Here is a 141,282-nt window from a genome sequence, read left to right on the forward strand (position 1 = left end):
TTTTATGATTTGTTTATGAACAGGGCTGGAGGTGACCTCCGGACTCAGGGAGCCACAATAATCACACAGACCTTTGGATACTGATCTCCTGGAGAAAAGGGAATGTGTGGAGTGAACAAAGGATGGATTGATGTCCTTTTTTTTTTTTTTTTTGGAGGCACAGGGAAGAAGGGCAGGGATCTTGCATCATGATAGTGGTGGGGAAAGGATTTGTGGGGAGGCACCTGAGAAACGGGACTGGGAAGGTGGTCGGGGATCTCTGGGGTTTAAAGGTCAAAGAATGGAATGGAAAAAGAAACATGTAAGGAATAAATGCCTGCAGGCAATGCAATAAAGGCTAGAAAAATTCAGCCAAGTGGTGCCCAAGGGCTGATAACATGGAATCACAAATTGTTTGGGTTGGGAGGGACCTTAAAGATCATCTTGTTCCACTCCCTGCCATGGGCAGGGACACCTTCCACCTGCCCAGGTTGCTCCAAGCCCCATCCAACCTGGCCTTGGACACTTCCAGGGATCCAGGGGCAGCCACAGCTTCTCTGCTCAACCTGGGCCAGGGCCTCACCACCCTCACAGATAGGAATTCCTTCCCAATATCCCATCTATCCCTGCCCTCTGGCACTGGGAAGCCATTCCCTGTGTCCTGTCCCTCCATCCCTTGTCCCCAGTCCCTCTCCAGCTCTCCTGGAGCCCCTTTAGGCCCTGCCAGGGGCTCTCAGCTCTCCCTGGAGCCTTCTCTTCTCCAGGGGAACCCCCCCAGCTCTCCCAGCCTCTACAGGAGCTGCAGCAGAGACATTTGTGCACTTTCTGCTTCCCACCTTGGAGCCCCTTGGAGGTCCCAGGGAAGGGCTCTCCAGGACACTCTGCTGGGACCAGCCCAACCTCCCCTGTCCTGCAGCACCCCCGGGGAAGCAGAAGGTAAATGTGTAACAATCCACCAAAAAATGGTTTAGAGACCCAACCAAAACTAAGGGATTTCCATTAAAACCCATCCCAATAACTGAACGTCCCAGACATCGACTTGGAATTCCACAGACTCCTCCTCTGTTCTGTTTTTCCCATCGTTCCCATCGATGTGGTTGGAAGTGACACTGCACTGGGGAGTTGTTTTCCACAAGAGCCACCAGACTGTCCTCAAGGGACACTCCCAGGATTTCCCAGGAGGGGGAATAGGAGCTGTGGGGGCTGCAGGCCTCAGCCCTGTACCCCCAAATCCACCTGGTACCCACATCTGCCTGGGACGATGCCCAAGGTTGGCACCTGCTGGACCACAAGCCACTGTCTCCACCAGCCAGAACCTGTTTCCCTGGAAGTTTGGTTTGATTGATGCTTCCAGGGCTGATCTCCTGCACCTCCCATGGAGGGGAGGGAAGCCAGGCTTCCTGTGGATTATTTATAGGGCACAGCATTATTTATGTTCCCTTTATCCTGCTGCTGTCACCCTCTGACCTGCATTTCAACATCACCATTTGGTGACAGCAGCTCTGTGATGGATCTTCTTAACCAGACATGAATTTAGTTTTGGCCTCTGCAAATATAAATAAAAATGAAAAAAAAAAAAAACAAACCAGATAACAAACCCCAGATTGATTTTAATTTCACAGTTTCTTCACTGATTCCTTGTATTTTTTAATTTATTTTTTGTTATGATTGCGACCAGTGTTTATTCTGTGAAATTTGGAATTATTCTTCCTGTTGTGGGGAGAAAAAACAGGTGGGGTGTGCTCAGGTGATGTGAAAACCCCTCTTTTGCCCAAAGCTGGTGGGACAACCCCAGGAATATCCGAGCCCTTGGCTCCCGTGTGTATGAGATTATGGGGAATGTGACATCTCCAGCTCTCTCTGCTTTCAGTGAATTATCACCAAGCCAATTAATCTGTCACTTGAAAATCTCAGTACATGTAAATCGACCCAGATTCCACCCTGGCATCGGTCCCTCCGTACCCAGCTGGTACTGGAATGATTTTCCCCTTTGTGTTTTATGCTCTGTTATTAATGGGAGAATACAAAAAAAAAAAAATAAATTGCACTTTTGCTTTTGCAGATGCCACCTAGTGAGGAGACAGAGAAAAAAAAACAGAACTCAAAACTGTCCAATTAACCCTAAACATCACAGAAAAAAAAAATAACCAAAACTCTCTCTCTACACTGATTCATAAATAATAACCAATACCCTATAAAAATAACTAAACCAATTAAAAAAATTAAAAACATTTAAAAAAATCTAAACTTGTAATTTGTAACAAAACATCACTAGCAAAATAAAAAAATTAAATATAAAAGTCCACCATATAAATACCCATATACCCAAAAGTCAAACTAATAAAAAACATACTGATAACAAACAAACACACCAAACTACACAGATCAAGATATCACAAATAAACCTAAACTAACAACAAAAAAAAGTTATTCTTGACTCGATAAACCCATAACACTTCAAATCATCAAAACCAAAATGCCACATACAAATAAACACGAAATCGAAAAATAAATTTAACCATAAATACTATTTCTCAAATTATCCATAACTATAAAAAAAGATTAAATACCTTTATTTGTGTCACATTATTTTGTCTCTGTGGGTTATTTACCGAGGCAGTAACTCTCTAAACCCATCCCCCTAAAAGATGCACGGCGTTTTTTTTAATCGCTGACTTCGACTTCCAGATGTTTTGCTGCTGTGTGTTCAAAAGAGCGAGGAGCAAACCCTGTGTTGCTGCTGTTTGAATGACAAACGGCAGGATTTCCAGTCATTAGGGCTGTCATTTAGGGCAATTCGTTATCTGATGCTTCCTCAAGATTGTTCTTGTTCCCGCAAAAATACAGGGAATGACACCTCCCAAAATGCAACAAAATACAGGGGATGGCACCGTCCCAAAACAGAACGTAAAAGGCCAGGAATAAACCTGACTGGAGGGTGGATTTGTCCATGTTCCCTGAGGGCCAGGACACTGAGGAATAGCTGCTCCTCTGCTCCTCACTAAACCTGCCCAGCACTTCCCTCTCACTCAAACCTCCTTGGCCATGGTGCTGCAAATCCAGCTCTGGGTGCCTGGAAAAGCCAATTTTCCTTCTCCTTTCCCTCTCTCGTCCCCCGTCAGGACTGTTTGAGGTTAGTTTCCCCTCAGAAGCACAGGCTGCTCGGCCTCTGTCCCACTTTGCCAGTGCTTTCATCCCCACGGGAACAACCTGTCTCCGGAGTCACCGGAGCGTCTCACGCAGCCGGAGGCGCTGGAGGTGGGAGAGGGGTGGTGGAGCAGGTCCCAGATGGTCCTGGAGGGACTCAAACCGGACAATCCGTGGTTTTCCCCTCCCCAAACAACGAGTTTTCAAAAATCACCAGCCTTGGAATGGGAGATTTGACGCATTTTGTGTCTCCCGTGGTGCTTTTGGTGTTCGGAAGGAATTCTTCCCAGAAAAGGTGACTGGATATTGGAATGGGGCTGCCCAGGGAAGTGGTGGAGTCCCCATCCCTGGAGGTGTCCAAGGAGTGACAGGACGTGGCACTCAGTGCTCTGGGCTGGGGGACAGGGTGGGATCAGGCACAGCTTGGACTGGATGGTCTTGGAGGGCTTTTCCAACCTCAGTGATTCCATGATTCTGTGGCAAAAGACACAGTTGCTCCAAAAATCTCTCTCTCCTCTGTTCTTCTCCTCCATCCCCTCTCAGACTGGATCCAACAACTGATCCCACAGGCAGTGCAGCCCAGTAGAGGCTTTTTTCTGCCTAAAGAAGCAAGGAGCTGTGGAATGCCAGAGTCTGGGCTGTGAGGAATATCAGCGGGATCTGAAGGGATCCCATCACCTGAAACCTTGGGGACTAGTGATGTTTTTAATAGAATTATAGATCCATGGAATGGTTTGGGTTGGAAGGGACTTTAAAGATCTTCCACCCCTCTGCCATGGGCAGGGACACCTTCCACTAGCCCAGGTTGCTCCAACCTGGCCTTGGACACTTCCAGGGATCCAGGGGCAGCCACAGCTTCTCTGGGCAACCTGTGCCAGGGCCTCCCCATCCTCACAGACAACAATTCCTTCCCAATATCCCATCTCTCCCTGCCCTCTGGCAGTGGGAAGCCATTCCCTGTGTCCTGTCCCTCCATCCCTTGTCCCAAGTCCCTCTCCATGTTTCTTGTCTCCTGCCTTCAGGTCACAATGAGGTCACCCCAGAACCTTCTCTTTCTCCTTAAAAATGGCTGATTTAGGCTGGTTTTTTTCCTGTTGTGCAGTTCTACCAACATTTATGATGGCATTTGCAAGGAGTGATGCATCATCCCCTCAGGAAGCAGCCTGTGGACCCCCCTCCTCCTCCTCCTCTCACCCCCTGCACCCCAGCCCTCATCATCAGCCCTGTCCACCTTGGGATAACCTGAGTCTGGCTGAGGTTGGGGACAAATCTCAGCTCTCAGCCTGGAAAACCACAGGGCCTCCTATTTGTTGGTTTAAGATGTTAAATTTAGACTTTGAATCCCAAAAACCTTTGATATAAATCACATTTTTTGCTTCATCTGGACCCAGTCCTCTTCACTGTGACCACGAATGACTGTGTAACACTTCTGTTGTCTCTGTGCAACCAGTGCTTTTCTCATTTTCTCACCAGTGAGCTCTGAAGTGGCAAAATGGAGCTGCCAGGGCCTCATCCCCCTCACAGGGAAGAATTGCTTCCTCATATCCCACCTAAATCTCCCCTCTTTCAGTTTAAAACCATTCCCCCCATCCTATCATTATCCTCCCTCACAAAAACTCACCCTCCAACCACGAGTCCATTTTTCCGATGCTTAACTTTACTTAGAAAATAAATCTATATTTTTCCATGGAAAGAGATCGGGAATTTCTGCTTGTTCTCCAGGACCCTGATTACATTTGCAGGGTTCAGTGGCCTCCCACAAGCATCAGACCCACGAGCTGTTCATCCCACCCTCTGTGGGAGCGGGACCTGGGGTGGGATTCCATTCCCAGAGTGGCTGTGGGATGGACCCAAGAAGCTGTAGGGGATTTTGACTTTCATTTTTAGGGGATTTTGACTTTCATTTTTGGGGGATTTTGACTTTCATTTTAGGGTTGGACTGTGAGTAAATTGTCTTGTGTGTCAATCTGAAAGCTGGTGAGGAGCTGTTGGAGGGGGATGGGGCAGAGCTGCCTCCACCAGCTCCCAGCTGACGCTGGTGCCAGGTGGGAATGGCCGGGGGGCACTGGGAATGCTGGGAGGGGACAGATGGCACAATGGGACCAGGTGACAGCTCAGATGTGCAGGGATACAGCTCCGTCTCGGGAGGCTGCAGATCCTGAAGTACAACCAGAGGAAATGAAATCCCAGGGAGGGAGGGAGGCATGAAAGCAAGGAATCCTGATGCTCTGGATGAGGTTCCTGCTGCTCTCAGCTCTCTGCAAAGCTCTGGTTTGGTCTCACGTGCTCAGTGAAGACCAGAGCACCAGTCAGGGCTCCTGGAAGGCACTGGAAGGGGTTAAACCCCACCTGGGGGCCCTTTCTTCCTCCTAAATTATTAGTCCCCCACAGGGCATAACTGTAGGATACCACATGTTTTCCACTGGTGGCCCTGGGCAGAGCTTCCCAAAGAAAAACTGTGTATATATTAGGAAGGAGTTCTTCCCTGTGAGCGTGGTGAGGCCCTGGCACAGGTTGCCCAGAGAAGCTGTGGCTGCCCCTGGATCCCTGGAAGTGTCCAAGGCCAGGCTGGAGCAACCTGGGCTAGTGGAAGGTGTCCCTGCCCATGGCAGGAGGTTGGAACTGGATGAGCTTTAAAATCCTTCCAACCCAAACCATTCTGGAATTCTGTGCTATATCTGTGTGTGTGTACATGTTCATGCTTCCATGCCCAAGTAATTTCATTATCCCTGTAGCTAATTAAGAGGCTGTTTGTGTTCAGCCACAGTGAATTCACCTTTCTGGATCGATTTTTCCCTCCTTGTTTTCGTGCTTGGCTGACACAGAGCAGCTCTGAACCCATCAACTTCATGCTCCACGTACCTGGAGAAGCTAATGGAATTACACCACGGGATGTTACCTGCCCAGCATTAAATGCTGGGAATTCCAGCTCTCCCTGGGAGAGGAACAAGAAAATAAACAAGAAAACAAACAGGAAAATAAAGATATTAAGCAGGCAGCACATTTCTGGTTCCCACGTTTGGCCTGGCTCGAGGATGATAACCCTGCGGATGAATACAACCAGAATGTATAACCTGGGCCAGATCAAATAAACCACATGTTCCCTTTCCCACTGGAATATCAGCATCCCTGGGTGTCTGTGTCCCCCTGCCTTCTGCTGGGGGATGGATGTGTTTGGTGCCTTATGGAGAAACAGTGATGTGGAAACAAAGCCACGTTGGTTTTTGATGAGCAGGTGACTGAAGTTGGCTTAATCCTGTGCTATTCCCGTTTCCTTGGCTTCAAACAAACCGAGGGATTTTTGCCTGACAGACCGAGGGGACACGTGTGGGTGACTTGCTGAGAGTGACCCTGGCGTGGAAGCCGTCCTGGTTTATGGCCCTGGGTGTCCACTGGGCCTCAGAAATTGGATAAACTGCTTCTCTGTTCCATGGCTGACCCCCCTCCACTTGCACTCCGCCTGCTAATCCCTCTCCAGCGGCGTTCCTTGTTCCGCTGCAAAGCCCTGAGCGGCTTCCAAGTGGAGGCTTTACAAGATATTAACTCTGGCAGCCACAACTGCTTTGCTCCCTCCCCCAGAGACAGACACCCAGGTGAGAGCAGAATCCCTAAAAGACCAGGATTTATCTCGTTCAGTGCCGGGCTCCTCGGAGACGAGGACTTTGCACACTCCAGTAATTTGCAATTTGCCGTGGAGAGAAACTCTGGCTTCGCTCCCGCGGGAGCCTGGTGATCCCAGAGCGCTGGGCAGGGCTTTGTGCAGCACGTGCAGCCTCTGACCCCCACTGGGGTCGTGATTTATGGGACCAGGCAAGGCCCTGATTTACAGAGCAGCCGCCTGGGAGCTCCTCACAGCCCCTGCAGTTCAGGGCTGGCTTAACTCCCACTGCCTTTACACAGGATTTACTAGGCTGGGCTGGGCTGGGGCTAATAACGAGACAGAGGGTCTTGGAATCACATTCAAACCTAATTCATGGATGGATGGATGGGTGGATTCACTCACTGCCTCCCCTGGCTTTTGTGGTTATCCCACACTCATGCCTTTGAGAGCAACGCTATAAAATGTCAGATGGTGTCTGCCTGTGGATATAATTAAAATCCAAGCACGAACACACAATTACTTGAAACTTGTTTCCTCCGGCTCCCAAGCCCTACAAGGCCAGGCTGTAGGTCTGGGTTTAAATGCTGATTCACTGTATTTAAATGCTGCATTCGCTGAGTTCCTGGCACTAAAATTGTTAATTTTAATGACTTTTGTTTTCCTAGAGTTGGTTTTGGCAGTTGTGGTCCCTGCCTGCAGCAGCCTGGGTGTAACTGGTGTGCAGGGCCTGGCAGCAGAGGAGAAGGGAAATGCATGGACAGGTGACAAAAACCAAGCAGAAAAACTGTCTGAGCCTGCAGGAGGAAGCTGTTCCATGAATCCCTTCCCTGTGGGTCCAGCAGAGACCAAACCTTCCCTCAGAATCCAGGAGTCACCAGCAGAAGCTGAAGATTTTGGCACGAGCCAAACACGAACTTTTAGAGAGCTCATGAGGAATTGCCGAGCTCCCAGGGGGTGAGATAGGGATCAGAGGTGCCTGAGGAGGAGGCAAGAGGCAACAGAGGAGGATGGTCATGCTCAATAACCACCCTGAGGAGCCTAAATCAGACTCACAGGCTGGGACATGGACCCAGCTCACGGCAGAGCAAGGTGGGATCAGTGGATATTGTGTTGCACTGAGGGGGTTTGGGGTTTCTACCTGCAGGTACCCAAAATCAGGCTGAAGATCCCAGTTTTGGCCATGCAGTGGTGGATTGTTTGCTGCTCAGGTGTTTGTGCTTCCCTAAACTCCCTGACAGGAGGAGGGAGCCAGGATGGGTCAGGCTCTGCTGCCAGGGAACAAGGGACAGGAGGAGAGGGAACAGTCTCCAGCTGTGCCAGGGGAGGCTCAGGTTGGACATCAGGAGGAATTTCTCCATGGAAAGGGTGGTCAGGGCTTGGAAGGGGCTGCCCAGGGAGGTTTGGAGTCCCCACCCCTGGAGGTGTCCCAGGAAGGATGGGACATGGCAGTCAGTGCTCTGGGCTGGGGGACAAGGTGGGATCGGGCACAGGGGGGACTGGATGGTCCTGGAGGTCTTTTCCAGCCTTAGTGATCCTGTGACACTGGGGTTCTGTGATTCCTCTCCCTTGGAAAACCAGCAGCCCTGTGCCCTGTCAGACACACACCCGACTGCTCTCCCCTGCTGGATTTCTTTATCCCACCACACCAGTGGAGAAGCTGCCACCGTGTTGTCCTTGTTTCCTTTTCTTTCTTTCTTCGCTTTTTTTTTCCCTCTTAACCTTGGATTTTGCAAGCATTAGAGGCTTCACACTGCTTGAATGACTCGAAATTGGATTTTCAATCCCTGCAAAGCTCCTGCAGAGGTATGACCCCAGCACTGATGATTTTAGCCTCCAACTACTCCAGCAAAGAGAGCTCGGTGCCCCCCCAGCTGCAGCAGCTCTCACTCAGCACTAATCCTTTAAAGCATTTGGGTACGTTTCTAAGGGTACATTTCCTTCATTTCTAAGTGAATCCAGGAGAAACTGAAGCTTAAATAAACACGGTGTTTGTTTGGAACACCTTCAGGTCAGCTCTGTAAGGTGGGGTGTGAGAATCTGTACCACGCCTGTGTTGGGAAGATAAATCCACTGCACTGCCAGGACCTCAGCAATACCAGAAAGAGTCATAAATACTCATTGCTTTTCACTGCACCTTTAGTGTTCAGTTCCTCCCCCTGTACTGCTTCATTCCAGCACGGTTGTGCTTTGGAAATAAGGCTGAAATAATAAAAAAAATAAAAAAGTAATGTGCTTAGAAGCTTAGGGGAACATTGACTGCATCCCACAGCGTGGGCAACAAGAGAGGGGGGGATTCTGCCCCTGTCTCAGGTGAGACCCCCCTGCAGAGCTGCCTCCAGCCCTGGGAACAACAGCACAAGGACGTGGAGCTGCTGGAGAAAGTCCAGGGGAGGCCCCAGAGACGCTGCCAGGGCTGGAGCCCCTCTGCTCTGGAGCCAGGCTGGGAGAGCTGGGGGGGTTCCCCTGGAGAAGAGAAGGCTCCAGGGAGAGCTGAGAGCCCCTTGCAGGGCCTGAAGGGGTTCCAGGAGAGCTGGAGAGGGACTGAGGACAAGGGATGGAGGGACAGGACACAGGGAATGGCTTCCCAGTGCCAGAGGGCAGGGATAGATGGGATATCGGGAAGAATTCTTCCCTGTGAGGGTGGTGAGGCCCTGTCCCAGGTTGGGCAGAGAAGCTGTGGCTGCCCCTGGATCCCTGGAAGTGTCCAAGGCCAGGTTGGAGCAACCTGGGCTAGTGGAAGGTGTCCCTGCCCACGGCAGGAGGTGGAACAAAAAGGTCTTTAAGGTCCTTTCCCACCCAAACCATTCCATGATTCTATTATTATAACTGGTTTTTCCCTGCACTATCCAGCACCAATATCAGTCCATTCTTCTCCAAACAGCTCTTCCATTGACTCTCCACTTCCCTCCTCCCTGGCTGCTCTGAGGATGTCACTCAGCACTCAGAAATGCATAAGCTGCAGGTGTATTTATTCAGCACAGCATCTGTTTAGGCTGCAGATGATCTGAGACATTCATCAAGTTAGTGGAGCTCGTTTTATCCTGTGCTGACAGCCTGAATTACATGGCAGGAGAATTTGGGCAGAATCCTAAAAAGTTCCTGCATTTCCATCCCACTTAACTCAGGCCACGGGCTCAGCCATCCTGATGGGAGCCCTAGAGCTGAGCTGGAGGATAATAATCTTCATGGGGAGGAGAGAAAATAAGTTTTTCCTAATATAAATTAGGATAAAAACAGGATTGGCTCCTCAGGGAGCTGCAGGAGCTCTGGGAGCGAGCACATGTTGTTCCAATCCTCTGTTTGCAGTTGGAATCGCTCAAGGTCCCCTGTGAGACCAAACCTAAATAGAGGAAGAAGCTTCTTTATGCCACAGCACTGCTGGAGAGTTCATTTTGTGCTTTGCTGAGCTGATAGTTTTTAAGGTACCTCCTGAGAGAGGCAGGTTGAGAAAGAGCTCAGAGCAAACCTCTGCAAACACCCAGAGAGCTCAGGTGAGTGTTTCCATAGAACCCCAGAATGGTTTGGGTTGGAAGGGACCCTAAAGATCACCTTGTTCCACCCCCTGCCATGGGCAGGGACACCTTCCACCAGCCCAGGTTGCTCCAACCTGGCCTTGGACACTTCCAGGGATCCAGGGGCAGCCCTGTAATTTTCAAAAGGGACCTGAGCAAGGGCCTCCTGGAGGCAAAATAAACCACTGATGTTTTAACCCTTCCTGTTGGTGCTGAGAGCTGGGGGAAGGAGCAATCCCATGGGCCAGGATGGAGCAGTGGTCCCTTCTCACCAGACACTGCACTTAAAGCTTCTCCTCCAGGTTTGTGACTCTGCATTTTTGGTCAGAAATGCCATTTCTCCTGCGCTTTTCCTGCAGCTGGAGAGTCCTGTCCCAAATGTTGTGCTCCCAGAGATCCTGGCACCATCCCTGGAGTGTGGGAATTCCTGTTGCAGGGCTGAGGCATCACTGTATGGCCCTTCCATAAGGAAAGAATCCTTTGCTCTGGTCAGACCCCCCTTGTAAAGCTGCTTCCACCTCTGGAATCCCCCACATCAGAAGGACATGGAGCAGCTGGAGCTGATCCAGAGGAGGCCACAGAGGTGTCTGTCCTTCCAGTGCAGCTGTTCTTGCATTCCTAGGAGTCAATCACACACCAAATTCCCAAATTCCCAAAATTTAAGGCACCGAGCGACACCAACAGCCACTGCACCTCCCTCCTCCAGTAGGAAGCTCCATGTCCACGGAATTTCCAGGAGGGACATCCCATTCCTGCAGAGCTTCCAGCCCCCCAACACCAGGACACAGGGCTCCTTTCTGCATCTCCTGCTGCGGGTGACAGCAAATTCCAGGTTTTGCCAGGAGGCAAAGGAGAGGGACCGCGGGAGCCGGCAAAGCCTCGCAGACCCAGAGGAAGAATCTGCTGCAATTAAAACCGGGAACATGACGGCAATATTTGCTACTTCCCCCCGCCCAGCGACAGCCACAGGAGGCAAAGCAACAGCCAGGATGTGTTTCCATCCCTGGCTTTGCACCTTTGTTGTGGATTTGCTGCCTCCTGGTGCCGGCGGACCAGGAGGTGGAGAGCGCAGCTCCTTGCAGGAGCAAAGGATCGAGGGTGGAAAAATCAGCTCACGACCCAAAACACACCCAGCTTTAAATGGTTTGTTGCTCGACAACAAATTTGGGACATCCGTTGTCGATGCCCTTGTAAAGCACATCCGGGTGCATCTGTAGAGGAAGGATTTTTTAATAAATTCAGACGGTGGGAGGTAAAAACTTTCCCGAGGTGGAGAGTTTCCAGGGGTGTAAATATTCCTGAGTGTTATTTAAGCTAATAACAACGTGATATATTTAATCAGGGAATACCCTGAGTTGGGAGGGACCCACCAGGATCATCCAGTCCAACCCCTGGCCCTGCACAGACACCCCAACAATCCCACCCTGTCCCTCAGAGCGTTGTCCAAACCCTCCTGGAGCTCTGGCAGCCTTGGGGCTGTGCCCACTGCCCTGGGGAGCCTGGGCAGTGCCCAACCACCCTCTGGGGGAAGAACCTTTCCCTGAGATCCAACCTGACCCTGCCCTGGCACAGCTCCAGCCATTTCCTCAAGGATGTTAATTCCAGAAGCCTTTTGTAGACCATCTAGGGAGAAAATAGACCCACCTCAAGCGAAGGTTTTGCTGAAGTCTCACTCTGCTGACTCTCATCTGCCCTTTCCTGTGCTTTGGCTGCATCTTCTTTGGACCATAAACCTGGTCAAGAACTGACCAGCCACCAGCTCTAAAACTCCTGATATTTGAAAGGTGCATCCCCCAGCAGGGTGGAGTTTGCGCTTGACATTTGTGTCCATTCTTGGACATAATTTTTCCTTCCTTTTTTTTTTTCTTAATTAAATTTTTTTTTAAATCCCATGAGAGTTTTCAAGCTGCTTTTGAATACCTGGAGGAACTGGGTGATGCTCCTTGTGGCTGTTTGATTGCAGGAAGGTTTAACACTGCAATTGCAACACAATCAACGTGCCCTTGAAGAGTTTCAACCCACCTGCATCGAGATCTTAAAAAAAAGGCTGATGTGTCTCCTTTGAATTTTATGCTGGGATAAGCCAGGTGTGGTGATGTCATTGCTTCTTCCCTAAAATGAGATGTCGGGACTGAAATCCCATCCCTTCCACCCCACTCCTCTGCCTCAGCTCTTGAGCAGCGAAATCTTCCAACATGAAACTAGAAACACGTGTAAGGAAAAATATTTTGTATTATGAGAGTGGTGAGGCCCTGGCACGGGTTGGGCAGAGAAGCTGTGGCTGCCCCTGGATCCCTGGAAGTGTCCAAGGCCAGGTTGGAGCAACCTGGGCTGGTGGAAGGTGTCCCTGCCCATGGCAGGGGGTGGAACTGGATGGGCTTTAATGTCCCTTCCAACCCAAACCATTCTCTGTTTGCTGAGGCAAATCAAAGAGTTGACCCTCCCTGAGACTGAAGATTTAATTAAAACACAGCTTGAAAAAGAACCTAAAGGGCTCACAACTGTTTTAAAGGTGTCAAACCAAAGTATTTTAACATTCGGGAGCGAAGCCTTTTCATTTCTCATTTCAGAAGGGCATTTTTATTTCGGTAAGGAATAAATAAATACACGCAGACAACGCAATAAAGGCTGGGACTGGATGCTCTTTAATGTCCCTTCCGACACAAACCATTCTGTGATTCGCTGAACCCTGTGGTCTGATTATAAAAACACAACTTTTCATAAACATAAATAAATAAATAAATGGGATATTTCCTGTATTTCCTTCCCGAGGTTCCCCATCGTTCGAGAGCGGCGGAACGCCGGGAGCCGCCGGGCCCTTCGCTAATGAGCTCAGCGCTTCGTTTTCATTTAATGGGCTGCCCGAGGCCTCGGTGTAAAACCCCAACTCCTTTGTTTCGGCTCTAAATTGCCGTTTAACTCGACAGCTCCGCTCCCATTGTTCCCCGTTTAGGGATCGCGCAAGGTGAAGCGCGGGATGAAAAGCTGGGGATGACACGAGGGAGGAGGCGGACAAGGTCAAAGCCAAGGTCGGAGACGGGAGATTCCCCACGCCCTTCTCTTGACAATAGGGCGATTTATTTCTGTTCTCTCGGTGGAGGACACTTTTATATCCTAACTTTAGCTTCCCTTTAGCTTGTAAACAGGGAATATCGCGCTGGCTAAGCAGGAATTACACTCACACAAACCCCACTGGAGATACTTTCAATCTGATGTACGACCCTTCTTCCTCCCGTTGTTATTTTACAGGTAGGAAAACCAGCATCAATAAAGTGACATTTTTTTAGCCCAGACCTCAGACTCTCCCTTGTTTTATTACGTTGCCAGCGCAGCGCGGGGGAGCAGAAAAAAAACCCCACAGAGCATCCACACGAGGGGCTTTGTGGCCGCTCCTGCAGATGCCATCGCAGCGATTCCCCCGGGCAGCCTCACCCCCTCCTCCTTTTCAGCTCTTGTCCCGCTTTTGTTCGACGCCCTCCTCCGCAGAAAGCCATTCCTCGGCTCCAAACCTCTCCCAGCTGCTCTGGGGACAGTTTGTGGGCATTGTCCCCAGCTCTGTCACGCGGAGGCAGCGTCGCTGCCGTGCCAGGCGAGCATCTCCCTCCTCCTCCTCCTCTTCCCCCCTCACCCAGCGCTCTCCAAACAACACAGAATATTTCAGAGGTATTTTGCAGGCGGCAATTTGGCCCTTTTTTCTGACTCTGGGATCCTTTTTAATTATCTGTGATTGCAGCTTAAGTGTCCATTTTTTGCGCAGGGAGACATCAGATTTCCCTATTTTTTTTTTTTTTTAATATAGGAAAAAAAATCTTCTCCTTTGTCTCCCGTAGAACAAAGAAAGGCGAACGCACTATTTAAACAGCGAGGGCCGAGCCCACCCCCAGGGGAGAGGCGCTGCCTTAATGGGGTTACACGCAGCAGAAATTTGGCCGGGAGTGTGTAATCACTGCCTGAATTAATGGGAAAAGGGGATCTTTGGAGCCGGCTGAATAGCCCAGCTGCAGCGATTATCTCGTCACTCATCGGAATGACGACGGAATTAGTTCCAGAGATAAACCCGGACGGCGGAGGCGAGACACCCACCGGGGATTTATTTCCCACTTAACGACACTGGGGAGGTGCCTTTCGGTCCCCAGATGGGTCGGGCAGCCTGTGCTGCTCGCGGGGGAGGGTCACGGGAGGTGAGAGGGGGACCTGGGCATCGGTTTGTGCAAATTCATTCCTTTTTCGGGGATCTGCCACTGCTCTGTCCCAAACCACCTCCCTGTTCCCCGGATCCTGCCTTCAAAAGGGCAGCCCCAGCCGGGCTGAGCCCCATCACTGCTGGGGATGTGGGAGCAGTGTCCTCACACCTGCTGAGAGCTGCACGGGTATTTACCCATCCATCCGGGACCCACAGCTCTCCTGGGACTTGTGGGTGCCACCATGGGGCTGGGAAAAGTCAAGATGGACAATTGGTTCCTCGGGAAAGCCAAACACGAGACCTTTTGGTTGGACATGCCCCGACCATATGTGCTGGCATCGGAACCCCCCCGTGCCCCGGGCTGATCCCACAGTGAGGGGAGGGGGGGATTCTGCCCCTCTGCCCCTGTCTCAGCTGAGACCCCCCTGCAGAGCTGCCTCCAGCCCTGGGAACAACAGCACAAGGATGTGGAGCTGCTGGAGAGAGTCCAGGGGAGGCCCCAGAGATGCTGCCAGGGCTGGAGCCCCTCTGCTCTGGAGCCAGGCTGGGAGAGCTGGGGGGGTTCCCCTGGAGAAGAGAAGGCTCCAGGGAGAGCTGAGAGCCCCTGGCAGGGCCTGAAGGGGCTCCAGGAGAGCTGGAGAGGGACTGGGGACAAGGCATGGAGGGACAGGACAAGGAGGAATGGCTTCCCAGTGCCAGAGGGCAGGGATAGATGGGGTATTGGGAAGGGTGAGGGTGGTGAGGCCCTGGCACACTGGACCACCTATTCCACCCCCTTGCCATGGGCAGGGACAACTTCCACTATCCCAAATTGCTCCAAGCCCTGTCCAACCTGGCCTTGGACACTCCCAAGGATGGGGCAGCCACAGCCTCTCTGATGCTTTGACACCACAGATCTCCCTGACATGTTCAGTACATGGACAGGCAGCTCCCATCCTAAAACAACTAATAAATGCTGCATTCCCTGTTTTAGGATGACTTTAGGAGGTGGACACACAGTGGCCAGTTGCACATCAGACACAGCTGCGCTGGATGATGGGAAAGAAAAGACTGGTGCATTAACTTTGTGTTTTCATTTTAAACATCTGCAGGAACGAGTGTTTTTATGTGAGGAAAGATTCCAACAGCCTCAGCTGACTCCACTGCACTCTCCCATTCAAGGAGGTTCGTAAGAAGCCGGGAAGAAAAGCGTGTAATTTATTTAAAGAGGGGTTTGTTTGGTTTCTTTTTTTTTTTCTCTCTCTCTCTCCTCCTGGTACTCGGAGACACTCAGAGAGCCCTTTGCTTCCATGCGATCGCTCGAGTGCTCCGGAGCCCACTTTGTGCATTGTTGTTCGCACGAACGGCCCAGCTGCCGCCGCCGGGTGTCACACGCGACTCCCGGCAAAGGGCTCACAATGCCCCTTTTCCCAAGGAAAGCCGGCAGGGCTTGGGAAAACCCTTGGGGAAGGGGCTGCCCAGCTGGCTCGGGGGGGGGGGGGGGGGGGAACCAGCCGGCCGCACATTCCATTCCCGTCACACTGAGTGACCTCGGGTGACAGCGACAATCCCTGGGACCGATCCTGTCTTTGGGCTGAAACACAAAAAAAGGCATTGCCCTGGCACCGATTCCCAGCAATTCCCACCAATTCCCCGCTCCCCTCCGCCTTTTCCCAGCTGGCCCAGAGCTCTGGGAATCTCCCTGTGCCCGCGCGCCGAGCATTTTAATCTCTGCCGCCGTATTAGTATCATTGCTGCTAATGGTAATCAATAAATTAAGGGCTGTGGGATTCCCCGCTGAGACATCGCCCCGTTGCGACAAGCACTTTACACCCTCCCCCCGCTGGGAAAGCCATTCCCGCTGGAATTGCTGCCGTGCCGGCTGGGACAGCCCCCGGGGGAGACGGAGAGTTGTAAATCACGGTCTTGTAGAGGCTGGTGCTGGTTTAGTGCAAGGGATAAAGAGCCCACGAAGGCTTTTGTGCTGCGGGTTGGAGTGACACAATCCCAGGGATGAGAAATCAGGGATGCTCGTCCTTATGGAATCAGGATTATTTTTTTTTTTTTCTGGTGGAAGACACGGGTTGGAGCTTTGAACTCGGCCCGTGGTGTGTGTGACAACACCGTGAGGTTGGTGAAGTAATCTGAAATCTTCCAGGTAATAAGAGACAGGACAAGAGGAAACGGCCTCGAGTTGTGCCAGGGGAGGTTTAGGTTGGATATTGGGAAAATCTCCTCATGGAAAGGGTTTTCTAGCCCTGGCACAGCTGCCCAGGGCAGTGGTGGAGTTCTCACCCCTGAAGGGATTTAAAATCCCTGTGGATGAGACACCTGGGGACATGGGTTAGTGGTGTTGGAATGGAATTCCCATGGAGCCTCCCTGCCAGCTCTCCTTTCCACTGGCAATTTCCCTGGCATGTTAAGAAAGTCTGGAGTATTTCCCTTTCCAGCTGTCCTGGACTGGGAGGGAAGAGTTTATTAGCAACCCAAGATTTACAGCCTTGTGCTTTCCCAAGCTGCCTATTTCCCAAGAATAAATGGGAAGGGGGGAAGCTCTGCACAGCTTTCCTTCCCAAGGCTGGGTTTTGGGCTCTGGTTATTGTTTCATTAAATGACTGGTGCTGTTTTTTTTTTCTTGCAGCTGCAAAAAAGCCCTGGGCCCAAAGGTGGCAAATTGACCAAAAGCCACAATTAAACCAATTTTCCCTTCCAAATCTCCATATTCATGTGTTTGATTTGCAAAGGATCTTTTTGCAGCGGCCTCAAAGTTTGACCTGCTTGGAGCAAGTCATAAAATGAGCCGTGTTCCTCTAATTTGCCCTGGTTTTGGAGGGATGTGGCGGCTCCAGAGCCTGGAATGCTGCCACGCTGAGGTGCTTGAGGAGCACATCCCAGTCTGCCTCCAGCAGAGCTCCAGGATCCATCAAATCCATGATTAAATGGCTCAGGGACACAAAATGTGTTTGTCCCCATCCATCACTGAACAAAACCCGGGAGTTGAGCCTGGCGTGGTGCTCCAGCTCCTGGCTTTGTCCCAGCTCTGCTCCTGCTGGTTCCCACAGCCCCTCCACCAGGCTGTGAGCTCAGCCTTCCTCCCTCTGGAAAAGGATGGAGTGCTGCTGGTCGGAATTTATCATCACCTTGTTTTCACGGATGAGTGAAAACGAGTTTAATTTCCATTTCCACAGAGGGTGAAGGTGCTCAGTGTTTGCCAGGCTCTCGGATTTCCTCTGGGCAAGACGAATCTGGAAGAAAAAAAAAATCCCAGCTTTCCAAGTGATCTCATTGTTGTTTCCTTCCCCCTGGAGCCAACAAACAGAGTGCTCAGTGAAGTGGCCAGCGAGGCACCGCTCCATCGGATATCCGGGAAACGCCGCAGGGAACCTGCCCAGGGGCTGCTTTTTGCCATGGAAGAGGCTCCAAAGGAGACTGAAAGGCAGCGGTGACTCTGCAGGATGGGAATTAGGGATGGAATCCAAGGGTATAAATGCCCTTTGGAGAAAATGAAGAGAAAGGGGTCCAGAGGAGTTGAATTCCCACTGCACGGCTGGTGGTTCCCTCCTCCTGCAAAGCACAGGGACAGGACATGGACTGAGGATGTTAAAGATGCATCAGCAGCATGAAAATCTTATTTAAATGAAACTTTGGCAAAAGGAGATGAAAAGCTTGGGTGGGTTTCCCCTCCCTGACGTCCCTGGCCTTCGCAGCTCACAACATTTCTGAGCCAGAAACCATCGCAAGCTGGAGACAGGGAGAGCAGGAGTGGGAAACTCCTGGCAAGGAGGAATTCTGGATGTTTCCTGGGAAAAGTGATGGGTGAAAGATGGAGGGAAATGGTCTCAGAGAGGGAGAGAAAGAGCTTCTGGGGATGTGTTTGGGAGAGGAAAACCAAGAGGAAAGGTGCCCCAGCACAGCACGGATCACTCGTGGCTCATTATTACAAGGGATGGAGTGACAGGACAAGAGGGAATTGCTTCCCACTGCCAGAGGGCAGGGTTGGATGGGATATTGGGAAGGAATTCCTGGCTGTGAGGGTGGGGAGGCCCTGGCACAGGTTGCCCAGAGGAACTGTGGCTGCCCCTGGATCCCTGGAAGTGTCCAAGGCCAGGTTGGAACAACCTGGGCTTGGAGCAACCTGGGCTAGTGGAAGGTGTCCCTGCCCATGGCAGGGGATGGAACTGGGTGATCTTTAAGATCCCTTCCAACCCAAACCATCCCACTATTCTATCATCCATATCTTCCTACATCCCCTAACAGTTTTCCAGTGTCATGCCATGGAGTTACATGAATTAATTTTGTTAATCACCTTCAGTGGGCCCCTTAGGAGGAGCCCAGAGCTCTCCAGGACCACCAGCTGAGACGCTCTGCCCGACATGGAGATGCTCTTCCCTCACACATCCAGCCTTTGAAGAAGCTGCTGTGCCTGAAGTCGCAGCCTCTCCCAACCCAAGGCCAACAGGCAGAGACTTGAGAGCTGTAAAATCAGATGCTCTGGGTTTAAATCAGGTTTTAAGCAGCGATTATCCCCAGGCAGCATCGAGAGGAGGATCCTGGAAGGGCGAAGCGCGAGGAGGGGAAGGATTTGAGCCCCGGAGGAAGTGGGATGGGAGAGGTGGGAAGCTGTTCCTGCAGATAATGAGGTGCAGGGGAGACCTCACAGCAGCTGCTGTGGGTCCTGCCTTCCTCCCTTCAGCTGAGGCTCAAGAAAAGGGGAGCAAAAGGATGAGTGTAGGGCTGGTTGGATCCAAGAGCTGGTGGCCACACACCTCGAGCACAGCTGAGGTGAGGTAGGTGGTGGCTGTGGAAAAGCAGTGGAAGAGGGGCAGGTCCCAGGGAAATCTTTAAAGTTTGGGGTACCAGGGAGGAACCCAGGGAGGCACAGGATGCCAGGGAGGCTGCACTGTCTCCATCCTGGGGGATTTCCAGGAGCAAACTCAACACAGCCCGGTCTGACCTCATGGGTGACCCTGCTTTGAGCAGCAGGTCAGACTAGAGACATCCTGAGGTCCCTTCCAACCCGAATTTCCCCACGATCCTAAGACATATCCAGACTGTTCCTCCTTTGCAGAGCCTTTCCAGAGTATCCAGGGTGTAAGGGAAGAGAAGTCAGAACACCACTGCAGACAGGAATCTCCTGACAAGTCCCACACTGGTAAATCTGACACGGCCAAACAGCTTTGGAAAATGCTGCCTTGAACCTCCAGAGACACACGGGGGGTGGGCAGAGGAGATCTGAGCTTGACCCCACAGAGCCAGGCAGAACAACTCTGTGGAAATGATGGTTGGCAGAGATTTGGAAAACAATAATACTTCTTTTTTTGGCCTCTCTGCCCTGCTCAGGTGAGACCCCCTCTGCAGTTCTGCCTCCAGCTCTGGGGTCCCAGCACAGAAAGGACGTGGAGCCGTTGGAGCGAGACCAGAGGAGGCACCAAGATGATCAGAGGGATGGAGCAGCTCTGCTGGGAGGAAAGGCTGGGAGAGTTGGGATTGTTCAGCCTGGAGAAGGGAAGGCTCTGGGGTGACCTGATTGTGGCCTTCTAGGACCTGAAGGAGCCAAAAAGAAAGATGGAGAGAGATTATTGACAAGGGCCTGGTGGGACAGGACAAGGAGGAATGGCTTCCCATTGACAGGGAGCAGGGTTAGATGGGATATTGGGAAGAAATTCTTCCCTGTGAGGGTGGGGAGGCCCTGTCCCAGGTTGGGCAGAGAAGCTGTGGCTGCCCCTGGATCCCTGAAAGTGTCCAAGGCCAGGTTGGAACAACCTGGGCTAGTGGAAGGTGTCCCTGTCCATGGCAGGGGTTAGAACTGCATGCTCTTTAAGGTCCCTTCCAACCCAAACCATTTTTTGGCTCTGTGATCCTGTAGCACCTGGAACTGTCCAAGACCACATTGGGCTGAAGAAGCCACGACACTGAATTAAACACCTCTCTGCTCCAACCGCCGTTGGAAAAGCCAAAAGGCAACTTCAGCAACTTCCAACAACAGCACCAAATTCCCTCCTTTCATGGAATCAGCTTTGCAAACACAGACACAACATCTCACAACCCCGCTCCTGGCTCTTGGTCACCCTCAGCCCTGGGTCTCCTTCAGCCAAACCCTCCATTTCCAAGGAGCTGTGGCTGCAACAAAACAGCTCGGGGTGACTCGGGGTCAGCACCGCTGGCTTTGTGACAGGTTTCCTGTGCCTGCAGGATCCTGGTGTGTTGTGTCTCCCTCGATTCCTGCACCTCCACCCTGTGTTTGATGGGCACGTGGGGCCAGATCCACGGTGCTATAAACGTGCAGATCTCAGCTTGTTGTTGGAGAACTAACTCACCTTTTTCATTTCCTTTGACCCGGGGGGCTGCTTTTTGCAGTGAAAACGAAACAACAATTTAACGGCAGAGGAAATTTTAATATCCCTCCTCCCAAAATAGCACTTGAGAAGAGTTAAGATCTTTTAGCCTGAAGGACTTGGATAAATGGAGTAGGAGGTTTTTTTATCACCATCATAACTTATTATTTAATTTTCCCTCCTCAGGTAAAAGTGGGAGACTTTTCTTGCAGCCTGGTTTTATCCCTTTCTGGTGCCATTCATAAATATTTCATTAAGAGCTCCGTGGGCAGTAAGTTTATTCTTGGCATGAACATCCACTGCCTGGAGGGTGGACTCCTCTGAAACATTTATGAGATCCCACAAATGCAACAGGATCCCATAAATCTGAACAAAAAGGAGGAAAAACAATTCTTAAGAAGCACAGCAGGGGATCACCTTGTTTGTTTACCCCACAAGTGCAGCGTGCTTTGTGTTTGCTCTCCAAGAAATCTGAATTATTCCCTCAAAAGAGCTGTTAGGGTGGGAAAACAGCTTTGTAGGGATAAGAAAAAAAGAACTGGAAGCCCCAAAGGATGGATGGATCTTAGGAGTCTGACAGTGGGATTTGTGTGAGCCATGACGCTTCTGTGTTGGGTTTTACTGGGAGCCCTTGTGCTGCCACTGGTACCAGCTACCAGCTGCATCACGGCCCAGTTGAACACCAGGGACGGAGACAGGTCTTCCAGGAGTCCCAGCATCCTGGGAAGTCCTGTAGGATGGCTCATGGGTGGCACCAGGACCTGAAAGCCTTCCCACAGACGACAAGCCCAGCAGCCAATGTTTTCCATGGGGAAAGGCTGGGCACGTGCCAGTGGCATGGGATGTATCCACTGATTTTTCTTTTTTAAATAAAATTCATTGAATTTTTAATAAAATTCAGCCTCTCTGAGCAGCCATCAGCCCAGGGTGAGAAGTTTAGGAGTTCCTCGTGGGTGGGGGAATGAGGGACCTCTCCAGGTGCACATCTCAGGGTGAACCACAGCTATTTTTGGCCCCTGTGTATCCACATTGTTTTCTCCATGGATGCAGCGGGGATTTACTAAAAATAAACAGGTATCCAGGGAAGAGGGTGTGAAGGCAGCTGCTCCCATGGGCAGGTGCCAATGTTGAGGTGCCCAAGCCGAAAACACAGCAAGAAACAGCCCCACCAGGTCACGGGAGCAGAGATTTAACCCAGATTTGGTGGTTAACATTGGACAAGGTCTAGGTCAGGAGGACCCACCAAGGAACACACCATCCCTGGCTTTCCCCCTTTTCCAAATCACTCTGCTTCCCTCTTCTTTTCTTTGGGAATTGTTGTGGATTTCATTCAGCTTTTGCAGCCCTGAAAACACGGAACAATAGTGGGACGGGGAAGCTCAGGAAGCTGGGGAGCAGGAACAATGGTTGGTGTTGTGTCCTTTCCCCTTCCACATCCCTCCTTCTCCAGGAAGCCTGACCTCTCTGTTGGGTGTTTTCCAGGCTGTTGATCCGCTTTTGCATCCCAAGGGAAACCCAAGGCTGCAGGTCACAGCCCGGTGAGATGCACCAGTGGTGTGAAATGTCTTCCCTTGTTGGCTGAAAGAGCCTTGGAGGTAAAAAATGGCACTAAATCCTGTCCTGGAGAGATCCCCTTTCCCTCTCTGATCCCACCATAGCCCTGCTGGGGCTTTGGAGCTCTGCACACCCCTGGGCAGGCACATGGATGCCCCTGTGATGGATCCATGGCCAGCAGGGATTTGGATGCAGGTCAAGGAGGGGATGGAAGGAGCCAACACAGCACCCAAATGTCAAGGATGGGGCTGTTACAGGGAAAGGAGGCGTTGTCAGGACATGTATCCTTCCTTCCATGAGTGTTGGATGTGGAGGGAGCACGGGAAAGCCTTTTGGAGGCTGGTGGTCCATGGACTGGGATGGGGACAACCAGCAGGAGACTGTCCCACTCAGCACACAACAAGAGAGGCAGGAGGGATGTGTTTTAGGAGCCTTCTGGAGGGAAGCCAAGGGTTTTTAGGGATGTGTTTTAGGAGCCTTCTGGAGGGAAGCCAAGGGTTTTTAGCAGTGCTGAATCCCAAAGGTGTCCTCTTTTCCCCTCAGAGCTTCAGCTCTCACTGCTGATGTTGCCTTAGCAACCTCAAAGTGTGTCCAGGGGCTCCAAAAACAGGGAAAGGCTGGGATTGAGATGGTGCCAACTCCCTGCCAGCTCAGGGATGGGGCCGGATGGTGTGACCAGTGCCATGGGGATGTCTGTACGTGGATCCCATCCAAGCTTTATCCAACTAAAACACTTCCCAGTGGCCACAGGGCAGCTGGGGCATGGCCCAGCGTATTTATCTTGTCTTTGCTTTGTGAGCAAAGACCAGTTTGGGTTTTTTGGGGGACAAAAAGGAAGAGCACTTTGGAATGTGTTCCCACCCGGTTCAAGGCGAGGTGGGTGTGAGAGCCCTCGAGCCCTCCTCGTGTGCTCCCCTTTCCTTTGGGAAGGAAAAAGGAGTTTGCTCTGAGCAGCCCCTGCCCCAGGGCTGCAGATTCGGGGCTTTATGCTGCTCTTGGTGTAATTAAAACAAGATGCAGACAAGGGGTCTTATCCTGCTCTCTTCCAGGGATGAGGAGGCGGGGTGATTAACAGGGATGGGCATGAGGGAGGGAGCTCCTCACAGATTAACACTGGGGGAGGGGGATTAACTTTCTGGGGGGGAAAGGACCACATGGGGGATGAGAGTCTCCACAGCAAATTTGGTTTTCCTCAGTGCTCACACAACTCCTTCATTCCATGGGGCAGCTTTCCCTTCCCCTGGGGCTTGAAGATGAGGTTGCAGGAGGAGCAGGATGTGTTCCCTGTCACTGGGGGTTGTGTGATTAAAGGGTTCCAAGCCATGTGTCCCTCACAGTTGGTTAAATCCTGGCTCCAGATCCTTCCTTGCGTGGTATAGATCTCAGTCATTTAATTATAGATCCTTGGAGGTTTTGTGTGTGGGACCAAAAATCCCATTCCCTGGAAGCTGGGGGTGCTGGCTCAGTTTTTTTGGCAATGGTGCAACACACAGGCACAGAGGGGATGGTGGAAAAATGCAATAACAGTAAAATGGGAAAGACTGGGAAGACTGGGAATGGGGTGTCAAAGCTCAGAGCTTGTGGCAAGGCTGGAATCTCTGAGATGGGCAGGACAGGGCAGGACAGAGGAGGCAAAACACCCCAAATTTGTGGTGTAAAATGAATAATCCATGTGATGGTGGTGCTGGTACCAGGACGTGGCCAGCACAGATGGGGGCTGGATGGAAAGGGAGGTTGGTTTTGGGGGGGTAACAAGAGAGAGACCAGTGGGGAGACAAGAGGGGTGCTGGGGAGGGAGACAGTGGGGTGCTGGGGCTCACCCCATCCCTGGAAGTGTCCAAGGCCAGGTTGGACAGGGCTTGGAGCAACCTGGGCTAGTGGAAGTTGTCCCTGCCCATGGCAGGAGGGTGGAACAACATGATTTTTAAGGTCCCTTCCAGCCCAAACCATTCTGGGATTCTCTGGTGAAAGAGGTGCCCAGATGGGGCTGTGGCAATTTTGGGGCAAGTGGGGTGGAAAAGGGTAAATGGGGAGGGGTGACAGGGGGGTGCAATGCTGGGGGGACACGGGGGGCTGGGGTATGTTCATGTGCTGCAGGGTTTTTTGGGGGGCAATGTTTCATGGAGGTCAGGGCACATCACCCTGGGGAGCTCCAGGTGGGTCTGTGGGGGTGTGTGACACGCTGCTCCAGGGGCTTTGGGATGCTCCAGGAGCTTTGGGGTGCTCCAGGGGCTTTGGGGTTCTCCAGGGGGAGATGTCCGTGTCACCTGGCCTTGTGAGGCTCTGGGAGATTCAGGACACACTATCCCTCGGGGTTCCAGACCGGGATCCAGGACACCCCATCCCTGGGGCTCCGTGGGGTTTCCTCCGTGGGACCTCGAGGGGTCCGTGTCACCACCCCACCCCAGGGGCAAGTGGGGAGCTCCGGAAGGGTCCGTGTCCCGCTGGTCTTTGGGGCTCCGGGGGGATTCGAGGGGCTCCGTGCCCACTCGCTCCTGGGGGCTCGGGGGGGGGGTCTCTGTATCTCCCCATTCCGGGAGGTTCCAGGGAGTTCCAGGGGGGCCGTGTCATCCCTCCCCGGGGGTCTCCTTGTTCCCCCTTCCCGGTGGCTCCGGGGGTCTCCCTGCCAACCCTTCCCTGGGGTTTCCAGGGGGTCCCGAGGGTCTCCTTGTCCCCCCTTCCCGGAGCGCTCTGGGGGCCTCCGTGTCACCCCGCTCCTCAGGGCTCTGTGTCACCCCTTCCCCGGGGCTTCCAGGGGCTCCGGGATCCTCCCTGTCCCCTTTCCCGGGGTTTTTTGGGGTCTCCTTATCCCCATTCCCGGTGGGCTCCGGGGGCTCGGACGAGCCCACGCCCCATCGCGGGGGGGGGGAACGACAGCGGTGGGAGCTGGACGCGCCCATGAACGGGCGGGGGGGGGGGTGTGGGTGGGCGTGTGTGATGGCACCGGGGGTGTGCGCGCCGGGGGCTGGAGTTGGGCGAGCCCATTCTCGCCGGAGGGGTGGCCCCCCGCATCCCGTCGCTGGGTTCGCTCCCAGAACCCGTGGCTTGCCCACGAATTCCCGACGCCACTCGCTGCGAGACGAGTAAAAGAATTCGAAGATGGACGCTGCGCGGGCAGAAAGGCGCGGAGCAAGGAAAGCAGCGCGGGTGTCGCTCGTCTCCGTCCGTTCTCCCCCCCCGCCCCCCGGCGCGGAGTGGTGCGCGCGGCGCGGGGCGGGGCGCGGCGCGGCCGCGGCGGGGCCGCCCCGTCCCTGAGGCGCATCGCGGTCGCCATGGCGCTGTGCGGCCGCTCCGCGCTCCTCCCGCCGCCCCCGCGCCACCGCGCCCGGCCCCGCAACCCCGCCGCCTCCGTCAGGTACCGCCGGGCACACCGGGGAGGGAGGGGAGAGCGGGTGACAGCCGGCGGGAGGGCTGCGCTGAGGGGGCGCGAGGAGGAAGGGGGATGGGGTGATGCGGGGGTGTCGAGGGAGATGGTGAGGCGATAAAGGGTTTGATGTGGCCCGGCCTGGGGTGTTCGGAGAGCTGGCAGTGCTGATGGTGGAGAAAATAGGGTTTAACGGCTGTTTGAGGGCGTTGGGATGGGAAGGATGGGGGTGTGCTGGGCTTTGGGGGGGGGGGATAGAGGAGGTGCATTAGCTGCGTTAAGGAGGGGTATTAAGGGAGATGATGGGGCGATAAGGGGTTTTTTTATGGCCCAAACTGGGGTGTTCGGGGGGTTGACTGTGCTGATTGCGGAGAAAAACAGGGTTTAACGCCCGTTTGGGGGCGTTGGGATGGGGAGGATGGGGAGGAGGGGGGGGTGCGGGGCTCTGGGGGTGCTGAGGTGGGCTGGGATAAAGGGGCATTAGGGAGAGGTTTTAAAGGAGATGATGGGGCCATAAAGGGTTTGGTGTGGAAGAAACTGGGGTGTTCGGAGTGTTGACTGTGCCGATTGTTGAGAAAACCGGGTTTAACGCCGCTTTGAGGGCGATGGAATGGGAAGGGCGGGCGGTGCGGGGCTTTGAGGATGCTGAGGTGGAGGGTTTGGGGTATTAAGGAGAGGTTTTAAGGGGTAGGAGGGGGCATTAAGGGGGTCGGTGTGGGAGAAGGTGAGGTTTTCACAGAGCTGTGACGCCGATTGGGGATAAAATAGGTTTTAGCGCCTGTTTGAGGGCGTTTGGGTGGGAAGGATGGGAATGGGATAGAGGAGGCATAAAGGAGGGGTTTTAAGGGAGACGAGGGGGTGTTAAGGGGTTTGATGTGGCCCAAACTGGGGTGCTCAGAGAGCTGATAGTGCGGATTGTGGAGAAAATAGGGTTTGACACCTATTTGGGGGCGTTGGGGTGGGCTGAGGAATGGGGATACAGGGGGTGGGACAGAGGTGTTGGGGCATTAAGGAGGGATTTTCTGGCGTGCAGGAGGCGTCGAGGTGTTTTGGGGGGTGTTGCAGGGGAGGTTTGGGGTCATTAAGGAGGTTTTGGTGGGGCTGGAGCAGCGTGTGAGGGGCTGAGAACAGCAGGGGAGGGAGTAGCACAACAGGGACAGGCAAATTTGGCAGGTTTGGCTACCAAGAGGGAGGTGTCGGTGGCCCTGACAGGAGGGCAGGCAGGGGCCTGACGAGACCTTGTGGATGTGGGGATTGGAAAAGCTGGAACCCTGCTGGAGCAGGGTGTGTGGGAGGCCGGGATGGATGAGGGACAGGGGGACAACAAGGGGGGTTTGGAGGGGGGCTGGTGTGGAGGGAGTGGGCTTGGGGTCCTGTTCCTGTGGGGAGCTAAACCTGGCTCTGTTTTGGGAGGGAATGGGTGTGGACTGCCTTGGAGACAGGGAAAAAGGGCTTGGGAAAGGTAGGTAAGGGGAATTAGGGCAGGGGTAGCCGAAGTTTGGGAGGGGGTTGAGGGATTACGGGGAGGAATGAGGTGGAGCATTTGTGTGGGCACCTGCTGGGTGGTTGTGGAGGGTACAAAGGGAATAAATGACACTCCCTGAGGTTCTGGAATATGTGGGATAGGCCTTGGAGGAGGTGGGTTGTGGGGACATGTGAGATGGTGGCCTGGGCTCTGGGAGCTCGGGTGTCAGCTCAGGTGTCCTGGGGTTGCCAGGGCTCTGTTTCCCTGAGACTTCAGGAGCAGCCTGAAGGGTTTGAATGGAGGACACGGCCTCAAGTTGTGCCAGGGGAGGTTCAGGTTGGATAGCAGGGAATATTTCTCCACTGGAAGGGTTGTCAGGCGCTGGAACAGCTGCCCAGGGCAGGGGTGGAGTCACCAGGTATTTAAAAGGTATTTAACAGACATTTCTGTGGCGCTTGGGGACCTGGTTTTGTGGTGGCCTCGGCAGTGCTGGGGTAAGGTTGGATGGTCTCAGAGGGCTTTTCCAACCTTCATGATTCCATGATTCTGTCCCTTAACGCCACAAAGAACAGCCCAGGAACTGAAGTGCTCGATGCTTTCAATAGTTGCAGCACAATACATGGAAGTATTCACCAGTGGGAAGCCAGATAATGGGGAAGCAGGGACGGTGCACGTGAATCGCAGACAAACACTTGGCCCAGCAACCTGGGGGCTGTGTTTGCTGGAGGCTTTCAATTAAAACAAAACAAAAACACCCCCCCCCCCCAAAAAAAAAAAACCAAACAGCTTTTTATGTTTAGTACAAGAAGGGAACAAAAGCATTTTCACTTTTTTGGACAATTTGCCTGTGAAGTGAGGAATTCTGCTCTGAGGGAGAGAAATGGAGGTTGTTCTGCTGGTAACACGTGAACGTGGCTGTGCCCTGGCTGGTTGTGTTCCCTCCCTGCCTGCACTTAGAAGTGGAATTGCTCATGAGGGAGAAGCAAAAGTGACCTTTTTCAAATAATATTTCCATGGAATAAATGAATCCTAACTGTTTAGGAAGAGCTCAGTGTTTCTTTAAAGCACCTAAAAACTCGCGGCCCGCAGCAAAACGCCGAGATGGGAACAAAAAAAAAAGTGCTGCAGGAGAAAATGGTTTCCACTCAAGCCTCTCTCTTCCTGAGTGATTTTTGTAATCTGAGACCCTGTTTCAGAGTTTGTCATGAGAACATTCGGGCTCTGGGAACATCTGCAAGCTTTTGAGCTGCACTAGGGAGCTCCAGCCAGCATCTGGAATTTGGCACTTTAGAGGAGCCATGTCGTCCGTTAATTTTTTTCCTCCTCAACATTTCTTGTTCTTGTGTTCTCTTTTCTTTTTTTTTTTTTTTTTTTATTTTCAGCCCAGATGGAGGCCAGTGTTTGCAATAAATTTCCCAAGCAGTCAGCAGATAGCAGGCAGTTCATAAAAATAACTTGAAACAAAGCGATCCGTGACCCTCCCTCGCCCTGCCCCTGAGTCCCAAACAGGGATGGAAAAATTCTTCAGACTATATAAAGACTGGAGTAAGGGCCAGAGGGAATTCTTGGAGTTCTTCCACGGACTTTGGAGTTTTGCTGTGCCATGTGGGGAGCAACCCCAGCAAGCAAAGAATGGGTTTGGAAACAGAAATGAAAAATCCCTTGGCTAAGAGAGGAAAAGTGCCCAAAAAAGGGGATGTTTTCTTGGAGGGTGATGTCATCCTTCCTGTGTCTGTGTTCAGTGGTGAATGAGTGTTTTCCTTCATTTCTGAGCGAAATGTCTATTAAATGGTTGCTTTAACTATCTCCCCCTGAAAATCAATGTGGATTTGGTGTGTTTGAATTCCCTTTCTGTAAAACAGAGCAGGCAAATCCTCCTTATTCCTTAGCCCTGCTGGTAACAGAACACAGAGTTCTCACCGCGTGGGGAAATGCAAAATGAGTCCTTGGGTTAATTTTCCTGTTGTCTCTTCCCCTGTGCTTAACATTATCATCCTCTAAACTGCCCTGTCGTTAATCACAGCGTGGTTCAGGATGTGGCTTTTTTTCCCCTGCGGCTCCAGAGGATCCCTTGGAGGGGTGTTTGGGAGCACAGCGGTGCCGGAAACAAGGGACTTGTTTTGGTTTCCCAACCGGTTTTAAGGGGGGACCTTGTGTGGAAAGGTTAAGTCTGTACCCGAGTGTTCCTGGTGGAATTATGCCGAGGTTCAGGAATTTTGTAACAGCACGGTTTCACTGGATTATTTTTAAGGGCTGTGTTGGATTTTAGCAATGCAAAGGCAGAGGTGATTTGACTTGCTGAAGTACAGGAGGGAAAAAAAAGGGAAGCAAAGCCCATTCCTTGAATATGGATGATTTTCTACCAGGTGAAGGAAGGTGGCTTAAGGTCTGTGCATGACTGCAGCCAAAGTTAAGAGGGATGTGGAATCAAAGAAGTGATGGGAATAGAGAGGCAGAAGGAAAATGGGCCAAGGAGAGGAGCAGGGTTGTCACATCCACCCATGGAGCCACCCATGGAGCTCCAGCTCAGGTCCCCCCTTTGCAAAGGTTTGGATTGAGCTGATGGAAAAGCGTCTTGGAGCTTTGTGGCCACGTGGCTGCAGAGCTCAGTGCCCCAGGAGTGGGAGATTCGAGGCACCACAGCTTCACTTCTGATTGTTGAGGTGCCAAACAGTGCCTTGTCCTTCTAAGCAGAGGCAGAACAATCACCCTGGGGCTGCTGCTCCTTCAATTATTGCCTTTTTTTCAGTGATAATGTTTTTTGAGGGGGGAATAGTTGATAGCCTCTGATGTGCCAACAGCATCAGGCAGTTCCAGAGGTTTAGGAAGGAGAGATTCAGGTTTGCTCCTTTGTGCTTTGAAGGTCTCTGAAATGCAGAAAAAAAAAATAATTGTTAAATGTTCCCGACTATTTGAAGTCAAGAAGTGAGGAATTTGGTCCTGGGAATGCCCCCAGAGGTGAAATTTCTTCGTGTCCAGTTTTGATATTTGCTACTTAACTGTTGCTAAAAAGTTGTTGGATCTATTTGCAGTCAAGATCTCCAGGTTCATTTTAGAGAAATTTGGGAAATAGCTGGAAAGTTCTGTATTTTAAAATATGTAAAAATACATATTAAAATACATTAAATTATGTTACATAAAAATATACTTTAAGGTGGGTGAATGCCACTGTCTTTTGTGAATGCCAAGCAGTAAAACAGTTATTTTAGTGAGCTGTGAAAAAAATAACAAAACAAAAAACTGAGAAAGGATGTCACTGTTCAAGCTAAATATTAAATTTCAAATAATCTGCTTTTGACATTAATGGAATTCTGAGAGTCTTTAACACGTTCTGACTTCTGGTTTCTGTTTTCACAGCTCCAGTAAGGTGGGGATAATGTCAGAGTGGGGGAAATCCAGGGAAATCCTGGACTCTGATCTATCAGACAACAGTAATAATGATGTTTCTGGTAGAAATTGCGAGATCAACAAAAGCCCCATAGAAAACAAACTTGATTTTTGGGTGGCGGGCAGAGTGGAAACAGATAGTAGTGACAGCAAGTTAATAAGAAATGAGATTTGGGAGAAAAAAAAATAACTTTCCTATTTATTTACTGATGTTAAATGGAGCCAGTTGCTGTTCAAACCATTGTCTGAGGCAGAGGGCAGGAATCTGTCCGATCATTCCCTGCAGATTTCCCTGGATATGTGAGGATTCTCCCACGCTCGCCAGGGAGAGCAGCTTTTCCCCCTTGTTCGCTGCCATCCATCAAACCCCGGCCACGTGCGGGGTTTTTGGGAGCCTTTGTGGGGGAGGAGCAGCGGAACATCTGCCACGACACGAGAGAAATCCCCCCCCCCCCTTTGTCAGCCCGACGGGGTGTGTGAATCGCCGGCCCGGCCCGTGGGAGGGGATCCATCGGGAATCGGCCCGGGATCAATGGAAATATCGCTGCATTACCACGGCGGGGGGAAAAAGGAGGAGCTCGCGCGCAGCACCTAAATCCAGCCGGCAGCGGGGGAAAAGCGGCACACGGTGGGGAAAAATAAACGGGATTCGATGGAAAACCGGGCGGCGAGGAAACGTGTTCGTTCTTTGTGCTGGAGAAAGGCAGAGCTGTTAATATTCCCTTTATTTGCCAACAGCCGGTGCCTCGCAGCGCCGTGTCTGTCCCCGAGCCGTGACAGCCCGGCTGTTGGAAGGCGAGGTGCTTTGCATAATTAGTGTGAAGACGGGAACAGATGAGCGCTAATTCTTAGAAGTTAATGATTGTCAATTATCTTCCACCCCCGCCCCCCCCCCCCCTTTTTTTTTTTTCTTTGGATCTGGTCCAAGATCAGCAGAAAATCGAGTACCTCAAGGTGCAGCTCCTTAATTGGCCCAAACACCCTTTTTATTGCCAGATGTCACCCCGAACGGTGGCTCTGCCTTTTGACCTGCCTTCATCAGCAGTCAGCTCAGCTTTGCTGCTCTTGGAAAGCGTTGTTTTCCTTCTAATTCCCGGCCTGGAGGTTGTTTGGATCCGTAAGCTGATGCGACTTGACACATGGCTGCGGGATCGTTAGTGCAGACACAAAGGCAGCCGCCCCTTGGAGCATCTTATCCTGCCTCCAGACCGTGGAGAAATCACATCTTCTGGCCAAAAGTGCTGGGAAAATTCCCACTTCCCCTCCCCTTGGCCATTCCTGAAGTAGCTCTGTAGGATATGGAATCCTAAGTGCCTTCCAGCTCTTGCCCAAACTCATGGAAATGGAGGAATCGTTGAATGAGTTCCGTGGAAAAATCTCGCGGAAGGATTTTGGGGCTTCCTTAGGAAAGGGCTTCGTGAAACTGTGCTTCCAAACACACCTCATGGAACAAATGACTGTCCATTTAATTGTGGTTAATGAATATGGTGGATCCAGAGCCACATCTCCCAGGGAAGAAGCCCAAATCCCAGGGTGCTGTGCCGTGGTGTGGAAACTTGGAGTTTGTTCTGTCGTTCTTTTCTGTTTGAAATTGTGTGGCTGTGGTAAAATGCAGAGGAGTAAAAAGTCAGTGCCCTTGCAGGGAGCTTGCTTTGGAGTCGGGAAAAGCCGTGGATTTTTGTTCCCAGGGCAGTCTCTTTGTTTTTGTCAGATGGCTGGTTAATGTGAAATGCAAGAAAATGCCTTTTTCCCCCCCCCCGCCCCTACTTTATACCCAGTTTAGCCTGTATTGTTTAAAAGCATGTCATAAGAATTCTAATTATTCTCTTCCCTGTCTCTCAAAGGCATCTTTCTTCAGGCACACAAGTCTGCTGTGTTTGTTGTCAGCCTTTGAATGTGATGGTTTATCCACACTTGAGGTGACGTTGGGAATATTTCTGGGAAGGAGCTTTTTCAAAGGGTTCTCTCACAGGAACCACTTCTTTAAACGAGGAGAAAGAGAAAATATTCTGCTGAGGGTTGTTCAGTGTTAAGAATCAAATAAAAACATCTCTCTGGCCATTGCATCTCATTATGAAGTCATGAACTTATAATTTGCCCTTTTGTGTCAGGACTGGTCTCCTGCCCCCCAGGAGCAGAAGTATTTTAGCAGCTTAATCTGAGAACTTCATGTATTTTTAAGGAAGAAAAGAAATACCCACCCCAGAAGGAACATGCAGGTACTTTCCTCCCCCAGTTCCTCTTCCCTTATTCCCTCCCACTGCAGTTGACTTGGGCAGACCAGAAAATACTTTCTCAGAGCTCAGGAAGACAACAAAATATGTGGATTTTTTGTTTTTCTCTGCTCTGGTCTCCTTGCACAGGCTCTTAAAATTACTTTTTACTTTAAAAGATAAATGTGTTTGGGTCACCCCTTTGGGGAAGACATTGAAATTAAGATGTAAAGATCTTAGGAATGGGTTACCTTGTATCACACACATATATATATATGTATATATATGTAAAATATACATAATGATAATGGTTTTTAATAAATGAAAATATCTTTCCCTGTGAGTTTTTTACCTTGTTCTTTGTCAAATTGAGTTCTAATCATTCTTTTTTAATAAAAGGGATCAGTGTGGGGGGAAATATTAAAGCAAACTCAATTTCTGTATTCCTGCTGTGTTTATAATGCACAAGAGGTTTCAAAAACGTTTCACTCTCCAGAAAAAAACCTGTGTTTGGCTGGAGAATTCCTTAAATTTGCCTTCAGAGCTGAACACAGGTAGCAGAGGGATTCTTGCACCTCGTTTCTGAGGAGCTGAGTGAAAAATCTCCCCCTTGTGCCCTCAGACAGAAACATTATAACATTCCTCCTGAGGACAGTTTCTCTCCTCACAACTGGTAAATGTTTTAATAAAAGTCTGCTTGTTGTGTCCCTGCAGAAGTCCTTGGCCAGGCTTTCCCGTGGTCCTTCCAACCTGTCTGGGAATCCTGGAATTGGAGACAGCTGAGAAGCATTTTGAGAAGCATTTCACTGATGTACAGCTTTGTACATGAAGTTATTTCATTTTCTTGGGTTTTTTTTGTTTTTTTTTTTTTTTAATTTTTTAACACAGGCTTTAGCAGTTCTGCTTCCCTGCAGCTGGCCCTGAAATAACTGTGGGCTTGTTTCCATACCAACAAATGAAATAAGTCCAATTTGTGCCCGCAGTGAGGTTTTTCTGCTCTTGCTCTTGTGACATGGGAAGTATAAAAATATGAGCACTAAACAAAAATTATCCAGGCACAGTTTGTCATAGTGGATCGTCTCACCCAGCTCATCTGGGGTCCTGCTTGAGGATGGGCCAAAAATCTCCCAGAATCAGAAAAAAACCCTTAATTTTGGATGGTTTTTGGGTTAGGTTTTGGAGAATGAATAATTAGAAGTTGCTAAAATGTGCAGCATAAAGTTCAGTGTTGTTTTCATTCATTTCCTGGCACCCCCTACGTGGGCAAACATCTGATAGCACCTGATTAAGTGTCTCTTTGCTGTCATCACTGGCTTTAATTCCTGTTTCCATATTTAACATCTCAAACTGTCCATTCATGCATCCAGCAGACTGAGCCAGCCCGGTGTGTGTCACAGGAATCAGGAAGTTTGAGGCAAAAAGAATAATTGAGGGTGACCCAGAAAGGGGCAGAATTAAAGCTGGAGTGGTTTGCACTGATTTTTTTTCCGTGAAAATATCCCAGATATTGTCTGTCCTTCCCTGTGGATGTTGGGTTTCCCTTGGATTGCCCATCATGGAAACCTTTTTTGTCCTTCAGAAGAAAGTAGAGCACGATAATCGTGGTGTTGCTGAAAAGATCCGTTTACTTTTTTTTTGACGAAAACAGAACTATTTGACCCGACTGTTGTTGTTTGTTTGAACACTGCTCACAAATTTAGCTCGGCTGGAGTGTTTCTGTGAGAGGCATTTGTTTCCTGGAGCTGAACAGTTCTATCAACAAGAAAACACATTCAGGAATATCAACAGTGAAGTTTCTTGTCTTTTGTCTGTGTTTAAACAAGCTCGCGGAACGTTGCCTGGAAGCACAAATGGCTTTGCTCTCTGCCTGCCTGCCTGTCCTAGATGGAATTTTTCCCTCGTTTGCAGATGGATATTGAACAACTGAATTAAAATTTATATCGTGAATTACTCACTTTGATAATGAAAAATCTGGGCGAGACTTGGCATCGTTTCGTTTCTTTTTAATGTTGGGCTCGATGATCTTGGAGGTTTTATCCCAAACTTAACAACTCTGATGTAGATTATCAAAGATATATTATAGGTTTATAGTTTTTCTAACTGTTTATTTTCGTGGTTTATGGAAATAATCCCATGATTTCCTTGGGCATAGAGGGGAAAAAGTTCCTGCTTTTAGGATTGCACTTGCCAGAGGTCTGGGATGTGCCTGGATTTTAAGGGTGGAAGTGCCCTGGAGGTGCTGAAACTCCTCTTCCCCAAACTCCTGTTGGGATGTGGGTGCTCCTGCAGTCCCAGTGTCACCTTTCTGTGTGGGCATCACCCACCCCACGTTTGCAGGGAAGAGAATTCCTGGTGCCCTGGTGAGAGCAAACCTGCCCAGCAATTTTTGCAGGAGATTAGAGATTAACAGAGCACGTGGTTGGAAGGGACAGTTCCAGGTTCCAGTCTTTTCAGGGCTCTGCATTTCAGCTTTTAGTGGGCAAAAAGAACCCAGACTGGTTTGATATGAGGTCTGAATGTGTTTCAAGCACAGCATGCCCAAGTTGAAGTTCGTATAGTGAAGGAAAAAGCTCAGTCAGCTCTTGAGCCTCCAAAGCTGACATTTCACAGCAGTGACCTTGAGGACAAATTCTCTTTTCTTTTGCAGCTGCAGCCGCCTCCGAAACATCCAGAGTATCCTGACACAGAGCAGCAAATCCCAGCCCGATGGAATCCTCTGCATTTTAGGTTAGTTTGACATTTTTCCCCCCTTTCATTCTCACTGCACTCAAAAAGATACCACAGATTTCAGAAAGACAAAGATCATTTTCCTACCCCAAGCCCCCCCAGCCTGGTTTCTCAGGGGAGGAACAGCTGATTGTTGCTCTCTTTTCTCCCTAAATTCTTCAGCCCATTTACTAATTTAATAAGGCAGAGAACTTCAAGTAGTTGCATGAGAAACCCAGGAGCAGTTAGGATTTAACTGCTGGCACATGAACAACCTCAGTGGTTTCAGTGCTTTATTCCTTCTGGGATTGGGAGAAAAGGGCAGTAGGAAATGAAGGAGCATTTGCAAGTGTGCTCTGGGAAAGCAACAGGGCTTTGTGCTGCTTTATTATAATTAATATAATGTAATATTGACTCTGGTTTCTTTTTATGCAATCAGTGTCAAGATATTAAAGGAAGAATTCAGAAATGATAATTGAAATTCTTTGGAGAAAAGGACTGAGGAGTGATTGTTTAAACAATGTATCACAGTTAAGGATGGAGAAGTGGAGCCTTAAAGGAGCTCTGTGTGAGAAATGATACAGCAGCCTGTTTGGTTTTTTTTATTTTATTTTAGCAAGCAAATTTGGAGCTTATTTACTGAGACACACAGAGAAAAGTTGTAAATGTGTGTAACCAGATTGTCCTTTGGCCCATGCAAACTGTACCACGTGGCTGTTCCCATCCCACGTTTTCCAGGGTCAGGCTTTAAGTCTTTGCCTGAGCAGCAGCTGGACAGTCAGAATGTCTGTAAGGTCACTGTGTCAGCCTTCCAGTGGGACTTATTCCTGCAGGATAAACTCCTTGGAATTTGCCTTTGCTGCTCGTTTCATGTCATAAACCAGGCTGGGCCATCTCACCACTGACACAGGAGTGTTCCTGGGGCTGTTGTTGGCTCGGAGCTGGAAGTCCCAAGCAAAGAGCAGCCACTCCAAACATTCCACAGCTCCAGGGAAAGTGCTCCAGGCCAAAGGAACTGCTTTGTGTAATCCTCAGTGTCACATGGAGGGTTTATTCCATTCATAGGACCGTCCCTCTTAATAACTGAGCCCCTGTGGTATGGAAATACAGGAGTTGTGTGCTGGGGGCAGGTTTGTGCTTTGCCCTGGTCTCTCAGCACCCACAGTGGGGCTCCTGTGTGCTCTGACCTGGCTCGTGGAGCCTGCAGGATTTCTGGCATGGCTTCCATGTCACTGCTAGAAATGCATTAAATCTGTCATCAAATACAAGCTTCAGCTGACAAAAAAAAAAAAAAGCATGTAGTTTTACATCCTGAGTCCTGTTGGCTTGTGTGGAAAGCAGATACTCCCGGCTATGGTTTTTTTTACAGTCAGTGCATGTTTTATTTCACTTGGCTGCCTTTAATGACCTGAGTTATGCACTTCCCTCAGCCCAGCTTTAGTTTCATACTGGGCTGTGAGTTAAAACCAATATAAACTTTCACAGCTTTGCTTCAAGTTCATTAATATTTGTACTGAAATTAAACCCAGCACTGGGTGAGAACTGACCCAGTATTGATACAAGTCTTTAAATGTACTTACAGCTGATTTTTTTTTTTTTTCTAAAAGAATGCCCTAATCTGATTTTGAAGTGGTTGCCTGGTAGCATTCCTGCATTCTTTGCTGGGGAGAAAAGACATCACAACTGACAGGAAAAAGGAATTGGGAGGTTGGCATTTGCTTTTTATCCTCCCCAGAGAGCTTGGGGTGCTTTACAGGCTGTGCCAGCAAATCTTTGAGTTTTATTTTATCTCGATTCTGTTCAAGTCCTGCTACTTTTTTAGATTACTTTTTCTCCATTGTATCCATCTGCTCAAGTGTTACTACTTTTTTAGAGGATTATTTTTTTTTCTCCGTTGTATCCATCCCACACAAAGCTCTTCCTTGCTGAGGTTTCTCCCACATCCCGAGAGCATTTAGTTCATTGCCCCAGTCGTTCACCCCGTTGCTTTTCCAAACAGAGACTGTTTCGAGGGTTATTGTGCATCTTCTGCTGGGAGTGTGTTGGTTTGGGGCAAATCCCTGGAGGTGACCTGACCCCCTTTTCCAACCTCACCTTCCTGCTCCCTCCCCTGGTGGATTTTGCACCAGCGCTCGTGCTTTGGTGTCTTGCCCCCACTTCATCTTCCCGAGCAGGCAGATTTTTTTTTATCTCCCCGTGTTTAGCCAGACTCTTTTCTGCCAATTTAGCAAATTTAATGCGCTCTGACTGCGGGCCAAGGAGCAGGAGGAGCTCCTGGGAGCTGGGATTGAGCCATTGTCTAACGACACCCTTGTGCCGAGCTGGGAACAGGCGGGGGAGTGACTGAACTCCCGGCTCAGCTGGAGACAGGCGTCGGGCTTTCCTAATTAATGGCCTTGCCATTGTTCTGGGCGGGCTCCTGATCTGCTCTCCGGGGTATCTTATCGCTGGCATTGTTCCATTTCCTGTTTGTTTTCCGCTAATGTATCTGTTCTTTAACTCCCGGTGTTTCTGTAGAGTAACGCTAAACCTCGCTGGGAGAGCTGCCCTGGGCGCTTAAAACCCCAAACAAACCCCAAATATTCTGCCGAGTGAATGGTTTTATAGGAAAGCAGTGCCTTCCCCCCCTCGGGACTGAATAAATTCACCCGTGTCCTGACAGGAGTTAATCTTATCAGCTGCCCCCCCCCCCCTCGTTTAACATCTTTTTGTTTTCTCTCCCCCTCCTTCTGTCATTAACTGAAAAAAGCAGGGCTTTGGTGTTGAGCTTGGGAGATCTTCTCTGCTCCAAGCCTGTTGGGCTGGTGCACCCACATAAAACCTCAAACTCTTCAAGTGGTGGTGACATCATCACTATCTTTTTTTTTAAATGAGGACAGTTCCTCATTTTTCTTCTGATCTTCCAGAAATTATAACAATGGAATCATAGAATGGTTTGGGTTGGAAAGGACCTTAAAGGTGATTGAGTTCCACCTCCTGCCACGGGCAGGGACACCTTCCACTAGCCCAGGTTGCTCCACCAAAGCCAAGTGGCTTTGGACACTTCCAGGGATCCAGGGGCAGCCACAGCTTCTCTGGTCAACCTGTGTCAGGGCCTCCCCACCCTCCCAGCCAGGAATTCCTGCCCAATATCCCATCTATCCCTGCCCTCTGGCACTGGGAAGCCATTCCCCCTTGTGCTGTCCCTTCATCCCTTGTCCCAAGTCCCTCTCCAGCTCTCCTGGAGTCCCTTCAGGCCCTGGAAGGTGCTCCAAAGTCTCCCTGGATCCTTCCCTTCTCCAGGTGAACCCCCCCAGCTCTCCCAGCCCTGGCTGTGCCATTATTGCTCCTCTGAGGACCTTCAGGAGTTGCCTCAGTTGGACAAATAATCAGTGACACAGATAATCCCCAGGACATTGTGTGTGCTGCCTTTCCAAGGCTGATTCCAAGGAGACTGATTCCATTGAAATGTAGCTCCCTAAAACAATGGGACAGTTGTTTCCTGGATGAAGGGAATCTCCACACTTGTTTGTGACTAAAGTCCCACCTCCACACGAGGGCTTTGGCAACAGTATCAGTGTGCTGAGTCCCACTGAACTCCAGATTACATTGTGCCTGCTTTCATGGGGCTGCAAATGTCAATAAAATAGAGGGACAATGTGTCCTGCCTCTCCTCTCTTTTGTGCCCTCTCTGTGAGTTCCCAAATCCAGGGAAATCTGGAGAAAATTATTGGCACAGCAAAGCCAACATTGCAGCAGGGGAGAAATGAGTGAGTGGGTCTGAGCATCCTTTAGCTGAGTCTTGTCCGTGCCATGACCTGAGTTAGAGTGATATTCCTGTATCTTGATATTCCCTCTGTCAATTCCCCTGAACATCTCCAGGGATGGGGAATCCAGAGCATCTCTGGGCAAGTCCAAGGAGTGCAGTGGTGCAATTTGTGAATATGAAGGGATTGCATTTGCTTGTTCCATAACCTTACACCAAATACCAGATATTTTGGAATACACAGGAACTGTCCAAAGGCCAGTTAATGAACAAACAGGGAAAATTAAGAGGTGGGATTCAGTAGCTGGATGCAGGCACAGCATCTTGGTAGCACTGGAAAGCTGAAACATAACATAAAAAATGGAGCATAATTAGGAAAACCTGAAATTTATCCCAATTTCTGATAAGTTCAGGTGACTTTTGACTTCCCATTCGGGTCCTGAAACCCCGACACATCCAGGCCATGTTGTGACATTCTCAGTGTCCTGAGCTTTCCTCTGGACAGTGGGAACAAATCCTGATTTGCTGGCAACCATTCAACTCTATCCTAACGTAACTTGGTGGGAAAAGTTGACTTTAGAGGAATTTTGTGGCAGTCAAGTGACCTCTGAAATGTGGATGTCAAGGCTTGCTGTTCATCCACGGTTCTGCTCGTGGAGCAAACTGGATTGTTACAGTAGAATTAGGAATTATGGCTGTGACTGTCATGCAGAGAGCTGGAAATACTTTATAAATCTGCATTTATTCCTTTCCTTGTGTTTATCTCTTCGTGCTCCAGATCTTCAGTTGTTTTCACTCCATTTTTCCCAAGGACCAGGAAAGGCTTTCCTTTGGAAGCTCTTTATACTCCCTGTGTCTTGTCAGGACATCTTTCCATGATGTGCCAGAAGTCTGGGCTGGCTCTGGTGACTCAGGGATTGCACCATAACACTGATAAGATAATGTTTAATCATGTATTCCAAAGCAGGAGATTTGGGTCACGGGATTAGTTTGTTAGGAAGCTTCAATCAAGAACATATTAATTAGAATGCATCCTGCATCCAGGCAGATGTTTGAATTACTGGATAAAATGGAGCTTCTGATGCAGAGCACTGCAAAAAATTAGATTTATTTCATTTTTTTTTTAAGCAAGACCTGTGGATTTGGGTCAAAAGTGGGATGTCAACACGTGGCAGTGAACTTGCAAAAATTCCTTTTTATTACTCCTCTCCCAGTGTGTTCAACAGGAATAAGTGCTCCCTGACTGTGTGAAGGAGTTAATTAATATTCCTGCTTTGGGGGCTTCTTATTGGGGAAGAAAACAACCTTTTGACATGTTCAGTGTTAGTTCACACAACATTGGCATGTGACTGCAGAAAACCGGATTTTTAAATTTTTTTTTAAGCAATATCCAGGGATTTAGCTCAAAATTCCACGTCAGAATGTGACACTGAACTTGTAAAATCTCCTTTTCCCTACCCTGTTCTCCCAGTGTGTTCCACAGGAGTCAGTGCTCCCTGCGTGAAGGAGTTGAGTTAATTAATGTTCCTGCTTTGGGGGTTTCTTATTGGGGAAGAAAACAGCTTTTTGAGGTGTGCAGTGTTACTTCACCCAACATTTGACCCGTGGCTTTGGTCTTTCAGGGATAGACAGTCGATACAACGAAGGCTGCAGGGAGCTGGCAAACTACCTTCTCTTTGGCTTGTACAACCAGAACAACAATGACTTTGAGAGGACAGGCTTTCCTGAGGAGGTGCTTGATGGTGAGGAACCTGCTCAACGTTTTTACCTGCTCTTCAACCTTCCTGGAGGGAAATGGAGCAGAAAAAGTGGCATAGAAAACAAAAAAATTAATTAAATCTCAAGTTGTGTCTGTACACCTGAAAATGGTTCTTAAAAACACTGCTGAGGAACTTGTTTTGAAACATTAAAAGATATATTCCATGTGTTTTATGCTCCACAAGTCTCCTAAATGTTGTAAACTTAACCAGAGTCCATTAGTTGAGTCACTTGGAGAGGACAGGCTTTCCTGAGGAGGTGCTTGGTGGTGAGGAACCTGCTCAACATTTTTAGCTGCTCTTCAACCTTCCTGGAGGGAAATGGAGCAGAAAAAGTGGGATAGAAAACAAAAAATTAATTAAATCTCAAGTTGTGTTTGCACACCTGAAGGTGGTTCTTAAAAACACCAATGATTAACTCATTTTTAAACATTAAAAGACATATTCCATGTGTTTTATGCTCTACAAGTCCCTCAAATGTTGTAAACTTAACCAGAGTCCATTAGTTGAGTCTCTTTGAGGGGACAGGCTTTCCTGAGGAGGTGCTTGATGGTGAAGAGCCTGCTCAACATTTTTAGCTGCTCTTCAACCTTCCTGGAGGGAAATGGAGCAGAAAAAGTAGCATAGAAAACAAAAACAGTCATTAAATCTCAAGTTGTGTTTGTACACCTGAAGGTGGTTCTTAAAAACACCAATGAGGAACTTATTTTTAAACATTAAAAGATATATTCCATGTGTTTTATGCTCTACAAGTCCCTTAAATGTTGTAAACTTAACCAGAGTCCATTAGTTGAGTCAGTTTGAGGGGACAGGCTTTCCTGAGGAGGTGCTTGATGGTGAGGAACCTGCACAACGTTTTTACCTGCTCTTCAACCTTCCTGGAGGGAAGAAGAGCAGAAAAAGTGGCATAGAAAACAAAAAATTAATTAAATCTCAAGTTGTGTTTGCACACCTGAAGGTGATTCTTAAAAACACCAATGATTAACTCATTTTTAAACATTAAAAGACATATTTCATGTGTTTTACACTCTACAAGTCCTTCAAATGTTATAAACTTAACCAGAGTCCATTAGTTGAGTCAGTTTGAGAGGACAGGCTTTCCTGAGGAGGTACTTGATGGTGAGGAACCAGCTCAACATTTTTAGCTGCTCTTCAACCTTCCTGGAGGGAAATGGAGCAGAAAAAGTGAGAAAGAAAACAAAAAAATTAATTAAATCTCAAGTTGTGTTTGCACACCTGAAAATGGTTCTTAAACACACCAATGAGTAACTCATTTTTGAACATTAAAAGATATATTCCATGTGTTTTATGCTCCACAAGTCCTTTAAATGTTGTAAACTTAACCAGAGTCCTTTAGTTGGGTCATTTGGAGAGGACAGGCTTTTCTGAGGAGGTGCTTGATGGTGAGGAACCTGCTCAACATTTTTAGCTGCTCTTCAACCTTCCTGGAGGGAAATGGAGCAGAAAAAGTGGGATAGAAAACAAAAAAATTAATTAAATCTCAAGTTGTGTTTGCACACCTGAAAATGGTTCTTAAACACACCAATGATTAACTCATTTTTGAACATTAGAAGACATATTTCATGTGTTTTACACTCCACAAGTCCCTCAAACGTTGTGAGCTTTAACAGAACCCCTTAGTTCAGTCCTGGTGTGTGTGCACACCTCATTAATTACTGTGATCACACCTCTGCAGCTCTAAAATACTTGAGCTCTTTTTCCCTTCCCCAGCTCACCTCTGTGACATTTGGAAGGTGGCCAGTCCACCCTGCTGGTGGATTATTATTCCCTTATTTGCATGAAACTTTGGATATGCACCCCCTAGGCCGTGCTGGCCTCTTTGAGCTGGAGCAACTTGCTGATGTGACATCAGGCAGGAGCAGCTGGAGTTCAGAGCTCTGGAAGTGCTCTGGGAAGGCTCATCCCAACACTCCTGGCTGCTCCAAGGACAGGCTGATGCAAGTGCTGTGCAAGAGCTTGGAATAAGCCCACAGTTGTCTGGAACTGTAACAAGTGCTGTGGTACTCAGAGCCAAACTGTTTCCTTTTCTTGTTGCAAACAAATCAGGAGTTCCTGTGCACTCACGCAGTTCAACAGTTTTTCTTTTAATGAGGTTCATGATGCAAAAGTGTTTTCTCTTTGGTTTTTTATGCCTGTATGGGGACTCCTGGTGCTGCAATCATCTTTCTTCTGCTCCTTGCAGATATAATCATATTAATCAAACCTGACAGTGTTCATCTGTACTGCAACCCTGTGAATTATAACCAGCTCCTGCCCTATGTGGCTCACTGGAGGAACCTGCATTTTCACTGTCTCACTGAAAATGAGGTGAGTGACAAATGAGTGCAGACAAGGATCGCTAATGAACTTGTTAATGAACTGATATTTAAAGTGGAACTTTCTTTGACATCCCTCCCAGAAGTCTTTCTTCCTTTTCCTCCTCAGCAGGGGAGTGATCTGGGTGTCTGAGTGGGGATTAATCATTTGCAAGAAGAATATGATGTCAGTACTTTTTGTGAAGACAAATGGCTCCCCTCTCCCACTAATTACTATTGTTTTGACATGAGTCAATGATCTTTTAATGAGGAAAAACATGTGGGTTGTGAGAAATGCAAAATCTGAATCAAGCACCACAGTCAACACTGAGATTTCCAGCAATAGCCCTTTTTGCTGCCAGGGCAGTGTTTGAATTCACTGGTTGCCAGTAGTTTAAGAGTATTAGAAAAGATCAGCTTAGAAAGCAATTAAAAAATGTAGAAATTTTATTACGTATTTTCATTTCAACTCTCAAATCTTTCTTTCGAGAACTAGTAACTGCACCACATGAGTGGTGCAAGTTTCTTCTTGCATTTAAAAATGAAGGTGTTTCCTAGAAAAACTGTGTTTATTGAAGTACTGTTAGAGGAGTTAAAAACGAAAATACTGCTTGTCCAGGTGTAGAATAAGGACCTTTACATTCCAGTTGAGAGTGGAAATGCTTCTTCCTTAATTGTGTAACTCCTTTTCTAAGTTAAACTGACACTGAGATCCCCAGGGAGTGGGTTTGGAGCTGCAGTGTCAGAGTGAAGCTGGTGCAAGAATAAACAGGAGGAAGATCAAGGAGAGAAACCTTTTGCTCCCTTGAGCTTCCAGCTTGAAGGTGTTGGGGCTTCTGACAAATTAATTGTGTTTTCATGTGGCTGGCTGATGGTTTAATCACGGAATTAGGAAATAATTCTGGTTGTAAGACATCATCTTGTCCAACCTCTTGCCTAAGGCAGGGTGGGTGATGAGATCAGATCAGGTTACTCAGGGTTTTCTTGCAGCTGGATGTTGAAAACAACCAAGGACGATGCCTGCAGAGCTTCTCTTGGCTGTCTGCTCCATTTCCTGACTGTCCTCACAGTGAAAAAGGGTTTCCTTTTGCCAAATCTGAACCTCTCTTGTTTTGAATCATCCCTTTGTCATGACCTCTGTGGAGAACTTGGCTCCACCATCTCAACAGTATTTTGGTGGGTGTGGGGCAGAAGCTCTGAGGTCCCAGCTTTTGGGACAAAGGCTCCATCATCGTGGTGTCCTTCCACTGCCCTTACTCCAGTTTGCCCGTGTTTTCCTGGTCCCTGGATCCCAAAACTGGCTGCCTGTTCTCAGCACAGTCCCACCAGCCCTTCAGAGAGGGATAATTCTTGATAAAGACACAAACAACTGAGCTACAGGTTCAAACCTGCTGTGGCAAAACCTAAAGCCTGGCCTTGTAAGGCTTTCCTGCTGCCAAAACCCCTGCAGGAAGGGCAAATCTGCTGGTGTAAAACACATGTATTTTGGAAATCAGGAGTGGAGCAGCTCCCACCAGCCTGTTGCCAGTGCAGCTGCAATCTCAGCTATTGCATTTTAAGCTCCATCTGCTGCCAGGCTCTGATATGATTTATCTTGGTAAGTCCTAACCTTAATCACACAGTGCTGCCTGGAAAGAATGATGTAACCACAAAGGTGATCCATGGGCCTTGTTATTTGTGGGAATGAATTAAAGGTTTGATTTTTTTTTTTTTGAAGCTGAAAATGCAGTTTTGCTTCACTGCTGAGCACTTCCAGCCACGTTCCCAATGTATGTGGAGTGCCTGTTTCCCTGATTGCTGCTGAGAGGGAAACAAAACCTTGCTGTGTCAGGCTTTAAGTACATCCTGTTTATAGGAGGATTGTGGCTTTTAAGGCCTTTTTGGTTTTTTTTTTTTTAATGATAGGAATAACTTTTACTTGCTTTTTAAAACATGGAACCAAAAAAAGCTCAAAGGTTTTAGAAATAAATAAAGCAGTACTTTACCTGGCTCTGACAAAACCTGCAGCCTCTCCTTCCTTTCTTCCTACTTGCTTTCAACTAGACCACAGGAATTCAGGGGAATATCCTTAAAGGGAAAAAAAAATCCTCATATATTTAAAAAATGCCCATTTTCAAAATGGCCAAATAGGATAAAGTGGTGAAATATGATGCAGTACATTTTGGGTTGTCTTGGCCTTACCTTTCATGGAACTGGCTGAATTTATTCCTGCAAGAGCAACCTGGGAGCAAGCCTTTAGCACCCTGCCAAACTCCCAAGTTTTTATTCCAGTGGTGTTTTTGAGCCTTGAGAAACTGGCAGTTGTTTGGGGCTTGGCTTTGAGCTGGGACTTTGATCTGACTTCCTGGGATTGAAGAAGGAACTGGGGCTGCATCTTAAATTCAGGCTGGGCTTAAAAGAACTTGTTCTTAAAATAAATGTCTTGGGTGTACCCTGGAGCTCACAGGAGCTGCACACAACAAGTTCATAATCATGTCATTTGCCTTGATAAGAAGTTCAGAGCACTGTATATAAAAATATAAATAAAATAAAATAGGCAAACCACCACCGCCTTCTGATCTTGCTCCAGAAAACAAGTGGCTCTTGAAGGAGTTGGTTCCAGATTTGCTGCTGAACTGTTACCTTTCCAGATAAAAACCAGTGTGTTTCCAGGTTTATCTTTTTCCTGTTATAAGCATGATTTTAGTGTGATTTGTCTCTTCAGTGTAGTTTTTATACTTTTCTGAGCCACAACATTTGTCCTTCAGTCTGCTGAAGTCTTCAGTGACTTCAGTCATGAAACAGCAACATAGTGCTGCATGGTGGTGTCTCCTTTCCCTCTCCTTTTCCTACAATCCACCTCTCCCTCCCACAGCTATTCCTTATTCTGTGTCCTGATCATTTTTCCTCAGGGCCATGTTTTTTGTGGCACATTTTTTTTGTGACACGTGGGTCAGCATTCTAAAAATACCTTTAATTTTTTAAATCCAGTGGATGATACTGAAAATCTTCGCTGAGAGCTGAAAATAAAGTACATAATTATACCTTCATCTACCAGTATTAAAAAACTTTCTCTGAAGTTTTTTTTTTTTTTTCAAAAGAACTGTTTCCAAAAGGATGATTTCCATTGGCTTCAGTGCCGTCGCTGCCGTGCTGGAATTTCTAATGCAGGGAGTAAAAGAGGTGCTTTAGCTCCTGGAAGTTGTAGGTGATATTTTAGTGGTTTACATGCTACATATTCACTTGCCTACCAAACAAATCAGGGCTTGCCTAATCCAGCTTGGTTTTTAAATGGCTTCTTTCAGTATGAAGACGAAGAAGCCGCAGAGGAATTCAAGATCTCCAGCTTTGTGGACATGGTCCGGGACTGCAGCCGGATCGGGATTCCCTACAGCTGCCAGGGTAGGTTGGGTTGGTTTATCCTCAGAGCTGAAGTGCTTTGCACATCCAAGTTCAGGGAATGGAGATTTCCTTGCCTTTGGGAAGAAATAAGCATTATAAGTGTGTCAGTAGGTTCTTTCAGCCTCTTTTTCCTTCAGAGGTGGATTTTTTTTCTGCCGAATTCCATTTCTGAGGAGTGGAAGCCCCCGGACTGGATCAAGGAGGGAACACTCACAGTGTGAGGCAGAGAAATGATTTGCATTCAGAGGAGTGTGTTGTGCTGCTACAGAAGTTCTCTGTTCCCATGGGAGCTCCAGAGAAATCCTCCTTTATTTAAGGGAAGAATAAACGTTTCGTTGTGCGAGTTTCCCTTTTTAGTGCTGAAAGAGCTGCCCTGCACGGCTTCCTCTTGGGCTCTGGAGCCAGCCCTGCAGCCTCAGCACTGTGATCTCACATTCCTTTTTTATTCCTAATTCCCAATTGCTTCCTTTGAGGAAGGGGTGATAAGCTCTGACTGCCTGGAAGGTCGTTAATGGGTCAGGGCAGGGGGGAAGGACGAGGGTTCTGTGTTAGGCAGGATCTGAAGAAGGTGTGGAGCTTAAGAGTGCCAATCACACTTCATGTGGTTTACAGCTGCTCCAAGGAGTGCAGGGTGAATAATTTTTCTCTCCCCTGACTTAAAATTATAATTAAATGGGGATGATGGAAGAAATTCCTGGCTGTGAGGGTGGAGAGGCACTGGCAGAGATTGGGCAGAGAAGCTGTGGCTGCCCCTGGATCCCTGGAAGTGTCCAAGGCCAGGTTGGATGGGGCTAGTAGGAGGTGTCCCTGCCCATGGCAGGGGATAGGACTGATCTTTAAGGTCCCTTCCAACCCAAACCATTCTGTTATTCCGTGACAGTGTTTTACTCAAGAATCAAAACCACTTTTCACTTAAATAATTTCCAGTTGTACAAAGGCAGGTTAATCGAGATCCTCTGCGAATTCAGGCCAACTGTGAGACCTCCCAGAAAGTTGAACTGCCAGGATTTGTGAGGGGATGTCCCTGTGCTCCCTGTCCTTTGCAGGTCACCTGCAGATATTTGACATGTTCATCGTGGAGAAGTGGCCGATCGTTCAGGCCTTTGCTCTGGAGGGGATCGGGGGTGACGGCTTCTTCACCATGAAATACGAGGTGAGTGCTGCCATTTTCACTCCCTTTCTGAGGCAGGAGTTAATCATGGAATTCTCTCACTTGGAAAGTACCTTCTGAGATCATCTGGTCCTGACTCACAGCTCAAGGGAGGTTCCAAGTTGGATGAAGTTTTTCGGGATGTTGTGAAGCTGAGTTTTGAATGTACCGGGAAGGAAACACCACAGTCCTGGTGGGAGACTGTTCTGAGCTCCACAACACCCTGTCCTGGATAAACCAGGATTGTTTGGTCACCCTCTCTAACCCCTTATTGTGATTTAGAACTGTTTTCCTTTCCTTCTAGGGTCAACATTACCAATAACCCAGTTTTTTTGGCACTTCTAGATGGGTTACAGACCTTCCTAGGTGGGTTTTAGATCTTCTTACATGGGTTTTAGATCTTCCTGCATGGGTTACAGACCTTCCTAGATGGGTTTTAGATCTTCTTACACAGGTTTTAGATCTTCCTGGATGGGTTTTAGATCTTCCTGCATGGGTTATAGATCTTCCTGCATGGGTTATAGGTCTTCCTGGATGGGTTTTAGATCTTCTTAAATGCATTCTAGATCTTCCTAAATGGGGTCTAAATTATACTAAACCAGATCCAGACATTCACAGATTTTTTTTTTCTAGATCTTCCTAAATGGGTTTTAGATCTTCCTGGATGTGTTATAAATCTTCTTGGATAGGTTATAGGTCTTCCTACATGGATTATAGGTCTTCCTAGATGGGTTTTAGATCTTCTTAAATGCATTCTAGATCTTCCTAAATGGGATGTAGATTGTCCTAAACCAGATCCAGACAGTCACAATTTTGTCTAGATCTTATTAAATGGGTTCTAGATCTTCTTGGATGGGTTCTAGATCTTCTTGGATGGGTTTTAGATCTTCTCACACAGATTCTAGATCTTCCTACATGGGTTATAGATCTTCCTGGATGGGTTATAGGTCTTCCTAAATGTGTTATAGATCTTCCTAAATGGGGTCTAGATTGTACTAAATCAGATCCAGACATTCACAAAATTTTTTCTAGATCTTCTTAAATGGGTTTTTGGTCTTCTTGGATGGGTTACAGACCTTCCTAGGTGGGTTTTAGATCTCACACAGGTTCTAGATCTTCCTGCATGGGTTATAAATCTTCCTAGATGTGTTATAGATCTTCCCAAATGGGTTACAGGTCTTCCTAAACAGGTTCTAGATACTCTTAAATGGGGTCTGGATCTTTCTGAATGGGATGTAGATTCTCCTAAACCAGATCCAGACAGTCACAAACTTGTTCCAGATCTTACTAGATGGGTTCTAGGTATTCCCAGATGGGTTCTAGATCCTCCTAAATGAGTTCTAGATCTTCCCAAATGGGATCTGGATAGTATTAATCCAGATCCAGACATTCAGAAATTTGTTCTTGATCTTCCCAGATGGGTCCCAGATGGTTTCTAGACCTTCCCAGATGGGTTCTAGGTCTTCCCAGAGGGGTTCTAGATCTTCAGAGCAGGAGGAGCTGGTTAGTGACCAACACTTTGAGATGAGCTGAGAGAATAAGAAGTGACTGTATTTCTTGGGCCATTGGTTATGACACAAGAGATGCATCTGCTTCTCTCCCTGACATTATCTATTCCTGGCTCAGCAGAGCTCCCTGAACAAGGGCAGCACTCAAAATCATTTTACTCCTGGATTTAATAATGATTTGCTGTTCCACTCTGAGCAACTGGTGTCATTTGATTTGCCCATTTATTAATTCTACTCCTTGCATTTCTGTGCTTATTTGAAATGCCTTTTATTTCCTTTTCTTGAGCCTGTGCCACAGCAATGCAGATGTCCTGCTTTTCTTGTCACTCCTCCTTTTTTACAGCCAGAACAGGCTTTGTCTGACTTGTGACAGCTGGAAAACCCCCAGAGAATTCACAGTACATTGTTAAAAGTCCCATCACATGGAGAACTGTACACACTTGCTCAGAAATCTGCTCTGTGAGTCTGTGTCTTTCTGAGCACTTTTCTCTTCCCACTGATACCTTTCCTCAGGTTTTTTTTTCCTATTTCCACCGAGGTGCTGTAACACCTTGTGTGAACCTGCCAAAAACCATTAAATGCAGAGTGCAAACAGGGGAGAATCCTTGTGGAGGAGTATCAACAACCCTTGTTGACGTGTGAAATCACTTAGTGACGATTTGTCTGTCCATTCAGGAGTTGTTTGGCTCTTTAATTGCCCTGTAATTACCCCAATTTATTTCACAAATCCTTGGAGGCTTTGGAAAAACGTGCAGACACGGGTGTGGCCCAGCCAGAACCTCTCCTCTTTCATCCAGGGAGTTGATTCTGTCCTTAAAGCACTTAAAAAGGAGCAGGGAAGACTCTTGGCCTCCTGTTTTAAGAGCAATCCTGGAAGCTCTGGCAGTTCAGCCAGTTCTTGTTTTCTTCCTCCTTAAAGGGGATTTGAAGTGGGAAATGCCATTCTTGACTCTTTAGCTCAGTGTTTGTGTGAGGTTCTCTGTCAGGCAGCTGCTCTGTGTCACTGCTGGGGAAGAAAACCAATCTAAGGCAGAAAATACTGTAAATAATCTATTAATTAATACTTCTACCATTATTAACAGGGGGGTGTTTTGGTGCATTTTTGGCTCCTCAAGCTGACTTTCCCTCTGTTGTGTGTTCTGTTAGATTTGAACATAATGTAAGGATGATAATTTAGGATTTTTTTCTAGTATTTTAAGGACTTTTTCTCCCTTTCTATACAAGTCACAGTTGCTCAGGGCTCCGTAATTTACTGGTGGGTGAATGGAAGTGATGCCTAGAAAATCATCATTAACAGACCTAATTATACAAGGAACTGGAGTAGCTGTAAAGCAGTGGGTTAATAAAATCCCAGTTGGTGCTGCATTTTGAATTAAGTGGGTAGTGGGCAAACCTGTAAATGCAGAAATCATTCAGATACAAGTGTCCCTTCAGGGTGTATTTTTGAATATTGTTCTCATATTCATCATCCTACTACTTGGAAGAAGGTGTTGCTAATTTAAACATGCTTAGCCTAAATTGCCATTCCTTTAGAGCAAGAACATGTGTAGGTTGAATAACCCTGAAATTTGGTTCTTTCTAAGGCAGTTCTTTGCAATTAACTCAGTTTGACAAACTTTATGAAATGATCTGTTTGAAAGATGCAAAGAAAACTTGGCTTCAAACCCTCGCTGGAGATGAGGGGTCACAGGATCCACAACACTTTTGTCTGCTCTGTTCTTTTGTAACCAGGGGTGTGAAAACATTTCTAAATTCAGAGTTCAGGAGGGCTCTCAGGGCAGCTCCAAGGCTGTCTCACTGCAGCTTAAACCTACACCTGTGCCCTTCTTTTGAGGTGTTTTTCACAGAAATGTGTTTCAAATCTTTCAATGTGTTTAAAATCTCTTGCAGTTGATGGATGTCAGCGTTGATTTGTGGAAGACCTACAGCAAAATGGATCCTGTTTCCTTGGAGGATTTGCTCTTTGAGGTAAAGACAGTGAAATGTTCTGAATCAACTCAGAGCTGGAGCAAAATGGTTGTGATTTTGTTTGGTTTTAGTAGTGTTTATGGACTTAATCTACAGGATCCTTCTCCTTTTCCTCCTTCTCCTTTTCCTTCTCCTTTTTCTCCTTCTCCTTTTTCTCCTTCTCCTTTTTCTCCTTCTCCTTTTTCTCCTTCTCCTTTTTCTCCTTCTCCTTTTTCTCCTTCTCCTTTTCTTCCTTCTCCCTTTTCTCCTTCTCTTTCTCCTTCTCCTTTTCCTCCTTCTCCTTTTCCTCCTTCTCCTTTTCCTCCTTCTCCCTTTCCTCCTTCTCCCTTTCCTCCTTCTCCCTTTCCTCCGTCTCCCTTTCCTCCTTCTCCCTTTCCTCCTTCTCCCTTTCCTCCTTTTCCCTTTCCTCCTTTTCCCTTTCCTCCTTTTCCCTTTCCTCCTTTTCCCTTTCCTCCTTTTCCCTTTCCTCCTTTTCCCTTTCCTCCTTTTCCCTTTCATTCTCCTTCTCCCTTTCCTCCTTCTCCTTTTTCTTCTCCCTTTCCTCCTTCTCCTTTTTCTTCTCCCTTTCCTCCTTCTCTTTTTCCTTCTCCCTTTCCTCCTTCTCCCTTTCCTCCTTCTCCCTTTCCTCCTTCTCCTTTTCCTTTTCCTTCTCTCTTTCTTCCTTCTCCCTTTCCTTCTTCTCCTTTTCTTCCTTCTCCTTTTCCTTTTCCTTCTCTCTTTCTTCCTTCTCCCTTTCCTTCTTCTCCTTTTCTTCCTTCTCCTTTTCATTCTCTCTTTCTTTCTTTTCCCTTTCCTTCTCCCTTTCCTCCTCCTCTTTTTCCTCCTCCTTTTCTTCCTCCTTTCCCTCCTCCTTTTTCTGCCCCTCCTCCTCCTCCTTTTCCTCCTTTATCTCCTCCTCTTCCTCCTTTTCCTTGTCCTCCCCTCAAATCCACCACAAACTCTACAAAACACTAAAATAACTTGCCTTGGATTCCTTGAATTTCTTATTTTGCCTGAAATTCTCCTAAAAACCTTCCTAACATGTGACCTTCATGTCCAAAGTACAGGAAGTCGGGGTGTTTGTGTGTGTTAATCCTCCTTTTGCAGCAAGGAGTGGGAAGAAAAATCCACTTTAACACAGAGCCATTCTTCCAGGGGAAAAAAAATTATGCTTCCAGGGAAAAAAAAAGCACTTTTCAGGATGCTTTGTAACTCCTTTAGGTGGGTAACAGTGACACTCAGTGGCTGCCGTGGTGCTTTGGGAAATCCAAACACTGGGAAGTGATTCCTGGTGTTAATGCCATGCTCAGGGCTGGAGGAGAAAGCAGTGGATGAGGACTGGTATTTATAATTTATTAATGTATATATTTTATGAGTATTAGGATATATTATTCTGGTGTTAATTTTTTAGCAGTTTTCAGCTTGGCAGCAAATCAGGCTTTTAAAATGCAGCAAGTTCAGCTGTAATTATCTCTTATTAATAAAATATTGGTAGTTTACACCCATTTGGTTGTTTAATCAACTGCTGTAATGAAAATTATCACAGAGCTTACAGGGCTCTCAGTCTGAGTAATCACTCTGATATTTCACCTCCCCTTTCCTGTATGAAAGTGAGATAAATATTTGGGACTTTTCCTGCACCTCATAAGTCTACCCTGAAACAAGCTTATTTATCCTATTTTAAAGTTTTAAACCCAGAAGTTGCTGTTAAAGTGACTTCAGATTTTCTGAAAACATCAGTTAACGAATGGACTTTTCATACAACTTTAATTTCCTAGAAGTTGGTGACTTTAGAAATGATTAATTTTCTCAGGGAGGATGAAGCCAGGTGATCTCAAAGAGCATTTGAAGCTCCTCTGTGTTTATAATTTTTTTTTGGTTCACATACTGAAACCAGGATGTGTCTCATCTTCCAAGTCAGGAAGTGACAAGGGACTGAAATTATTCTTGAGACCATTTTAAAATTGAAAATTTTAAAGGTTCCTTTATCACCATTGCACACTCATTTCCTTTTATTGATCCTCTGATTTTTTAAAATTAATTTGAATGCAACAAGTTACCTTTTTTATTCTGCTTTAGTGAGGTGTTACTGATGCTTCCTTTTTTCACTCCTCAATTGTTTTTACAAATGCAGGGACAGAAATGACTGTGCCATGAGCTTCCCAAATTCCTCACCCTGTTCCTCACTTTCTGTCCATGAGCTTCCTTAGTGTCAGATAGAAATTACTGCAGAACCATGGACTGATTTCAAATTGCAATTTAAATCTCTCCAAGGAGAAGTTTTGTGGAAAATATGAGATCTGGGTTTTGAATTCTCTCAGAGCACTGTAATTCCTTGGGTTAAAATCAGGTGGTGCAGGGCTGTGGTTCTCCTCCCTCTCCTGCCTTTTCCCTCTCCACAAACATCCAAACCCAAACAAACACAAAAAAAAAAAAAACCCACAAAAAAAGAGCAGCAAAGTCCTTATCTTTTAAAATACATTTGTTTTCTTGTATTTCTTGTTTCACTGGGCAGTTTGTGTTCTGTACTGCCCAGCCAAATATCAACCTTTGACTCCCTTTCTTTGGAAATTGAATACTGAACGTTTTTCTTACAGGATTTAATGATTTTTGAACGCCAGTGGACCAACTTTTTTGCTAATTTTGACACCGAAATTCCCTTCATTCTGGAGCTCTCGGAATCCCAGGCAGGGGAGGTAGGTCTGCTTCAGGAATCCTTGGAAGTCCTGCTCACAGCCGTGCAGAAGGAATAAGGATTCAGCATTAGGGTTATTTTTTTCTTTTTCCTGCCACATCTCACCTTTGAGGGCTCTGCAGAGGGACCTGGACAGGCTGGATCCATGGGCTGATTCCAAGGGGATGAGGTTCAACCAGGCCAAGGGCCGGGTCCTGCACTTTGGCCACAACAACCCCCGGCAGCTCCAGGCTGGGCCAGAGGGGCTGGAGAGCAGCCAGACAGGAAGGGAGCTGGGAGTGGGGATGGACAGGGAGCTGAACAGGAGCCAGAGTGTGCCCAGGGGGGCAAGAAGGCCAATGGATCCTGGTCTGGCTCAGGAACAGTGTGGCCAACAGGGCCAGGGAAGTGATTCTGCCCCTGGACTCAGCACTGGTGAGGCCACCCCTGGAGTGCTGTGTCCAGTTCTGGGCCCTCAGCTCAGGAAGGACATTGAGGGGCTGGAGCAGGTCCAGAGGAGAGCAACGAGGCTGGGGAAGGGACTGGAGCACAAGTGCTGTGAGGAGAGGCTGAGGGAGCTGGGGCTGTTCAGCCTGGAGAAGAGGAGGCTCAGGGGAGACCTCCTCACTCTCTGCAACTCCCTGACAGGAGGGGGGAGCCAGGGGGGGGTTGGTCTCTTTTCCCAGGCAACCATCAGCAAGACAAGAGGGCTCGGGCTTCAGCTGTGCCAGGGGAAGTTTAGGTTGGATATCAGGGAGAATTTCTTTCCAGAGAGGATGATCAGCCATTGGAATGAGCTGCCCAGGGAAGGGGTGGGTTCTCCGTCCCTGGAGGTGTTTAAGGACAGACTGGATGTGGCATCAGTGCCATGGGCTGGGAACCGCAGCGGGGTTGGATCAAGGGTTGGACTGGATGATCTCGGAGGTCCCTTCCAACCCAGCTGATTCTATGATTCTATGAAAACCTGTGCTTTGGGTTTTTTTCAGTCACCACCCACTTTAAAAATCCCTGGTATGGTGGTTTAGGATTGCTGGGGTGATTCAGTGGAGTGTTTGCTCACTGATAATTCGATTTAGCTGATTTATAGCTGCACAGCAGATATTTGTAGGTAGATTAACTTCGAGTTTGCTGGACTCTGGTATGTGCAGGGCTTAGCAATTCGGAGTTGCACGTATCAAAATCTCAAATATAACAGAGGGGAACACAAGCCTGGGTGAAAAAAACACAGGACTGGTGCTTTTGAAACATTTTGTTGCTTTTTTTGAGCAACCTGGACTAGTGGAAGGTGTCCCTGCCCAAGGCAAGGGATTGGAACTGGATGGGTTTTAAGGTCCTTTCCAACTCAAATGACTCTGTGATTTTATGGTGATTTTTTACAGAGGTTGAAAGTAGTTTTTGGGGGGTTCAGGAGTTTTCTCTGAGAAAGAAAATTCAGGTTTGTTCTTAATCATAGTGAGGATATATCATGCTTTCTGTTCTGTCCTGTTACTTGTTAAATTTTTTTAATAATAATTTTAAAATTTGATTTTAATTTTTAAACAAAAATAATAATATTGGTTGGGTTTTTTTTTCCTTTTTTAATTCTCCACAGCCCTTCAGAAGTTATTTCAGCCACGGCATGATCTCAAGCCACATAACAGATAACAGGTATTACTCATTATTCCTTGGGAATTAGTACTTCAGTGTGTTATTCCCATATCCCTGATGCCAGAATGCATCAGTTATAATTCCTTTTGGGACCATCTCGGTATTATCCCATCTCATATTAAACAAAACCAACATGCAAAGGCACTTCCTGGAAGGGTAAAACTGAATTTTCACTGGATTTAGTTCTTAAATATACAATGTGATTATGTTTGAAACTCTCCACCTTGTGCATTTGATATGATCCATTTCTTCCCTGTTCCATCCCTGGAAGTGTCCAAGGCCAGGTTGGAGGGGGTTTGGAACAACCTGGGCTTGTGGAAGGTGTCCCTGCCCATGGCAGGGGACACTGGATGGGCTTTAAGGTCCCTTCCAGCCCAAACCATGCTGTGATTCTGTGATTCCATGACAAAGTTTTAATTGAAAGAGGAAGGTTGCTTTTCTTCTGTTTCAAACCCAAAGTTCTGCTGCTTTGAGTTAAATCAAGGTTTTTTAGCTACTTCAATGTCTCTGCAGCTTCCTCTTTATTTGGAATAAACCAGTGTCCCTCAGTGTTTGCAGCATCCCTTCGTGTTTGCCCTGAAATAATGAAAAGACAAACCTTGACCTCTCCAGCTGAGTCTTGGGCCCAAAGCCAGAACTAAACCCAAAATAGTTTTTTTAATTTCAATACAGTCGTTTCAGGGTTTTTCAAGATGGTAAATTTTAAACATAATCACTTTTCAAGGCAGTTTACTTTTAAAAAGGGGGGGAAAAAAACCCCCTTCTAATATCATTTGGGAACAACCTTGAGATTTGTTCTTGTGCTTGAAACAAATGATCATCTTGTCAATGCAAGCAGCTTTTTCTTTTAGAACTTGGTCTTTACAATGGGAAGCTTTGTGAGCCCTGGTAAAATTCACTACTTGGTAAAATTCACTACTTGGTCCCTCAGGCTTGAAAGCTTTGATTTCATTTGTTTTTAAGTTCCCTGCCAAGTGTTTTGGTGGTGATTCCCTGTTTCCTCCCCAGCCCCAGCCGGCAGCCCTTTGTCCTCTTTGGCAGCCACTCCACCAAGGAAAACCTGAACTCTGGTAACTTTAATTTTCCATCAGAAGGACACCTTGTTCGAAACACTGGCCTTGGTGGGAGCACTGCCAAGCACATGGTAAGGCTTTGGAGTAGTTACCTGAGATTTTAGAGGGGTTTTTTTGGCAGATTTTCTCTTTTTCTTCATGTGTTTTTTGTGCTTACCTTTTATGAGTTAAACACCTGATTCTTCTTAACATAAAAACATGTTAGTTTAACAATTAGTTTAAGGAAGAAATTTTCTTTTTCTTTCTTCTTCCAAGTTACAAGACTGGGTGCTTAATCAGGAACTGATGAATGATTTATTTCCTGTAAAAATACAGCTTTTTAAACACTTGTGTGTGGGGTGGGGGAGAGGGAAATGCTGTTTGTGAGGGCGTTTGTCCTGCTCTTGAAGCGAAACCCTTCTATGATGTGTTTAACCCTGACACACAGATTTGATTTTAATCAGATTCCTTAAGAAAGAAGTGAAAAGACACCTTTGCTTTTTTTTGATGTTAGAACAGAATTTTGTGAACAGACAGGAGATTTTTATGCGTATCCAAATTCCAGCTTGTGTCGATGAAACAAAACCCAGCAAAGTGTCGATGAAACTGAAACTCTCTGTTGGTGTTCCAAGAACGTTCCAATGAATCTGGGGTGTTCCAAGAATGTTCCAATGACTCTGGGGTGTTCCAAGAATGTTGCCATGAAGTTGTAAAGATTAACTTGTTTCCGTTTTCAAGTAAAAGCTTAGTTGGTAAACATTTGATGAGGTCGAAGGCGGCGCAGGGGCCGTGACCGGGGGAGCCACCCCCGGGAACTGGGATCCTCTGGCTGGAGGGGCCTCGTGGCTCCAGAAGGCAACGGGCAGCGAAGGAGGAGAGAGGTAGAGTGTGGACACCTCCCTGCTCCCTCCAGGGGCTCCGGGAGTGTCCGACAGTGGTGCGAGTCCAGATGGATGTGGTTGAGTCCAGGTCATCGTGGAGTGGACGGATGAGTGAGGGGATGAGTCCGTGACAACATTCCATGTGCACTTTCCTCAGGGAATGGATGGACGTGGGTGTTCTGGACACATCAAAAGCCTGAGAAAGGATTGTTCTGTAGCATCCTGCTGAAACCTCATCCTCCATCTGCTGCTCTAACACACTCTCTCTCTGAAAACACTTTCAACTTTTGTCTTTTCTTCCCCTGATAACATTGAGACCATTTGCTGCCTTTCCCAGTGCGAGTACAGTTTTATTCTGATGTACTTGCTCCATCTGTTCTCCTCAGATTCTGATGCTGTTCTTAAAAAAGGTGGTTTATTTACAGGTACAGGTGATACTGTTGTAATAGGGTGTCATGAAAATAGTAAATAAGACCAGCATAGTTATGGGAACCTGACCCACTTTCCTCTCCATGAAAAGAGCAGTTGGCATAGGAAATTGAGAACCCAAGTCAGAGCTCATCTCCTTCCCAAAGTCTTTCAACCATTCAGGTCAAGTCAAAAGTGAACTAGACCTTTGAAAACGTAAGTTTGCTTTTTCCAACTCCAGTTCCGTGTGTGTCGTAAACCTCCTGTAGTTTGTCAGTGCTTAGAGGACTTAAGGGGAACTTAGTTTATTGTCCATTATTGCACCAATTTGCTTTACTAATGTCTCTTTGTGTCTCATTAATACTGACTACCAGGTAGTGCAGTGTGTGTCTCCCAAGGGACCTCTGGCTTGTTCAAGGACCTATTTTTTTGGGACCAGTCACGTTCCTTTCCTGGGTGAGTACATTAAAAAATGCCGAGGCAGATACTCTCTTTAATTATTTTTAAATTTGCAGCAATTAAAAACTGGCTCTGATTCCTTTCTGAGCCACAGGAGTGGTAGGTATTGTGTAGTTCTGTAGCCAGGGCATGGGAGCATAGCAGATTTCATGGGTCAAATGTGTCAAGAGGTGAGTGTTCCACAGAAAATCTGTCAGATCTGACTATGCAGGCCTTTCCCAAGCACTAGACAAATATTTCAGTCAATGTTCCTTACAGTTTGATAGGAAAAAAGTCTCCAAAAATATAGTAATTCAAACTATTTATTATCCTCAGATAACTGAGGATTTGTAAAAGAACAGAGGAAATTCTTTCACCCTGTTTTTAATTTTTTTATATTTTATTTAAATTTTTTTTGTTTAAATTTCCCTTATCATCTGGCTTGGGCCCAACACAGTGAGTTACAACAGCTGTTTTCCCAAATAAAAACAAGCCACGTGGAATTTTTAAAGCCCGTTTTCTTCCCTGTTTTAAGTGGCTGTAAGAATCCTTGGATAAAGTCAGTCCTTAGGGTTGCCGTGTATCTTGAAACCATAACCAGCTCAGAAAACAGCTGAAGAGAAGATGGATGGAGCATTGGAATTAAGGATGGATTCGCTGTGGTTGTGCTTTTTCCTGGGCATCCAGGAATGGCCACGTTGGGATACAGGATATGGGGTGAGAGGGCTCCTTGTTCTGACCCCCTGCAGCTGATTTTAGGGGACTCAGGTCTTAGTCTTGGCTGCCCTGACACAAGTTGTGCTTTGCTCTGCTCTAAACCTGCAATCCAACTGCAGCAACAGAAAACCCTGGATAATCCCACGTGAAATGTGCAGCAGAAATGTCCCCAAAGTGCTTCAACCAACCCTTTTTTTTTTGTTTTCATGCAGGAAACGACAATGAGGTGCACAAGGAAGCTGATCAAGTGTAAGCTCTTTATATTATTCCTTAACTCTTCTCTCTTTTTACCTCGTGGCAGTTGGTCAAACCTGCTTTTGGTGGCTGTTGGCATTTGCAGAGACACATTTTTATTCAGAATAATGTGATTGTGAGAGGGTTTCAAAGGCAGAGTGCTCATGGAGGGTTTCAGTGGGCAAATTAGGAGTTTACTGTGACCATCCCTTCTGCTGTGCAGCAAAGTAGGAAAGGAAATATTAGTAAATGTTGCTAAATTTTAATAAAAAAAATTGTTTTCAGTTACTTGAATAATTTTTAAAGGTACTGCTTATATACCAAGGGGGAAAGTATCTCAAACTGAACGGGAGCATCATCCACAGACAAAAAGAAAAGTAATTTTCAGACCAGTTTCATTAAGTGTAAGATTTAGAGTGAAATGCCAACAGGGAACACTCAAACCTGCAAAGGAATTCACTATAGAAAGTCAGATAAGAGTTAATTTTTCAGGTGGGAAGCTGCAAAGCATTTTAACCTTCTCCAAATCCAAGTGTGTTTATCCATGTCCATGTCCTGCGTGTTGGTAGATCCTGTCCAGCTTTAGGAACATGGAAAATCTGCTTTGGTCCTGCTCTCTCTCTCTCTCGACAAACCAGACCTTTCCTTGGAGATTTTGTCCTCCTTGGTAGTTGGGATCATTTCAGGAGCCTGGATTTGCTTCTGCAAACCTGCATGACCTGTTAGCAAGAGATTAAAGATGTGTCAGTACTTTAATACTGAGCTACTGTTGATTTTGATATAATTTAATACTGTTCTCAAAGACATAAAAGTGGAATTACTGCCCTGAGCAGCAGATTTGTCCTTTTTTTTTAGTAAACTGAACTCCAACAGGTAATTTTTCTGCTCAAACATTACTTGTCCCACCTCTAAAAGACTCTAAATACATTTCTAACTGAGATGAGTAGAGAATCTGTAAAGAAAGCAGTTGATAAAGGCAGTGTTTTTATAAGAAATATCTTTTTTTTTGGAAGCATCCCTGTGTTGGATCAAATAATCAACAACAGCAGCATAATTAGCTTTTTTGGCAAACCTGATCTCATGATTTTGGACCTTTTTTTGCAGTTGAGTCCTGTAACTGGTTCTTATATTTGTCAGTATTTTCATAAGCAACATTCAGCCCAAATTTGGGTGTATTTAGGAAGCAGGACTGCAGCTTGGCTGGAATGCATAAACTGACTGTACCTCAGAGGATAAACTGGGGTAAACTTCGTAGTTTTATATTTTTTTTCAGAAAATGCCATTCTGTGTTTTGCATTGTCAGTGTTAAAATTTTAAGGTGGGAAGAAGAGTAAAGTATTTATACTGATACATTGATATTAACTGCTGATGATTGATGGAAAGCACAGCCCACTGAGGTGTTTCCTTGCAAATATTTATGTGAATCTGAGGGAAAAGAGGAATGGTCACAGAGTTAGGAACAATTAGACACTTTTCCCATACCAGATGCACTGAAAATACATTGACTGCATATTTAGTCCATGAAATTACATGGAAGAAACCTGAAAAAGTGGTAGGAAGTTTGAATTTTAAAATCACTTGGTGCTATTGGGGACGATCAAAGTCAGGCTTTGGTGCATTTTGGGGTCCCTCCACATTTGGGAGCTTCAGGTGCTCTTCTCCCATCCCTCAGGAATGCTTTGCCTATGGTTTCAATGCTGGATCCTCCTCTTTCCTCCCCCCTCTCCCCTCCCTTGACACCAAGCAGTGGCAGAGGAGTAATGAGAGGAGTTAAAATTTGGGCAAGTGGGACTTTTTGGTCGATTTGCACATCTTTTAGTTGCAATTCAGCAGGAATTTTGAACTGATGTTTCTTGGTTGGGCACAGGTGGGGTTTTTTTCCCAGTTGTTCTGGAGCTGCAAATGTGGAATGGCTGAAAGTCACTCTTGGCTTCACCAACTCTGGTTCATTTCTGGGCAATATTTTCAATTCCCTTTTAAGAAGGGAACAGGACTAAGGTGTGGTGTGGATGTCATGGAATCCTGGAATGGTTTGGGTTGGAAGGGACCTTAAAGGTGATCGAGTTCCAGGCCCTTGCCATGGGCAGGGACACCTTCCACCAGCCCAGGTTGCTCCAACCTGGCCTTGGACACTTCCAGGAATCCAGGGGCAGCCACAGCTTCTCGGCCCAACCTGGGACAGGGCCTCACCACCCTCACAGACAGGAATTCCTTCCCAATATCCCATCTATCCCTGCCCTCTGGCAGTAGGAAGCCATTCCCTGTGTCCTGTCCCTCCATACCTTGTCCCCAGTCCCTCTCCAGCTCTCCTGGAGCCCCTTTAGGCCCTGCCAGGGGCTCTCAGCTCTCCCTGGAGCCTTCTCTTCTCCAGGGGAACCCCCCCAGCTCTCCCAGCCTGGCTGTGCCAGGTTGTTGCTCCTTTCATGGCCTTCAGAAGTTGGACAAACAATCAGTGACCCAGATTATCTGGAGGACTCCATGTGTGCTGCCTTTCCAAGGCTGATTCCAAGGAGACTGATTGCACTGAAATGGACCTCCCTAAAACAATGGGATGTGATTCTTAACACAACTGCAGTGAAAGTCAACAGGAAAACATGTTTTTATTCTTGCCTGAGCAGGGCTGCATTTGTGTCAGGAGGTACCTCCCCGAAATATTCTGTAACTCGAGCAACTCCCTCGCTCTAATTTAATTTTCTCAAACCAAAAGCTGAATTGTAAACCTACTTCTGCACTCATTTGAGCCAGGACCCCTTTTTTTATTAAGAAGTTTGTGCAATGAGAGGAAGATCTGCCCCTTTAGGCAGAGGAGGAAGAAAACTCTCCGTGTGTAGTAAATGTTGTGTTTGATTCTCTCTTCAGTGCTCTGTTGTCGCAAATCTATTCTGCTGTTGTAGAGGCTGTGCTTGCTGGCATTGAGTGCTATGCTAAAACTTCCACTGAATCCAAGGTAAATGAAGCCCCCTCCTTCTCTCTCTCGTTGTTCATTTGGATTGCTCACGCTGGGCCATGACATGCAAACCCAAATTAAACCCAGAGAAGAAACCGTTAAACCCAAAATTAATGTCGTGGTTCGTCTGCGTAACGCAAAGTTCAGCCCGTGGCCTCCAACCAGTCCCTGAATTCTGCTTAAAAAAACCACCTTTCAGAGTGTTCCTGTTATCCACCTGCAGTATTTTGCCATCTTTCATGAATTTTCCTGTGAAAGAACAAATTTTAGCCTGGTGCATCAGTGTGTTCCTGTTTAGTGTCTCGTTTATCTCACGGGTGCTCCTGTGGTTGCTGGGATTTGTAAAAAGGGTGGGTGGGGAAAAGGGATTTCATCCTCTATTTCCTTTCTTTTTTTAGGCAAAGGAGGTGGCAGAGCAGGTGCTCATGGCTGTGCTAGACACCCTTTGCTTGACACAGCTCAAATCTGCTTTACGGTGGGTATTTCCTACAGCTCTTGATTGATCTCTTGTCCCCGTGGGGAATAATATCAAATATATCAAATATATTGGGGAAAAATATACCAAATATTGATTTAAAACTGGCTACCAAACACTTCATGATACATTCAGACTTTTAAAGTAGTTATAATTATCCCATTTGCCTGCTTTTTTTTATCACTTCAGTTATTTTGCTTCAAATCTACTCCTGTTAATTTTTCACGTGTAGAGAAGAATTCTAAACAACGTGTTTCACCAGTGCAATTTCTCTTCCTGCAGCTCCAAAATTGCTTTTCACATTCAGGCTGTGAACAATCATGGAAGGTTTGTATCACTGCCTTAGACTTCTTGTTATCAATTAGTGCTTTTAATACCGTGATAAATTTATTTTTCTTCTCTTAGAGCTTCTCTGAGAAAACGTTGCACTCGATTATTTCACACGAGATGTGCAAAAGGCTTTTGTGGATGAGATGGTTGAATGGTTTCATATCTGTAATTCTGTGGAATCCTAAAAACATTAAAAAAAAAATAAAAAGCAATTGGGCAGAGCAGTTTTATTAACTGTTAATGAGTAGAAGCAGCATGAGCTCATTAAGAGTTCCCTTTTAAAATTTGCTTTTAACTTGGTTGATATCACAAGCTCGTTCTTCTTAACCCCCACGCTGTCTGATTGAAATGGCCTCCACAAATAAGAGCTTATTTTAAATTAAAATAAAATAGCTTTTTTTTTTTTTTTTGGCTGCTTTGGAGCCCCTAAAAATGATCTAACTTCTAAATATTTAATTGTCACTGTCGTTCTAGAATTACCCCGTTAGATAACGAGGACAGCCTGAGTTTGATCAAAACGGTGAGGAAGCCCTTCATTATTTATTGTTATTGGTTTTATTTTATTTGTATGGTTTTATTAGAAAATAGAGCTCAAGTGGCAGGTTTTCTGGGGCGTGTTGAGATCTTCATCTCTGTGAACATCAGTGTAAGAGGAGATATAAGAGATGCTGCAACAGGTTTAATATTAAGTCAGACCGTGGAAATCGGAATAAAACATTGACGTTAATTAAGGTTTATGATCTCAGACTTTCCACCACTGTAGAGAAGTGGTTGTTTGGGGTGCTTAAAACACACAGATTTCGCTGTTTCACTGGAAATATTTCAAGTTCTGCTTTCCCTTCCCTTCCCTCCAACCCTGGGGTTGCTGCAGGCTTCCATGATGGTGTTTGACATTCCCGACTTGCTCACGGGAAGAGGATGTTTGGGATCTGTTGTGTTTTCAGAGTCCTTTCTGACATCACAGATACAAGTCAAAGAAAAAGGTGAATATTTGAAGTTCTGAGTGTCGTTCTCTTGGCTTGGCTGTACTGGAATCCCAGTGGATTCCCCACAAGGGATCCCAGTGGATGTTGTTGCTGTTCCCCTGATGGGTTTGGAGCACTTTTGGTGGGAAGGAGAGCAAAGGAAGAAGCCACATAAACACCAGAATAAATGAGGCTTTCTCTGGAATTGTCCAGCAGCTCTGTGTCTGTCAGAGCACAAGAAAACTGGGAGTTAGGCTGTTGTGAGTTCACTTAAACACTCATAAATCCGTAAAGCAATGAGAACATTTTCATATGTCCTAAAGAAATTTCAACTCTTAAAAGCGACTTATTGGGCAGTCTGAAGTACAGGGGTGGAATTATGGTTTGGTGGGCATGGTGGTGTTAGGTCTGAGGTCGGATTTGATGAACTTGGAGGTCTTTTCCATGATTGTCCTGCTTTGCTTCCACATTTTTCCCTGCAGATGGCAGCATTACTCCAGAAACCAGCCACGTTGTCCTGACTGCAGGAATCCCGAGGTTCACGTCCTGGCTGGTGAGTCCACACACACTCACCTGGCTTTATACACCAGGGAACACTTGTTAGGGAAGGATGGATGGATGAGGGAAAATACAGAACTTGGGCATTGAAGCAGAACGTTAATATGTGAATCTATTCTGATTTTTGAATTTGCACATGGAGTGAAACACTAATGGGTGGAAACAGGCTGTGGATCCATTCTTAACACAAGTTTGAAATCATTTTTAACTGTTACAAGTATAACAGAGGGTAACTTCTGGAAAATTCTGTTTATTGTGAGGCCCTCTAGATCACCCCAACAGGAAGCAAGGTCTGATTCCAGCCCTCTAATGTGCTACCCTGTGTTAGAGACAGAATTCCAGTGAATTTAATAAAGCTGGGCAACATTCTGCATTTGGCAACCCCATAATTTACCAGTAGTATAAAATAAGACTGGATGGGTTACACTCTTTTCTGTCCATACAATAGTATTTTAGTCTGTAAAAGCATTTATTGGGGAGAATGTTATGCATTTAATTTAATGGAAGGAACTATTTTGGTCCCATAATAACACAGTATTTAAGAGCACAAAACTGCCTTTGCAGCACTCTGGGCTTGTCTGCCTCTGGTACCTGAGGTTCTTTTTTGCCTCAGAACTTCCTTAATGCTTTTTATTTAGCATTAGACTGCCTTTATTTAACTTGTTTTATTTGACATTAGACTTGCTTTATGTAACTTGTTTTATTTAACATTAGCCTTGCTTTATCTGTGATATAAATCACAATACAAATGGAAACTCTTTCTGGCTCCAGGTTGAAGACAGTGATGTGAAACTCTCTGAAAAGGCACAACACGTGTTGAAGGTAAAACGAAACATTTTTGATAAACCAAAGAAGTTCCACTTTCATAAACCACTGGGCAAAAAACCTGAGTTCCTACCAAACTGTCTTTTATTTTGTGTGTTATTTCTCTCCTACAGGGCTTGCCTGTTCTTTGAAACTCTGACCTATAAAAAGTACATTGTGTGTAAAAGTTTGAGGGTTTCTTTCTGTCAGAGGATGACAAACCCCAAGGGCAAAAAAGAGCTCTAATAAAGCTACAAATTCATGGAAGTCTCACTCAACATTACTCCTGGAGCTCATGTGTTCCCAAAACCCCCCACAACTCAATGCCACTCTACATACAAACTTTCTTTTAACTTAATTAGCCTGCTAAATGTCTAAAGGAAAACACTCCGGAAAGAAAAAGGCCTTTGGAATCTGGGAACATCTTAAATCACATGAGTTTCACATTTGTGGTTGAATTTGCGGTTCCCTGGAATGTTCATTATAAGTAGATTCATTTTCCTGTCCTGTCCTTGTAGCTCAGGGGATTGACAAACTGCAAACAAAAAAAGCTCTGCCCTGTGGTTGTGACAATGACTTGGAACTTCACAGCTGCTGGCAAAGCCAAAATGGGGGGGAAGGCTTTTCCAAACCATCCTGCCACTGGCCCTGCTGGATCCAGGCTAAAACTCTTCATTTTATGAACTTCTGATGGATGCTGTTTAAAAGAAAAACCTTCCCTCTTGGAGCAAACACGTGAGAAAATGTCCTGGTCCTTGATCCAGCCTGTGATGTTGCTGTTTGTTTGTTCCTGTTCAGGAGGATAAATCTTTCCTGGGCACTTTACTCACTGGAGGGGATGGAGTGTATCTTTGTTCCAGCAATCCACAGGCCATGCCTGCAGAAGGTGAGATGTGCTTGGGGGTTGTTTTTTGCTTGTTTTTTTTTCTTTTTTTTTTTCTTTTTTTAGGTGTTTTTTTTTAGTTTTTTAAACAAAAGAGACACATTTTCTGGTGAGCCAAACTACACCATCACCTCAGGCTTTCTTTCCATTTGCCTTTACATCTCTCTGCTCTTAAATTCCATCTGTTGTTCTGTTTATCCCCAGCCTCTGCTTCAAACTCCTAATCCTGGAAGGAGGATTCCTCTAGGCTTGCTTTGGAGGCTCTTACCTGATGGACAGTGAGGCTTTGCAGACCTGGGAGATACCTTTTTTTCAAAACATGCCCAAAATGGCTGTTTCTGGCCTTAATAGATGATGTGCCAGATATTTCCTACCTTTTCTGTATCTATATGAACATGAGGTTGGAAAAATTTGGCATTACAGTCCTTCCAGCTCTGGAAGTGAAGGCAAATATGGACCTTTACACTGCCTCTGATGTAGGAGGGGATGTTATAAACTCATTTACAGCCTTGTATTTGCCTCTACCAAAAGCTCTTCCCAGAGCTGATGTGCTGTTCCCACTTTTTCCATTTCTCTTTTCACTCAGGAATTCAGTGTTTCCCAGCACAGGTTCTCACTGTGCTACAGGAAGATGCTTGATCTTGTTTCTTCTCAGATTCAATCCAGTTACTGCTTTCTGACACAAAATTACTCACAGGAATCTTGGATTATTCCTCCTCTTTTGGCACCTTTTCCTTCAAGAGCTTAAGGGAACGTGAATGTCCCAGTAATGCAACTACAGACAATTTGGGTTGCTGGGAAGGTTTTCCCTCACTTCCCTCACTCCCTCCCTTGTACCTTGAACCAATAGATATTTTTAAGGCCTGATATTTGATATTCCAATGTACAGAGAATGTGCAGTTGTGTCAGTGCTGATGTACAACAGAGATGATGAATGTCTGACATGAAGTTCTCAGCACGAGCTGATGATCTTCAGAGGAGAATTTTCAGCTTTGTACTTATGCCATGTGGCGTCCAGGATAAATAATGAGGTACAAGGCAATTAAAAAGCAACTGTCACTTAGAGGAATCTGCTTTTGCTCCAACTGACCAGATTTTAAAGCAAAAATCTTCATGCAGAATATGATATTTAACTGTTTTGCTGTGGGCACTTGTTCACTCAGTAAGTAACGAGATAAGGGTGGCATTTTTTTGGCTCTGTTAAAATTTGCTGTTTGTGCCCCAGTGGAGCAATTTACTTATTCCCTTTTATTTTTTTTTTTTGAGGGGGGGAGATTTATGGAGTTAAATGTCTTGATAACTTCTAGGTTGGAGAGTTCCAACAGGGGGTATCAGGACCGTTGTGTGAGTGAGGGGTTATGTCAGTGGGTGAGGGATTTTCTTGGCTCTCAAGTGAAAATGAAGTTGAGCTGGTTCCCTTTTTGTTGTGCTCAAATTTGGGCGCTGCTGAGGTTGCAGCTCTGTGGTCTGGCACTATTGGGTGCAAAAGGTGCATAAAATCATGGAATGGTTTGGGTGGGAAGGGACTTTAAAGCCCATCCAGTCCCACCCCCTGCCATGAGCAGGGACACCTTCCACTAGCCCAGGTTGCTCCAACCTGGCCTTGGGTACTTCCAGGGATCCAGGGGCAGCCGCAGCTTCTCTGGGAAATTTATTCCAGTTTCTTACCACCCTCACAGGGAAGGATTTCTTTCCAATATCCAACCTAAATCTTCACTTTTCCAGTGTGAAGCCATTCCCTGTGTCCTGTCCCTCCATGCCTTGTCCCCAGTCCCTCTCCAGCTCTCCTGGAGCCCCTTTAGGCCCTGCAAGGGGCTCTCAGCTCTCCCTGGAGCCTTCTCTTCTCCAGGAGAACCCCCCCAGCTCTCCCAGCCTGGCTCCAGAGCAGAGGGGCTCCAGAATCATGGAATGGGTTGAGTTGGGACTGTCAATCCTGCTGATTCCACCCCCTGCCATGGGCAGGGACACCTCCCACTAGCCCAGGTTGCTCCAACCTGGCTTTGGACACTTCCAGGGATCCAGGGGCAGCCACAGCTTCTCTGGGAAACCTGAGCCAGGGCCTCCCCACCCTCCCAGCCAGGAATTCCTTCCCAATATCCATCTAACCCTGCTCTCCTTCAGCTTAAGGCCATTTTCATTAAAACAGAACCTTAATACTGAACAACTTTGAAGATCTCATCCCAAGCTGCCATTCCAAGAGGAAAACATCTTCGATTCTTTATTATTTCCTCCCAGCCTTGTTCAGGGAGCTGTGCAGGCACTTTCAGCCATATATTTTAGTTACTTTGATTTTTTTTTTTGGAAATGTAACCGAGCAAAACCTGTTTATTTTTTTCTTTTTTCTTTAAAGAAAATATTTAACTTTTCCCTTTTGCTGACTCACAAACTTCCCTGTGTGGGATGTGATGCTGCTTTTAAATGCAGAGGGCCAGCTGGCAGCCCCTGCTCAGACATTTGTTTGTGGCTTTCTGAAGCCTGTCAGAAATCAGCTGTTTGCTGATACCAGTTTCTAACACTTTGATGGAATTTTCTTTTATCCATTACCCCACCCAGCCTTGCTGTTTCTCATTTCCAGCTGCTCTCCTTCATGCAGGTTTGTTAAGAGCCAAAATTTAAATGTTATAAATGTCGAAGTGGAATATTTAAACATTGTTTCAATTTTAAAATTAACTTTTCAGTTTAAATTCCGGGTTAATTTTTAATTTAAAATTTAATTTTTTTAGTTAATTTTTTCCCTCTAAATCAAACTTAAACAGTGTTTGATTTTGCCACTTAAACTATTTGTTCAGTGTTTAAATTTTGAGTTATTTGGGATGTAAGCTTTTCTTAAATTCTTGTGTTGTCAGTCTTATATTTCTGGAAGTTTGAAATTCAACAGGATGGAATTTTTTTAGCTCTTAAAGAAAAAAAAAACACCTCAGAATATTTATGATAAAGAGCCTCCAGGGGGGTAAAATGAAGCCAAATGCAATCGTAGTGATATATAAAAACCAAAATCCTGCAGGAACATGGATTTCTTTTTTTCCTCAGAAAGGAATGACATTCATCACAAGGTGCTGAAATATTGATATATAACTAATATAAATCCTTTTCCTCTCAAATTGTAGGTAAACTGTACTTCTTTTCTGATGGCATCCTCTTTGCTCATCCCCACCACGGCAGCATTTCCATTTCCAAGAGCCACATGAGTTCCATCTCCCTCTATGATGGGGTGAGTGTTTGCTCTGGTTTTACTGCCATCAACTCTTTATCAATCTTTAACAATAATTCTGCTGCAAAATCTCTGTTTCAGCCCTGTTTCTTATTTCAGTTTTTACCTGTGTCTGTACAACTGTAATAACTGATGCAAATCCCCACACTTGTGGTGCTGCTTGACTTAACAAATCAGTGATTAGTGAGAAAAGAGGAGGGAATTTTGTGTTAATCTGGGTGAGCAGTTTGGTGTTAATAGTGTGAAAATTGCTTTTGATTAAAGGAAAAATTGCAGAGCGTGACATTCATAAAACATCCACCAGTGTGGAGGGATGGACAGAGGAAAGGTCGAGGTGTTCTGGTGTCATGTGGTGTTTGGGAGGGTGAAATGCTGCCTTTTATTCACACTATATTCTAATATCACTTGTTGTGGCTCAGTGGGAACTGAGAGGTCCGTGGTGGCAGCTCAGCTGATTTTTCCTGCTCAAGGCAGACACTCTGGGTTTAAACTATCACTTCTTCAGAGTGCAAAAGAGATTATTTGGGTTGGTTACTGTTTCCTAAAGTGGGAACAAACCCAATTTCCTTTAGTTTCTCTTTTGTTCAGGTACCTCCATGTATGATTTCATCCTCTAATCCAGGAAAGCAGTGAAACACAACCCCAGTGTGTGATCCAAACACATCCCAGCCCAGGGAATCTCACCTCAGCTGCCTTTCCTTGGACATCACGGGCTGCCCCTTGTAGTTTAAGAAGCTATTTTAACACTGACCTTCCTTCTATTGTTTGAGTCAAGACACTCACTTTCAGAAAGCTTCCTATTTCTGGGACCTGGCCATCCCTGCTGAACTGGTGCCAGATTTTTGTGTGAGGCTGAGCCTTGACAGAGAGAATATTATTGTTCTACTGACTTGGCATAATGCAAGGGTGGAGGGTTTGATCTGCTCAGAAGCGACAGGAGAAGCAGGGTAATTGTTACTTCCTTTTTTCCAAGAGTTACTGCAACAGTATTAATGGAAAAAGAAAGGATAATTTAATGCTGGGATTCAAATAAAAGGTACAGAGGCTTGAAGTGATGCAAAGTGCAGGTTTTTAGCAGCTCTGTCACCATGTTCTGCTTTTTAACTTGAAAATATCTGCACTTTTGCTTCAACACAAAGAAACTGGGCACAGAGCTGCTCCTGAGCTCCTGAAATCCTAGAGGCTCATGGACATGGATGCAGAGTGGATTTTGGCCATTCATCAGCAGATATTACCAAGCAATATTTAGATTTCACACCATTAACATCTTGTAAAACTTGGAACCTGATCCTTTTAACATCATGTCCGTGGGGATATTTGCTGCTGCTTTTCAGCTTTTTTCAATTTTGTGGAACCCCAAATGTTTTCCAGGAGGAGGAGCACATTTGTTGGACAATTCACAGGTGTATGAGTTGGCCTTTCAGCCACATCCCAGGAAATCTCTGCAGAATCCAGGATCTGTGGGTTCTTAGTCCCAAAAGCCATTTTCTCTTAGGAGAAATTGTTCTCTCTTAGGAGAGTATTTTTTGTATGTTCCTCACTCACCTCAGTGACTTTGAGAGGATTATTTTTATAATTAATCCCTCGGTCAGCAAAGCATGAAGATTCTGTTTGCAAATGTCTCTGAATTGATACCAGTTCTTATGTAACAGTTCCCCAACTTGAGCTTTTTCTTCTCCAGAATTAGTACATTGAGTTCCTTGCCCAGTTCTGTTGACAGGGAGGTGGATGACGTTCACTTTCTGGTTTGAACCCTAAGGCATGGAATCCCTGTTTCCCAGGGATGTTTCATGCTGGCAAATTGTCCTGATTTTCTAAGACTTGGGTGTGAATAGAGTTACAGGTCAAAGCTTGAGCCTGTCTTGAAATCCAGAATCACAGAATCGTGGAAATGGTTTGGGTTGGAAGGGACCTTAAAGCTCATCCAGTTCCAACCCCTTCCCATGGGCAAGGACACCTTCCTCTAGCCCAGGTTGCTCCAAGCCCTGTCCAGCCTGGCCTTGGACACTTCCAGGGATGGGGCATCTAATCTGGGAAAAACAAACAAAAAAACAACCCCAAAAAACCCAAGGCTCAGTGTTTTATAGAACAAAAATCAGGCAACCTGAGTTCAGTGCTTCTGAGGGAGACACAACTTGTGGGCTTCAGGTGAAGACAATTCAGATAAAAAAAGCAAGAAATTTAGTAGAACTTGTGCTCAGTGAACAATCTGAGAGAAAAGGGGCACTTCCAGCATGCAAGTGAGCTGCACTTTGAATGACAGGCCTCAGAGTTGTGTCTTGTGCCAGAACAGCTCCTCTCAGGTCAGAAACTCAAGAGCGTGGTGCAGAAAGTTTGCAGTAGCACCAAACTTCCAATCTTTTTAGTTATTTTGAAGCATTTAAGTCATTTTAGGTGGCATTTCATTCATTCTCCATGTGGTGTCTGTGTCAGAGGCATGTGGGTGTGGATGAAGAAGCATAACAGAAGAAAGGTCTATTTTTTTTTGAAGGGGGGAAGAGCAGATATTAAAACACAAACTTTTCTTTTCAAGACAAGGCAAAACTTAGGTGTTTAGAAGCATCTCAAATCCTTTATTTTAAGCTTCTGATATCTCCAGGAGCTGCAGAGTAGGAATTCAGGGGGGCTGTAAGTGGCTTCAATTGACCCTTGTGCTCCATCCCTGTGCCATGGAAACTCAGGAATGCCCAGCTCTTTATGCCTGGGGGTGACTGTAACAGGTTTTTTTTTTCTCATCTCTGCTGTTTAATGCCTGAAGCCTTTTTTTCACTTTCAAGAACTGTTAATGATAACTTGTCCTGTTTTTCCCATTTCTAGGATTCGAACAGTGTTGTTGCTGCTCTCTTCATAGACTTCAAAAGTTCCCTGCTTCCTCACCTCCCAGTTGAATTCCATACCCAGAACAACTTTCTGATGATTGCACTTTTCCCCAAAAGAAAGATTTATAAAGCTTTTTACTCACAGGTAAAGGAAAAAAAAAAAGATTGGTAAGCTTTTCTTAAGTTCTTGTATTGTCAGTCTTATATTTCTCGAAGTTTGAAATTCAACGGGACGAAATTTTTTTAGCTTTTAAAGAAAAAAAACCACCTCAGAATATTTATGATAAAGAGGCTCCAGGGGGTAAAATGAAGCCAAATGCAATCATAGTGATATATAAAATAATATATAAATTATGGAGAACCCCATAATTACCATGTTTAAGAGGAGACAGAAGGGTGAGTTTGGTGCCTGTATTAACTAAGTTTGAGAGAAGGAGTTTATGTCTCACATAAATTGAGCCACTAAAGCTTGTTGCCTGATGAGTAAATACAGGAAGAGTTAAAATTGAAGGCTTTTCTTTCATCAGGCTTCACAAACAAAACCTTTTCATCGTAGAATCAATATAAAATCTGCTGCTTTGGGATCTGCAGAGTCTTTCTTCCAACTGGGAACTCTGATTCTTTGTGTGACCTGTGGCATCTGCCTTGCAAACTCAAGCTTATCAAGGACTAGACCTTCCCAGGAGTGTTATTGCTCCTGATCTCAGGAACTTGCATGTGTGAGAAGCCTGAAATTCTGTCTGGATTTCTAGGGTGGGTGGTGTTTGTGCAGTTTAATGCTCCCCATGTGCTTCCCTTTGCCTACTCCAAGGGCTCCTTTCCTGGGAGCTGCATTTCCATGTGTGTCGTTGGCTGCAGCAATTCCATGGAGTGGCAGAGGTTCTATTGTGTGGGGGTTTTTTTTTTGTGGTCAGACACTTTGGGATCCCTGTTCTTAGGGAAGTTCTGTGGAAGGCTTTAAGTCTCCCATGTGGCACTGTGTTATTCCCTAAATGGATTGGCTTCATTCAGAGTGCTGCAGAGGCTTTTAATAAACCCAGCTTTGGAACAATGGTGCTTTTGAGGAAACGAGCCTGGAGATTTTAGGACTTCACAAGGGCTTTTTAGGATGTGATCATCACACTGGACTGGGAAAGACCACCTAGCTCAGTGAGTAGTCCCCACTGGAAGTATTAATGGCACCATAAAATGTCCCCTGCTTTTATCTTAAGTGTTTAAATTCTTCCCGCTGTTCCACTCTGTGAATGGCTGGGAATTTGTTTGTTTGGTTTGGGATTTTCAGCCTATTTTATGAGTTCTGCTTTTATATCTTGTTTTATTTTTCTCTCCTCTCCCAGCACACACCCTTGAGATATCCAGAAATTTCAGACCTATTCTTTCTGCCTTCTTTGGCCTAATAAAATAAAACCAGATCCTTTTTAATCTGTGCCTATAAAAAGTTCTCTTTTCTTCTGAATGTTGTAGTGCTTTTCTTTTGATCTTTTTTTTTTTTTTGGCTGTAGACATCCAAACTGTGTGCAGTGTCTGAGATCACAGAATCATAGATGAGGGGGTTTGTTTCCTGTACAGAGGCATTAACAATTCCCTGCTCTGAAAATGTTCTGAGATCCCCTTGGTTTGCCTTTACTTTTCACTGCTGCCTTGGATTCACAGATTCACAGACCTTCAGGTCCTTCCTCTTTTGCCCACTGATATTCCAGCTGATTTTAGAAACATTCCTTCCTTTCATACTTACCTTCCTCTTATTTTTCCTTCCATTTCCTCCCAGAATGTTTCTCGCATTCTTAAATTTACTGTTCTATGAGGCATCTCCCAGCTTAGCTCCCCAAAATGCTCTCAGTTCACTTCAGCCTCCCAAATTCATTGCAAAGGATATCCCAGGGCATTCCCTGAACAACTCTGCTGCTGGACTTCCCCAGCCTCTGCTACTTTTTCTGGGAGCTGTTTATATCCCTGTCCTCCTTTGAATTCACTTTTTTTGCCACACAGGGGTTCAATTTCTGCAGGTGAAGTTTCTCATCTGGCCCCACACCAAGTTGCTTTGCTAAAATTCAAGTCAATAAAACAAATCCTTTTGTCTTAAAGATGTTCCCTCCTGAATAAAACCTCTCCATCAGGTGGAGTGCCCCCGACTGTGTGAGCCGTGGAAACTCATTGTTGTGGTTTGTCAGTATTTACCTTCAGGTGTTTATTGGTTTGCACCAAAATTCTTTCTATAAATCCACGTGCCCTTGAAGTCTCACAGAGATTCACTAAGATGGAGGTGCTGGTTTTACTCTTCTAAATCATCATACCTCCCTTACTGTGCTTGGATTATTCCGAGCTTCCTGGAAATAGGGAATGGCAGTTACCTGTTCCTGCAGACCTGGGTTTGTTAAAAACTGAGGTGGTGGCAGGATTTTGAGCACACAGAGCTGAAATCTGGATTTTTACAAACCCTTTGAAAATGGGACAAAACCTTTCACATCCTCCCTCTGATGGATAAGGGAGGAAGATTTGTTCAGGCTTTGGGATGTGTTGATTTCCCTTGTTTTCTCCACCTTCTCTAAAGCCACAGCAGCTCTTGTGCCTGACCTGTGTTTTCACTTCATCCCCAGCCCTTTTCCTCCTCCAGAATACAATTTTCCCTTCTTCCCATCCCTTCCAGGCATTTCTTTTAGTCTCTCCTACATCTTTTGAAGTGGCTGTTTTTTTTTTTTTTGGGGTTGCCTGGATCTTTCTGCACGGGCAATATTGGCTTTGTTAAGATCAGAAAGATCTTTTATTCTGATGGTTTTTTATCTCCTACCCTGGTGTTTGGGATGCTGATTTGTTAATGGGAAGCAGTTGTCTCCCCTCCAAGTTGTTTTGTCTCGCAGAAAGTTATTGTGAGAAATGACAATGGCTGTTGCCTTTTTCCTTAGGAAAAGAAGGGAAATACGGAGCACTGACTGTGTGATTCATCTGAATCTGATTTCTAGGTTCACAGTGCCAGTCAGATTAATGTGCCTTGGCTGGAGCAATGGGATGGGAGCCAAAACATCACTCCCTGGAGGAATGAAGGGCTCCCTTTGCTTTTGGGAAGGAGCAGAGTTTTTCTTAAGTGTCTAGAAATGTTTGCTGCAGTCTTACCTCATGAAAATGATAATAGGACTTAAAAGAGACTTGAATTAATTCAATTCTTGCTGTTCAGCACTTGGGTTATAAACACCTACATTTTTATCGGGGAAAACTAAAGTGTTTCAGTGAAGTTACTTCTTGAAGCAGTTCCAGCCCAGCCACAGAGGTCACAAAATCTGATCTGTGGAGACTTTTGCCATCATTTGAATTCATGGAATGGTTTGGGTTGGAAAGGGACCTTAAAGATCATCTCATTCCATCCCCTGCCATGGGCAGGGTCACCTTCCACTAGCCCAGGTTGCTCCAAGCCCCATCCAGCCTGGCCTTGGACACTTCCAGGGATCCAGGGGCAACCACAGCTTCTCTGGGGAATTCTTGCAGCAAACCCAGTATTGTGCAGTATTTCATGGCCAGTGAAAATGTGAGCAAAAGCAATCCCTGAACAAGTGGAAAGCAAATTTGGGACAATAACGATGCTCATACCCAGCTCTGCTTCATTCCAGGTTTTCTCCTTGTGGCAAAACCAGACAAGCTCAGGATTATCTTTAAGGGTTGTCCAGGAAGAATTCCTGTCTGTGGAACAAAAGAGAATGTAAGTTGATGCCAGTGCAGTGCAATTCCACATAAACCATGTGCTACAGTCAGAAAAATGCTGGTACTCATTGATTTGGATAAAAATTAAAAAAAGAATCGTTGCCTTCTTAGTGCAACACTCTTTTTATTTTTTTTGTACTACTTAACATGTAGCCATGTGGTTTAAAGAACATAAATATTTAGGTTTCTCCTTTAACTAATTAATTAATTAATTTGCTTCTTTTAGGCATTCCAGTGTTCAGAAGCTCTTCAATGCCTTGTCTTTTCCTTCTGGGGAAAGATGCAGGGAGCTGAAATTATCCGCTGCCCTTCCAGAATTGGAGAGGTGAGAAGTTATTTCTGTGTTGTGGGGCTGAGTTTTGTCAGAAACGATACCAAATTATTTTAGTACGTGTAGTCATCTAAAAATTGCCTATTAAATGATTCTTAAATCATTCTGCTGTGAGATGAATTCTTTCCTCCCTAGTTTGACCTTTGGATAATCTTATTTTAGCGATTTCCCGGCTGTTTTTACGAATGAAATCTTTTGCTCGTGGTTGTAAAGAAAATAAAACCTTTTATTTTCGCAAGGTTTGTGAGACATTTCACCATCAGCAGCGTCAGCAACAAGCCAGTGGTGAGGGCACATCTCCCTGTTTTGTTGCAACAGTCAGAAACCACTCCTGAGAGCAAAGCAGAGAGTGAGAAGGTGAGGACAACAATAATAATAATAATAATAATAATAATAATTCAATATGAACTCAACAATAATTCTTAGTGTAGAATATTTAATAAATGTTGCCATTAGTGTAATAAAAGCACTGCTGTATGTCCAGCCATGCTCTGCCTCCTCCTCCAGCACCACCAGCTCGCACTGAACTGGTTTCTTAGAATAAGAATAATTGTCCTGGTTACGTATTTAGGTTTTTTTCCCACTTAAACAAACTTTTGGAAGTACAAATGTCTTCTGAGGCTGGTGAAGTAGAGGCAGAAAATGAGGTGTAAATCTTCAAGTTTTCTCTTCTGTCCAGAGAGACTTGGCCCTAAAGCAGCAGCTTGTTTTTATGAATTGCTGCATAATTTAACTGAATTGTTCTCTGGAACATAAAAGTCCTTTAAATAGCATGGAGGGAGCACATGATATTTAACATTTGCTGATATTATCTGTAGAACACTCCTTTCTCTATAGGGGCAGTAACAATTGGTCAACTTAAGGCCTGCTTTAAATAGCATTTTCAGAGAAAATATTTCCTTGTAACATCCCAGCATTTGAAACCTGCTGAAAGCAACCAAGTCAAAGCAGCAGGAATATAATTCTCTTGGAATATTGCAGTGTGGTGGCACTCATTTCCTGGGATCTGCTTCAGAGACCCTACTGACACTTAATTCATAAACACTTGAGAATGATTTTAAATCTAATTTTAAGGTTGGTTTGACTGAGTGTGTTTAAAAAAGAAAGAAAAATGTGTTTGAATGTGCCCTTTTCATCCGAGAAAACAAACTATTTGGTGTCTTTTCCAGTGTTTCTGTGGTTACTGTCACTTCATTTTGTGTTTAGACTTAAGACTTTATCAAAATAGAAGCCTTGGGAGTGTTTAATTGTTGTAACTCACTGCTGATGTTGGAGTTGTCCCCTTCTTCCCTGTTCCCTGTTTTCCAGGTGATCATCACCATCCTCACTGGGCTCCCAGGGTGTCGTTCCAGTGATCTCTGTGCTTTCCTTGTCACCTTTACCAAGGAGTATGGAAGGTTTGTGCAGTCCTGGTTATATTAATCACCAAAAAACAACCTGATTAAATTATCCATGTTTAATTGTTATTTTTAAACCTCGTTTCTAATTTGCAAAGAGAACTGTTATAAGAATAAAGTCAATAAATATTTTTCAGGTCCTGTAGGGTCTGTTACTTCATTTTTATGACTTAAGGTATCTCACTTAACTGTGTTTCCAGGTAGATTTGCCCTTCAATTTTAGATATTCAGACAGAAAAAATAGCCCAGGAGGTGTCTTTGTTGCTGTTCCATGTTAGGAAAACCACAGGAATCCCTGCAGATCTCACGTGTACCTGGAATACCACTGAGGTTACAACAGTCAGGAATAATCTCAGAAGGGCCAAATGAATCCTGCCTTAAGCAACAATAGAAGGTGCCACAACTTGAAGGAAATGAGTGAAGGGCTTCCTTTTTTTGGGGAAAAGACTCTCCTGGCAATCCTTGTTTTTAATGTGTCCTGATTTCTGTTCTGCAGGAGCAGGAGGTGCATTCAGGACATTATTGTGTGGCAATAAGATAAATCTACAGGAGGAATTTTTTCATTCTGTGTGTTGATAGAGCTTCTGGAAAATCAAAAGAAACCATTGTTATCCTTTTAAATCTTGCAGCCAAACACCTCAGCATTTCATCTTAGTCGTGTTCTGCATGTTTTTCACTTTTAACTCAGCGTCCTGATATTATCAAGTTGATTCAGGGGAGTTTTGTGGTTCTGTTATAGGGCAAGGTGACTTTTGAAGGTTGTGTAATAACACATTTCCTCACGTTTCCTGCAAATGTCAGTGCTGTTTTCCATTTTTGCAGTGAAATATTTTCATGCCCAGAGTCTTCTGAATTGGATTTGTATCATTTTTGATGTTTACTGCATCGCTGACAGTGATCACAATTACTGCTGTGATGCACAGCTTTGAAAAAAAGCTGTTCAACATGTTTTTATTAAAAAAAACAACCAACCAAAAAAAAAAAACAAACAACCTTGTGGCACTGATGTAAAGAATGTTCCTGTGCTGGAAAGGACAGAAAGCCAAGTAAATCCCCCTTTCCCACATGATCAAGTGGAATGAGCTGGTGATGAGATGGTGAGAGATGTGAAATCTTGGGGTTGCCAAATTTATTTTAGGTCTGTTGGTTCAAAATAAAAAGAGAACAGAAATGTTATGTCACAGAACACGAACCCCTTTCCTTGTTTGCTGTTGTTTAGGTGGATTGTTTATAGGCAAACCATGGATAGTCCAGAATGTTTCAGTGCCACCCACTTCCAGAGGTACCTGTCCGGGGTCCTGGAGGCTCAGCAGAACCTCGGGGGCCGTCAGTCCATGTTCTCCAAAAAGAACAAGAGGCTCCTGGTGGTCCTGCAGGGGTAAGTGTTTGAAACTGTGGGAATGTTGCAGAGAAAGAGGGATTTTTCTATTCCCTACCTATTTCCCAGGCATTTTTAAACTTTCCCTTTAAAATTCTGAGCTCCAGTGTGGCACCCTGGGAATTCTGTTTTATGTGTGTACTAAACCCAGCTGTTCTGCACCTCTTGATGTTATTGGTTGTTGCTCCTTTGGAAGTGTCCAAGGCCAGGTTGGAGCAACCTGGGCTAGTGGAAGGTGTCCCTGCCCATGGCAGGGGGTGGCACTGGATGATCTTTAAAGTCCCTTCCAACCCAAACCCTCCTGTGATTCCATGGCTGTGCCCTCTGGAGCTGCCAGCACAGATCAGGGCTGTCAGAACTCTTTGCCTGATGAAAGAGGTGATATTGGAGTAACACTTATTAACATGTTTCTGAGAAATGCCAGTTCTCTTGTGGAATAAAGGTGAAGACTCTGAGCCACCTCTGTTTGACATTTCCATCTCCAGGGTAGCATTTGAGAACCAGGATCACCTGCAGCAAGTTTTCCCCCTCTGTTTCTGAGTCATTATAAGGTGACACAAACTGACCAACACACCCTGACCTGACTGGAATGGTTTTGCTTCCCAGGATTCAAAGTGTTCATCTGTTTCACTACATGGAGCTCAGCATTTTCTTCATTATAAACCATTCTGATAGTGCCAAAAATCATCCTTTTTTTTCCGTTTAGAGCCACATTTACATTTTTTTTTTTTACTCAGAGTGGTGTAAAGTCCAGGAATGTGCAAAATAACTGATATTCTGTGGCAGCAGTGGCTTCAGGGACAGCTAATTGGAGGTTTTCCATCCTTTCTGGATAGCTGGATATTGGTACAGACAGCTCTAGAGTAGCTGGAATTCTCTAAATAATCCATTAACTTGCTCACTGACAGCACAGTTTTGAGAGAAGGTTGTGACTGGCTGAGAAATAAACACCTGGAATTAAAACTCAGGTTCACTTAAACTTTGTGATCACACAGAAATAGGACCCAGCAGTGTCTGGAGCAGTGAATAAGAAATAAACTCATTGATTATATTAATATTAATAAACACATTAATTACAGAAGGATATTTAAATTGGGATGCTGATAAGTGAGAGGGTGTTGCATTTTTATTTCTCTTTTTTTTAATTTGAATTGTGTTTAATATGCTTGGCATTAGGTATAACTTATTTTTGTTATATTGTGCTTTTTGTGTTTCCTGAAAGCTGGACTTTTTATCCTGCTTTTCTCTCTGTGTTGTCAATAATTGAGGTAACTCTCAATCAGCTTGATTTGTCTGGATTGGCTTAAATTGGATTTGCCAAGTTTTGAGCTGCTTTCTCACTATTCAGTGGACTTTTTTAGGACTCCAACCTTCTTGCAAGTGATGGATTTCTTCCTAAATGGTGGAATGTGCCCTTCTGTTTCTCCAAAACCATATTTCATTCTCTTTTCTTACAGATACACTGATGTTATTGATGTTGTACAAGCTCTGCAGACTCACCCTGACCCAGATGTGAAATCTTCCTTCCTCATTGGAGCAGTGAACACCTGTGTGGAGCCCCTGAGCTGCTACATGGAGCACAGGTATGCTTTAAAATATATTTACTAGTTTAAAAGCAGATATGTGTGTTTGTAAGACCACTTTTATAATAATTAGTGATATATGATGGTTAAATGCCAGTGAAGTGTCTTAAATCTCATAAAACTTGGAAGTGCTCTTTGATTTATCAGGATGGCACTTGGTTTCCACAAGGTATAGAATTATGTATTATATTAATGAAAGTTTAGCTTCTGGAAGAACAAACTAAATCTGCTTAAATACATAAGTCTAGGTAAGGACTTTGTATAATTTGGACAGCCCCCTGTCCCTCCAAATCATTTTATTTCTTACAACCCTTTTTGGAATTCGGACTGAAAATTGAGACGTTCATCTGGGTTTGGGTTAGTTATTGATTCTGTCACTGCTTTGGGCCGTTAAAGAAAGACTTTGCAGCCTTTAAATGTGGAACTGAAGGGAAGCAATCCCAAATTCAGTGGAAGGGAATGACAAAGCACGGAAACCAAAGCATTGCAAGTGTTAAAACCTGATATCCTGGGTCACTGCAGAGCCAGGGTGGGGAGGAAACGCTCGCCAAGCCAAGTCGGTGACATTTGAAAACACTGTGCCTTGGTTGCTGTTTCATAGGAGTTGTGTGTGCTCCAGACTTCAGCAAACGTGGGAATCATTTCTTAGATTTATCTGTGAAATTGTAACACTCCCATTTCTTAATTATGCCTTGCAGCTGAGTTGATCAAAGTAAGTCGAAGCAGTTTAGAGTGTTCGGAGTTGTTAGCGTTGCTTCTGTTTGTGAGCCAACTCTGTGCACCACAGCTTAGAGCTGAACTGCCCAAGCAGTTTAATAAAAGTGCATTCCTGAGATTTCCTGGCTGTTCTTAACCACTAACCACTGTGCTGCTTGTGCTTTGCAGTAGTCAATAAATAGACCTTATCTTGCTGCTGCTTCTTGTCTCCGTGACAAAGGTTGTCAAGAAATAATAAAACTCACGTAAACTCCTGGGGATTTGCTGCTGGAGTGCTGCTTAAATTTGTGCTTTCCATATTTTGAGGAAAGACAAGTTCCATTTCTTTTTGGTTTTAACTCACTAACGTGTCACTAGCCCTGGTCCTGAGTAGCATTTAGAGCAGCCCAGCCTGCAGTGCTTTAACCAGCAGAGTTTTGTCTCCTCAAGTGCAGGAGCAGTTGAAGGAAGGGGCTCAGCCTATGCTGTGGGTCATTTATGTCTTGCTTTGAAGTTTGTTCTGATCAGAATTTACCAAGTAGTGCCAATGGCAGCTCTTGCAGTTGGGCAGCTTTGGTGATTTCACTGTGGGAATGCACAAGAGTGGGTTCAGTGTTTGGCTTGAAACTTTTGCAGTCGAGAAAATCAAACCCCTTTCCTGCCTCAAAGTTCATTCCTGTAGAGATCCAGCTCTTCCATAAGCCTGGGATGGAGCTTTTCCCTTCAAAGCTTTCCCTAAAACTATGTTTAGAATAGCAGACCAGAGCAGGGGAGAGAGAGAGTTGAAGTGGGACAGGTAAAATACTCTCTCTAGAGCTTTGTGTGCATGCTAAAGCTTTTAAATTATAAAAATAATGATAAAAATAATTGTCACTTGTCTGACACAGCACCAGAAATTGGCATCATTATTACAATATTCCCATGAAGAGTTCCCACCATGCTTGGAAGGCAAAATTTTTTAAGACAAGCTTAAAATTCCTGTTGTTTAAATGGGAATTCTGGTGACATTGAAACCTTTCTGACTCCCTGGAATACATAATGGATTGTGTGGTGGGAATTAGCTCTTAAATCCATTGGAGAATTAAAACCAGCTACAAAACTAGTTCTTGGGGAAGAAATCCTGAAAGACACAACCTGTGGGGATGTTCCAGTTGTGTGGAGTGAGGAAAGGAAGCATGAAAATGGTTTGGTTAGTGAGATTGTAGCTGTCAGTGTCCAAACAAATGTACGTGTTTTGCTTAAATAACAATATCCATCCTTGATATACAAACTTTTTGGTTTTCTAGGCTTCTTTTTCCCAAGTTCTTGGACCAGTGTTCCCAAGGTAGGTGTCACTTTTCTTGACTTGGTGCTCTGCAGAACAAGCAGCTGAGCCATGTGGCCAAATGAATACCTTTATATTATATATTTATGCTATAAATTCACGTAGCCAAAGGATCATGATAAACTCTTGGAGAACAGACAATCTCTGCCTAAACTATCAAACATCACAGGCACCTGGAGAAGGTGGAAGATTCTGGAGCATGGTCCCTTCCCACCCAAACCATTCCATGAATCTCTGCTTCTGTGGAATAAGTTTAAGTGTCAAGAGCAGAAGCAGATTTGACAGTTGTTCTTTTGTGCAGCTGATGCACAACATTAAGACAGGACAGAGCATTTCTTTTCAAGGTACCAGCTCTCTCTCCCTCTCAGCATAGAACACTTATTTTCAGGATGAAAATATGAAAATATCACTACTGGACTGGTAGAGAGATCAAGCCAGTAATGATATAGAAGCAAAATGACATTATTTATTAAAAGTAATTTAAAAAAAAAAAGTCCACAGGTAACTCAAATATATGCAGAGGTTTATGTATTTTGCTGTATTTTCTGAAGAAGAAACTCTGCTTTTAAGTTTAGATTTAGCTGTCCATATATATGTGTGTATATATGTAAATGTTATATACATATATATGTAACTGTATATTTACACATAGATGTACATATATGTGTAAATATATATATGTGTGTACAGATATGCATACACATATATGTGTATGTGTATATATATTTTTTTTATATATATATATGTATATATATATTTTTAAGTCACTGTTGTACTGCAGCTGAAAAGTATGTAGGTGCTGTTCTATAGATCATCATTTTATTTTTATTTGGAGGAAAATGTTGGTGCTGCAAATTGGGGAAAACTGTCCTGATTATAACCATGGGGGAATTTGCAGAGGGAAGGAGAATATTAAGAATATAAAGAATCATCAGTAACTACAGAGAAGTTAAAAGTGCAAGCATGCCTTTTTGTATTGTGACAGAATAAAAAAGAAAAATAAAAATAATAAAATAAATGAAATTAATAAAACTATTTTTTTTTTTTTAAAAGTGATTTGTACAGACCTAATTAAGGGACAATTTGTCCTTGTTGAAGGAGGAACTAGAAAATGCCCAGGACAGGCACAGCTAATTTTCCTACAGTCAAAATGCTGGAAAAAAATTACAAATACTGGAGGTTAGAGGAATGTTCTCCTGGCAGGGAATTATTTGTGCACATTGGAAAGTTTTGTCCTGTAGTTTTCAGGTACAGAATGTGACACTGGAGAGCTCTGAGTGCCCTGTGTGTGAAGAAATCGTTTCACATAAATAGGGGTGATTTTTTTGTGCAGGAAGTTTTAGGGGGAGAAGTGTACTTGGAACTGAGATGGGGGACACTCCAGCTTTCCAGACCAATGCAGAACTGTGGCATGTGTGGTGCAGGGAATTTAGTTCTGTATCATTTATGGAGCCGTGGAATGGGTTGGGCTGGAAGGAACCTTAAGGATCACAGAGTTCCACCCCCCTGCCATGGGCAGGGACACCTTCCACTAGCCCAGGTTGCTCCAAGCCCCATCCAGCCTGGCCTTGGATACTTCCAGGGATCCAGGGGCAACCACAACTTCTCTGGGAGAACTGAGATATCTCTCAGCAGAGAGAATTCATGGTGATTGCACATAATTGAGAATTTAATTCTGGTGCAACAATAGCGAGATTTACTGAGACATTCACTTTGAGAGATACTGGTCCTGCTTTTCCATAGGATATTCCATGATTCTGAGTTGGAAGGGACCCACCAGGACCATCCAGTCCAACTCCTGGCCCTGCCCAGACACCCCAACAGTCCCACCCTGTCCCTCAGAGCGTTGTCCAAACCCTCCTGGAGCTCTGGCAGCCTTGGGGCTGTGCCCACTGCCCTGGGGAGCCTGGGCAGTGCCCAACTACCCTCTGGGGGAATTCTTGGGGTGTTGTGCACCCCAATATTGTTGTTTGTGTTCCTGTGTCACCAGTGGGCCAAGGCAGTGTTGGGCATTGAACAAATCTGAACAGAAACTTATGGGTGTAAGGAAAACCAAGTGTGGGCATAGGCAAGTAGGAATGAGTCAGACCTTTGGATACCTACCTTGTCCACATAAGTATCTTGGAAAATTTGGGAGTGAGTAGGGTTTCCCTTCTGCTGCTGCTTTCCAGGTCTCTTCTACTGTCACCTTTCTCTGTAAGAAAGGGGTCCCTGTGCACATTATTGATGTGACATCATTTTCCATGAGTTACATTCCTGTTTGGAAAGCCCCAAGAGCAGCAGAGACAGATGAGGATGGGGGCAGACTGACAAAGCCTCCAGCAGTGACCAACAGGAGCAAAGTTTTGCTGTGCACATTTGCTTCACCTTTTCCAAAAAAATCCTGCCATCATCTCTGTGCTGTAATTCCCTTTTATCTCTCCTTTCTTCCCTTTTTTAATTCTTTCCTTTCCTGCACAGAAGCTGTAACATGACATCTTCCCAATCCGAGGGCACTTTGGCATCTCTTGTAAAACAGTTTCATATACAACTCAAATTAAGACATCACCATTGTTAAATATGCCCATTGTACATTTGGGAGCAAAGAGGCTCCATTATTTTCCTAAAGCATATGTATTTTTAATCCATCCCTCCTGTTTCTTTCCTGCTCCTATTGAACATGCTATTCCCCAGGCTGCAAGGAATTTTTATTTTAGATCAGTGTATAAAGAATCAAACAAAACTGGGTGGTCTCCAAAATGCATCTCTTAGAAACAGGGATGGCAGTGACAGTTTTAATGGGAATGGTTTGGGTTGGAAGGGACCTCAAAGACTATCCCATTCCACCCCCTGCCGTGGGCAGGGACACCTTCCACTAGCCCAGGTTGCTCCAAGCCCTGTCCAACTGGTCTTGGATGCTTCCAGGATGGGATTATGAGCTGATTCATACTTTATCTTATTCATACTTCATCTTATTCATACTTTTCATCTTAATTGCATGATTAATATCCCCAAACTTGATATCATTTCAAGCCTGCACATAACTTAAATTTTGAATCATACTTGCTGTTCTCCCCCTTCAAAAGCAACTGGATATTGGAGAGGACATGGATGCTCCTGAAATTGGAGTGGAGACCTCTGTGAGAGTTTAAAAAAAGGAGAAATACAGTGATGGAGATTTGTTTGGGGTGTTATGAAAATTTGAGTTTGAAAGGGTCAGTGATGGAAGGAGCAGCGATGGGGAGCATATGGTGCAATATAAGTGCCCCAGAACTACTTGGTGTAGGAATTTCTGTGTGAAGAAACCTCTGCAGGACTTCTGTGAAGGCCAGGAATAGCTGCAGGCAGCAGATGATGGGGTGAACTTCATTACATCTTCTTTAAATGGTGATGGGGGCAGGGGAATTAAATCCTGCTTCAGTTGTTCCTGGATGCTGGAGAGTTTCTGTTCTGCCTTACAGCAAAGTATCTGAACTGAACTGCACACCTTGAGCAAAGAAATAACAGTCACCCTAAAATGAGAGAATCATTTGGGTTGGAAAAGCCCTCTGAGATCATCAAGTCCAACCATCAGGCACCACCACCACGGTCACCTCTAACCCATGTCCTTCAGTGCCACATCCACACAGTTTTTTTAACACTTCAGGGATGGTGATTCCACTGCTGCCCTCAGCAGCCAATTCCAGTGCTTGACAACCCTTTCCATGAAGAAATGTTTCCTAATATCTAATCCAAACCTCCCCTGGCACAACTTGAGGCTGTTTCCTTTACGTTTCCTCTCCATTCCTTACACGTTCTGGACCATCCTGACATCCTGGGGAGTCCCAAAGTGTTGGCACTGCAATGTCTGTGAGGGAGCTGGGCTGAAGCTCAAATCATGTATAATTGGGAACCAGGGATCCTGTAACACTGAAATTAATTGGATTTTTTGCTCTGTTATCTTTTTGATGCCTCGTGGGTTCACACGTGTTGTCTGAACACCATTTCGGGGTCTTTCTTGAAAGACAAGAAATAACCCCAAACCCTTCTCTTGTTTTTAAAAGTGGCAGCTGTCAGAGTCCAAAATACTGCTTTTTAGCTGTTTAGCCTCTTTACTGCACATTGAATTCACCAAGAGGCTTTACACGTTCGTGGTTTTTATTAACATAGTCCTGCTCAAATTGATTCTTGTATGAATTTGTTGTTTTAATTAATTGAGTCTTTTGATTGAGTCTGAATTGCCTCCGTCAGATGAAAGGGACTTTGCTCGGGTTTTTGTTGTTGTTCTTTTTTTTGCTCTTAATTAACTGGAGGCAGTGAGAGAGAAGGGGAATAAGAGAAGAATGGCTGATGTGTCACTTCATCATTTCTTTATCGCTGCTTACATGTAAATTATGCTCTGATTTCCTTCCCCAGGACTAGTGAGTAATGTGGTTTTCACAAGTCATGCTACAGAGCAGAGACATCCCCTCCTTGTGCAGCTGCAGAGCTTGATCCGAGCAGCAAATCCTGCTGTTTCCTTCATCCTGGCAGAGAATGGAATTGTGACAAGGTACCAGTGATCCCTGTCCAAAATTTATCACTTTTGGCAGATGGGACACGAGCACTTAAAAGCTTGTGTTCTCCTCTTTTATTCTGGTGATTTATAGGAAGGAAATGCAGATTTTTCTTAATTACTTCTCCTCCAAAAGGGGTTTTCCCTTTACATTTATGGCCATATAAATACAGGGATTAGGAAGTGGGGTTTGTTTGCAGAGTGTGATTTATGTTACTGCAACTGCCACACTAGAGGAAAAATGCTCTTAATTTTGCTGTCACTAACACATTAGGTTTTATGTAAGTAGGTAGTGGCTATTTTATGGAACTTATAAAATTAAAAATCTTCATCTTTATCTCCTTACAGGAACGAGGATATTGAATTAATTCTCTCAGAAAGCAGTTTTTCAAGTCCTCAGATGATGAGAGCTCGATATTTAATGTACCCTGGCTGGCAAGTATCTAGACTGAGAAGCATTAAAACTATTTTTCCAATTAACTTGAAGATTCAAATGTTTCACTGACTTCATTTATACTTTTTTTTTTTTTTCCCCAAGACTACTCACTTGGAACAGGCAGCAGCTTTGTAAATCATTTTTAAGGCAGCTGACGAGTTTTCTTAGCGGGTACACGATTGCCACCCTTTTATGGGGGGAAAGGCTCCTTTCTGGGCACCATTTAAATCAAGGGCAAGATTACTGTTGCTTTCCAGAAGAATGGGAAAGAACCCTCTGGGAATAAGCTGGGAAGGCTTGGGATGGGTGAGGTCAATAATGACTGGAGTAATTTCACCCTGACAGCTCTTCAGCCTTTCTGGAATGAACCCGCTCTGTCAGTGGAGCCATTAACAGAACAATTATTCATAAAAGCCAGGACCTCAGTGACAGCCTTGGCACAGGCTGAGGGCACAGAACCACGTGGCACCAAGATTGCCACTGAACTCCAAGGAGATTTTTCATGGATCAGGGCTCTTTACACATCTTGTTGCAGTTATCTGTGCTGCACCTTTTTTGGCAGGCAATATAAACCTGTCAGCCCTCATAACTCCTGGCTCCAATGGTGGCTGTGCTGGAAACATGATTTATTGCTCATACCTTGCCAGGCCTGGATTTCTGTGTGTGTCTTTTGATTCATAAATCTGGTTGTAAATTGGAGGCTCCTGGAGAAAACTGGCACAAAGCTGGGGAGATGTTGGAGCTGCTTGTGGATTGTGTGGAGCCAAAGGGAAAGGGAGAGAAAGCAGGCAAGGAAAGTATTTCATAGAATCATAGAATCTGATTCTATTTAAAACTTTTGGGCAGCTGTTGATCTGTTTGATGACAGTGTGAAAGAATTATGTGGGTAGTGTGTTAGGAAAAGGAAAAGGCAGCAGGAAGAGCATCAAAATATCCAGGGAGATCTTTTTGCAGCCTTCCAGTACTTCAGCTGGGCTCATGAAGGAGAGGAAGAGTGACTTTTTACATGGGTAGATGGTGGTAGGGCAAGAGAGAAGGGTTTTAAAGTAAAAGAGGAGGTTTAGATGGGATATTGGGAAGGAATTGTTGGCTGTGAGGGTGGGGAAGCCCTGGCACAGGTTACTCAGAGAAGCTGTGGCTGCCCCTGGATCTCTGGAAGTGTCCAAGGCCAGGCTGGAGCACCCTGGGCTTGTGGAAAGTGTCCCTGCCCATGGCACTGGCTTGGAAATGATCTTTATGGTCCCTTCCAACCCAAACCATTCCTTGGCTCTTCCATGAAAAGGAGCCCTGAGCACTTGGAACAGCCTGACACTGTTGATGCCACATTTTCACGGACGTCTTGGAGAAGAAAGCTCGGTGTTTTCCTCCCTGGGGGGAGGGAACAGATGTTCCTTTGAAGCAGTTTGGTGGGTGAAAGGCACCAGCTCAGGTGTTTTCTTTGTTTCTGGGTTCGTTTCTGCCCCAGGTACGAAGGCAAGTACGGGGCCGGGCCCGTGTTCCCCCCCATGGTGCAGATCTGTGTGTGGTTCAGCCGCCCCCTGGAGAAGACCCGATTCGTGGCCAAATGCAAAGGTACAGCTGAACTTTGCCCCACTTGACTGAAATCCAGCCTTGAAATCCTGAGGAGCAGAGGGGAAGGAAGGCACTGACGTTAACACAGTTATTTACTTACTGCCCAAGTCAACCTTTAATTGAGAATTCAGCTTTCCTTCCTAAAAGTACAGTAAATTCTGTTCCTCGGTGTCTGCTCGGGAAAACTGACACATGATTTCGTTCAGATAAAAATCTAATTTAGTTTTTTGGGGTTTAGGACTGAGACAGTTGTGCTTTTATTTTTAATTTTTTTTTATTTACCATTTATTTTTTATGTTTAATTTTATTTGGTGGTGTTGAAATACAGTTTATAAGTGACCGTCAGCTTCTGCTTTTTATGCCAAATAATTCTTTGTAACTACTGGAAATTAGGCTGAGCTCTGTTTTAGGCAAATAGGGTAGATATATAATCATGCCTTTCCTCAGCCAAGCAGTTTAAGGAGGACCATTTTACTTCCCACACACACTGAAAGCACTTCCTTGTGCCAAATACATGATATTTCCCAAACCCCAGAGCAGAGAAATGAGAACACAGAAAAATGTTATATGGTGGAACTCGAGGGACACAGCAGCTTTTCCCTTGGAAGCACTGGGGTGTGGATTAGGGATCGGTAGCTGAGGTCTGAGCAGAAGCTGCACCAAGGAGAAGGAAAAATAAGTGAGATAATGTATTTTTCTTCTGTTTCAAACAGCCATTAAGTCGTTGCTCAAGCCAAGCCCCTTTTCTGGGAACATTTATCACATCATGGGCAAAGTGAAGTTTTCAGGTAGGAGCAAATCACTACTGAAGGGTTGTTTTGGGATCTCACTATATGCATTTAAGAACTTATTTCTGTGCTGGGTTGTGACTGTTGATGTTAAATGAGATCAGCAATTACCAGGGCATTTCTCCCTTCTGCCTTCTCCTTGTTAGACTCTGACAAAGTGATTGAGGTCTGTCACAACACCTCGTCCAATTCCCTGAGCCTGGTGCCTGTCCAGGAGGGGCCAACTCCTCCTGACTCCAGAAATGATCCCAGAGACTGCAGCAGTCAACAGGAATACTTCCTTGTGTTCATTGGCTGCTCCCTGAAGGAAGAGGATATCAAAGATTGGCTCAGAGAAACTGCAAAACAGGTTTGTGGGCAGGTTTCCTTTTGCTTCAGCGTTTGGCTGAAGAAATCCGAGTGTCTCCACGAAACATTTGTATTTTTAATCTCTCTTTAATTCTACCAAGGCGTTGCCATTCTAGGGTGCAAATGTATTTCACAAGGGGGGACTACCAGTTTCTGCAATTGCTGTATTGTTTTAGGACTTGCTACAGCTCATTCATGGATTGATGTGCTCCTGAATGCTGGAGCAATATGGATTCTGTCCAGGATAAACACAGGATGATGTAGCTGAGCTGTGATTGCCAAGAGCTCGAGTGTGGGGTGAAATAAATCTCCTTCAAGTACCTGAACGCTGCAAAGCAGAACATTTGTTTTGATTCACTGAATTAAACCTCCTTGGAAGTAATCCACTGGAATGGAGGGTTCTGCTCACTTTGTCACCCTCAATTAGCCAAGTGTGCAGCTCTGGAAGGCTCCCTGGATTTCTGCATGGCTGCAGTAGGAGCTGGAGGAGGGAACAGGGAATGTGCACCTTGGCAGGAGCCCAGAAGGCACAGTTTGCACACAGTGATTGATAGAATCTTAAATTCACAGAATTACAGAATGGTTGGGTTGGAAGGGACCTTAAAGACCAGCTCATTCCAACCCCACACCTTCCACTAGCCCAAGTTCCTCCAAACCCCATCCAACCTGGCCTTGGACACTTCCAGGGATGAGGCAGCCACAGCTTCTCTGGGCAACCCGTGCCAGTGCAAATTTTGGAAAATTTATTAATTTCAAATACTCATGATTACTTCTTTTTGCCTTAGGATTTGCGTAGTATTTCTAAAAGTTTGTGTAGGAAGGGAAAATGTTTCCTGCAAACTGTTGGAGCAGTTTTTAAGGATCCTCAGGTTCTCACCTCAGTTCTGGCAGGTCCTGTCCCTTCAGGGAAGTCATGGATTTTTTGGGGTTGTCTCATGCTCTGCCCATCTCACAGGGGGAACACACGGAAAGAATTGCTCTCCCACTCTTAACTTTAACACTCTTAACTTTAGGAAAACTTGGGACTTAAATGCTTATCTCAAGTGTGAAGTGTTTCCTCTATGAGCAGTTCAAGACAATAAATAGTCTTTACAATCTCCCCAGTCCTGGCTAATTTAGGGTTTTAGGTAATTCTAAGAGTTACCCCTTTACTGCCTGAAAGAAAGGAATTGTAGAACTTCTCAGGCTCAAAATGAAGGTGTTTTTCTGTCCCTGTGCCAGCTCTCTTCATTTCTTACACTAAAGCTGCATTTAAATTACATTGTTTAAAATACAGTTTTTCTTTTCTGAGTGCTTTATGTAAAATCAATGAATTTTTACTTTTGCTTTCACAACGTAGTTGTGAGCACCTCAATATAATTTTAGAAATTAATGTTTGATCTATTTTGGGCTGGTTTTGGGGGTGGGTTTTTGTGGATTTTTTTTTTTTTTAAACTAACTAAACTGTGCTGTCACATTGTCACTCAGTAATTGTGCAACTGTCTAATTCTTCCTACAGAAACCTCAGAGGAAAGCCCTGAAAACCAGAGGAATGTTGACCCTTCAGGAAATAAAGAACATTCACGTGAGTAGAAGCAATTCCTTACAAGCCCCTTTTTTTTGGCTGATTTCCTTAAATATCCATCTGGATGACAGAGCACCTACCACAACAAGTGTGCTGAGCACTGAATTATTACAGCACTTACTGTCTTTGGAGATCCTTGGAACACAACTGGACTGGAGATAGAAATCTTAGAGCTTCCAGTTCCTCTGGAAAGCAGGAGGAGCTGTAAAATCTTGGCCATCTGTAACAGTCCTTCCATTTTAATTTTACCTAATCAAATCTTTTAAGGCCTGTGTTTGCACAATTCCCAGTTTGCAATGTTTCATTTGTGGTCTTTATTCCCTAAATGCAGGTGAAACGTCACTTGGATCCGCTCCCAGCTGGTTATTTTTACAACGGGACTCAATTTGTGAATTTCTTTGGTGACAAAATGGATTTTCATCCCTGTATCCTTTCAAAAACTGGGGGTTTGGGGAAAGGTTTTGAGTTGTGCAGTGTCAAAGCACACATGGGAAAGAGCCAGTTCCTTGCCACTTAAAGCTCAGGGTTGATTTTTTCAGAGATAAGATCTAAGAAGCAGAATAGAACCAACGAAACAATCCCAAAACTGCTCATGAGCTCACTCAGGGAATAATTTATGGGCCACAGCTTGTCAAAGGAATATTTTTCAACCCAAATTGGACTGTAATATCCCTAAGTGCCTGGGCATGATTGATAAAGCTTTCAGAAGAATGGAATTTTGTGTGTGCACACACTCCACTGAAAACAATCATATTTTTGTCTTTAATATTATTACTCTGGCATTTCTTACCAATGTTCCAGTGTATTCCTGTTCTTGTTCTCCACTTAGGGACATGGGTCTGTGGTGGCCTTGGCAGTGCTGGGTTTATGGTTGGACTTGGTCTTAGAGGGCTTTTCCAACCTTAATGATTCTGTGATTCTCTCATTTTCATCACTTCCCATCACTTTTGTCTTTGTTTTATGACTAATTTCCAATTTGGTTTTATATTCCCACTGTTCGCCATAATTCAACAAACTGCACGAAAATCCAAGTGGGTTCTGTGATGCTGCTTTGGAATAAGAGCAAACAGTTATTTTCTGTGTCCTATGGGACAACATAAAAAATTAAAACAGCAGACTTGGTCTTCAGGATTCACTGGAAAAGTTAGGGATATTTATTCCTGGAAGTGTCCAAGGCCAGGTTGGATGGGGCTTGGAGCAACCTGGGCTAGTGGAAGGTGTCCCTGCCCATGTCAAGGGGTGGAACTGGATGATTTTTAAGGTCCTTTCCAACCAAAACTACTCTGGAATTCTGGGGATCTTTATTCCCTGTCCACCTTGGTGATTGGCAATGAAAGCTCCAGGCCCTGGTCAATCCTTTCAGCGGGATTTGAATTTTAGGCAGAAATCTTTGGACTTCTGTATCACCAGAATACCTGTAAATACATTCACAGAGTCATGGGATGGTTTGGGTTGGAAGGGACTTTATGGATCATCCAGTCCCACCCCCTGCCATGGGCAGGGACACCTTCCACTAGCCCAGATTGATCCAACCTGGCCTTGGACACTTCCAGGGATCCAGGGGCAGCCACAGCTTCTCTGGGCAACCTGTACCAGGGCCTCCCCACCCTCCCAGCCAACAATTCCTTCCCAATATCCCACCTAACTCTGCTGTAGTTCTTATATCCTTCCTCCTACCTGGGAAGTATCCCTTGTGCAGCCCCTTTTTTTTCCCTGGTCCCACAGTAGTTGTGCTCAGCTCTGACTGCACGACTCCAGAAGGTCATATATTGAATTCCTGCTTTCCCTGAGCATCCCTGACCTGCCACATCCTTCAAACCTGGATGTTTTTTTCCTAAATGCCATTTGCACCGATGTTTTTCCTTAATTTTTCCCAAGTAATGGACCAATTCATGAATGATTACCTGGAAGAAGCCAACAGGGAGATCGAGAAGTACAACAGGGAGCTGGAGGAGCAGGAGTACCACGACCTCTTTGAGCAGAAGACATAAAGCACGTGGGTCCTGGGGGTTTCCAAACCACCCAAAATGCTCTTTGTCCTTGCTGGGTCACTAGAATTTGAGGGAATTGTCTGTTTGTTCAGCACTCCTTTCCAAACTAAGAGATCATTCCTGTAAGGTTGGCGTTTAACACGGGATCTGCTTTAGCTGTGTGTCCTGTCAGGTTTGCTTCCACTTCACCTTAATTCCAGACTGTCCAAAGCATCACCTGGAATCTCTGGGGGGGGTTGTGGGGACTTGTTCAAAAGAAGAACGAGAAGAAGAAGAAGAAAAAGAAGAAGAAAAGAAGCAAAACTTTATTTATTTCCTGTAGTTGGGAATGTAATCGTGGAATTGGGCTTTGTGCAGAGAATCAAACTGCTCTGGGTGTCCCTTGGAATTTGTGGCATAGGAGCATCAGTGAGCAGTGCTGGATATCAGGGTGTGGGATTGGGGGTGTTCCCAAAGCCAGAAATGGGGGAACACTTACTCAGAGAAGTGTTCAATCTCACAGCTGTGGGGTGTTCCCAAAGCGAGAAATGGGGGAACATTGGGAAAAATGTAGAAGAGTCCCCAATCCCACAGCTGTGAGGTGTTCCCAAAGTGAGAAATGGGGGAACACTGGGAGGAACTCTGAAGAGTCCCCAATCCCACAGCTTTTAGGATGTTCCCAAAGTGAGAAATGGGGGAACGATTCAAAAACTTAGGATCTGTAAATCTGCAGCTGCCAGGATATTCTCAAAGTGAGAAAATCGGGAACAGTTACTCAAAAAAGACCCTAATCCCACAGTTGTCGGGGTGTTCCCGAAGGGAAAAATGGGGAGATAAAGAATTTAGAAGAATAACCAATCCCACTGCTGTTGGGGTGTTCCCAAAGCAAGAAATGGGGGAAAATTTCAGAAACTCAGAATTCCTAAACCTACAGCTGTTGGGGCGTTCCCAAAGTGAGAAAAGGGGGAATGATTCAAAAATTTAGAATCCCTAAATCTGCAGGTGTCAGGGTGTTCCCAAAGCGAGAAGTGGGGGAACAGTTACTTGAAAAAGTCCCTACTCCTGCAGGTTTTAGGGTGTTCCCAAAGCGAGAAATGGGGGAGCAATTCAGAAACTTGGAATCCCTAAATCTGCAGCTGTGGGGATGTTCCCAAAGTGAGAAATGGGGGAACAGTGGGAAAAAGACAGAAGAGTCCCCAGTCCCACAGCTGTCAGGGTGTTCCCAAAGTGGGAAATTGGGGAACACTTCCTTGAAAGGGTCTCCTTGTCCCACAGCTGTGGGGTGTTCCCAAAGCGAGAAATGGGGGAACAATGGGAAGAACTCTGAAGAGTCCCCAATCCCACAGCTGTTGGAATGTTCCCAAAATGACAAATGGGGGAACAGTGGGAAAAATGCAGAAGAGTCCCTGATCCCACAGCTTTTAGGTTGTTCCCAAAGCGAGAAATGGGGGAACAATGGGAAGAGTACCTAGTCCTACAACAGTTAGTGTGTTCCCAAAGTGAGAAATGGGGGAACAGTGGGAAGACACAGAAGAGTCCCCAGTCCCACAGCTGGCAGGGTGTTCCCAAAGCGAGAAATGGGGGAACATTTGAAAACTCAGAATTCCTAATCCCACAGGTGCTAGGGTGTTCCCAAAGCAAGAGATTGGGGAACAGTTGAAACATTTCTATAGAAGAGTCCCTAAACCTGCAGCTGTCGGGGTGTTCCCAAAGCGAGAAATGGGGGAACAATGGGAAGAACTCTGCATAGTCCCCAATCCCATAAGCTGTCAGGGTGAGAAATGGGGGAATAACTAAAAAATTTAGAAGAATAACTAATCCCACAGCTGTTGGGGTGTTCCCAAAGTGAGAGATGTGGGAACATTTTAAAACCACAGAGTTCCTAATCCCACAGCTGTCAGGGTGTTCCCAAAGCGAGAAATGAGGGAACAGTTACTCAGAAAAATCCCCAATCCCACAGCTTTTAGGTTGTTCCCAAAGTGAGAAATGGGGGGGAACAACTCAAAAACTTAGAATCCCTAAACCTACAGCTGTGGGGATGTTCCCAAAGCGAGAAATGGGGGAACAGTGGGAAAAACGTGGAAGAGTCCCCAGTCCCACAGCTGGTAGGATGTTCTCAAAGCAAGAAATGGGGGAATGATTCAAAAACTTAGAAACCCTAAATCTACAGCTGTCAGGATGTTCCCAAAGCGAGAAATGGGGGAACAGTGGGAAAAACACAGAAGAGTCCCCAAATCCCACAGCTGTCAGGGTGTTCCCAAAGTGGGAAATAGGGGAACAATGGGAAGAACTCAGAAGAGTCCCCAGACCCACAGCTTTTAGGTTGTTCTCAAAACAAGAAATGGGGGAACAGTGGGAAAAACTCAGAAGAGTCCCCAGTCCCACAGCTGTCAGGATGTTCCCAAAGCGAGAAATGGGGGAACAGTTCAAAAACTTAGGATCCCTAAATCTGCAGCTGTGGGGATGTTCCCAAAGCGAGAAATGGGAGAACAGTGGGAAAAACTCAGAAGAGTCCCCAGTCCCACAGCTGGTAGGATGTTCCCAAAGCGAGAAATGGGGGAACAGTGGGAAAAACACAGAAGAGTCCCCAGTCCCACAGCTGTCAGGGTGTTCCCGAAGCGGGAAATAGGGGAACAATGGGAAGAACTCAGAAGAGTCCCCAGACCCACAGCTTTTAGGTTGTTCCCAAAACGAGAAATGGGGGAACAGTGGGAAAAACTCAGAAGTGTCCCTAATCCCAGAGCTGTGGGGTGTTCCCAGAGTGAGAAACTGGGGGACACTTACTCAGCTGAGTCCCCAGTCCTACAGCTGTCAGGATGTTCCCAAAGCGAGAAATGGGGGAACATTTTAAAAAATCCTAAGCCTACAGCTGTGGGATGTTCCCAAAGCGAGAGATGGGGGAATATTGGGAAAAATATAGAAGAGTCCCCAATCCCACACCTGTGGGGTGTTCCCAAAGTGAGAAATGGGGGAACACTGGGAAAAATACAGACGAGTCCCTAATCCCACAGCTTTTAGGTTGTTCCCAAAGTGAGAAAGGGGGGAAGGATTCAAAAACTTGGAATCCCTAAACCTACAGCTGTCGGGATGTTCCCAAAGTGAGAAATGGGGGAACACTCACTCAGAAAAGCCCCCAGTCCCACAGCTGTGGGGTGTTCCCAAAGTGAGAAGTGAAGGAACACTCCAGCCCTGCACAGCCCTCGGAGGTCTCACCCTCTGCACAGTTTGATCTGCACTCGAAATTCCGACTTTTCTAAAGGAAAGGTTTTTATACATTTCGGGGGGGGGGGGGGGGGAAATCGGTGGAGAAATCCTAATTTCTTCCCAGTGCTCTTTTTGGGGTTCCAGGAAATATTCCATGGTTGGGCTGCTTCCACACCTTGCTGTTGCTTATTCCGGTCCTTATATAAGCGAGGCGAGGGAAGAGGGAGATCCTTTAGCTGAAGGATTCCTTTTCATGGAAAACACTGATTTCCAAAGGTAAAAAATAGAAAAGGATGGACTTGAAACAGGGAGGAAGTTTTTCGTGGGGCTTCCAGAAGGATTTGATATAAATCAAGTTTTATGGTTCCTAAATGCTACAACAGGAATGTTGGCGGCTTGTCCTAACTTAGCTCAGTTTAATTTTAAGTCAGGCCCTCGTAAATCACTGACTGAAGGTTTATAAAGTACCTCAGCAGCTACTTACAGGTATTAATTACAGGTATTAATTAGTGGAGCTTATTGGAATGAGCAGATGGTGTGGTCAGAATTTAGGTGGGAAGAGCCCAGGAAGGGTTTTTTATTTTCATAGTCCTGCCCCTGAGGGACAGTTCAGTCTTTTAATACAACTGTAACTTTTATTTTGTTGGTCAGATCTGTGTAAAACAGTGAGAAATGGAACGAAGAGTCTCTTGAAGTATTTAAAATACTTACAAAGTGTCTGCACAGTCTCGTTCCGTGGCAGGAAAATGAGATTTAACCATCCAACCTAAGGCTGATTCCAATTTATGCCTCTCTGATTTTTTTGCCTTTGGAATAATATGAGATGGCTGAAATTTCAATAACCTGAAACGTCCTTCAGGTGGTTTCAGCCCTTTTAGGTGGTTTCACCCTGGAATTCCAGGTGCTGCAGGCTGGGATGGAGACATTGCTAAGGTTTCATTCCCAGTTTTCCCTCCCTAGATTTAAAAAGCCGAATTTAGGACTTTATTGTTTTTAAGTTTTTTTTGCACACCACGAGACTTTATATAAACTCCTTGTGTCCTGTTAGAGGCCAGTAAGAGCCAGCAATTAGTTTGTGTTTTAGGCTTCCCAGGATATTCCCTGGATCCCAGGGGTGGAGCATCCTGAGAAGGCTCGTGAGTTTATCTATGCATGGCTAAACTTTATAGTCTTAATATCCTGTAGTGCCTGTAGAGCAGAGGTAGCAAAGCAGTGGATTTGGGGGAGGGGGGAGGGGAGGGCTGGCAGGTGTTCACAGCTAAAACAGATGGAATTATGGATTCCAGAATTCCTGGAGTCATCCAATCCTGGCTGCAATAAAAAGGGGGCGTTAGGGAATCGAAATCAAATTCAGAGTTGTGTCGCCGATAAAACTCATCGACCTGCTCCTTTCCAGCCCCGGTTGTCTCATCTGCAAAGCCATATTTCTAGAGTTAGTGGGATGACTGTGTAATGTCAGAAGAAATTCCAGAGGTTGGGACTTTGTGGTGGAGGCTTTGTCTCGACTCCTGAGTAAAAAAAAGAGTAGATTTAAGTGCAATTGTTTGAAAAATAGATGAAGATGCTGTAGCTGCTGGGGCTCTGCTGAACTCTTTTTAAGAACTCCAATTTGTGCAAGCTCTCAAATCCATGCTGATGGGGCTGATCCAAGCTGGGATTCCGAAGCCCTGTGAACAAAAAACAAAGAAGAAAAGGAAATAAATATCGAAAATTGGGTGGTTTTACTGTGCAAATTGAGCTGTTCCTTAAAAACTGGAGCAGGAGAGCTCAGAATAAAGGCCTAGTATCCTTCTCTGCTGTGCTGCATGTTCATGGTCATAGCTGTGTATTTACAAAAAAAAAAAAGACCTTTCACCAGACTGGGAAATAGCTCAATTCATGTATTTTTGGTATTGAAAGAAATTACCTCAATTTTTACTTTTTATTTTTTTTTTTTGAACTGTGACTTTTCAACCAGAATTTAAAACAAAACAAACAAACAAACAAAAATACTGAAATAGTGAAACTGTGACAGTTGGTATCCTTGAAAAACGTTGTAGTGCCTTGGAGTGACACCATTTATTCCCCAAATAAATGAGTGTCGGGGGGGGGGGTTGAATCCCCCCCCCCATTTTTCTTTTTTTAAAGGAAAAACAGTTTTGGTGAAAGGACTTAACAAATTTAACCTAGTGACAGATATATAGCACAACTGGTTAAACTGTTGAAAAGAAAACTCTTTGAGGACTAAAAATGTGTCAATGCCTGATGCTGCTGATATTTAAGAGCGGCTGCTGATTGTTGGGGGGTTATTTCTGAACAATCAGCAGAGCTTTTGGTTTTTTTTTTTATAGAAAAGTGTAACTTTTGTACTCTGGTCAGAGCTGTTTGTACTGTATCAACCCCCATCCAAGGGGGAATCTGATTCCTCCCTCTCTGGAAGTCGAGGTGAGGATGGAGCGACTCCCAAGGATCTAATTTTTGAATATTTTTAGCTACTGTACGACTTCAAAAAAAAAAGAACAACAACAAAAAAAAGCACCATTTGAACCCACCAATGTTTGGATGCAGCAAAAGTGCCATTACACTTCCTTTCTCTTTTAACGTGTCGGGAAAATTTGTGTCCAGGCATTTTTTTTGTGATCCTTGGGAACAAAAAAAAAAGTGCTGAGAGTCCTCAAGGGGTTTCCACGCTTCGCTGATCTCCACGTGAGCAGCTTGTGGTGGTGTTTTTTATTTCTTTCTCCTCACCAGGAATGAGTGTGATCAGAAGTTACTGAAGTTATAGGGAGAAAAAAAAAATAATAAAAAATAAATAAAAATGTGAGAAACTTAGGAGAGGAACCTTTGCAGCTTGAGCTGCTCTGCAACCCGGGAGTATTTGATATTAATCCGTGCAATTTGGTATTTAATCCACTTTTTTTTTTACACTTTGCATTAACACAACCGGTTGCAGGGGGGAGTTGAGTTGCGTGTTAAGTTCCCTCATAAGTTGTTTTGGTTTTTTTTTTGTTTGTTGTTTTGCTTGGTTTTATTTTTAATTATCGTTATTTTTTAACGGAAAACTTGTCTGAATTTGCACAGAAAATTTAAGCTCTGGAATACTTTGGTATTTCTGAAAAAGGGAAAAGAGAAAAAAAAAATTGTGGCTAGTATAGTGAATTGTATAAACTGTGAGTTGGTAGAACCACGTGGTCGATCTAATCGTAGATTGTTCAAGATGTACCTCAGAAAGCTCTGGGTTGTTTTTTTTTTCCACAGCACTCAGATGTAACACTTCTCACTTGACAACGTGCCAAAATTCACTTTTATACTAGTTCTCAATGCTTTAATATTTGCAACTTTAAGTTAAAAATGAAAAACAGCAAAAACCCACACGTGTTCTTTACCAACACTACTGTAACTTCAGTTCAGCTGAATGGTGTGATTGAAGCTTTTTGCCTCTCGTATTTATTACACTACTTCGAGTCAGTAAAAGATAAAAATTTGACCTTTCCATTTATTTTTGTATTGTTTTACATGTTTATACCTTGCAGTTTGTGTGACTTTTACACCTGTAACTCAGATGCGATGGAAAGAACCAATAAACAGTGTCCATCCACTGCCTGGCCTTGACTCCTTTGATAAACTCACTGCCTCCTAAACTGGGATTTTTAAACTTTCATTTAAAATTCGTTCATTTTTTTGAAACAGGCAGAAAGGTGAGTAGTTTATATTTGAATTTAAAGATTTAAGGGTTTATGGGGATTTTTAGCTGCTGGTTTTAAGTTTAGACCTTCCTGCTTGTGCTTTTAATGGGGTAAAATTTAAAGGTAATTGTAGGAGGAAGTGTTATTAACCTGCTTTGTGCTGCTGTCTCTGGCTTCCAACAGCTGCACATGAGCATAAGTTGATCACTGCAGACACACAAATGCAGGGGCAGCCTCATGAAAATGAGGATGCAGCTCCAGGCTCAGCTCCCGTGGATCTGAAATCAGGCTGCCACAGAGAGGCCAATCCCACCTCACCCTCCCTTCCCTGCCTCGGTGGCTGAGCTGAGTCAGATCAGTTCTGCTGATTAAATTCAACCTGCAGGTGATTTGCTGTCTCCATGCCTTTGGCATCACTTTTGGATTTCTTGTAGGAAGGTTTTGTGCTCAATTTGATTTTTGTGAAGGGTTTATGTAAACCCAGCAGGTTAAGCCCAGCCTGGTTTGCATATTCCAGGTGTGCACACAAGAAACAGCAGCTTCTGGGGCGTTCCTGCAGTCCAGGAGTGTTCCCTTGCTGTGCAGCTGGGTTGGGAAAGGAGCTTCCACTTGTGAATCAGGAATTTGTGTCCCAGCCCCAGGGCAGTGCCCGTCCCTGTACTGGCACTGCTGGGGCACCTCCAGCCCTGGGGGCAGCTCTGGGACCCTCAGACAGGAGAGACATGGAGGGGCTGGAGTGTGTGCAGGGAAGGGAACGGAGCTGGGAAGGGGCTGGAGCAGCAGGAGCAGCTGAGGGAGCTGGGGGGGCTCAGCCTGGAGCAAAGGAGGCTCAGGGGGGACCTTCTGGCTCTGCAACTCCCTGACAGGAGGGGGGAGCCGGGGGGGGGGTCGGGCTCTGCTCCCAGGGAACAAGGGACAGGAGGAGAGGGAACAGCCTCAAGTTGCACCAGAAAAGGTTTAGTTTGGATAGTGGGGAAAATTCCATCCTGGAAAGGGTTGTCCAGCCCTGGCACAGCTGCCCAGGGCAGGGGTGGAGTCCCCATCCTTGGAGGGATTTCAAATCCCTGTGGATGTGGCACTTGGGGACATGGATTAATGGTGGCCTTGGCAGTGCTGGGGGAACAGTTGGACTGGATGATCTCAGAGGGCTTTTCCAACCTTGACAATGCTGTGATTCCGTGGTGATGGATAGAAGTCACCAGCCATTGCTTCAATAAACAAGATCCATCCCAACGACACCAAAACCTTTCCAGACTGGTGGGATGATCAACAAGCTTTGAACCACCAGCAGTGCTTCCTCCATGGGGGATCAAGGTTGACTCTGCTCTTGGTGGCCTCAAGAAAACCGTGTTCAGGGGCAATCCCTGTGTTGCAGGATCAGAGGGATTATTCAGGAGCTCTGAGTAGGAGAACACCCAAGGTGTGGTGGTTTTATCTGCTCCCAGTTTCAAACCCTTGCCCATCCTCTGGTGGAACTGGCAGTTCCCCTCAAGGCTGGATCTCACCCGCTGCAGTTTCCACCCTCTGCTCACCCCATGACCTCGTGTGGGGCCCTGATCTCCATCCCTCTCCTCCAGACTGGGGCTGTCCAAGTGTCCATTTATTTTTAAAGCAGCCAAAACCTCGGAGAGGGAAGTTCTCTGTGTGTGTGTGACGTGTTTGAAACACCGTGAGCATGTTTAAAAACCTGTCATTTCTGTGGTCTTCCCTTTCAGGAACAAACCATAAATGTCCCAGGAGGTCTCCTTTTTGATCCAGCTCCTGTGAGGGGCTCTACAGGTCCATCCTTTTATTAAGTGGTTACTTTGTGTGGTGTGTCCTATTCCCACACTGCAGTGCTGACATGAGGAGTGGAACAGGTGGAGTCTCTGTTCCAGTAGGTCAGGCAAGAACAAGCTGAGATCCCTCAGGGATCTTTTCTGCCTTAAAAGAAAAAAAAAATCTTAAAATTTAGCTGTTTTCAGTTCTTTTCTGATCCAAAACAACTTCTTATTGCCTACAATAAGGAGCACAGATGGAAGGGTGTCCAAGGAGCTGGAAAACTCCCTGTGGGGAAGCACCTCAGGGGGTTGGCTGGTTTGTCCCCCTTATCACCCAGAGTGTTCCATGTGAACTGGACTTTCTCCTTCAGTAACTCCTTTTCTAGGGAAAAGAAATTTGGAATATCACAGAATCATGGAATTGTTTGGGGTGGAAAGGACCTTAGAGATCATCCTGTTCCAACCCCTTGCCATGGGCAGGGACACCTTCCACTGTCCCAGGTTGCTCCAAGCCCCACTTGTAGGTCACTGGGATAACCTTTGCTTTTCTGGTCCCTTGTGCTCAGGTATGAAACATTCCAAACCCAAAGTTTTTGGAGCAGTGGCCAAAGATAAGCACAGATTGGATGCTGGGAGGCAGGTCTGGAATGATGGGAACATCCTGCTCTCTTGAAACTCCTTAAAAAGGAGTCAGTGAAGAGCAAAATCCTCAACTAATCATAGAATCAGAGAATGTTTGGGTTGGAAAAGCCCTCTGAGATCATGGAATCCAACCATTCCCCAGCACTGCCAAGGCCAGCACTGACCCCTGTCCCCAAGTGCCACATCCACACGGATTTTAAATCCCTCCAGGGATGGGGATCCACCCCTGCCCTGGGCAGCTGTGCCAGGGCTGGACAACCCTTTCCATGGAGAAATGTGAAGTTTAAAATGCTCTGAGAGGGACTGGATAATGGGGATAAAGGGAAACTACCTGAGTTTCATTTCCTAAGAGCAATGAGTTTGATTTTCCTGGATGAATCCGAACATATCCCTTGAGTCAGGGGTTTTAGTCCTGTTTCTTGCTCTCAGTTGTCTCATTTTGGTGACTGTGGTTGTATCTGGAGAGGTTTCAAGCTCTGCTTGGCTTTCCACAAGCTCCTCTGCCTTCCCTGTGAATTCGTCTGGAATTTCTTTGCCTACGTGTCCGCCAACAAACGGCTCCTCTTTAATCTTCATAATTCTACAGCCTAATTAAAGGAATGAATTCCCAGCAGGAATTGCCTGGAAAATGGAGCACTTGTTAATTGAATAGCCCTGGGCTTGGCTCCCATTGTCCACGTTCAACAAGGTGCTCCTGTGATCCCTCCTATTGAATTGGCTTAAAATAAACCTTCGGGGCAGTTTGATGTCTCGGTAGGAAAGAAAACACCCAATGGGCAAGGCCTGGAGGGTTTCAATGGCTTTATTGCTCCAGGACAGACAGAGGGGGGAAAAAAAAAAGCATGGAAAGGAAAATCTGGGTGCCCCATTCATGGCTAGGAAATCACACAATGCATTGTGTGGGTCAGTGTAAAACCGCCCCACGCGAGCGAAACAGGAAATTTCTAATAGTTCCAATGGAGCTCAACCCCACCAAAAACCTGCCATTTTTCTGTGTTATCAAAGTTAGTTCAATATTTGCTTTATATACATCCTGTTCCTGACTTTGATTCCCCCACACACTCACCTTCCTGCCTCCAAAAACCTGATTTATTGCCGAGCCCTTGTGCTGCTCCCAAAGCTTTGGCTGCGCTGCTTTAACTCTTTATCTTGTCAGCCCCAGACGAGGGTTTGGCCACGGGCTTTCCTTCTCCTCTGCTCGTTCTCTGGAGCCCTGGAGAAAGGATAACTGAGGAGCTGGTAGGGATGGAAGGGTCACAGGGTCTTCAGGAGAGAGAGCTGTGGAATATCTGAGGTGCTCGAGTGGGTGGGTTTGTCCAGGTTGTGTCTGATTCCGAGCTCAGTGTCCTGCTGCTGGAGCTTGGATGAACGAGCACGGGAAGGAAAAGCAGGTCCTAGTCCCATGTGCCCGCCCTCTACATCAGCCTCCTCCTTCCTAAAACCCAGCTTGGGATCATAAAATCATGGAATGGTTTGGGTTGGGAGATGAGGGATCACCTCATTCCACCTCCCTGCCATGGGCAGGGACACCTTCCACTAGCACAGGTTGATCCAAGCTCTGTCCAACCTGGCCTTGGACACTTGCAGGGATCCAGGGGCAGCCACAGTTCCTCTGGGAAACTTGGGCCAGGGCATCACCACCTCACAGCCAGGAATTCCTTCCCAATATCCCATCTATTCCTGCCCTCTGACAGCGGGAAGCCATTCCCTCTTGTCCTGTCCCTCCAGGCCCTCGTCCAAAGTCCTCTCCAGCTCTCCTGGAGCCCCTTTAGGCCCTGGAAGGGGCTCCAGGGTCTCTCCACAGCCCTTTCTTCTCCAGGCTGTGGAATTTTCACTCACCCTCCCAACTGAGGTGCTGGATTAGGATCACTGCCCTCCCCATGCTCTGGGGTTTTTTGCAGCCCTCGCCCCATCCCAGGGAAATGGGGAGGGAGTGCCCTGCTCCAGGTCAGGAGGGATGTCACCAGCACTCAGGGAAGGTCCCAAAGTCGGGTTTGATGCCGAAGACTGTTGAAAGACGTGTTTCCTGTGCAACAATAGGGAATTCTGTTGTATTTCCCTGTGGAACCTCTTGAGATAAGGCTGAAGTTCATCCTGTAGCAGCAGACACAGCCCTTCTGCCTGTGCTGGCACAAAGAAGAGCACAGAGACAGAATTACAAATTGTGGTGCCTCTTTTATGACTTGTGCTGTCAGAGCTGACCTGCCCCACTCCGTGTGTTCCACCCTGAACGGACCACCAGGATCACAGGACACAGGGAATGGCTTCCCAGTGCCAGAGGGCAGGGATAGATGGGGTATTGGGAAGGAATTCTTGGCTGTGAGGGTGGGGAGGCCCTGTCCCAGGTTGGTCAGAGAAGCTGTGGCTGCCCCTGGATCCCTGGAAGTGTCCAAGGCCAGGTTGGAGCAACCAGGGCTAGTGGAAGGTGTCCCTGCCCATGGCAGGGGATGGAAAAACATCATCTTTAAGGTCCCTTCCAAGTACAACCATTCTGTGATTCTGTGATTCCCTGCAGCTTCCTTTCTTCTGGAGATGGGGTTAAAAAACTTCCTTGAATTATGTTTTCTTTTCTCCCCCTAAAATAAATCCCAAATCCCTGCTGTCCCCCTGCCCCAGGAGCTGCTCCCTGGCAGTTGGATGTGGTCAGGACAGAGTGGGGCTGATAAGAGACTTCTCCAAGCCAAGGCCTGGGCTTGGTTTGTGCTGCAGATTAAAATCGTGGCTGCAAAGCAAACGAAACACAAAAGTTCTGGGTTTGGTTTGGGAAGGGTGTCCCTTCCGCTGCCTGTTTGTTTGGGAAGGTGAGGTGGGTGCAGGCTCTAATAATAACCTTTCCTGGGAACATGATGGCTCTCAGACAGGTCAGAGAGAGAGAGAACAAAGTGGCCCCAGGCAGGGGATGGGACTCTGCGGGGGATGAGAGAGATGGAGAGGGCACACATGGAGGGGGGTGCCCCTCACCTGGCTGTGCCAGTCTCTGACCCATCCTACAGGCTCTGATGGGCATCACTGTGGCTCCTGAGTCCTTTCAGCTCTTATCCCAAGGGAAGTGATCCTTAAAGGGCTTAAAGCAGCATGGAGGGAGAGGAGATGAGGTTGTGGCTACCCCATCCCTGGAAGTGTCCCAGGCCAGGTTGGAGGGGGCTTGGAGCAACCTGGGACAGTGGAAGGTGTCCCTGCCCATGGCAGGGGGTGGGACTGGATGATCTTTAAGGTCCCTTCCAACCCAAACCATTCCATGATTCTATGGAGCTGCTTTGGTGGGCTGTGGGAAGGACAGGTGCTGGAATTTGGTGCTGGAATTCAGTGCTGGAAGCATTGAGGTGCTCAGCACCGTGGAGGAGCCTTGTTGGGATGGACATGACATCCCAAAGCAGCACTGGAGGGCAGAGCTCCTCTGTAGGAGGAGGAAGGGAAACCAGGAATGCTCCCAGCCCAGGGTGTTCATATCCAGGGAGCGATTGTGGCACTGGGAAGCAGAGGGAACACCTTTTTATGGGGTTTCTTTCTTCCCATTTCATCCTTGATCAAACCACAAGTTTCCTTCCTTACAGGTGGAATCAGCAAATCCCAGAATGGTTTGGATTGGAAGGGAGATGAAGGATCACCTCATTCCACCCCCCTGCCATGGGCAGGGACACCTTCCACTAGCACAGGTTGCTCCAACCTGGCCTTGGACACTTCCAGGGATCCAGGGGCAGCCACAGCTTCTCTGACCAACCTGGGACAGGGCCTCAACACCCTCCCAGCCAGGAATTCCTTCCCAATTTCAGTTCTAGAGGCAGCCCCACTCCCCCCTGCTGTGGGACATGGTGACAGAGGAGGGACAAGATCATCCAGGATCCATTAAACTCTATCCTGCTCTCTCTATTCCCTCTGGGATCAGGAGCAGTCACTTCCCAGGGATCCCCTGCTGCCTCTGGCTCAGGGACAGAGCTGAGCTCACCGTGTGCCGCTCTCTTGGCAGCCAGGGAGGAGGGGAGGAAAACAATCCTTTCCAGTCAAAGTTTCATGTGAGCAAAGAGCAGCCCCGAGGATTCCTTTGGCACAGCCTCCCACAGGGAATGCAGCTGCTGGAATGGGCCAGGGAAGCTCTTCCCCCCTGTCCTGGGTCACCCTTTAGTTGGGAGGGGACATTCCTGACTGTCTGCAGCCGCTCTGCTGTGGTCAAGCCTCTCCTGCTCCCCATGGAGGTGTTCCCATCCTTTTCCTGCCTTTGGGAATCCTGCCCATCCAGCATTTCCAGCACAGTTTGTGCACTGGTGTACACAGGCTTCAGAGGCTGAGCTGTGAAGATGCTGCTTTTGGGACTTGTGGTCTTCCCCTGTCCCTGTCCAGGCCAGCAATCCACACTCCCATCCCACCCACAGGACAGGGAGGAACAAATCAACATTTTCTTTGGGATCTGGACATGGAAGAGGTTTTGTAATAACTTAAATCCCTGTTTTGCTGCTCTGGGTGTGCAGCAAACACATTGTCCATGCAATGTTGTCCCTACCCATCTTTTTCATCCTTTTTTTCCCCCGAGTCCCCTGCCATGAGGAATGAGGATGCTGGGAATTGCTATTACTGGAAGTTGCCATCCCTGGAAGTGTCCAAGGCCAGGTTGGACGGGGCTTGGAGCAACCTGGGATAGTGGAAGACATTCCTGCTCTTTGCAGAGGAGAGGAACTGGGTGATCTTTAAGGTCCCTTCCAACCCAAATCCTTCTGGGATTCCAAGGCAAAAGGGAAGCTTGGTAAAGGATGCTCTGACCTTTTCCTCAGGAGTGCATTCCTTAAAGGTTTGGAGCCATCCTTGAGGCTGTCAGTCATCCTTGGAGAGTTCTGACACCTGCACAAGCCTAAAGTTCATGGAAAACTGATCTCAGCCAGTCAACCAGGACAGATTCATTTTTGTAACTTAATTAAATTGCCTCTTTTTCTCTCTTTTTTTTTCCTTTCTTTTGCCTGTGTGTCAGAGCCTCTCAGTTCTTCCCATATCACATGAAGCCAGATTTCCTTTTCCATTTCCAGTGGAAGAAAAGGGAGCTGGAGAAGCCTGTTCCTGCTGGGGTTTGGGGGAGGGGAAAGGGTGGTTTCTGCTGGAAAGCACAGCCCTGGTACTGAGTTATTTGTGCCTTTGCTTCAGCCCCAGCTCTTTGCTGCTCTGTCCCTCCTGCTTGGCACCCCTGGGTTCCTCCTTCCCCCTCTGCACGTGGAGACTCCCCCTTCTTTCCATGGAGGTGTTTTTGAATCCTCCTGCTGTATTAAACCCACTCTCAGCCTCGGTGCTGTTTTGAAACAGAAAAGCAAGGGGAAAAAAAAAAGCAGAACAAGGGGAAAAAGTGAGTGAATCTCCTCTCTGGCTTGGGAGGAAAAGCTCAGCTTAAAGGAGACTCAGAGCATCAAAATCTTTCTGCCTGATCCTGCTTTCTAGTTGACCCTGCAGGTGATGTAAGGAGGGGACAACCTTTGATTCAGGTGATAAATCCAGGTCAGAGCACTTGGGAGTCCCCAGTGCAGGTCTGAAGGTCCCCAAATTAGGGGAATGTTTCAAGGCAAGGAGCAGAGGTTGCTCCGTCCTCCTCCCCAGTGGAGATGAAAAGGAGCTGGAGAAGGAAAACCGAGCTCACAGCTGGTCCTGTGGTGCCTCTGATGGAGGATATTTTGGGATCTGAGCTGTGTTTTGTCCCCATTTGGAGGTACCTGAAATGTTTAATTCAGGATCTCTCTGCGGAAGGCTTAGGGGAAAAAAAAAGAAGGTATTCAGCACATTTCTAGTAGAGATACTAGAGCAAAAACTGAACTTATATATTAATAAATAGATAAGTTAATTATATAATTATATATTCATTATTTTTATATATTCATAATATATTATAAATACAAATATATATTATATAATATATAATTATATATAAATATATATCACACATATATCATATACAATAAACAATATAATATAAATAATGAAATAATATATATAATATATACAATTATATAATATATATAATTATATAATACATATTACATATAATATATAGAAATTATATATCTAATTATATCTAACCATATCTAATATCTATTATATATAATGAATAATATAATATAAGTAATAAAATAATAAATATATAATATATAAATATATATTATATATATTTATATAATATATATTACATATAATATATAGAAATTATATCTCTAATTCTATCTAACTATATATAATATCTATTATATATAATAAATAATGTAATATAAATAATAAAATAATAAAAATGTAATATATATAATTATATAATATATATAATTATATAATATATATTACATATAATATATAGAAATTATATCTCTAATTATATCTAACTGTGTATAATATCTATCATATACAATAAATACTATAATACAAATAATAAAATAATAAATATATAATATATATAATTATATAATATAAAATATATATTATATATAATATGTTATATATAAATTATAATATATATTTATAATATATATACTTTATAATAATAATTTATTATTGCTATATTTATTATGAGCTGGAAACAGCCTTCCAGCCTGGCTGTCCCACCTTGTGGTGCCACCTTGACCATGGGAGACCAAGTTCTCCAAGGAAAGAAGCATTTCTGGAGACAAAAAATCCAAATCTAACTAACCAAAAAAGAACTACAACCAAAAAAACAGCTAAAAAAAAAAAATCCATTGTGTTGTGTTTATAAAGCACAGGTGAAACAAAAGGTCTGGGTACAGAAGTTGGATGTTTCCTCATGTCCTCTCTCAGCTCTGGGAAAGGGAAAACCAAACACAAGCTCAGAGTCTGAGGTTAGAAAAGGTCCACCCGGGTTAAGGAGCCTCACAAGGAGGTTTGTTCACCACTGGTTCCCTTGTTGCTGCCTGAGCTGTGGAGCCCAGGAGGGTCAGGGGGGCTTGGTTGTCACTGGGCTGTGCAGAGCCCAGCTCGTGGTCATGCTGAGAAATGAGAACACAACCTGCTCTCCTTCATCCAGAGGCTCAGGAGTGCCGTGAATCCATCAGTGCCGGGGCAGGAGAAGCAGCAAAAGTCACTTTTAAAAAGAGAAAATCCTTCAGGAAAGATGGAACCAGGCTGGGAGAGCTGGGGGGCTTCCTCTGGAGAAGGGAAGGCTCCAGGGAGAGCTGAGAGCCCCTTGCAGGGCCTGAAGGGGCTCCAGGAGAGCTGGAGAGGGACTGGGGACAAGGGATGGAGAGACAGGACACAGGGAATGGCTTCCCACTGCCAGAGGGCAGGGATAGATGGGATATTGGGAAGGAATTCCTGGCTGTGAATATGGTGAGGCCCTGGCTCAGGTTTCCCAGAGAAGCTGTGGCTGCCCCTGGATCCCTGGAAGTGTCCAAGGCCAGGTTGGATCAACCTGGGCTAGTGGAAGGTGTCCCTGCCCATGGCACAGGGTGGAATGTGATGGTCTTTTAGATCCCTTCCAACCCCAACCGTTCCATGACTCTGTGATTTCTTGGCTGAAAGGTCTGGGTTTGGGGGTGGCCTTGTCTTCCTGTCCTCAGGACTCCGTACAGAGAAACCCTGGATCATCCAGGGAGATTCTGCCACCACCAAAAGAGGGAGGAGGGATGTTGCTGTCCCTGGGAACAAAACCCACAGGAGCAGAACTTGAGTCACCCTGGCTGCCAGGCTTTTATTCCTGTGGGTCTGACAGCAGAAGTCCTTTATTTTTTTACGGATGTTTGGAGTACACAGTGTCCCCAGGGATGGGAAACAGCCAGAGCCAGGGCAAGGAGGGCTCTGGTGAGGCAACAAAAGCTCTGTAAATGTGATGCCACAGGTTTCTCCTCACTCCAGTGCTCTTGGCAAGCCTCCCCCGAGGAACTCTGTCCCCGACACAGGGAGAGGTTGTTCCTTCTCTTTTGTTCTTGCCCAACTTACGTCCCGTGGAGATTTGTTTTTGCAGCTCCTGGAGATGAAAGATCCTTGGCTGCTGCCGTGGAACCCTCACGGGGTGTCCATGGTTGGGCAGCTCTGGTAAAAGGGGGCTGTAGCTCAGAACCTTAATCATGGGGGATTTGGGAGGTGTGTTTGCCTACCCAGGACAAAATCTCTGGGTTCTGTTGTTATAGAAATGCCCTTTGAGGCTTTCCCACCATCCCTTGGTTCTGGAAGGTCTCTGCTGCCTGTGCTTATCATCTCCTCCCTTTTTTCTCTGGGAAGTGGGACTTCCACAACCAGTTTTAGTTGTGCTACATCCTCCTGCTCCTCCCTGGGGATTTTCTGGGCTCATCTTTTTCTCCCGGCCCCGTGTTATCAATATTGTGTCTCCAGCCTGGAGAGGAGGATGGTACCTCCAGATGTCTGTTTATCTCCAGTCCCTCTGGTGCTCCAGCCCCTCTGGAGACACATCCCACGGCCAAGTTTTCCCTGAGAAATATTTTTAACCCTTGCTCCCTCCCACTTGTCTTCCCAGCCGGATCCCCAGGGACCTGCTGAACAAGTCTGTTCTCACTCACACGTCTCCTGTGACTGCACCAAACAGCTCTGCCTGCAGAAATAAACCCCTTACACGTGTTTTTCTTGTCTGTACCCATTTTTTTTTCTGGCATTTTTGCATGAAATAGCAGTTGTCAGGCCAGAGAGGGAAAGTTCGAAACCTACTTGAGTTTTAACTTGAAGTAGACGATTTTTTTCCCCACATCTTTCTGCATTTTGTAAAAAATTTTGTAGCAGTTTGAGCAGTGTAAGAACTGTTTTTCCTGCCATGTTCTCTGCCCTGACTGACCGAAGTTTTTGTGTTGTTCTCATGCTCATTGTGGGGTTTATTTGATGCTGTGCAGGCATTTATCTGGTCTTTTAAAGTAATGCATCCTACCCCAGGGCAGATATGGGTTTGGTTGTATCCTACCTTAAAGATCAGCCCATTCCAACCCCCTGCCATGGGCAGGGACAACCTTCCACTAGCCCAGGTTGCTCCAAGCCCAGTCCAACCTGGCCTTGCCATGTGGACTCTGAGCCTAAAGTTCATCCCAATAGGAAGACTTTACCTCGTGCCCTCCTGTCCTGGTGTCCTGGTTTGTTCCTGATGACTCAAACATCCTCATTTCCCACCAAAGATGCTCAAGGAAGTGCAAACACAGGTGGCAAAGGATGGACATCTCATGTTTTGATAGCGCTGAAGTGCAGAAGCACGAGAAGAAGCTGATGAAAACACAATTTCCATGGAAAACTCAATGGTGCAGTCTTGCTGGATAAGTTCAGCCTAAACACATATTAATGTAATTAACATTTTAATACAATTAGGATGTAATGACATGTTAATGTAATTAACATTAATTACACTAAAGGCAAGATAAACAGGCAGGCCCAGCAGAGGGAAATGCATAAATCCAAGGAGAGTTTGGGCTCAATATTTGTTGGACATCTCCTGTGAGTCCATGGACGAAGATCAGAGGTTGGTGACACCTGTTTGGCCAGACCTTGGCCAGGCAGAGGCTTGTGGTGTGCAGGGATCTGGTTCGGCCTTTCCCAGACCCACTTGCTTTGATTTTGGGTGTGGGGGAGTCTCTCATCCAAGATTTTGGGTGTGGGGGAGTCTCTCATCCAAGATTTTGGGTGTAGGGGAGTCTCTCATCCAAGATGAACTTTAGGATTGGGTGCAGCCTGCCTGTGTAGCCATGGGCTGCATGGGTGGCTTCTGTGAAGCTGCTGGAATGCTCCCCCATGTCCATGGAGCCAGTGCCATCCAAGTCAGATCCAAGGCTGAGCCCAGCAGGGCCAGTGGGAGCACCACTGGGATGAGATTTAAAAACAGGACAAAGACTTCTGGGCAGCAGTACCTGGAGGAGAGGAGTGAGAATGTCTGAGAGCAACAGCTCAGCAGACAGCCAGGTCAGGGAAGGAGGAGGGGAAGATGTTTTAGGATTTGAGTTGATTTCTCACTACCCTACATCGATTTGTTTGGTAATAAATTCAACTCATTTCCCCCGGTTGGGTCTACTCTACCCATGACAGTAGCTGGTGAGTGATCTCCCCCTGCCCTGATCTCATCCCACAAGCCCCTTGTTATATTTTCTCTCCCCTCCTCAGCTGTGGAGGGGAGGGAAAGTGGCTTTAGTGGGCACCCAACACCCATCCAGAGCCACCCCACCCCACTCCCATGTTCATATTCCGGCCATCCACAGCCCCCTGCACACCTGAAATCCTCCTCCTGACTTTCTGACCCGAGTTTGCTCTGAACTAGGTGTGTTTTCCAGCTGCAGGCACGTGCTGTAATCCAGCTTTGCCTAATTTAATCCTGCTGGGCAGAGGGGGCAAGCGGAGGAGAGAGATGCGTGGGTTTGTCCTCTCGCTTATCGTTGTTTTTCCATGAGTGATTCTCACCCCAGGGCTGTTAGTTTTGGAGACTCGGGGCTCCTGTTTATTGCAGAGGCTCCTCGAGCTCTGGGCTCGGGATTTGAGGGACGTAAATCTAAAGAAGGATGACATTTCAAATAGGTTACGGGCTGCACCCGAGCGTGCGCGGGGAGGAAATAGGAGCGGGCTGACTTCAGAGCCTTGAGGCGAAAAATCCCCCGTGGGAGTGTCATTAAAGTTCTCAGCACCTCCAGGTAATTACATTCTGACATAAGCTGTTTGGACCACAGTTCAAGGTAACTCTAATCTGGAGCTCGTTACGATGGATAAGGAGGAATTAATCACCGAGCTGGAAGCCGGGTTTTCCCCGCAGGCTCCTGATCGTGACCTGCCTGCTGGAATTTGGGCAGGGATGGGACAGTTCCAGCTGACAACGTGTGTGAACACTCAGATACGAAGGGTGGTCAAGGGGGTTGGGGGGCACAGCTCACAAAAGTTAACAGCAAAACTGACTGGGAGGGAAAAGGACACGGAGAGGAGGATGGAACCGGGAACGAAGAGTCATGGAATGCCGGAATCACAGAGTGGTTTGGGTGGGAAGGGACCTTAAAGGTCATCTCATTCCACCCCCAGTCATGGGCAGGGACACCTTCCACTAGCCCAGGTTGCTCCAACCTGGGCTTGGACACTTCCAGGGATCCAGGGGCAGCCACAGCTTCTCTGGGCAACCTGTGCCAGTCATTTCATTTGCCAGCCAGTTTTGGTGCTCAGCTGGTGGGGGGAGCTTGGGGGACAACAGTGATTACCAGGAGTTTTCCAGGCTATGGCTTTTAGGGCTGGGCCCAGGATTGTCTGCTCAGCCTCATGGGAAGCAGAGGGTTTTTTTATTTTGTTTGTTTTTATAATTATCCATTTTGTATGTGGTTATTTCTCTACGGTTATTGAGCCATGGCCAGGTGTGTGACATTCAAGGGGGCCAAATGTCAGGTCCTGCACTTGGGTCACAACATTCCCCTACAGCTCCAGGCTGGGGCAGAGGGGCTGGAAATGTGGGAAAGGACCTCGTGGTGCTGGTTGACAGGGGCTGAACATAAGCCCAGTGGTGCCAAGAAGTCCAATGGCCCCTGGTCTGTGCCAGCCCTGGTGTGTCACAGCCCCAGGGCAGTGCCTGTCCCTGTGCTGGCACTGCTGAGGCACCTCCAGCCCTGGGGGCACTTCTGGGACCCTCAGACAGGAGAGACATGGAGGGGCTGGAGCATGTGCAGGGAAGGGAATGGAGCTGGAAAGGGTCTGGAGCAGCAGGAGCAGCTGAGGGAGCTGGGGGGGCTCAGCCTGGAGAAAAGGAGGCTCAGGGGGGACCTTCTGGCTCTGCAACCCCCTGACAGGAGGGGGGAGCCGGGGGGGTCAGGCTCTGCTCCCAGGGAACAAGGGACAGGAGGAGAGGGAATGGCCTCAAGTTGTGCCAGGGGAGGATTAAGTTGGATATTGGCCAAGTTTCTTCTCTGAAAGGGTTGTCAGGCATTGGAAAGAGCTGCCCAGGGCAGTATTGGAGTCCCCATCCCTGAAGGGATTTAAAGGTCATGTGGATGTGGCACCTTGGGGATCTGGGTCAGTGGTGGCCCTGGCAGTGCTGGGGGATGGTTGGACTGGATGATCTCTGAGGACTTTTCCAATTTTAATGATTCTGTGTTTCTGTGTTTCTATGACTCTGAAAGACACACGAGAGCTCTGACTCACACTGTGATCCTCTTCCCCTTATCCATTCAAGTGGATGGAACATGGACTGACCAGAACCTGGGTCAAAAGACAAAGATCTGAGGATTTGTACTTCTTAAACTCTTCTCTGGCACCTCAGGTAAGAGTTCAGCCTGTGTCTATCACTGCAGGCAATTCCCTTAGTTCAGAGCAGTCCTTGTTCTTTGTTCTTCAGGGGAACCTTCCAACACCCCAGTGTGGCTCCAGCAAGCTTGGTGTGAACTGTGAACCCTGATACATCACGTGCAGTGACTGATTTTCAGCCCAGAAAAGGTTGAACTTCTGCTACAAGTCAAATTTAAGTTGCCAAACCTGAAGAAAGCAAACCGTGTTCCCTCACCATCTTTTGTGCAGCATCCAAAAATAACCCAAAGCTACTGGAAAGGAGGACCAGAATCCTCCTTTCAAGCATCAATCCAGTGCCAGCATTGAGAAGCATTTCTGTATTTTTCTTTTAGCCACCTAGGTATGAGCAAGGGGTTTGCTTTCAGGATTTCAGTTTGCTTTTGTTGTTTGTGGTGCCTTCCAGAGTTGAAGAGCGGAGCTGCCTGTGCTTTCTCCTCAGTGATGAGATGTTTTGGCTGCAGAGCTGCTTCCTTGCCTGTTCTCTCTCCTTGTTTCCAGCCCTCAATCCTCTGAAGTGGATATCTACATGTCCTCCCTGATAATGAAGGCCTGGAAGAGATTTTAAAGACAAAACACAGCAGCTCTTTACTTTCTTTCCCCTTTCCTGTGCCTGAGCACAGAGTTTCTCTGCAAGGAGGCCTTACATGCTTTACTATATATTTACATTTTCAAAATCTTGCTGCCATCTGAAGCTCTTGGCTCCAGTCTGGGCTTTCTTGGGGTCTTTTTTATTTTATTTTATTTTTTTTTTATCTGTTTGTTGTTTTGTTGTCGTTATCCTCTGGAGAGAAAGAAACTACGCGGGGTTTCCAAGTCCTTGAATAAATGTCAAATAAAACATTCCAGGCAATTATTCAAGCTGGTAATAAGCAGTGAGACATCCTTCCTGTAGAGAAGCTGAACAATGGTTTCCTCTGACAGAAGCAAAATATTAGGAGCCTTCCATGTGTTGGTGCTGATTTGAGCGGCGGCAACGTCTCCGAGAGGGACAGGAGGCCCCATGGAGTATCTGGATATCCTGAGGGAAGAAAAGCTCTGTGGGGAACACCCACACTTGTCCCGACGTGCCATAAAATTCTGGGAGTTTTGTCCACGTCTCCTCAACATCCTCAAAGCTCTGAGAGCGTTTGCTTCCTTCCCTGGGTTTTTTGGTCGTTCCCGGTCCATCCAGGCTCAGCCAGGACAGCCCAGGGAGGCGGGTGAGCCACCCCCACCTCAAACTCCAGGATGAATTCCAGGGAGGAGCTGGGCTGCCTGTCTGACCTGTGTCCCTGTGGTCTCAGTGAACACATCCCCTTCCCAGACCATTTTTGGGAGCTGCTCCAGCACCGTCTTCTCTTTCCTAAGGGCGACAGCTTGGAAAGCTTTTGGCTCTTTGATCCTGGGCTCTGCTCCTGGAACAGCCCCTCTGTTCCATGGGCTGTACCTCATGGGGAAGGGATTCCATCTGGGATCTGAGATGCAACAGATAATGTGGTCACAAATATGGATGAACTCCTTGCGGGTCCTTCCTTCTCCCACAAATCACCACCAGGATTTGCTCTCTCCAGGGGGCACCTGGTGCTGGTGGCTTTGTCCATGCTCCAGCTGGTGCCCAGACCGACCTCAGCAGAGGTGTGGAAGGCGATGTGGCCCTTCCCCAGTGTGGTGGTGACCAGGGGGCAGTGTCTGGGCTCGGAGAGGCCGTGGCTCCTGGAGCTGATCCCGCTCCCACAGCTCCCGCTCAGCCCCGCGGGGAAAAGCTTGTTCTGGTTCATGGGTCTCAAACAACCCATGAGGAAATTGGCCCCGTTCCTGAGTGGGATGCCTCCCAAATCCTCCACAAACAGGGAGACAGAGCATGAGGCAGTTCAGTGTCCCCCCCCTCAGCTGGAGCAGCCGAGCTCTAAATCCTGATTAACTGGTTCCTACGTGGCCAGTAAGGGTTGGGATGTCTCTGCTGAGCCAGGAGCAAAGGTCCCTGTGGAGCCACAAGCAGCTCCTCTTTATGTCTGCTCTCCTTGGTGCCAAAATCTCTCACCTTTTGGTGAAGACCCCCGAAATTAAAGTGGTTTTCGGGTGGTTTCTCTCCATTTTGTGGCTTCAGTGGCCTCAGTCTGCTGAAGGACCTTAGCGAGACACTTCTTCACCCCTCACCTTTGTCCTCCTCTTCTTGAAAGAGAATTAAGATATCACTAGATCCTGAGATGAAGGGGAGAGGCACAGCTGTCCTGTGGGTCCTGAGACACCCAAAACTAAGCTCATGATGCCCCATATGGGGAAATTCTTGCCTGGATTCTTGAGCTGGAGTCATTCCTCCGAGCTACAGGTCAAACCAACACAGAAACTGGGAGGATCAAAACATCCCAGCCTGGCTTGCAGAAGATCCCAAATCACTGACACATTTTAGGAATTAATTTTACCATTAGTAGTAGTAGTAGTAATATGATTAAAATATTTTTGTCTAAATTTTTGCCTTTCCAGCTCCCAAGCTTCTGGTTCAAAGCGTGTGCTAACCAAGGAGTAGGACATCCTTTGGGAAGGGTAGCTGGGGATGGACAGGTGCTGGGACTCCTTCCCAAGGATTTTTTATTCCTGGGATGGACATAAGCAACCTCCTGCTCAGGGTCACCATGGACCACCCAAGGCCTCCCCAGCAGCCACCAAACCTTCTCCCCCAGGCTTTGAAGCCAACCTGGATCCATCTTCACTCCCGGGAATGGAGCAGCTCCAGGGAGGTCACCGAGGAAGGGAAGAGCCGTGCTTGCCTTGGATTCACCCCCACCCTCCACGTTCCACGTCCTGCTCCCTGCAAACCCACCCTGCAGCTCCTGGTGCTTCCCAAGGGGATTCCCCCTACTCCTGGGCAGCAAGGTTGGCTGGATTTTGCAGTGGAGACAGGGAAAGGTTTTACAAAGCCCTGAAGATCGAACTGTCTAAACTCATCGTCGCCCCACGTGAAGACACAAGAATGGGGCAGCCCGGCTGGAAAACACCTATTTAATGATATTTTCTACCTTTTTTTCTCCAGGTTTAGGTGAAAACATGGGGGAAAACAGCCACAGAGAGCAAAACTTGGAGTCCTTTTGCCCTCGAGCTCGCCCAGAGCCCGTCCCTGGCACAGGGATGAGCTGCGTGCCCAAACCCAGCGCCCTCCGGGGCCGTGCAAACGAAGCTGCTCCTCATTCCCGGGGCTCCCCGAGCGCCCAGGGATGGATTGTGTCACGTCCAGCGTGTGGCTGCTCTGCATCCTCCCGTCCTCACCGCGGATTTGCTGGAGAGAGGCTGGGCCGGAGCCGGGGGAGCCGCGGGCTGGGCTCGGCACCCGCCGCGCACAATGTCCATTTGTTTGGGGTGCTAACACGGAGTGACAAAGGGCTCCAGAGTCACGCCGAACAAAACTGTCCCCTTGCTAATTATTAGATTATGAAATGTGTTTCATAATGTAATGAATAATGGGGGGCGAAGGGGGGGGGTTGGGAAGAGACACGACACACGATTATTTCTTTCTCTTTTTTTTTTTTTTTTTTTGCTGTTCGAATCTGGATTTTTTTTCATTGTGTTTGCCCCGGCGTTTCTGTTGGTAGGTTTGAAACAGAGATGTGAAAAGAATGGGAAAGGCTGGGTTCCATTTGTGCCTCGCCTGTTAAAGCTGTGACTTGGCTCACACAGTAAGTGCAAACAATTCTCTCCTGGCAAGTGTTCAGGGGAGACATTGCTGATGACAGACTTTATTAAGTGCAGGTTTGCCTGTGATTAAATTCGCTCTGGGCTGGTTCCTGAAGCTGCTGGCCTGGCTGGATGCGCCGTGTTGGGATCTTTAGGAAGAAAGGAAAGAACAGAACATTTCATGCAGCAGAGCCAGCGATGATGAGAGAGGGAAGCCAGCGATGCCTTTTGCTCGGGGAGACCCGAGGAGATAATTAATTGCTGCGTTTAAAACAAACATTTGTTTGGTTTATTGAGTTAACCCAAGCCTTGCCTTGGAGATTCCTGGTTTTCATGCAGGCCAGGTGGGGCTGGGGGGGGTGTGTTCCCATGTCAGCACGCTCAGGGCTGCAGGGGGGGCAATGGATGTTGCATTAATGGTTTTGGGGGGGGGAAAAACCACCATAAAGCACAGGCATGGTTCTAATTTCTCAAAGCCTTGTTTAAACTCTTCCCTTTTCCCATTCCCAGCTATTGTATGGACAGCACAGCACTGATGACAGCCTTTCTACACACACAAAAAAATGCTTTATAGAGCCTAAATTCCATGAGTGATGCCCTCATTGCTGCCCTTCCCAACCCTACTGGCCTGGGCCACGTTAGGAATTAAAAGGGTTGAGTGTTCAGGGAATGGGTGCCAGGTATTCCCTGATAATCAGGTCCCAACTCCAGCTCTCATCAGAGAGTGATCTGTGGGGGGAATCTTGGCAAAAAGTTTTGAAGTACTCGAGGGAAATGGGAGCTGCTCGGATTTGACAGATCAGGAATTGATCCCCAGGAGCCAAAGAGGAAAATTAGGCTGATTTTGCAGTGAGACCTTGAGCATTTTCAGACTGAGATTGCCTCAGATGTGCCCTGTGAAGTGATGTCTTGCTTCCAGCAACCTAGATAGACATATCCATGATTCTGCATCAAGATCTGCTTCGGTTTAGATATCTGGGATTTTTTTTTCCCCAATCTGGGTTTCCAGTGAGGTGTTTAAAGCACATTTTTGATACAGGGCTGGCTGTTGAGGCTCCTTGCAGGGGTTAAGCTATTCAGGTCAAGCCCAGGAACAGGGTTCTTTCCCTCCACAAGAGGAGAAATCCAGGAAGGAGTTTCTCCCAAGGCTCCTGCTTTTGCCTTGTGAGTGTTGCGTGACCTGGAGTGGAGGTAAAATTCCCTCCCCTGGACGCCCTGAGGTTCTGCAGAGGAGAAGCACCACAGGAGCTTTATTTCAGTCAGAATCAACCTTTCAGCTTTTCCCAATTTATTGTGATTTGCACAGGCCACTCTCTGCTCCAAAGGTCCTTGATAACCCACCTCGGCAAAGCACCCTGGAAACCCTGGAGGAGTTTGATTTCTGGGTAAGTAATAACCTCCCTCAGCCAAAAGCTTTCCAGGGTGCTTTGTCTGCTGCCCACTCTGTTTTCTGTGAGGTTGATGACTCCCCCCAGTCTGAGGTTGCTTTATCTCCCAGTTTATCTCTCCCTAAAATAAATGGCAGGAAAAAAAATCCATCTACTCTCGGGGGAATGGGTGTACAGAGGGTGTCCGGGGAAAACAAATATTGTGTTGATTCCCTCTGAAAAAAATCATTATGAAACCACAGCCATGGAAAAGCAGCTCCATCCCCCCCCTCCCTTCTCTTTTAAAAAACTGGAGCATGAGCATTTCAGGGGTTTTATCTGGGAGTCTCCCTGCCCAGCTCAGGGACACAATGGGGATTGTGTCTCAGGTATGTCGGAGCTATTTTGCTACTGTTGGTGAGTTTGGACGGGAAAAGTCAGGCACAAAAGGGCTTAAGTGATTTGGCTCAATTAAGTGTAATTTATGGGCCCTAATTCCCCATTTACTAATCACAGCATCACACAATGGGCCCTGATTTCAGAAATGGCTTAAATATGTGCCTCTGCTCTGCTTGATGTTAAACGTGTGCATAAAAATAGACAGATGGGCCATTTTGAAAGGGGGAATGTTTTCCTCAAGCCAAACTTAATTTCTTAAGAGCAAACTGACTTTTATATCACCAAAACTGAGCCCTCTCTTTGCATCTGCCTGTTTTGAGGAGGGAAGAGTTCGGAGAAAGGAGGGGGATGTCTGAAAAAAACCTCTGGTGTTTTAAAAACTCTCTGCTCTTCCAGAGAGATGGAGGGGATGCAGGAGCTGCCCATGGGGGTCTCTGGGCCAGTGGGTCTCAGTGAAGTGCTCAGGGTCAGTAAGGGAGGAAAAAAATCCTCCTGTCTGCAAGGTGGGAGGAGAGGAACCGTGGGAAGAGCAAAGAAAGCTGTAGTATCATGATGGGATGGATGGGAAGGGAAAGGAGCTTCCTCCACACCATCAGAGCTTCACCAGGTTCAGCAAGGGAGGACTGAGCTCACATTTGGCTTTTCATTTTCTCCTGCCCTCGTTTTTCTCTCTGGTTTTCCTGCAGAGGTGCCCAGTTGGGAACTGCAGCTCCCCAGCCCTGCCACAGACCTCTCCCAGCAACCTGTTCAAATGCCCCTGTGACCTGCAGAGATGGTTTTACCCCGTGATTCTTCTACCCAGGCCTGTCACTCAGGGATACATTCCAACATGACACCTGATCTTGGCTTAAAGTTCTTCCAAGGATTTATGTGTGATTTAATGCACGAAACACCTCTTGGTTCCAGTTTGTGCCCACCTGGACTTTCCAGCATCACCCCTGCTTAGAGGTTTGCTGAGAGGGTCAACCTGACATGTATTGGGGTCATCCTGGAGAAAAGGAGGCTCAGGGGGGACCTTCTGGCTCTGCAACTCCCTGACAGGAGGGGGGAGCCTGGGGGGGGGAGTCAGGCTCTGCTCCCAGGGAACAAGGGACAGGAGGAGAGGGAATGGCCTCAAGCTGTGCCAGGGAAGGCTCAGGTTGGACATCAGGAGGAATTTTTTCATGGAAAGGGTTGTCAGGCACTGGAAGAGGCTGGCCAGGGAGGTTTGGAGTCCCCACCCCTGGAGGTGTCCAGGGAATGACAGGATGTGGCACTCTGTGCTCTGGGCTGGGGGACAAGGTGGGGATGGGGCACAGGTTGGACTGGATGATCTTGGAGATCTTTTCCACCCTTAACAGCTCTGTGATTCATCCTGTGCAGTCCTGTTGACCTGAAGGTTCGAGGACACTGTGTTGGACCCACAAGGAGCTGATATCCCATATCCCTGCCTCTTGCTCCAGGTGATGTTTCATTCTCCTTCTCTTTTCCCCATGCTCAGCTGAAAACAACCCGCACTCACTGGTGTTTTAAACTGTTCTCAGCAAGAGAATTACCTACTAGAAATTCCACAATTATTTCATTATGCATTATTACAGACCTTAAAAAAAATAAAATTAAAAACCCAATCCCATCATGCAGTTAATGGAAATTATGGAGTTCTACAAATAACTTTCATGAGAGTCATTATTTGCTGAGAAATCCCAAGTAATTACATGTGGAGCCACATAAGAGCAGAGCTGCTGTGAAAAGGAGGGTTTGTCACTTTGTAAGTGACACTTATGGCAGATTAAAAACAAGTTGCAAGGGGAAGGCCATTGTCTGGAAGGTTCCTGCCCCAGCCCAGGGAATGAGGAACATAATGTGGATATTCACATGGAGATGGTTCGTGTTTGCTTGGGATCCCTGAGCCCCCACCAGGGCTGAGGGTGAGCAGAATAATTCCATGGATCTTCTGCCACCAGCTCCTGGGAATGTACCTGAAAACAAGGACTCCAGGCCTGGTGAACCCAGACTTTTGGGAGCACATTGGAAGGGTTGGGGGTGTATCCAAAGTCAGGATGAGCCTTGTGTTTGGGGACTAGTGATGGCAGGGGGGACACTCCCCTGACTTCAAGACGGACACATTCCAATTCAGGATTGCCACAGGAATACTGTGGAGCCTCTGTTCTGCTCTCTGTGTTTGGACTTGATCATCTCAAAGTATTTTTCCAACCCTAATGATTCCGTGCAGGACATGAAGATGTGTCTTACCTGGGCACGGACAACCTGCCCCCTGAACCCACTCCCTGCACCCCAGCAAGCATCCAGGAGGCACCACTGTCCTCCCAGCTCCGTGGTGTTCCACATGTTTTTGCTGCTGGCACCAGTGGCCTCCACGGGAGCCTGGGATCTGGCCAAACCCTGGGATCTCCACACAGCCCAAACCTCCCTGTTGGGGGAGAGTCAGCAGGGGAGAGAAATGCAGAGCAAACACTGCTTTGGACTTGCTCTCCACGGTAAGTACAACCTCCTCTCCTCAAAACCAGGTCCCACTGTTGGCCAAATTCAGCTTTTCTCCAGCTCCTTTCTTTCCCCACAGTGGCTCCCAACCCTCTTCCCTCATATCCCTGGTTCTGGTTAATCTGGCACAGCCAGAAATGCTCCTCCATCCAAGTACAGGAGGAGGAGGGAGGCAGCTGCCGTGCCCAGGGACACAGGGGATCCATACAATCACAGGATCCTAGAAACATTTGGATTGGAAAGGATCTTAAAACTCATCCAGTTCCAACCCCTGCTATGAGCAGGGACACCTTCCACTGTCCCAGGTTGCTCCAACCTGGCCTTGGACACTTCCCAATATCCTATCTATCCCTGTCCTCTGGCAGTGTAAATGACTGGCTGTGTGGCAAATCCCAAGCAAGGTGTCCATCCCCACCCCAGATCTTCAAGGGGGAAGAAGAAGAAAGCCCAAGGTGAGTTTTACCTGCCCTTTTCCTGGCATGAACGGGCATAACAAGAACACACAGCTATTCCTGTTTCCAGGACCTTCTCTGGCGTGTGGATCTTCTGGGAGAGACCCAAGAATCCAACCACACCATGTTCTAGGAAAGGGAAAATGCCACGCAATGTGAGGCGAACATGAAGGCTTATTATTTCCAAAATGACCCCATTCCTTCTCCTGCCCAGCCCAATTTCTCTGCCCACCCACCCTGGAAAGCCATGACAGCTCTTCTATCCAGCTTATTCAGGAGTTTGACAGTTCCCCATGCAAGGGAAGAACTGCCAAGGCCCCGGGGCCATTCCCAGAGTGTGGAAACAGCCACTGCCCCACTCAGGCGAGGTACAGGGACACTGGTATTGTCTCCCACACATGGATGTCGTAGGGTAAAGGACCACGAAGCCACTGCATTGTGCTGGGATTCCCGTGTCCCCAGACGACCGCTCCCAGCACTCCTCAGATCCATTGGATTCACACTGTCAGGGAAAGAGCCTCCAATGTGTTGGAGCACCACTGCCAAGTGGGCTCTGCTGGTGTCTCTGGGGCTCACCTGGGCTCGGGTGTCACTTCCAGGGCGGTGGGAATCAATCCCTACTCCAGGCACTTTCCCGAATTCCAGAGCGGGACATTTCAGTTCAGGACTGTGGAGTCTGTTCTGCTCTGTCTGTTTAGACTTGATCTTAAAGGTCTGTTCCAACCTGAATGATTCTGAGCCTGAATCCAGGAGGTGGCTTATGAACAGAGGGCTTTTCACATCTCTAAAACCACGGGACCAGACTTCCAGATGTTGTGGCAGAGCCAGAACCACACTGCCCACACCTTCTCCAGCTTGCTGTGGGATTTTTGGCAGTGACCAGGGGGGGTGATGGCCTGGACAACCTGGGGTGCCCAGACCTCCTCTGTGGTGGAGAGGATGGGTGACTTAAAGGGAACTGAGTGGGTGAGTGCTCCACGTGTTGGGCTTGCTGGAAAGAAAATGTGCACCACAAAAAAACCCCCCAGAGCTGTGTTTTTGCCCCCCCCCCCCCACTACTTCTAATTTAAAATGCAAAAAAATACTGTTCGTGGCAAAACAAGGTGTTGTCCCCATTTTCCTAGGCATGGGTTTATAAAAGCCTGAGGGCTGGAGTTGCAGGCTGGAGGAAAGGAAGGTGGAATTTCCGTTCCTCTGGAGCTGCCGGTTGGGATGCGAAGTGTCCTTGCTCTTGGGATCTCTCTCTGTCCACTTCAACGCGTCCTCTGGCCCCGGGATGGGTCTCTCCAGCGGTGCCACTTTGCAACACTCAGCTGTGGACAGCAGGTTTCCAGTCCTGCCCCAGTTCACACCTCAGTGTATTTACACAGAATAAAACCAGACTCGTGGCCCTCGAGATGCTGCGAAGCTCCATCAAACCCGGGCACCAAACTGAGTGGAAAGTTTTTTTTTGCCCTACCGCTAGAATTTCACTTTTTAAAACCCCACCTGACCCCTTCCTGCCCCTTCCTCCCATTCAAACATTCCCGTTTCCGGGCTCTTCCCTCCTTTTGTGCAGGAGCATTTTGAGCAGCAGGCTTTTCTTTCCCCGGGTTAAATTTAGCCCAGCTCGTTCCCCCCGACGTCCTGCCCCTGCTCTTTCATTCCTCAAAGGCTTTCCTGCCTCAGCCATCTGTGAGATGGTTCCACACAGATGGAAATTCCTCTCTTTTTTGCCTGTGGGAGATGCTGCTGCTGTAATGGCTGCAGATTTTCCTCGGGGTGTGGGTTTGGAAAGGGATAATGCAGCCAGGAGAGCACCTATGTCTGAATGATGCTGCTCCTGCTGCTCCCTCACGTCTGTGCCGTGGGGCTGTTCCGGGTGTGCAGCTGCAAGGCAGGAAAATAATATCAGTTATTCCCAAGGAAAACCAAAAATACTCTGCCATCAAATATCTAAGTACCCGTTTGAACGTCTCAAATTCCTCCCAAGGCTGTGCTGTGCTTTTTTTCAGAGACAGTAAGAAGTAGGTCCTGGCTGAGAGTTGCAACGTTCCCAAATAATCCTGGTCTTGACTGTCAGGGAATCACGGAATGGTTTGGGTTGGAAGGGACCTTACAGACCATCCAGTTCCAACCCCCTGCCTGGGGCAGGGACACCTTCCACTCCAAGGTGGGTTCTGCCTGAAGGCCCTGAGGAAATGGCTCAGAGCATCTTGTGTTGCTGTTTCCAGTATTTGGAGAGAAAGGGTGTGTTTTCCCCCAAAACTACCCAGGGAATGATCCCGCCAGGACTTTTTCCCCATGGTTAGGATGGAAGGATGGATGGAAGGATGGATGGATGGACACAAGCAACCTGCAGGCTACTCCTAAACGGCCAAGAAACAGGTCCAGCTTTGCACCTGCAGTTCCTGGGGCTCTCCCATCACCGCCCTCTCCCTGGGGAAGGGCAGCAGGGCTTGGTGCACAGGGAGAGGGGACAATCCTGCTCCCACGGCTCCACAGCCACCCCCAGAGGTGCAAACCCCTGCTCAGAGGTGGTCAGCAAACTGCTCTGCTGCTGCTCCTGGCACCAGTAATTCCTGCCTAAGAGGAAGAGACTGAGTGCACCGGGTTTTAGTGCAGCTGGAGCTTTGACTAAACAGGGAAACAACTTGTTCCCCTGACTCCCCACTGCCTTGGAGGTATTTTTGGTTGTTTATTACCCTCTTATTCCTACCTTCCAACTCCCTCCTCCTCTCCTCTCTTTTAAATAGACTAGGTAGACTCTGAAATCTTCAAGCATCCCTCTCCCTGAGGGAGATTAGCCCCAGGCCAGGTACAAATTACAGGTTTCAACAACAACGGAGAGCACAATTATTGCTTGTGCCTCTTCGCTCTCGCTAACGAGCTGACACATGAGAGCTGCAGACCCTCCACTGGGTCAGTATTTACTGCTGAGGAAACTGTGCTGACCCCGGGGGAGGAACTACACCATCAGGGCCGAGGGAATGGGGAGGAATTACAAAATTCCGTGCTGTCCTTCTGGGCTTCCAAGGATCTGGAAAGTGGGAGCATCACACAACGACAGGCAGCCTGAAAGGAGGACACAGCTGATTCCTTCTGCTTGAGGAAAAGCAGGATTTGGGCTGCCATAGGTATGAAGGTGTTGGTGGACATGGCCAGACTGTGGCTGTTGCTGGATCCATGTGTTTTTTATGCAGGAAGGACACTGGAATCACCAGCTCCCAGGACAAACACAGCCTGTGCTGCTTCGGGGTGTCCTGTGCTCCAAGTCCCTTCCTCTCCCCCTTGCATCCTTTCTGGGAGGTTTTCCAGGATCTCTCTGTAATCCTGTTCGAGATCCTGAAAAATTCCTGTCCCATGATGAAACCAGCCCTCCATGTGAACCGGGGGGGGGCTCAGCCTGGAGAAAAGGAGGCTCAGGGGGGACCTTCTGGCTCTGCAACTCCCTGACAGGAGAGAGGAGCCAGGGGGGGTCAGGCTCTGCTCCCAGGGAACGAGGGACAGGAGGAGAGGAAACGACCTCCAGCTGTGCCAGGGGAGGTTTAGGTTGGATACTGGGGAAAATTTCTTCTCTGAAAAGGTTGTCAGGCAATGGAAGGAGCTGCCCAGGGCAGTGTTGGAATCTCCACCCCTGGAGGGATTTCAAAGCCATGTGGATGTGGCACTTGGGGACAGGGGTCAGTGGTGGCCTTGGCAGTGCTGGGGGATGGTTGGACTGGATGATCTTGGAGCACTTTTCCAATTTTAATGATTCTCTGGCTCTATCTGCTGCTGGCACCCCCTGTCCTCCTGCTGAGCCACACCAGGACCTGGGTGTCTCTGTGGCTGAAAACCATCGAGTCAGAGAAGAAATCCCTTCTGGCCTTTCCAGGGGATTTTTAGCCTGCTTCTCTTCTTCCAAACTGCCAAGTCCTTCCATGGTGAGGGAGGGCTGGAGAGCAGCTTCCCAAGGTCACGGATGACTTCCAAGGTGGCCTTTGGAAGGTACTTGTTTTGCTGCTGTTGTTGACTTTGTTGGCCCAAAACATGAAAACCACCTTGGAGGGGGAATCCTTGGGTTTGTTTATTTTCCAAGGTGGTTGTCATTGCTGGAGCCTCTGAATTGCTTTGATAATGTGGAATTTGGATGAGTTGCCTCTGCCATAGCTGGCCTTCCTCCGTGCAGTGGGAAAGGGAATGAAGAAACCACAGAGATCTGTGGATGGACAGACAGAATACTTTTTTTCCAAGGGAAAAATGTGCTCTACACCAATTGCTTCAGAGCCTGCCTGTCCCTGTGGTTAATTACAGCAAATCAGGATTTGATCATTCAGGTTTAACCAAAAGTACTGATGTTTTCCCGATTCCAGAGGTAGAGTGGGATGACAATGTCATGGAGAACCCTATCTCCAAGTGCAAATACTTCTGGTTTTAGGACAGTTGGAGAATCAATGGTGGCCTGTTGGCAGCTACACCTCTACACTTGGATGGAGCAGGAAAATCAGGGTAATTCCCTTCTCCATGAAGCCTTTCCATGTGTTGGAAGGGCCTGCAGGTGGGTGCAGGGAACGAGTGGGTGCCTCAGTTTCCCTACATGAAACTAGAACTCATCATCATCATCATCATGGCTGGGCTTCGCGAACGAAGATTTGGGAAGGCTTTATCCACATTTGTTACAGGCACGTTGGTGACTTATGAGGCCAATACGTGACAGACATATCCGGTTGCAAAAGGCACAACAGAAAGACTCCTTAGATGGTGTATTCCGCAAGACACGGTTCTTCCTGCGTTGCCTTTTCTCCTCGAGAGTGATCCTGCGTGTGTTCTCAAAGGCTTCCGCAGCGTTATAGATGGTGTGTCTCCAGGCCTCCCGATTTGAGGCCAGAGTGGACCAATTATGGTGATCAACATGGCCAAGGCTGAGATGTTGTTTCAGGGAGTCCTTGAATCTTTTCTTCGGGGCTCCTCTCTTGCGGCAGCCAGTGGCAAGTTCACCATAGAGCAAGATCTTAGGGAGGCGGTGGTCCTTCATCCTTGAGACGTGCCCTGCCCATCGCAGCTGTGTTCTCATCAGCATGGCCTCTACACTTGTGACTGCTGCTTGCTCAAGAACAGATGTATTGGTCACATAATCTGACCAGTGGATGTTTAAGATTGTACGGAGGCAGCGCTGATGGAAGCGTTCTAGGAGACGCAGGTGGTGGCGGTAGATGACCCATGATTCGGAACCATACAAGAGAGTAGACAACACTATGGCTTTGTAAACACTGATCTTTGTGCTTTTCTTCAAGTGTTTATTACGCCATACTCTTTTGTGGAGTTTTCCGAAAGCACTGTATGCCTTTGCCAACCTGTTGTCTATCTCCCCGTCAATCTTACCATCTGAGGAGATGAGGCTACCTAGGTAATTAAACTGCTGGACTGATTTGAGCTCTGATTCGCCAATGGTGATATGGGGATGATGGAAGACTTCCTGAGGTGCAGGTTGATGGAGAACTTCTGTCTTCTTTAGGCTGACTTCCAGCCCAAAGAGCTCAGCAGCATCTGCAAAGCAGGATGTTAAACGCTGCAGAGCTGCTTCTGTGTGGGCAACAAGGGCGGCGTCATCAGCATATAGTAGCTCCCGGACAAGATGGTTTAGGGTCTTGGTGTGGGCCTTCAGACGCCTTAGATTGAACAGGCTTCCATCAGTACGATATCGAATGTAGATACCGTCCTGATCATCGAGGTCTGCTGTGGCCCTTTGGAGCATCATGCTAAAGAAGATGGTGAATAGGGTGGGAGCGAGAACGCAGCCCTGTTTCACACCATTCTTAATTAAAAAGGGCTCAGAAAGTGTGTTGCCATACCTGACTTGGCTGTGCTGATCCTCATGAAGTGAGATGATCATTTTAAGGAACTTGGGGGGACAACCTAAACGTTCCAAAATCTGCCACAGACCTTTTCTGCTCACAGTATCAAAAGCCTTGGTGAGGTCAACAAAGGTTACATAAAGACCTTTGTTCTGTTCCCTACATTTCTCTTGCAGTTGTCTGAGAACAAATATCATGTCTGTGGTGCTTCTGTTGGCTCTGAAACCACACTGACTTTCAGGTAGGATCCCTTCTGCTATAGTGGGTATTAGTCTGTTCAAGAGTATTCTTGCCAGGATTTTGCCAGCAATGGAGAGCAGAGTAATACCACGGTAGTTTGAGCAGTCAGATTTAGTACCTTTCTTCTTATACAAAGTGATGATGACAGCATCACGAAGGTCTGATGGTAGTTCACCGAGCTCCCAGCAGCGCACCACAAACTCGTGAAATTTGGTGTGGAGGGCAAGGCCCCCATGTTTCCAGACTTCAGGTGGAATTCCATCAACCCCGGCTGCCTTGCCGATTTTTACCTGCTGTATGGCCATGAGGGTTTCTCCTAAAGTGGGGGCTGTATCCAATTCATACTTTACTGGTTGTTGTGTGATGGACTGAATTGCTGAGTCTTGGACCACACGGTTGGTACTGAAAAGAGTTTGAAAGTGTTCAGACCATCGATTCAGAATGGAGGTTTTATCTGTTAGAAGCGTTTGGCCATCAGCACTGAGTAGAGGGCTTTGCACCTGGTATGTGGGCCCATATGCTGTCTTCAAGGCTTCATAGAAACCTTTGTGATCACCCATATCTGCGCATAATTGAGTTTTTACAGCTAGATCGATCCACCACTTGTTCTGGATGTCACGGAGTTTCTGTTGGAGCTTGCTGCATGCGAGACGAAAGGCTGTTTTTCTTGCGTGACAGGATGGCAGTGCAAGGTGTGCTTGGTGGGCGGTTCTCTTCTTCCTCAACAAGTCCTGGATTTCTTGGTTGTTTTCGTCAAACCAGTCCTTGTTCTTCTTGAGGGAGAACCCTAAGGATTCTTCGGAGGATTGCAGAATGCTGTTTTTAATATGCTGCCAGGTAGTTTCAGGAGAGGAATCTGCAGAAACTGTGGAACGGTTTTCGAGCCTAGTTTGAAGGTTTGCCTGGAATCTCTCTCTTACTGTGGCTGATTGGAGATTGTTAACTTGGAGTTTTCTCCTTGTGATGTTGCCCATTTTGGGTTTGAATTTAAGATTGAAGCTGAGTTTGCAGCGCACAAGCCGATGGTCTGTCTGGCATTCTGCACTGGGCATCACGCGGGTATGGAGGACATCGCGAACATCTCTCCGTCGCACCAAGACATAATTGATGAGATGCCAATGCTTAGATCTGGGGTGCATCCAGGTTGTCTTCAGACTATCTTTCTGCTGAAAGATAGTATTAGTGACGGTGAGCTGTTGCTCTGCACAGAATTCTAGCAGGAGTCGACCATTATCGTTGCAGTTACCAACACCATGTTTGCCTAATATTCCTTTCCAGGCATCAAAATTCTTACCTACTCAGGCGTTGAAATCACCAAGGATAATGATCTTATCATCTGCGGGTACTTTTTGGGTAAGGTGGCGCAGGTCAGCATAAAATTTGTCCTTTTCGGCAGGGTCAGCTTGGAGAGTTGGGGCATATATACTAAAGAGGACGACGTGTTGGTTGTTGTGGAGTGGAAGGCGTAGGGAGATAATGCGGTCAGAGTGACCTGTTGGCAGATTTTCGAGTTTGGGAAGAATAGAGTTTTTGATCATGAAGCCGACACCTGAGAGATGTTTTTCGGTTCTGGGCTTACCTGACCAGAAGAGAGTGTAACCAGCACCATGTTCTCTGAGGCTTCCTTCCTCGTGAAGGCGAACTTCACTGAGGGCAGCTATGTCGATGTTGAGACGAGCCAGCTCATGGGCAATTAGGGCAGAACGCCGCTCAGGACGTCCACTATCCGCAGAATCAAGCATGGTTCTGATGTTCCAACATGCTATAGTTAATTTAGGTACACCTTTGGAGGCAGGTGCATGCCTTTGTCTTTTGCTCTTTGTGCGACCGCATTGAGAGAAGATGCCCGTTGGCCTGCGGTTAACCAACCGGGTGAAAGTGGAGATGAGCTTTGTTTAGGCCACCTTTTCTAGGCCCCTCTCCGAGTGGAGCAAGCAGTGCTGTCCTTGAAAAGGCTGCTTGGTCGTTCAGGGTGCTGCCCCAAGAGACTGTCATCTCCGATCAGTCTCAAATGACCAATATCCTGAACCGCCTGCATGCGGAGTTGAGTCTGCGGCTCCCAGTGCACCTTTCACCTGCCGTTTCGACCCTCGTCCGTCGCTACAGGACTTTTTGCATGTGGGTAAAGCCTTCAAGCCTGCGCAATGGATTTTTTAGGTGAGATGCAGTATGCGCGGAACTGAACCCACCCTTTAATCCTGAGGTTCATCTGCCAGGGCCGAGCGAGCTTGGACGGTGGCAGTGAAATCCTCAGGACGTAGGTTTGGTTAGAGTGACCTTCTCTTAGATGGATGGCCTTACAGGGCTAAGCGAGCTCCATCTGCCCGGGTTTGAGATTAGAGTTGTCCTTCTCCTAGGATGACTGCCAGGAGGCTAACGAGCTCATCCTGCCCATAGATTTATTGTATCTGGCCCTGCTGTTTTGACCTGTCTGGCATGGGCGGCCCTACCGAAGGCATGTACCATCGCCAGCATAGCCCAAAACCACACAGGGACATACAGGCTATGTTTCTGTTAGAATGGTTTGGGCAGGTCTTTGATTTTCTGCTTTACTATCACCTATTTATATACAGTCATAAGGAGATGCCCAGGAACAGCCCTTTGTCCTGCCCACCCTTTACAGGACGTAACAGAGCAGAGCAAACTTATCTGGAACATGCTGAACCTGGGCAGTAGCAGCAGATGAGCCAAAAACAAACAGAGACAGAAAAACAAACTGACCAAGTGTTCTGGTCCTTGTACCCATCCAAGGCTGAGGTGCTTTTCAAGTCCCCAGCTTTGCTGGGACCCCCATCACTCTGAAGGAACCCCACTATTCTCCCTGACCATGTCCTTCCTCCACTTTGTTACCAGGTATTTGCAGGTGCACTGCACATCTGTTACATTTCATACAGGAGTGCCCTGCTTCCCCCCCGTCAATTAGAAGCCCCCCATGGCCCGCTCGATACCCCTCCCCTCTCTTCCCCACTCCCTTCCCCAGAACCCCCCCTCCCCCTTCCCCCCAGACCTGAAATGGCAAACCTCTGTGTGCTCCGAAGCTGCTCTGTCCTCCTCCATAGGTGTGTAGCAACTGCTGGCAAGGCTCCCTCATTTTCTCTCTCCCCTCTCCTGCTGAGCCTGCACCTTGAGACTAAACCGCGCGCGCAGAGCGCGCGCGGCACGTAGCCTGCCCTCCGACCCCGCGTGAGAGCCAGCCCCCAGCCCGGCTCCCCCCAACCCCTGTACCTGTAGCCTTCCGGCACGTAGCCTGCCCTCCGACCCCGCGTGAGAGCCAGCCCCCAGCCCGGCTCCCCCCAACCCCTGTACCTGTAGCCTTCCGGCACGTAGCCTGAAACTAGAACTAACCATGGACTATTTCTCCTTGCCCCCAGAGCCAGGATTCAAGGAGAATCCTTGAATCTACTAATTCTTTGTAGAATTAATAGAACCAGTGCTCCCGAGAGGTAAATCTGCCAGAAAATGACAGGATGAGAGGAAACGGCCTCAAGTTGTGCCAGGGGAGGTTCAGGTTGGACATCAGGAGGAATTTCATCATGGAAAGGGTGGTCAGGCACTGGAATGGGCTGCCCAGGGAGGGGGTGGATCCCCATCCCTGGAGGTGTCCAAGGAAGGACTGGACATGGCACTGAGTGCTCTGGGCTGGGGGATCAGTCAAAACTTGGACTCAATGACCCTGGAGGTCTTTTCCAAACTAAACGATTCTGTGATTCTGTGAAAATCTTTCCTTCAGGAGCACCCCCGACCTCCCACCCAGTACGTTTTTGTTTTGCTCAGATTCACTTCTGCCCCTTCAGGGGAAAAAAAAAAAAAGTCATTTTTTGGTATTGTTGCTTCGCACTTGAAATGTGGGTGTGCTGGGGGAGAAGTTTGCAGGAGGAAACGTGATTAAAAAAAGCAGAAGGAAAGGTTCAGTCCAGGAATGGCTGAATTTTTTGGGGTTAAAGCTGTGGGCAGAGGCAGCTCTTGCACTCCCTCGACATCTGCACGGCGCTCGCTGGTTTTATCTTGGTTTAGCTTCTATTTGCTGTTGTTGTTTTTAATCATAAAATGACTATTTGTGCCATGCAAACAGCAGAGCCTGCTGTGAGCCACTTAGCACAGCCCAGAAATGTCACTCTCCGTATTCATCCGGCCTCTCCCATGCTGGGATTTCAACAGCTGCACTGGGGCACTGGCCTGGCTCTTCCAGGAACGTTGGATGTCACCCATCCCTCTCTTTGCTGGCCTGGTTTTCTCTCCTTCTTGCTCTCGGGATTGAGGCTCCCAGAGGCAGGACAGCCTTGTCCAGGTGGGATAAGAGGTTGGGACCACTCCAGACCTGCTGATTTTTTTGTCTTATTAACATACACACACACACAAACACGGAGAGGATTCAAACAGCACCAGCGGGTCAATCCACACCGGATGCTCGGATTCACTTTGGGGTGGGGTTTAGAGGGCATGGGGGTGATTTGTTGAAGGTTGGACTTGATCTCAGAAGTCTTTTCCAACCTTATTCTCTGATTGAACCCAGGGATGTCCCCTGGGTTGGTCCTGAGCACACAGGATGATTTTCTTTTTGGGACAGTCACATCAAAGCCCAGCCCACCACATGCCACAGGGGGTTTTCAGGTTCTCCATTTACTCCTGGACCACATCTGAGCTCAAAGAGCTGAATTGTTCCTGCCCAGCTGTTGGCACATTCAACTTGTCCTTTTTCCTGGCAGCTCCTGGGCTCAGACACCCCTGTCACAGGCCCAGAGGGATTTCACTGGAGTGAGCAACAAGAGGCCACTTCTGAATCCTTCATGGTCATTCCCTGACCTCAACTGGGACTTGGCAACTCAAAAAACCCAAACAGAGCCCAGAGCCCCAACCTTTCTCCACTTGTTTCTGCAGGGTGTACTCTATGTTTGAGGAATTTGGGGGGAATCTGAGCCCAATTTTTTCCCCAGCTGTGCTTTCTGAACACAAGTCCCTGTCCTGCCTCCCCACGTGGAATTTAGGAGAGAAATAGTTTGGGATCAGGGTGGAAGATCCCCCCACAGTACTGAGCCCATCTCAGAAATACTGGGAAAACTCTCTCTCTCATCTGCTCTCTCTCCAGGTGACTGAAAATGTGAAAATCCTCATTTGCCCACTTTTATTCTTCAATCTGAGCACTTTTTGTTTGGTTTGATCTCATGTTTTAACTCAGCTCCATGTTGGATCTGTATTTATGGCTCCAAAAGAAATGTAGGCAAAAGCACCACTTTGATATCAACCTAAACCCTTTCCATCCTGGTGCCTTAACATGATGCCTCATACACAACCTCGAGCTGAGAAATCCCTAAGTCCCTGCTTGCCAGCAGTTGGAGAAGAGGATAACAGGGTACTGCTGCTTCCTTACTTTCCCCACAAATGTAATCCATGTTTGGAGAGGATAGGTCCCATCCCATGGACAGTTGTGCCATCAGCAGGCTCTTGGCTCACATTCCCAGACAGGCATTTTGCTCTGCCCTGAGCACATAAATACAATTTTAAAGCACCCTGGGGGAAATTATTTCTGGCAGTTTTCTGGGAGTCCAGGAATTGTTTTGCCTTTATGAGCTGTAGTGGCAGGAGCTCTGAGGTAAAATGGATCCAGGGGAAAACCCTCCACAAGACGAGCAGGAAGAGACCATTTGACATCCCTGCAGTGCCCCTGCTGTGGGAACCAGCCTGGTAAGGGAAGGGAAAGGATTTGGGAAAGGCTGAGCTCCTAAAAGGGCTGTTGGGGTGCAGAGGGTTTGGGATGAGGAAGGTGGAGATGGTCGGGAGACGGGGGAAGACTCTCATGGCAGAGGTTGGAATGAGATGATCCTTAAAGTCCCTTAAAACCTAAACCATTCTGTGATTCCATGATAAAGAGGCCACCAAAGCAGAGCCACACTGGACTCTGGCCATTCCACATGGGGATGTGGCACATTTTCCTGCTGTGGTACAGGGATGGAGCCAAGGGAATAAATGCTAAGTGAAAAAAAAAATGAAGAAACGCAGAATAAACGAAAAAATGCAGAATAAGCAGAAAATTAATAAATGTAGAATAAATTAGAAAACCCTGGGAGAAGATCCCCAGTGGGTCTGTGTGGTGGCAGGAGTCCCTGGAGAGATCCAGAGCAGCACACGTGGGGCTAAAAGCGAGTCGGCAAAGCCTTTGGAAGAGGGGGATGTTCCTACTCACCCTGCTCCCGACAGAGCCACAGCTCCACGGCTTCTGCAAGAGGCAGGTGGCCCCCACCAGCCTTGTCCCTTTTATCCACGTGCCAAACCAAGCCTGGCTTCCTTTTTTTGTTTGGTTTTTTTTTTTTTTTTGTTTTTTTTTTTTTTTTTTTTTTTTTTTTGCACCCTGCAAATGCCAGGAGGGCTAAAAATACCACCGAGCACCGAGGAACGTGCCAACGGCGCCACTGCCAAGCAGAGCCCCCGCAGCCCTGGCACTGCTGCCGAGCTCAGGGAGTGTTTGCAGGAGAGATAGAGGGGAGATAAGAGGCTTTCCCTTACCAGTGACCAGGGTTTGGCAGGGCAGCACGGCTGGCTCGTGCCCTTGTCCCCTCTCTGGGCAGGGGAGCTGCTCAAGGTGGGAAGTGCAGCTGGTTTGGGTGTTTTCTGGGTGATTCTGGGTATCTCCTGCCTTGGTTTTATTTCTGGGCATCTTTTCACTGCTTTCTTACAGTTATTTGAATGTCACCATCCTGGATTTGCACCTACAGGGATCTGGGGAAAGCCAGGAGCTGGTGGGGTTGTCCTTTCTCCCTCTCTCCTTAGCACCGCTTCAGCGTCTTGGGAGATATTCATGGAGCAATTCACACCTTTGCAACCATCTGCATCCACCCTCAGCTCACTGCATCCCTGACTTTCCCACTCTTCTGCAAAATTCCCTGTATCTGCAGGACTGGAAGAATTTTTATTCTGGATCTGTAACCCTTTTATTTTGCTTTGCAACCGTTGTACTCGGGATGGCGCCCTGGGAAGTCCCCCCTGCACATCAGGATTAAGGACACTGTCTCACAGAGGTGACCAAAAAATTGGAAACATGGATGTTGGAATATTGTTCTTTATTATTATCTGTGATCCACTAAGTGGCATCATATCCCTTGTTTCTGTTCACTCAACTCTGTCTCCAAATATTGAGAATTTTCTTTATCAAGCAGACAGGAAATAATAAGGGAGGAAAAATATTTGCCAGTTGAAGGGAAATGTATTTTTGGAAGAATTTTTTCCCACTTTTTTTTGGCTGGAAAAATAAAAGGAGAAAAAGATTACTTTGGGAAAGAAGAGAAACATTTCGTTTAAACTCCCTCCAGATCTCACCCCTCCAGGGGTCACTCCCTTTACCTGGGGTTTGGAATCCACGGATTCCTGATCCTTCAGGGTCTCTCCAACCCCTCTCAGTGCAGGGCTGGCTCTGTTTGGGATTTAGCAGCCGCTGTGTCATCAGGGTTCCAGCTCTGAGACCTTTTCTAATTTGCAGAAAATGGTTTCAAAATGAAATTTTCACAGCGAGCGGGTTTTGGCAGCGGGAGGTTGGCAAAGGAAGGGCCTGGATTTTGGGGAGAGAGAGAACGAGATTCCACAGCCCAGAGAGGTTTCCAGTTATCTGTGGCAAATAATGGGTCTAGTTTGGAATTAGTGACCCTGTGCTGGTCTCTGCCCAACCCAGAGAGCTCTGGGAACACTGCAGAAGGCTCTAGTGGGATTTACAACCCCTGGCTTGAGGCAGCTTTGGAGCCAAGATCAAGAGGAAAGGATGGGAGGAAACAGCTTCAAATTGCATCAGGGGAGGTTTAGGTTGGATATAAGGGAAAATGTCTGCATGGAAAGGGTTGTCCAGCCCTGGCACAGCTGCCCAGGGTAGGGGTGGAGTCCCCATTCCTGGAGGGATTTAAAAGCCCTGTGGATGTGTCACTTGGGGACAGGGGTCAGTGGTGGCCTTGGCAGTGCTGGGGGAATGGTTGGACTTGATGGGCTTAGAGGGCTTTTCCAGGCCAAACAATTCTGTGATTCCATGATGTGGCTCATCCATGCTCACCAAGGAACCAGCTGAGGATGGAGTTTGATCTCTGATATGCAGGAGTTTGTCACTGTCCTTGCTGAGCAACTCTTTTGCTGGATGACTAAAAGTGGAGAGATTTAGATTAGAACTCAGGAAGGAATTTTTTGGCTGTGAGGGTGGGGAGGCCCTGGCACAGGTTGAGCAGAGAAGCTGTGGCTGCCCCTGGATCCTTGGAAGTGTCCAAGGCCAGGTTGGACAGGGCTTGGAGCAACCTGAGCTAGTGGAAGGTGTCCCTGCCTATGGCAGGGGGTGGAATGAGATGATTTTCAATGTCCCTTCCAATCCAACCCAATCTCTGATTCCATGGTGTCTGAAGGGTGAACCAAAGCTTTTGCAATTGAAATAGAAGAGAAAACCTATCCCAGAGAGACCAGGACATTCATCAGGTGATGAACCACCACGAGTCACCACGGCTGGGCAGCTCTATCGACTACCCAACAGAGGCAGAGGGGTTTTGCAGGTGCTGCAGGAAAAGGTGAGCTTGCAGAGAGTGTTTGAGGGACCAGACATTGATGTGATCCTGTCTGGGAGCTCTCCTGAGTGTGCAGGCAGTCAGGGAGAACAGGACAACATTCCTCGCTTGGGGATTGAACAGTTCGTGAAGGATGAGCTTGGAGGTGGAGTTGGGATCAGAGGTGAGACAGAGGTGGCACAGAGGCTTTAGATGACAAACTCCAGTCACTCACCCCCTCCTTTCGTGGGAGGAATAGTGCAGACAGGTTCAGGATGCAGGAAGAGTTGACCTGACCACCCCAAGGAGCTAAAAATCCTCCTGCAGGGAGGTTATTTGGCAAGTGCAGTAGAGGCAAATCTGCATCAGAGGAGCCAGGATGAGAGGCTGTGGCTGTAACCCTGGGCAGGGACAAGGGCCCTGACGAGCTGCTGTGCTGGGTGGGTGGGTGGGAAATGCCAGGTGGGAAAATGCAGCTCCAGGGAGGGAGGAAAAGCTGCCCACACCAACCGAGGCTGCTGTGAGTTTGATCCTGAGCAGGAAAGGCCAAGCTCTGTATTCAGGGCGAGCTGGAGGTGGGTGTAGGGAGATCAGGCCTAGACAGATTTAATTGTGCTGTCCCCCACCTTGGTTCCATGGCATGGAATAAAATAGAACTGCCCCATGGGGTGAGACATCCCCACCCCTGAGCCTCTGCTCACCTTGCAGGGCAGGGAGAAGTTTCACACAGACAAAAGTATCTGTCTCTGAACCGACTCCGATCTCCCGCTCTTTGTTTCTACCCTGCAGAGCCATGAGAAACTTGGGATTCCGGGGCTGGAGTCGGACATGATGCCTCCAAGAGGGATCGGCTGTGGGCTCCTGACAAAGGCAGAGGGGTTGTGGCAGCACTTCTGCAGCCTCCCCACCTCGAGAAAGTCGTTTTCATTGTAACCTTCTGCTTTATTTGTGAAATCTTCCACGCTCAGGGAGTCTCTTGGCTCGAAAGCCAGGAGCTGGTTTTTGGGTTGCTTTTTAGGTTATTTAATAAAGCACTCAGCAGGAAGCCAGAATTTAAGAGATGGGAGGGAATTGCTCACCCTTCAGACACTGGCAGCAGGCCACTTTTCCAGTTTATTTCCCTGGAAAGAGGGGATGAGTAGATGGAAATGGAGCAAAGGCAGTATTTTTAAATTCTCCAGATAAGCACCTTCACCTACTGTAGGTCAGGGATGGCTTTTGAAGCCAACAGCCTTCCTCACCTGGCAGATCCTGAGCCCAGACCTGGCAGGGAAATCCAGAGCTGGATTTGGAACCAGCAGTGGGCTCTGTTTGAATGACAGAGTGAGGGAACCACAACCCAGATCAAAACACCCTGGGGAGGAGATGAGTTCACTCCTGACACTCAGACACTTCCAGAGTGTCCTTCCTGCATCTAAACCCCTTCTTTTCTCTGGAGTCTGCAACTTTCCAGCCTACAAAGGATGGCTGCTGGACACTGGTTACCCACCCTCTTGATTCCAAAGCCATTGGATAAATAGCCAAATGACCTTCAGCACTTTCCTAAAGGGGCTCCAAGAGAACTGGAGAGGGACTTTGGACAAGGGATGGAGGGACAGGACAAGGGAGAATGACTTCCCACCCATGGCACCATGTTTTAAATTGGAGGTCTCTCTAACTCTGTATTTTAAAGGTTTTTCTTTACAGTATTCATGAAGATAAGAAAGTGGGAGACCAGAAAAAAAAGAAATTGAAAACTGGGAGTTCTACTTTTTCATCCAAGGCTGTAAGATCATATTGGATCACGGAATCACAGAATGGGTTGGGTTGGAAAAGACTTAAAGCTCATCCAGTGTCATGCTGTGCCATGGGCAGGGACACCTTCCACTATCCCAGATTGCTCCAAGCCCTGTCCAACCTGGCCTGGGACACTTCCAGGGGCAGCCACAGCTTCTCTGCCCAAACTGGGACAGGGCCTCTCCACCCTCACAGCCAGGAATTCCTTCCCAATATCCCACCTAATAATCCTCTGGCAGTGGGAAGCCATTCCCCCCTGTCCTGTCACTCCAGGCCTTTGTCCAAAATTCATCTCCAGCTCTTTTTCAGGCCCCCTTCAGACACTGAAAGGCCACAATAAAGTCACCCAGGGAACAAAGCACAGGGATCTGGCACCTCCCAACCAAACACGAGCTCCTGCTGGGCAGAGCTCACCCATCTTTTCCAGAGAGCTGGAGCTGCTGTGGTGCCAAGGTGCATCCTAAGGAACAACAGGGGAAATAATGCCTCAGACACCCCTGTCACCAAGTTGCCTCCTCTTATGCATCACTGTCTTTGATGACCTTTTTCCAGAGCCTTCTCTTAATGAACAGTTATTTTTCTCAGGCTGAGGAGGGACGTGGGGCTTTCGACACTTCCCTTCGCTCAGAGTTTCCTTTGTTTTTCCTTTGCTTTGTTTTGTTATTCCTTTCAGGTGAAGACTTGAACCAGAAATGAATCAACTGTTTGTTTTTTTTTTTTTTCCCTCCTCCTTTTTTCCCCCTCTTTGTTGTTTTTTTGTTTTGATCAAAAGCACGAAACATCCCACAGAGCCTGGGCACTTTCTACTCTCTGAGCTCACAGGGCTGGCACCACGATGTGTTTGATGGGTTCCTAATAACACAGCAAAGAGCTGTCCCCTGGCCCTTGGCACCAGTGGGACACTGGAGGCTTTGAAGCCTGGGCAAGGATTTAACGGACATCACTGAGCTGGCCCCGTGTCACCGTGCTGGAGCTGTCAGGCTGCTGCAGACAGAGGAGAGGGACACTGTGAGTGACCTTTTTGTTTAGAGGGTGTTGGAGTAGTGGGAAAGAACAGTCAAGGATTATCAGAGGGATAGAGTAACTCTCCTGTGAGGAAAGGCTGAGAGAACTGGGATTGTTCAGCCTGGAGAAGAGAAGGGTCTTGGGTGGCCTTTCAGCACCTAAAGGGGCTCCAGGAGAGCTGGAGAGGGACTGGGGACAAGGGATGGAGGGACAGGACAAGGGGGAATGGCTTCCCACTGCCAGAGGGCA

General features: G+C 46.8%; 2 protein-coding genes across 13 annotated transcripts; both read left to right on the plus strand.

The window, feature by feature from the left end:
• Window positions 1–25,562: 25,562 nt before the first annotated feature.
• Window positions 25,563–100,399, plus strand: C4H20orf194 (chromosome 4 C20orf194 homolog). Of its 10 annotated transcripts, XM_032684814.1 has the most exons (40): window positions 25,563–25,645; window positions 35,367–35,446; window positions 40,793–40,912; window positions 43,131–43,255; window positions 46,527–46,623; window positions 47,670–47,776; window positions 51,172–51,249; window positions 53,826–53,924; window positions 55,494–55,549; window positions 56,558–56,693; window positions 58,265–58,346; window positions 59,258–59,294; window positions 62,139–62,226; window positions 62,625–62,701; window positions 62,984–63,028; window positions 63,506–63,551; window positions 63,903–64,014; window positions 64,479–64,549; window positions 65,326–65,376; window positions 66,157–66,244; window positions 69,349–69,452; window positions 72,270–72,416; window positions 75,874–75,962; window positions 76,191–76,289; window positions 76,535–76,652; window positions 77,604–77,692; window positions 78,912–79,070; window positions 80,528–80,653; window positions 82,636–82,673; window positions 87,048–87,183; window positions 87,535–87,621; window positions 89,088–89,194; window positions 89,908–89,982; window positions 90,129–90,331; window positions 91,829–91,894; window positions 92,226–92,319; window positions 93,773–95,328; window positions 95,390–95,482; window positions 95,691–95,718; window positions 96,904–100,399. In XM_032684814.1, exons 1-37 carry the CDS (start codon window positions 25,563–25,565, stop codon window positions 93,883–93,885), a joined length of 3,528 nt encoding a protein of 1,175 aa, XP_032540705.1. In that variant the 3' UTR covers window positions 93,886–95,328; window positions 95,390–95,482; window positions 95,691–95,718; window positions 96,904–100,399. The 10 variants fall into 10 exon arrangements, with proteins under 10 accessions (XP_032540705.1, XP_032540697.1, XP_032540698.1 ...); XM_032684806.1 differs by lacking the exon at window positions 96,904–100,399 and adding an exon at window positions 96,259–96,641 and having other exon boundaries at window positions 95,390–96,186; XM_032684807.1 differs by lacking the exon at window positions 96,904–100,399 and having other exon boundaries at window positions 95,558–96,641.
• On the plus strand, window positions 94,812–99,695 carry LOC116785392. Of its 3 annotated transcripts, XM_032684818.1 has the most exons (6): window positions 94,812–95,291; window positions 95,354–95,459; window positions 95,878–95,969; window positions 96,038–96,098; window positions 96,384–96,471; window positions 96,681–96,896. In XM_032684818.1, the coding sequence occupies exons 1-6, from the start codon at window positions 94,833–94,835 to the stop codon at window positions 96,865–96,867; spliced, it is 993 nt and encodes a 330-aa protein (XP_032540709.1). In that variant the 5' UTR covers window positions 94,812–94,832; the 3' UTR covers window positions 96,868–96,896. The 3 variants fall into 3 exon arrangements, with proteins under 3 accessions (XP_032540709.1, XP_032540708.1, XP_032540707.1); XM_032684817.1 differs by lacking the exons at window positions 96,038–96,098; window positions 96,681–96,896 and adding an exon at window positions 96,913–99,695 and having other exon boundaries at window positions 95,878–95,957; window positions 96,244–96,428; XM_032684816.1 differs by having other exon boundaries at window positions 96,038–96,471.
• Window positions 100,400–141,282: the final 40,883 nt, after the last annotated feature.

The sequence above is a fragment of the Chiroxiphia lanceolata genome, chromosome 4 (genome assembly GCF_009829145.1).
Source record: "Chiroxiphia lanceolata isolate bChiLan1 chromosome 4, bChiLan1.pri, whole genome shotgun sequence".
NCBI classification, from domain to species: domain Eukaryota; kingdom Metazoa; phylum Chordata; class Aves; order Passeriformes; family Pipridae; genus Chiroxiphia; species Chiroxiphia lanceolata.

What these genes read in the sequence shown, in the direction of transcription:
- LOC116785392 (XM_032684816.1), top strand. Translation starts at nt 94,833, where the DNA reads ATGATTCAAAAATTTAGAATCCCTAAATCTGCAGGTGTCAGGGTGTTC. An exon ending in TGATCCCACAGCTTTTAGGT is followed by an intron (nt 95,292 to 95,353) that starts TGTTCCCAAAGC and finishes CAACAGTTAGTG; the next exon opens with TGTTCCCAAAGTGAGAAATG. An exon ending in AGTCCCCAGTCCCACAGCTG is followed by an intron (nt 95,970 to 96,037) that starts GTAGGATGTTCT and finishes AATCTACAGCTG; the next exon opens with TCAGGATGTTCCCAAAGCGA.
- C4H20orf194 (XM_032684814.1), top strand. Translation starts at nt 25,563, where the DNA reads ATGGCGCTGTGCGGCCGCTCCGCGCTCCTCCCGCCGCCCCCGCGCCAC. An exon ending in ATAAAGCTTTTTACTCACAG is followed by an intron (nt 72,417 to 75,873) that starts GTAAAGGAAAAA and finishes GCTTCATTCCAG; the next exon opens with GTTTTCTCCTTGTGGCAAAA. An exon ending in AGCTGCTACATGGAGCACAG is followed by an intron (nt 80,654 to 82,635) that starts GTATGCTTTAAA and finishes TTGGTTTTCTAG; the next exon opens with GCTTCTTTTTCCCAAGTTCT.